The sequence below is a fragment of the Mauremys reevesii genome, linkage group 1 (genome assembly GCF_016161935.1).
Source record: "Mauremys reevesii isolate NIE-2019 linkage group 1, ASM1616193v1, whole genome shotgun sequence".
NCBI classification, from domain to species: domain Eukaryota; kingdom Metazoa; phylum Chordata; order Testudines; family Geoemydidae; genus Mauremys; species Mauremys reevesii.
In genome coordinates, this window is record NC_052623.1 from 59,904,003 (window position 1) to 60,048,181 (window position 144,179).

Consider the following 144,179-nt stretch of genomic DNA (forward strand, 5'->3'; position numbering starts at 1 on the left):
GATAAGCCGGGCGGCGGGGGGAGGACGTGCAGAGGGCTCCAGGGAGGCACGGTGCGCGCGGACCAGTACGGCTCCCCCTGGCCCTGGCCGAGCACTCCCGGCCCTGCAGCGCCGGCCGAATGGCGCCGGCCTGGCCTGGCTCGTCGGGCCCCGCGTCACCAGTCCCGGTGTCGGCTGAGCGGCTCTGTCCCAGCCCAGCTTGGGGAATTGGGCCCTGCGACGCCTGTCCCCGCGGCTCCAGCCCAGCCCGGCCCAGCTCGGGGAGTCAGGCCCTGCGGTGCCGGTCCCAGTGCCAGCCGAGCGGCTCCGGCCCGGCCCGGGGAGTTGGGCCCCACGGCGCCGGTCACAGTCCCAGCAGAGCGGACCCGGTCCGGGCCCCAGGCAGTGTGGTAAGGGGGCAGGGAGCGGGTGTTTGGTGGGTTGTGGGGGGTGGATAGGGGCCGGGACGGTCAGAGGGCAGGGAACAGGGGGATTGAATTGGGGCAAGGGTCCCGGGGGGCAGTCAGGAAGGAGCAGGGGTTGGATGAGGTGGTGGGGGGCAGTCAGGGACAGAGAGAAGGGGTGGTTGGATGGGGCAGGGGTTCCAGGGGGCCGTCAAGAATGAGAGGAGGAGTTGGATTGGGCAGCAGGGGGCAGTCAGGGGACAGGGAAGGGGAGGGATGGGTCCCGGGTCCCGGGGGGGTTGTCAAGGAACATGGGGGGGTTGGATGGGGCATGACCCCCTCGTGAGGTGAGGAGGAGGGAACCTGTTGTTAATATTTTGGCAGCTCATCACTGACTGAGGGAATATACTGGGAGCTGATACTTGAATCCTGAAGAGGAAGACTACGGGCTCCACAGGGCCCTGGGTCGGAACCTGGTAGAGCAGGTGGCTATTACCGCCGGAGACCCCAGCTATAGACTGGTTACTCTGCCCCACCCAAGGGGCTGAAGCCCTGTTTGTGATTGTTTGCCCCAGCCAAGAGGCTCAGGAGCTATAAACAGTTCGTCTGTTCAGCCCCTCCCTGTGGGCCAGAGTCCCTGATTGTGTTTGTTCGGCCCAGCAGAGAGTCCTGATGACTATGTGGTGGAGTGTATCAACCCCACACTGAGCAAGCGGGGAACCCAACGGATGCGCAGAACCCCATGACAAACAGTGAATTTTAAAGATATGCTGAAAACTGTTCACAACAGTTAAAAAAACTGTGAAACAATTAATTAAACAGTGTTGAACAGATGTTACAGGATATTGTGCTCTGCTAGTGGATGGTCCACAAGCAGAAAAAGAGGCTTAATTGACTGGATTCATGATTCAGTATAAATTATTCATTGAGCACTGCTCTTTTCAGTGCTCTATAGAATAAAATCTGTCCGATTTTCTCTGTGTCACAATATCATTTCCATTTGCTTTCCCAGGGTATGTGTGTGTATTAGACAAAACAATTACATCAAAGCCCTTTCTATTAATTAAAAAGAAATGCATGCTCACAAGTCAGGCCATAGGATTTCCCTCCTGCTCCAAACAGCTGGAACTTGGTTTCCATTATTGCTTTTATTATAAACCAACAGGTTTTGCAGCTCTTCTCTCACACCCCTGCCCTACAGTGTTGCAATGAGTCATTCAGATCACCAGTTTCTCAATACTTAAAGTACTTGTTTCATCTTCTTCATTTGAACCAAAATATCCAGGCAGGTCAATCATCCATTGCTCTGATTCTGTTAAGCCAAAAGAATTATTATCGTAAAAGGCAAATTCAGGATCTGTGGGGAAGCTCTGGCATTTGTCCTTTCTGTACTGGACAGGGCTTAGAGCACTGCCTTGCTGGTAATTATCTTTCAGAGTTGAGATGGGTTCTTTCCTCAAAGCCCCTCGATGGTTTGGTGAAGAGCCCCTCCTGTTTCTGTTTGGCTCTGGTTTGTCAGCTCCTGCTCCTTGGCTTGCACGCTGACGGTCACTGATCATATCCGGCCTCCTCACTGGAGGGCCCCCTTTGTGGCGGTGTTTTGTGCCATAGCTCAGGGGTTCACCAGTTAACAGAGTGCAATGAGACTGGTCGACCTTTTCAGAACTTGGATCAGCATCTTTACATGTCGGCTGGGACTTGTCTTCCAGTGCCTGACCCCACGTTCTGGCCCTGGCACTATAAAGAGGAATCTGCCGTGAGGTAAGAGTGGACATGCTCCGTTCCCTATAGGGTCTGACCTTTTTAGTTTCATGGAAACTGGCTGTTCTTCTGAACTGTGGGTTTCTGTGACAACTTCTCTCTAACGGCTCCCCTTTGTTATCTTGGTATTTCAGATGAGCTCGTCTAATGAGGGTCTGACTAGGGCTTATTACAGGATTGGCCTGTGACAGTACAGAGTCCATCCTAGAATTAGATTTTTCCCTAGGGAATTTGAGATGACTGACTGGCTGATCCAGAAATGGAGATTTGATCCTGAATTTGTGTGCAGCAGCCTCCTCCTGGTTTTCTGTGCCCAGGGGAAGCACAGCCGTGGCATCGGTAACGGTGTCAGTCAGAGGCGTCTGAGATACGTGATACACCTTTGTGGTTTCAGTCAGTCCTTTCTTCTTCATCTCTTTCAGCTGCTGCTGCGCAAGGCGATAGCTGAAAATTGGAGGGATTATTTTTTGAGCATTTGACTGAAAACTGTCACTGACAGAGGTGTCCTCTTCTTGAGCAAACTGAAGGCTCCTCCGGCAGGTCAAAGGTATGTTAACAGGCTCTCCGGAATGCGCTTGAGGCACTTCGCTACCCTCGGAAAAGCTCTCCTGATGTGTGCCGGCTTGACAGATGTTCTCTTCGTCTGAGTTCTTTTGGAAGCTGGGCGAATGGGCAGAGTTACAGCGCACAGAGGTGCTGCACTTCTGACCTCTGCAGAGCTTCCTCCACAGGGTGATAAGAACAGTGGCTAGGATTATGAACAAGCACAAGGAGATGCCAGTGATGGTGACTATATTATTAGCTTTCTGGTCTTCTTGGTGCTGTACAGAAGGAGGGGTGGTAGGCTTTATAACTGTAACAAAGAGTGAACACATTGTTATCAAAGTTGCATTTTGATTGGACATTTGGAGTTTTAGATAAGATATTTTACAATTAAGAAAAAGAAAATCAATTAATAAAATACATTAAATTGTCTGCTTGCCAACATGTCCTTAGCTCACATCCGTCTTCGTCAGATAAAAGATAAACCTTGATTTGCAGCAGCAAATCCACCTACTTTATATTGAGGGCCCTGCAGACCTGTCTACCTCTTAAACTTCATTTGCTACCTACTTTTGCTAGTCTCACCTTTTTTCATGATGCCAGATATGGGGAGGTCCCGGATGACTAGAAAAAGGCTAATGTAGTGCCCATCTTTAAAAAAGGGAAGGAGAAGGATCCGGGGCACTACAGGCCAGTCAGTCTCACCTCAGTCCCTGGAAAAATCATGGAGCAGGTCGTCAAGGAATCAATTCTGAAGCACTTAGAGGAGAGGAAAGTGATCAGGAACAGTCAGTATGGATTCACCAAGGGCAAGTGATGCCTGACTAACCTAATTGCCTTCTATGAGGAGATAACTGGGTCTGTGGATGAGGGGAAAGCAGTGGATGTGTTATTCCTTGACTTTAGCAAAGCTTTTGATACGGTCTCCCACAGTATTCTTGCCAGCAAGTTAAAGAAGTATGGGCTGGATGAATGGACTATAAGGTGGATAGAAAGCTGGCTAGATCGTCGGGCTCAACGAGTAGTGATCAACGGCGCTATGTCTAGCTGGCAGCCGGTTTCATGTGGAGTGCCCCAAGGGTCAGTCCTGGGGCCGGTTTTGTTAAATATCTTCATTAGTGATCTGGAGGATGGCGTGGACTGCACTCTCAGCAAGTTTGCAGACGACACTAAACTGGGAGGAGTGGTAGATACGCTGGAGGGTAGGGATAGGATACAGAGGGACCTAGACAAATTAGAGGATTGGGCCAAAAGAAACCTGATGAGGTTCAACCAGGACAAGTGCAGAGTCCTGCACTTAGGATGGAAGAATCCCATGCACTGCTACAGACTAGGGACCGAATGGCTAGGAAGCAGTTCTGCAGAAAAGGACCTAGGGGTTACAGTGGACAAAAAGCTGGATATGAGTCAACAGCGTGCCCTTGTTGCCAAGAAGGCTAACGGCATTTTGGGCTGTATAAGTAGGGGCATTGCCAGCAGATCGAGGGACGTGATCATTCCCCTCTATTCGACATTGGTGAGGCCTCATCTGGAGTACTGTGTCCAGCTTTGGGCCCCACACTACAAGAAGGATGTGGAAAAATTGAAAAGAGTCCAGCCGAGGGCAACAAAAATGATTGGGGGCTGGAGCACATGACTTATGAGGAGAGGCTGAGGGAACTGGGATTGTTTAGCCTGCAGAAGAGAAGAATGAGGCGGGATTTGATAGCGGCTTTCAACTACCTGAAAGGGGGTTCCAAAGAGGATGGATCTAGACTGTTCTCAGTGGTACTGGATGACAGAACAAGGAGTAATGGTCTCAAGTTGCAGTGGGGGAGATTTAGGTTGGATATTAGGAAAAACTTTTTCACTAGGAGGGTGGTGAAGCACTGGAATGGGTTACCTAGGGAGGTAGTGGAATCTCCTTCCTTAGAGGTTTTTAAGGTCAGGCTTGACAAAGCCCTGGCTGGGATGATTTAGTTGGGAATTGGTCCTGCTTTGAGCAGGGGGTTGGACTAGATGACCTCCTGAGGTACCTTCCAACCCTGATATTCTATGATTCTATGAATATTTTATACACCTGACCCTAATGGCTTTTGGTAGGTTTGAGTTTTGCAAATCCAGTGGGAAGCTTTTTGCAAAAGTTGGTAGGGTTTCTATGAAAAGAGAAAGCACATAGAGGCAGTGTGACCAGGTGGAGGGGGTGTCAGGCTCTGCCACTGGTCTTCTAGCTGACCTTGGACAAGTCACGTCACTGCCAGTGCCTCAGTTTCCCCATCCGTAAAATAGGGATAAAGATACTTGCCCTTTTTGGAACAGCACTTGGAAATTTACAGATGAAAAGTGCTATCAAGGAGTTAACAATTTGTTATTGGAATTGATATATTAGGTCAGCCTAGTGGTTAGGTCAACCCAGCAATTAAAATAATTTTTTAACTGATTTTAGGGTTTGTGAAAGGTATTTGTTCTCCTTGTGCCAGGCAGATCCCCAATGTGAAAGGTAAGTGGCTTGAGAGCCCTGAGGTCTGGAGAGAAGATGGACAGCATAAGCAGTGGCAGCACAAGTTTCCCCACGTTGCCCTGAAAATGTTTCTCCAACTCTCACCCAGCGTTACACCTCTGGGAGTCAGACGACGGAGTATTCTACATGCCCATTCAGTTCTGGGCTAAGAAGGGGTCTTGGGGTTTTTGGTATTGATATTTGTCTGTTATGAACTAGAGAGAGACTTTCAAGAGAAATCATGGTAATAATATTTTGCACAGCTATAGTGCATGTTATGAGGGTCTCAAAGCATTTTACAAACAATTAAGCCTCACAGCACACCAGGACAAGTATCATACCCATGTTACCAAAGAATAAACCAAGGTGCAGAGAGATTGAGTGATTTTGCCCAAGGTCACCAGCAAATCAATCATAGTCATAGAACCCTGAAATCCTGGCTCTGAATCTACTTTTCTAGCCATTAGACAACACTCCTTTTCTAATTTCTATTTATCTTAGCTTTTTATTTAATGTCTGTTACGATGGTGTCCAAACACTAATTTCTTATAGGCCACTAAACTGTTTTCTGATGGTAGTTATGTTCCATTGCTACTGCCCAGACCTGGATAGAAATCAGTGATCTAAAAGTGAAAGGCTCAGGCATCCCTTTACCAGTCCCTCATCCCATCCAGTATCCACTCTACACATTTACGTGTATGTTATGCAGTGTCCACCATATACATTCCCAGAATGCTTTTCAGTGTTCCACAATGACTGCTCAACTAACTGCAGTGTACATGCAGAATTCATAGCTGCAGTCACCAAACCACATGTATACTCCAGAATTCAGGAACAGACTTTTTCCTTTCCACACCCTTTGTAAAATGCCACCTTGATAATCAGCTTGTTATTTATAACATATTTTTGGCTCAACAGATCCATATGGAATGCAACTGCAGTGTGGCATGTCACTCATTCAGAAAGTCTGGCAGTTCATTTTAATAGATAAACACATACATTCATTTCCAGAGTAATGTCAAAAAAGCTGCACCCAGTTGGTCACTAGAGGCTCACTGTCCAAGTAGCACTACAAAATTCTTAGAGTCACACGGTGGGAGGTGTGGGGAAAGATGAGAAGAGAAACAAGACCAGAATTTGGTCAAGTGTGGCTGTGGTTGTGATTGAAACCCATGGAGTTACTTCAGATTTATACCAAAGAGATCTGAATGTTTTAGTTATTCATTTTTCCTTCTCTCTTTATTTTCTTTTCTCACTCCTGCTTGTTGATCTTTTTTATTTATTTCTACTTCTCCTCTTCAGCCCTTCCACCAGGATTCCAACCCTCTGTGCTGGCTTCTGTTACTCGGCCACTTGCTCCATCTACTGGACTAAAGAATACAAATATAATAATGCTCAAACAGACTCTCCTAGATGGACCAGAGACACAGCAGAGGATGGTCTGATGCTATTATTTACAGCATAAGGTCAGCAGTACCCAGAGCTGGAGCACAATGTGAAAACATTTTTTAAATTCTATACAAGATTAAATAATTCAGGCATAATTCTGTAGTGGCATAAATCTGACTTTGGTGCAGGAAGATCAGAAAACAGGTGTAAGGGTAACTTGGCAGGGAGACAGTAAGCCAGTGTAACTTGCACAGCTGAGACATTCTGTGGGTATGCAAAATGGGTGCACATTGATTTATACACAGAGGTGAAGAGTGTAGCAGGAACAATGTTTCAGTGTTGATAAATGCAAAGTAATGCACATTGGAAAACATAATCCCAACTATACATATAAAATGATGGGGTCTAAATTAGCTGTTACCACTCAAGAAAGAGATCTTGGAGTCATTGTGGATAGTTCCCTGAAAACATCCACTCAACGTGCAGTGGCAGACAAAAAAGCAAACAGAATGTTGGGAATCATTCAGATAGGGATAGATAATAAGACAGAAAATATCATATTGCCTCTATATAAATCCAGGGTACACCCACATCTTGAATACTGCGTGCAGATGTGGTCACCCCATCTCAAAAAAAGATATATTGGAATTGGAAAAGGTTCAAAAAAGGGCAACAAAAATTATTAGGGGTATGAAACGGCTACCACATGAGGAGAGATTAATAAGACTCTGACTTTTCAGCTTGGAAAAGAGATGACTGAGGGGGGATATGATAGAGGTCTACAAAATCATGACTAGTATGGAGAAAGTAAATAAGGAAGTGTTATTTACTCTCTCTCATAACACAAGAATTAGGAGTCACCAAATGAAATTAACAGGCAGCAGGTTTAAAACAACCAAAAGGAAGTATTTCTTCACACAATGCACAGTCAACCTGTGGAAATCTTTGCCAGAGGATGTTGTGAAGGCCAAGACTATAACAGGGTTAAAAAAAGAACTAGATAAGTTCATGGAGGATAGGTCCATCAATGGCTATTAGCCAGGATGGACAGGGATGGTGTCCCTAGCCTCTGTTTGCCAGAAGCTGGGAATGGGCAACAGGGGATGGATCACTTGATGATTATCTGTTCTGTTCATTCCCTCTGGGGCACCTGGTATTGGCCGCTGTTGGAAGACAGGATACTGGGCTAGATAGACCTTTGGTCAGACCCAGTATTATGTTCTAAGGGAAGTGTAGCAGAAGACTGTTACACTTGGGAGAGTGGGAGTCAATAATGTGGGTTTGAAGGCCCAGATAAAAATGCTAAGGGCTGACAGACAGGAAGTACTCAGCACCCGACAGCACCAGACCCCATGTGGGTATACGTATGTTTATATTCTCAACCTGTTCCACACAAACTTCTGGTTTTATCGTATTTGAAATACATTTTCATTATTGGCAGTAGATTTTTCATATATATTTTGAAATACATTACAAATCTCTCTCTGTTCAGAAGCTAGTGATAAAGCCGGACTGTCTGTGTGACTCTTTACTGGCTTCCTTTGTGTGAGCAACTGTGACAGACTGAGCCAGCCCAGATTCATCCCTATTGTGACCAGTGACCTCTCCCCCAGCCCATCCCCGTACTCCCTTCCTTGCTGGCAGATGTGATGCCAACGTGGAATCCACCTCCATGGTATGAGTGTCACTGGACTAGCCATGCTGCCTATATCTCTCTATCCCCAGCAAACACACAGACGGACGGTACTGCACGGGTTTCCATCAGCCAGTTGGAGGAATTTACTCCAGGGTTCCTGGCCACAATGTAGTCAGTGGGAGTTTTCCATTGACCTGAATGTGGCCAGGATTTCATCCCCAGTGAATAAGAAGTCACAAAGACTGGTTTAAATGCTTTAGTTTCTCAAACCTATTATAATAACATGCATTTTGTTTTCTCCAGAGAAAGCAGACACATGTCAAGGAGAAAAGCTTTAAAGAAAGCAGGACCACATACTAGAACATTCCTCTAGAGAGCACAGCGAAGTCTCTTTCGGTGTCCCAACACAGCCTGGTTTTGCTGGCAGTGATGTGAGACATTCTCTGTGTCGTTCACGGACACCATCCCCACAGGTCACGCTGCAAGGACTCCAGGGCTGCCACAGACTCCATGTTTCTGTGGATACATGAAATCATAGCAATGAGGAATGCAGCTAGACTCATTTCATCTTACAGTAAAGCTTTCAACTATCCCTCCTTTATATAAAAACTACACCTTACCCTGATATAACATGACCCGATATAACACGAATTCAGATATAACGTGGTAAAGCCGTGCTCTGGGGGGGTGGGGCTGTGCGTTCCGGCGGATCAAAGCAAGTTCGATATAACACGGTTTCACCTATAACGCAGTAAGATTTTTTTGGATCTCGAGGACAGCGTTATATCGGATAGAGGTGTAATCAACCCCAACTCTGCAATTATAACACTGCAAAGCAAATAGCTACTGGGACCTGTGCCTGCTCCCATTGGATCAAGGGCAATGCTTCCATCGCCTCCAATGGCAGCAGGATTGCACTCACAGTCTGTTAACTAAGGCCAGCAGGATATGCCTTGTACAACAGTAAATAGAAATGAATCCACAAGTCCTTCTAATGTCTTAGTAGTTTAGGCATTTATAGGGCCCAATTCCTATCTTGTGTATGCTGGTTTTACATTAGCATTACTATTGATTTCAGTGGGGTTACCCCGATTTATACTGCTGGGAGGGGAGGCAGAGGCCCAAAGAGACTATTGAAAAAGCAGTGTTGGTTTCTCTCCTATTATCTTCATAGCACACAAATTCTGTTATTGAACCACTAGTTTAACAGTTTTTTAGAGGTCCTAATCTTTTATTGTTTCTGGAGGCTCTCAATAAGGAGTTTTAGGATGAAAATTTAAGGGTTTTTTTAAGGGGGCAGGGTGCAAGACGTAATGCATTTTCATTATTTTAAATGCAACGAAAGCAGTTTTTTGTTTGAATTTCAAGAGCCTCTTGCTGTGTTCATAACTCAAACTTTACAGCACTGAGAATCCAGAAGCTGAAAGTGACCATGCCTGCCAATTTTTGAATGCTATAAATAACATTTTGAAAGAAAAATAGAACCACACCCTTAAACTCCATTACCTTTAAAATTCATAAGACCTGGTGCGATTTTTTTGGAGAGACAGAACAATGTCTGATAGATATCTTGGGATTGTCCCCATTAAATATTATTAGTTGGCTTATAGGAACTGATTTGAAATGGACCAGAAACAAAACCATTAAACTATTTTCGTTATCTAGGAGGGGTAAAATGCAAAAAGTAAAACCACATAAATGATGGAAAAGTAAATTGTTTTTTTTAATTCTCTCTAATAATTATGGTGTTGCTATTACTAATACAAGTCATGAAATTTGTTTTTAATTACATGATTTTTAATCTGATAGTGTCCCTGTGACTTTTGCATTAACCCCTGACTCATGAACTATTTACATAAATCTAAAGAATTAAAGAATGTGGTTGTATGACAGAGATGGAAGTTATGGTACATTAGGTATGGTATTGTTCATGCTGCGTTATTACTTGAAAAAGACAAAGGGGAAAAATGCAACTGTATTTAAATATGAGGATTTTAACTGCTTTGGGCCCCAATCCTGCAAATACTTGCAAACATGCCAACATCAGTAAATTTACACAGGTGAGTAGTCCTATTGAACTCATGGGATTACTTTTATTCTTGAAGTTACTCACATGCAAAATGATTGCAGGATTGGAGACTTAGGTTATCAGTTTACCGTCTCTTATATGCCTCTGTGACAAGTGTGTCACGCATGTGTGTGATATACCTTGGTTTTACCCCAGTTAATCTCATTCAAATATAGGACCAGATACTGCAAGGGGTTGAGCTCCCCAGTTGTTGTTCACTTTAGTAGGAGATGAGGGTTCTGGGCAGATCACATGATCAGGCTCAGAGACTAAATAAAATACTCACAATTTAAATAAAAGATATTTTCTAATCTTAGGCCCTGTCCTGTGAGGTACCAATTTGCCTCATCTCTGCAATGACTTCAGTAGGAGCTGAGAGCGCACAACTCCTTACAGAAGATACTTGGGTCTGAATCCGCAAAAGGACTGGGGTATTGCAATGCTGTACTTCACAACACTCTACTTTAAGGCACCTAGAAAATCATAGGAACCACAAAGTAATCTGAAAAACCTGAGTTAGGTCCCCAGTACAATGAACTGGGAGAGACAGATATCTATCTCATAGAGCTGGAAGGGAGCCTAAAAGGTCATTGAGTCCAGCCCCCTGCCTTCACTAGCAGGACCAAGTGCTGATTTTGCCCCAGATCCCTAAGTGGCCCCCTCAAGGACTGAACTCACAACCCTGGGTTTAGCAGGCCAATGCTCAAACCACTGAGCTCTCCCCCTGCTTCAAATTCACATATATAAAGAATTTTGATTTTCACATTCACATTCACATTCCAAGACACCTTGGAATATAATCCACAAAAGCCAGCATGCGAGGCAAGGAACTGCCTATGGTAGCTAACAGGAAATGCTGACAAGATGGGTGTCTCCTAAACCCCTCATCTCTCATGGAGTTAGATGCCTAATTCCGGGCACCTATTTCTGCTGGCAATTCCCAACCAGGAAGCCCTCTCCTGGAGTCAGGTGGGTTTGGTGTCTAAACTGCTGCTTGTCAGAACGAGTGAGGTGCCTGCCTCATGCCACACGAGATGGCTTGAGGAGGTGGTGGTACTGGTGCCATCCACCTTACTGCTTTTCACCCAATGGTGAGCACACTCACCTGGGATGTGGAAGACACAGGTTCAATTCTCCCTCTGCCTGAGGAGGAGAACACTTTTGAACAGAGATCTTCCTCCATCTCTCAGGAACCTTCTCTAACCACTGAGCTAGGAGCTATTGTGATGTCAGGCCCCCTCAGTCTCTCCTATTGAAGCTCTTCCATTGTATGTAAATGCTTAAACAGGAATTGGCCCAGAGACAATGAGTCTAGACTCTTGTGTGGATAGGGAACTCACCTGGGAGGGGGGAACCCCCAACAGCCACCCCCCCCTCCAATGACTAATTAATCATTTATCCAAAGTGGAACAGCTTCAACAGGAGAGACTGAGGGAGCCTCCCCTCACAGGACTGTCCCATAGCTCAGTGGTTAAAGCACTCTTGTGGGAGACCTCTATGCAAATCATTTCTTCCCCACAGGCAGAGGGAGGAATTGAACTTGTATCTCTCATAACCAGGCTGAGTGCTCTAACCAGTGGGCTAAAAGTTTCAAGGTGGGGAGGCACTGGCAGCACCATCTTTTCCAGCCAGATTTTGAATGGGACCTGACTACCAGATTGGGTGCTATGAGTGAGGGAGTTGGAGGAATACCTATCTTTCCCCCAACTTATGAATCACTCTGGGGCTTAGACATCAGATATGCGCGCACACACCTACAGTGGGGCAGCTGTACACATGACCAGAGGTAGAAACTTAGGCAGTATGGAACTTTTACAGCAGAAATTTAGGAACCAAGTGAGTTAGGCACCTACAGGTTAGGTAGCAGCCTAGTGGGAGTTTTGTGAATTGCAGTGAAGCCTAAAACCAGGGCTTAGGCACCTAAGTCTGGGGATCAGGCTCCTAAGTACCTTTGTGGCTCTGGGCCTAAGGATCTTGCAGGTTTGGAGCTCACAATAATCAAAAAGTCTCTCATGGGAGGAAATTACCCAGCTTCTGTGAAAGGTAACAGTTTAAGCTTCTGAATCTTTCTCTGCAATCTACTAGAATTTAAAAAAAAAAACCAGGAACAAATAAAATAAAGCACAGCTCATTTTTCTCCATGGACACAAAATCATTGAAGACAAATGGATCTAAAGAGCCAGGTGAAAATATTTACTACAGGTGTAGAAGGCACAGACTGTAAACTAACTGTGAAATGTGAATTTTTAATGTAAAATTAGGGAGCCTATCAACATGCAGGTGTTTAATTGATGAGTTAGACAATTTGAAACATTGGCAATTCGGGAGTCATGAAAAACAAACACAAGTGAGTGACTGTGTTAATTGTTGATTTGTGTAGCATCTCTCTCCAATTGTGTGTTTCATTCTCAGTTTGCAATGGGACACCTTAATATAGCATATTATCTAACAAAACAGTCAACTCAGATTTTTCCCCCAAAAGGACCCCTCTAAAAATTCCACATCCAGTGCCCTTGCAAAGTAATTGCAAGAAGTTAATGGCTGTCCATATTAGTACATCACATCAGATGTATAAAAAACTTAACTGGAATATGGAGATTAAGGACCTGCTCCTTCTCTTATTGATGTAAATGGGAGCAGGATTGGGCCCTAAAAGACTTGTAAAGCATGCATAGTTTGTAATAAGGGAGCAGTCTTGCACATAAGATGATCACTTTTCTAATGCTGACATATCTGGTTACTTTGAATCTGAAAATTCTATTTTTATCCCAATTAAAACCACATCAGATAAATGTGTCAGATATGGATTCAGGTGTAAAACTACTTGGTTCTCAGATCTTCCTAGGTATTAGAACACTCACAGAATAAGGGGATCTAACTAATATAATCTTACTTACACAGTGACCTGGTGGAACAAATTTTGATGGAACTTTATCTGTCTCATCCTTTCCCTAGATACTGCTCTTCTGCTCCCTCCCCTTGGTAACTACTGCCCCTTCTTATGGTGGCTCTCCCCCTGTTCCCTTTCACCCTTCTTTGGTAGCAGCTGTACTCTCAAGATGCTACTAACCACCTTCTCTTTACCCCTTTTTATTTCTCACTAAGAACACTAGGGATCAAAATTCAGCCCTGATGTAAGAAAGCACAACTCTCATTGGGGTCAAACGGAATTGCATGAAGGCAGAATTTCATCCTCAGGTATATGGGGTGAAATTAAGACCAGAAAAGTCAAGAAAACCTTCCCAATTATGAGGTCTATTGATACTATTTTTGATTATTTTTATTAGAGTAAAGCCAAGAGACATTAAATGGGATCAGGACTAGAACATGGAATATTCTCTCCAGCAAATTGGTGCAAGTCTTGTTGCTTGGGACATTTAAAAGAATACTGGACAAAATACAGGAAAACATGCTGAAAAGAACAAACTTGCAGTGACCCAGGTGATGCATACAATGGCCTAACAAGAATTTTGTATCTCACACTTCTATGTTATAGAGCCACACTAGATACATATATTAGCTGCATGATTTTACTAAAATCAGCAGAGAAGCCGTTAACTTTGACATTTAAGCTGCTATCATTAATCTCAGGGGCGGCTCTAGCAATTTCGCTGCCCCAAGCACGGCGGCACGCCGCGGGGGGCGCTCTGGCGGTCGCCGGTCCCTCGGCTCCGGTGGACCTCCTGCAGATGTGCCTGCGGAGGGTCCACTGGTCCCGCGGCTCCGGTGGAGCATCCGCAGGCACGCCTGCGGGAGGTCCACCGGAGCCGCGGACCAGCGGACCCTCCGCAGGCACGCCTGCGGGAGGTCCATCGGAGCCGTCTGCTGCCCTCCCGGCGACCGGCAGAGTGCCCCCCATGGCATGCCGCCCCAAGCACGTGCTTGGCATGCTGGGGCCTGGAGCTGGCCCTGAGTAAGCTTCAGAGTTAGCACCCCATTGAGATGAATGGTCAGAGTGGCCACACTGATCTGAGCTATTGTCTCACTGGCCCTCTATCTGCAGGCTTAGAAAAACTGCACAGCATTGGTTCATATTTTAAAAGGTTTATTTCACAACTTTAGAAGAGATAGACTTTTTTTTTTAAACAAAAGCTGACATTGTTTTAAAATGGATGAGTCTGAGATGGGAGTACTGGAATGGTATTTTGCTGTGTTTAGGGTTACCTAGAGACCTGTATGTACTACTCAGAGGACGTGTGAGGCACTCCCTCTTCACAGGCATCACTAATGCTCTTGCATGCCACAGCATAAGAAATGCATCCTGTACCCTTCCACCCACAATGCAGCACAAGGTGACCTATTCTCCTTGATATGGGGGCCAGGATCTCAAAGCCAGCTCTGTGCTCAAACTGCCCATTGGGCCAGAATCACAAAAGGATAATAAGTTAATATTTTTCTTTTGTAAGATGTAAACGAAGAAATGGAGTAACACATCTGTCTTTACTTCACAAATGCAGTCTGTCATGGGATCAAGGTCTTTAGACACAACACAATCCCAAGCTGGGCTGAAGCACAGCCAGATCATTCAGGAGCGGGGCTTCCTGACAGAGTTCTGACTTGGAATGCCACTCCAGCTCATGCACAGGCAGCAAAGATATCCATCTTTGTACTGTCTTCAGACAGCTGCACCCTTTGCAGAACACCTTGTGCATCTAGAATGCTGCCATGGGCCTTTGAAGTCCTGCAGACTCTGCCACAAAGTCAGATGTGCTGAAGTCTAATTAATTTGAAGTTGACATTTAATTTACAGTTACAGTGTAGGGTTGCTTTCATCTGCTCTGTACAAGTAACTTGTCAGTCACTTACATAAATCCTTTCTTCACATGTGTAACCTGATTCTTTCTGCTGGAGCTCGTAAATACAGTACTATAGTGAAAGCAAAGGATACAAAGCAAATTGCAAGGAGTCATAACTTAAAGTGAATCCCACAAAATAAAATGGAAATAACGGGCACTGGAATGTATCTGTGTCATATTGTAGGTATCTGTCTGACTAGATACTTTACGGACCACAGCACTGTAGCATCCAAGCACCTAGGTAGGGGAAAGAAATATAAATAATCTTTCTCCTTCTTCCAGCTATAGAAGAATTGCCTTGAATAATGTATGAATTTCTGAATTTGTAAATGTTTTTGTGTGTATGTGTCAGAAAGAGTGTGAAGAGAGTAATGAGGGAAAGTGAAGATGACGAGATCAGTTTGCCATGCAGTGAGACTAGAAGTAATTTTCAGGCTATACATTGGTAACTGAAAAGTTAGTTTTTTAAAACCTACAAAACAGAATGAAGTAAAACAGCATAGCATCAGACATTATAGCATTTCCTTGTGTGACAAACACTTTATGAAGGACTGAAAATATAAAGCTTGTGTTAATTTTAGAGACTTACAATCTATGAGAAGCTCTAAAATTCGAGTTCTGTCACTTCCATGCACAAGAGAAGACAAAGGAAACATTCTTTCAAGAGACTGTTACAATTAGGGATGGGCTAGAATCGGAAGCTCTAATCCAAAACACTTTGAATTTTGTGGGGAGTGATGGTTGGTATCACACCCCTGGATTTGAATCTGATCTATGAATTTGATTCCAGGTCAGGTCCGAAACTAGAAAAAGCTCATTTTCACATTGTGGATTAAGGTAATCAAAAACTGCAGAATAGCTCATGAGAATGGAGTGATGTCTGTCCCTGGGTTATCCTTGAACACAAATTCCACTCAAAACCCAATCCCCATCTAAACACCACCTACTTAGCTAGTCTCTAGCTACAACTGCCCTCCATGAATCAGTAGTGATTTTGACACTCATCTCTCCTCTCTCTCCCCCTCCATGATAGACAGCAGATAATCTCTGCTACTGTGACCACAACCAAACCTGGGATTCCCATCTGCCATTCCCAGCTGAAAGACTGCCAAAGAAACCTATGGGCTATGCACACAGGAGAGAATGTTTCCATTTTGGCCAAATCCTGATCACATTAGCAAAACTCTCAGTAATTTCAAATGTGCAAGAAATTGGCCCCTGCCCGCTATAGCAGTTTCTCATGTAATTCTTTGCGATCATCAGATTTCAGTTCCTTTTGGGACTAGATATCCAGATAATCCACTAGTCATGGCAGGTTTGGACTTGTGGTTAGAGTACCACTAATGTAGTGGTGACATTAAACCATTGCAGTACCACCTTTATCAACCATCCTGGTGTTTCTGTTCACACACAAACTAAACTTTATTCCATCGGCAATTAATCATGACTTATTTTGTCTGGTGCTATGAGACTAAAAATCTACAACGTCATCAATCCAAATTATCATCCTTATTGACAATATAGAAGGATGGTCATTTTCCTACGGAGTTTCTAATTAAAAACAGAAAATGTCAATACAAACCTATATTCCTTCGGATCACCATACATTTCTTAACTCTTGGGGGTGATTGGCTTTGGCTTGAAATGTCAAAAAATTCAAAGCAATATTTATTTTTCCCCACGTCAAACAAAGTGCAGTTAAATTCTGTTCTGTTGCTCCCTGGGTGTAGGAAGTTTTCATCTAGCCATGTCGTTCTTTCACCAGGACGTCTGAGAGCTTCCTTGTACACAGCAACCTTCCCACTGATGGCAATGCATGGAGGGGAGACAATAAACACCAGGACGGATGACTTGCACATCACTTCTGGTGCCACCACTAGTTTGTATCCAAATTTGTGGATGAGGTCTATGGGCCCTGTTGAGGCGATGACTGAGTTGGTTTCTAATGATTTCAGTAACACAGTGACATACACTTCTTGGTCAATAGATGGGCAGTCAAACTCCACCCACTGGGATCTAGAGAGAAAGATTCTTTTGCTAGTTCGCATTCCCAATGCCTCATCAGAGCTTAATCTTCCTAGTTCATACAGGCTGTTGGTGAATATCATGTCCAATGAAACCACTGTCTCATTCATAGCACACAATTGTTTATTAGTGAAAAGTCCAACCTGAAGGGAACTCCTGAGCACCTCAGAGGTCCTGTTCAAGTCAATGTGAAATACAGGCCATTCCACACTTAGGAGGGTGCTCCCACCCCTCCAGTGAATTTCAGTGCCATTATCAATCTCAGAGATCATTCTGAACCAATAGTCTCCAGCAGTCTTGAAATAGAAACATTCAAACCCTACCATCCCCTGTGACTGGCTTGGTGGAAGCTGTTTTTTTGCAGTGGTCTGGTTGGTGCTGGCATCCAGCAGTAGGATGGATACATTCTTTGCTGTCACATTACCACTGACAAAGTATTGAAAATCAACAGACACCGTGTCGTTACTTAAGGCTACATGACCTGGTCGTTCCAAGAGGAGATATTCCACTTCACCAAGAACTGAAAGAAAACAGTTTCACAAAATTGTTAATAAGCAAAAAGAAAAGTGAATAATACCCATTTCATGGATATTATGGACAATCAGGTGCTTTAAGAAGTGGTGCCCAACCCTTTCAAAGCAAATGAATCAATTTAGTCGAGTAAGACCTTGGCCATACAAACTGGCACTTACCTCTTTCCATTCATGCTGAGCTGGGGTTTGGAGCAAGGCAAGCTCCATCACAGATTACACACAACGGGAAGAGCAGAGAACATCAGTCGCACAAGCCTGAAGTATCAGTGCAGGTGATGTCTAGCAGCAATTGGAAACCACTGCTTTATAATTAATAACCATTTTATTTATAAAGCTTACCTACAGGACAACCTTACAGAAAAGATCCCTTAAAAATTCATATCTTAGTTATGAAGGGCTTATGTAGTTCCAAACTTTAACATCTATCAAGCAAAAGTAATTTGAAGTCCTGCTTCTGAATTATCCTTCTTTATCTTTTACTCAAAATCAAAATCTCTCCCAGCTCCACAATGTCCTGCCGCTGTTCCACTTACTTTTACTATAATGAAAAAATAGAATTGGAGTTTCTTAAAGCAGAAGTGTAGAAAATACCACTCAAGTTATACAAATTAACAATACTATATGATGCTTTTTGAAGCCACCTTTTATACTGCTAGTTTACAAATCTTTCATAGAATCATAGAAGTGTAGCATTGGAAGAGACCTCAAGAGGTCTTCTAGTCCAGTCCCCTCCACTCAAGGCAGGACTAAGAATTATCTAGACCATCCCTGACAGGGTGTTTTTCTAATCTGCTCTTAAAAACCTCCAATGACAGAGATTTCACAACCGCCCTAGGCAATTTATTCCAGTGCTTAACTACCCTGACATTTAGGAAGTTTTTAGTTTTAGGAAATGTATTCCAGCCTAAACCTCCCTTGCTGCAATTTAAACCTCTCACTTCTTGTCCTATCCTCAGAGGTTAAGAAGAACAATTTTTCTCCCTGCTCCTTGTGAAAAACCTTTCATGTGTTTGAAAATTGTTATCATGGCCTCCCTCAATCTTCTCCAGACTAAACAAACCCAGTTTTTTCAATCCTCCCTCATAGGTCATGTTTTCTAGCTTTAATCATTTGTGTCTCTCTCCTCTGGATTTTCTCTAATTTGTCCACATCATTCCTGAAATGTGGCACCCAGAACTGGACACAATACTCCAGTTGAGTCCTTATCAGTGGAGAGAAGAGTGGAAGAATTACTTCTTGTGTCTTGCTTACAACTCTCCTGCTACTGCATCCCAGAATGATGTTTGCTTTTTTTTCCCCAACAGTGTTACACTCTTGACTCGTATTTAGCTTGTGATCCACTATAACCCCAAGATCCCTTTCCGTAGTACTCCTTCCTAGGCAGTCATTTTGCATGTGTGCAATTGATTGTTCTTTCCTAAGTGGAGTACTTTGCATTTGTCCTTATTGACTTTCATCCTATTTACTTCAGACCATTTCTCCAGCTTGTCCAGATCGTTTTGAATTTTATTCCTATCCACCAAAGCTCTTGCAACCCCTCCCAGCTTGGTATTGTCAGCAAACTTTATAAGTGTACTCTCAATGCCATTACCTATATCACTGATGAAAATATTGAGCAGAATCAGACCCAGGACTGATTCCTGCAGGATCCCATTCGATATACCCTTCCAGTTTGACTGTGAACCACTGATAACTTTGGTTTTCCAACCAGTTATCCACACACCTTATAGTAGCCCCATCTAGGTTGTATTTCCCTAGTTTGTTTATGAGAAAGTCAATGTGAGACACTATCAAAAAACTTACTAAAGTCAAGATATACCACATCTACTGCTTCCCCCCATCCACAAGGCTCATTACTCTGTCAAAGAAAGCTATTAGGTTGGTTTGACATTATTTGTTCTTGACAAATCCATACTGTTACTTATCACTTATTATTTTCTAGGTGTTTGTAAATTGATTGCTTGATTATTTGCTCCATTATCTTTCTAGTTACTGAAGTTAAACTGACTGATCTATAATTCCCCAGGTTCTCCTTATTTCCCTTCTTATAGACTGGAACTATATTTGCCCTTTTCCCGTCCTCTGGAATCTCTCCTGTCTTCCCCAAGTTTTCAGAGATAATCACTAATGGCTCAGATATTTCCTCAGTCAGCTCCTTGAGTATTCTAGGATTTATTTCATCAGGCCCTGGTGACATTAAGACATCTAACTTGTCTACATAATTTTTAACTTGTTCTTTCGCTATTTTAGCCTCAGATCCTAACTCATTTTCATTGGCATTCACTATGTTAGACGTCCAATCGCCACCAACCTTTTTGGTGAAAACTGAAACAAAAAAGTCTGTTAGCACTTCTGCCATTTCCACATTTTCTGTTATTATTTCCCCACCCCCGCCCCACTCATTGAGTATCAGGCCGACCCTGTCCTTGGTCTTCCTCTTGCTTCTAATGTATTTGTAGAATGTTTTCTTATTACCCTTTATGTCTCTAGCTAGTAAAATCTCATTTTGTGCCTTGGTCTGTCTAATTCTGTCTCTACATACTTGCGTTATTTGTTTACATTAAGCCTTTGTTATTTGACCTACTTTCCACTTTTCGTAGGACTCTCTTTTCAGTTTCAAATCATTGAAGATCGCTTGATTAAGCCAGAGTGGTCTCTTGCCATACGTCCCATCTTTCCTATGCAGTGGTTTGCTCTTGTTCCCTTAATAAGGTCTCTTAGAAAAACTCATTTTATTTTACTCATTTGCATCACAGAGATGCTTGAGGAGTGAAAGAGCTGAAAATAAAAGCAATGGTAACTGCAGCATTTTTTCCTAAGATGTGGTGCAGCATGTTGAAATGACATCATTTAATTATACACTGAGTGGTTTTACTTTACATCTAATTGTGGCATGACCATGCTTGTGCTGGTTACCAAATTATTCTGAAACATGCTTTGACTAGCAGGGAAAGACAGTATCTAACCCACAGGACCTAGAGAGATCATAGTTCTAATCCCAGTTCTGCTATAATTCTCCTGTGAGACCACAGGCAACTCACTTAGGAATCTGAGGCACAGAGAAGTTATCTGCAAAATGAGAATGACACTTATCTGTCTCCCAAGGGTGCTGTGCTGTGAGACTTATTTCGCTAATATCTGTAAAATGCTTTGAGAGCCTTGGATGGAGGGCGCTATAGAAGTGCAAAGTATTAATTATAAATGAATAATACTTCACACTTTTAAAATCTGCAGTATGTGTTTCTAATTAAGGCTGCAATTTAGTCATGGAGGTCGTGGAAGTCACAAAATCTGTGACTTCCAGTGGGCTCCATGACTTCAGCCTGCAGTGGTTGGGAGCTGCAGGGTCCCCTGCTGCCCACTGAGGCAGGAAGCTGTGGGGTACCTCTGCCATCTCTGGCATTTCCTGCAGCTCGCAGCTGCTGCAGGCGGTGGCGGCACCCCGCAGCTCCCTGCCACTGGAAGCTCAGGACTCCCCTGCTGTGCCACTCCTGCAGGGCGGCACAGGGGAACCCCCTGAGCTCTCTGCTGCCTGGGACAGACGGGGACCCCCCTGGTGGGTGGCAGTGGGGAACCCTCAGCTCCCTGCCACCAGGGGCAGCGCTGCTGGAAAATCCCCAAGCTCCCCACTACTAGGGGTGGCAAGGAACCCCCGATCTCCCAGCCGCTGCGGGCTGCCAGGGGTGGCAGGCAGCTCCGGGCTGCTGCAGAGGAACCTAAGTTCCTGGGCCGCTGCAGGTGGCAGGGAACCCCTGAGTTCCCAGCCCCCACTGCAGATGGCAGGGGTACCCCACTGACCCCAGCGGCTACAGGCAGCTCCTAGTCCCTGCAGCTGCCCAGCTTGAAGTAGTGTGGGGATCCTATAACAGGGTTCAAAAAAGAACTAGGTAAGTTCATGGAGGATAGGTCCATCAATGGCTATTAGCCAGGATGGGCAGGGATGGTGTCCCTAGCCTCTGTTTGTCAGAAGCTGGGAATGGGCGACAAGGGATGGATTACTTGATGATTACCTGTTCTGTTCATTCCCTCTGGGGCACCTGGCATTGGCCACTGTCGGTAGACAGGATACTGGGCTAAATGGACCTTTGGTCTGACCCAGTATGGCCATTCTTATGTTATGTTCTTATGATCTGCAGATCCCCATTCTGTCAGGGATATTCTTAGTAAAAGTTAGGGACAGGTCATGGCTTCTGTTTTGCTCGTGACCTGTCTGTGACTTTTACTAAAAATATCCGTGACAAAATCTTAGCCTTATTTATAATTACATTAAAAAACAATGTTGGAAGAACATTAAGGTTGCAAAGTCAAGCATTCAAAAGTTAGGAAATGTCTGAAATAACACTGCCTGTGCAACATCACTTCAGCTCCATTGTGCATATGCATTATGATACAATCTTGAATTATATGATTATATACTATTTTCTCCACATGACCGTGTTTCACTCTGTGCCCTGGATGGATGGTGCTCCCTGAATGGGTAGTTATTGAATATTTCCTTTTATCCCCATCATTCAATGTGTAGTCCCAGGCCTTATTTACTGCATACCATCCAAACCCTACACTGATCATACAGAATTATTCATTGGGCTTTTCTATGGTGCTCTCATCATAGTATCTTAGTGCTTTACAAACATGAATAATAATAAATTATCTTCACAATACCCTAGTGAAGTGAGGCGGTATTATCTCCATTTTACACATAAGGAACCAAGGCACAGATTTAAAGGCAAATATTGTCAAAGGTGTCAGCTAAATGTTGATGTCCAATTTCAGAAGGTTACCGTCTGATTTTTCAGAATAATTAGCATTTTATAGACCTTTATATGTCCAGAGCAGAGCTCCCATTGACTCACTTGCAGTTGTGAGCACTCAGTACTTTGGCAAATCAGGCACTCCAAACGTGAGGAGCAGACACTGGCCACCTGTGAGAATTTTTGCTTACGTGACTTGCCCAGCATCACAAAGAAACTCTGTGAAGAAGCAGGGATAGAATCCACTTCTCCAGGGCACCATTCAACTGCCTTATCCATGAAACTCTCTACTCTCTCTCTTCCTGCAATTCCCTGCCTCACTCACTACACACCTTACAAGTTCTGTAACAATGAGGAAGGGGTCCTACGGAAAATTGCCTCATTCACTACACAACCCTGATTCATTCCCAGAGTAGGTCCAACTTGCGCACTGAATAAGTCTGAGGTCCTGTGGAAAAAAAGGTATGTGATCATATAATTAAAGATTGTATCATAATTAGGGGGCTACTTAAATTGTGGAGAAACCACATATTTTTAATGAGTTGATCACAGCATAAATAGCAAATTTTGTGGATGTGTTACACATCCACGAAATTTGTAATTCATGCCATGACCAACCCACAAAAAATGTGTGATTTCTCTGCAGAATTTCTCAAATTTAGGGCCCCAGCCCAAAAGGGGATCACAAGCATATTAAGGGGGGGGGTCACACTATTGCCACCCTTACTTCTCTGCTGCTGCTGCTGGCAGCACTGACTGAAACTGGGTGGCAGGAGAGCAGTGGCTGCTGTCCGAGCACCCAGCTCTGAAGGCAGTGCCGCCGCCAGCAGCAGCAGAGAAGGAAGAGTGGCATACCATGCCACTCATACTTCTGTGCTGCTACTGGCCACACTGCTGCCTTTAGAGCTTGGCACCCACTCTGCTTTCAGAGCTGGGTGGCCGGAGACCATATTTCACAGTACGTGACACGATTTTCATGGCCACGAATTTCGTAGACCCCTAATCACAATGCACAAGAGGGCTACCTTAATTCTGACATTTTCTAAGTTCTTTGCAACCATAGTGTTCTTTAACATAGTTTTCTTTTTAAATGTAATTTCTAGAGTTAAGCAGGAAATGGTTTTCCCATCGCATGAAGATTTCTAAGATTTTGAAAACTTTCCTAGGCCTGAATCAGGACGAAAAGTCAAAATCTCAAAAATTTTCACAAACTAAAAATTGAAAAAAAAAATTGGGTTCAGTCACTTCAAACATTTTGTTTTGATCATTTTAAAACATTTTATTTCAATGTTGATCCTTTTAAACTTTTTTTTTTACTATAAATTAACTTACATTTCAAAACAAAGTCATTTTTAACAAAAAATCTGAACTTTTCATTTAACCCTTTCACACAAATAAAATTTCCAATTTGACAAAATCAACATTTTGCAATGAAAATAAATTTTGTTGAAAAAATTCCGAACCAGCTCTAATAATTTCCTAATTTTTAAATACATTTAAAAATTGAAAGACAAAAATAATCCATCATATGGAACCATACTGATGCCCAACACAGGTCATCAGCAGGGTGGGGATTTTTAGATCCATAGCATAGTCCTCTATTATTTAAGCTAATGGAGGAACTGGTTGCAATAGTAGGCTGTTATCTTCAATGTGGACCAGCCACTAGACTGGGATCAGACACACATTTTGCCAGTGGGTTTCACAGGTATTTGCTGGACAGCAAAGGAATGGTAAATGTCAGGAATAAAGGGTCCATTCCAGGTTCTCTAGAAGAGTGTAATATAGTGATTACAGACCCTTGTACCTTGCTCCTTTCCCCAGCTTCTCCCAGTCCCTTTCTGCTCCTATACTTTCTTCTCCCTCTGCTCTTTCCCATTACCCATTCTCCTCAGTTTCTGCCTGTCTCTAGGATTTCCCCTCATCCCCCACCCCTACTCCTATCCTCCCTCATCCTTTGCTCCCATTCCTCTCCCTCTCTCAAATCTGTGTTCCTGCCTCCTCCTGTCTTTTGTCCCCCTCTGCTCACTCTCGGTCTTCCACTCCTGGCTTCTACTCTCAGCTCCAATGTTCAATGCCACAATGACCCTTGGAAACCAAGAGGAGCAATTTCAGGGACAGTCCAGCTCTGGAATGGTGCATGCTCAGTCACTTGCTTGTGCAATCTGGTTGATAAATAAGAGTTATGAGGAGCTAAGTATCAGAGAGGTAGCCGTATTAGTCTGGTTCTGTAAAAGCAGCAAAGAATCCTGTGGCACCTTATAGACTAACAGACGTTTTGCAGCATGAGCTTTCGTGGGTGAATACCCACTTCGTCGGATGCAAGAGTCTCTTGCATCCGACGAAGTGGGCATTCACCCACGAAAGCTCATGAGGAGCTAAAGCATTCTCAGTACAGGCAGAATCTTTAGAGAATTTAGCTACAAAATTCTAACAGTCTCTACTTAGCATGGGTGATGTGTGATTTTTCATGTGCTTAGCAATTGGCCAGATTTGGGCAAATATTCACAGGGAACAGCAAAAGGCACATCCCTGACACAAGGGTGTCCTCCCAGCCAAATGTCAGGTTACTGCTCCATAGCACAGACGTGCTAGAGCTTCTCAACAAAAGGGTTGAAAGAATTATTTAACTGGGCCAAACAATCTCATTCTTGAAAAGAGATGAATCATTTTAGCTGAAATGTGAAAAATCAGCCTCAGGCAGACATACAAGATGGAAGATTTCAGCCGAAATGATTTAAGCTTGGCAATGCTATAAGCAACTGAAAATAGGGTCTTATAATGGAAAGTATTGGGCAACCTTAACTATATGCATTGCTACCTGTGTCTCTTATAATACCATCCTGATTCCTATTTCCAGACTGTATAGTACTGTAAGGCCCGGTTTACACTAGGAATTTACATCAGTAAACCCATGTTTCTCAGGGGTATGAAAAAATCCACATCCCTGAGAGATGTAGCTATACCAACATAATCCCTGGTGTAGACAGGGCTAGGTTGATGAAAGAATTCTTCTGTTAACCTAGTTGCCACCTCTCAGAGAGGTGGAGTACCTATGCCCATGGGGTTTTAGTGATGTACCTGCCATTGACTTCAATGTGAATCATATGGTAAGTCTTGGAAAGTGGGCATTACTGGGGGCAGCTGTCATTGTGTTGGTGCACTTTGACCGAGACGAGCCCAAGTGCACAGCTTCCTTTCCCTATCTTTGTATAAGAGTAGGAATATTCTGGTCATACACTGACAGAGCAGGTCACTTCATGACTTTCAGAAGGGCCAGAATACGAGCAGGCAGTTTCCATTGCATACCGCTGCTGCTTTCTGGTATGAATGTGGGTGCATCACTCGCCAGAATTTGGTCACCATAATATGGATAGCCTGCCTTGGGTTGTTTTCAGCCTTTTGTGGGTCCTGGTTGTGATGCCAATGACCTGACAGTGTGGTTACGGCAAGAATTGGCTGCTACTGCGATCAGAGGTTTTTTTCCTACGTGAAAATAATTTTTTATTTTATTTTATTTTTAAATTATGTTTAAATCAAAGTAGGCTTCTCAGCTATCAGTATTTTGCTGGAAGTCAGATTTTTAAAAAGTGTACATCTTAGTAATGATGATAAGATTTAAGAAGAATATTTTATTTTACTGCAAGGTAATCTTCCAGATTATACAGGTATTTTTAGTATGTACTTCTGGTGTAGAGAGATGGGAAGGAAACAGATGGGTGAAAAGATGGGTAGAAACAGATGTGTGTGACAATAAATCAAATGAGTGTATATACAGAATTGCTTGGCAGTTATTTTCTGGACCATGGAGTATTCTTTATATTAGAAATATTGTCACTACAAGAGCTAAAATGATAAAAATGCTATCATGAGGATTTAGCATCCCTAGGCTTACCTTGTAATTAGACTGATTGAACAAAGTTCCATTTAGTGTAGGAATCATGGCTTTTATGTTTGTGGGTTAACTAGGTAATGTTTGTATGCATGGTTGTCCCCTCAAAAAGTTGTAGACATTGTAATATTTCATTTCATCCAGACATATATGGATTAATCATTTATCTTCACCGTGTCTCTCATTCAATATTGTATTGTTAAGTTTTCTAGTTAAAGTTGTCTGATTAAAATGACAGGGAGTTGACAGCTACATGCCATCACAAAAAACAAACGTCCCCATTTCTACTGTGAGCTAGATTACATTCCAAATTAGTACAGTTGAAAGGCTTGTTAAATGTAAAACTGATCTCTTGTCATAGTGCTGGAAGCAAAGATGTGGGTTTGTGTAACGGGGCAGGTGCAGTATTTAATAACTGTCTGTAATTCAGTTTTTTTCGCACATATTTTGAGAGCAAATAGCTGTAAATGTTGCACCATTTATACCTGGTCTTCATCTTTTTGGCCAGTGTGAAGCTTGTTACCACACACCATATCCATAGAAACAGACTAAATCAGGACGCCAAACTTTTCAAGGCTGTACACAAAGGTTGGGCAATTCATGGCTTAATTTTCTTGCTTGAGCTTGAAAATTTACTGAGAGTCAAAATACCAACTTCACTTAATTTAAATGTTAGGGATAACATTTTCAAAACATTTAAGTGACTTAGATTTTCATTTTCAAAGTGAGTTAGACACTTAGTAACTCATGTCTCTCTGAAAAGTCAATGTTCTGTATCACCTAGATGCCTGTTACTTTTGAAAACAGGTATTTAGGCTCCTACAACACTTAGGTGCATTGGAAAACATTTTCATTGCTCTACATTCCCCCACTTCTTTATTATGTGAAATACAGTGATATAGAAGGTTTGCCATATAACATTGCTCAGTTAGTTACTGATGGCAGCTAGGATTGCTTTCTGATACCCACAGAAATCTGTTCAGTATATTCTGTTTCTTATTCTGAACAAATCCACAGCTGGAGAAGGTCCTCTTTCTGTTCTGATACAAACACAGACTTTAAGTCATTTACATTTTTCACAAGTCCAAGACTATATTTCTGGGCACTCCTGAGATGGATTCTGTGTATGTTCCCAATGCACCACTTCATCTGTTAACAACACTACACATTAACATTTTTAAATTACTTTAGTTAAATATCTACAGTACTCCTTTCAGAGTTACAATACTCACCATAATCACAAAGCACAACTAACAATAGATTTGAAAAATCTTTCAACATCTGTTTCATTCTGATCAGTGGGCTCCCAGGTCCTTTTATTCCTCATGTCCTTTTCCACCCTCAAAGCACACACACTTTTTTCAAGAACACCTGAAAATTAAAATTTCAAAAAATTAGAACCTTTTTGAATTTGCTTCATAAAAGGAAAAAACCCTGAACATTAGTTGAAAAACTTTTGACAAATAATTAATGCACTATTATTTAACAATATCTCCTCTTCTATCCACGTTACAATCAGCTACATAGGTCCAGTGCACCTAGACATGCATGGCTACAATTCAGTATATAACAAAGTTCACCTCCCAAATGTCAGTTTCTGTATCAGAACAATGAGATTTTCTTATCGCTTTACCCTTTCAACCAACCTGTTAAGACCTGGATAGCAATCCCATTGCAATGACTGCTGTAGTCAGCTTTTACATAGGGATCTGGCTGCGCTAAAGCAGGGGCTCTCAAACTTCATTGCACCGTGACCCTCCTGCTGACAAAAAAAAATGACTGCGTGACCCCAAGAGGGAGACCAAAGCCTGAGCCTGCCCAAGCCCTGCTGCCTCGGGTGAGGGTGGGGGCCAAAGCTGAAGCCCAAGTCCCGCCTCTCTGGGCCGAAGCCCTTGCTCTTCGGCCCCAGGCATTGGGGCTCAGGCGTTGGGCCGCAGCAAGTCTAACATCAGCCCTGGCAACCCCATTAAAATAGGATCGGAACCCACTTTGGGGTCCCGACCCACAGTTTGAGAACTGCTGTGCTAAAGCAACGTAATTCACAAAGTACAAATTGGTTAAAATCGAGAATACAACATGGATTCTGACCTCTGCACACATAGGTATTGAGGGATTATTGCTAGTGTTCATTGAATCGTAGGACTGGAAGGGACCTCGAGAGGTCATCTACTCCAGTTCCCTGCAGTCATGGCAGGAGTAAGTATTATCTAGACCAGAGACCGGCAACCTTTGGCACATGGCGGCCAGCACATCCCTCGGCCCATGCCACTTCCCGCAGCCCCCATTGGCCTGGAACGGCAAACCGCGGCCAGTGGGAGCTGCGATCGGCCGAACCTGCAGACGCTGCAGGTAAACAAACCGTCCCGGACCGCCAGCGGATTTCCCTGATCTAGACCATCCCTGACAGGTGTTTGTCTAACCTGCTCTTAAAAATCTCCAATAATGGAGATTCCACAACCTCCCTAGGCAATTTATTCCAGTGTTTGCATATATAAAACCATTGATAACTTCACTTTCTGTTAACTGTTTTGTTTGTGTTTAAGAAAATCCTCATTAGCACAAAAATGAATCAATACAAATCTGTCATTGATTCTGAAACTGCCCTTTTGGTTCAGGTTTATCAATATATTTAATAATCACCGTTAGAGCTACAATTTGTTTGCAGATCCTTGATATTGCTCACAGAAGGAAGGTGCTAAGGTTTGGCGTTTTCCCCATCTATTTTATTGGTGATATCAGATATTTTAAGTCTAAATTTTTTCAGTTTCACCTGCAATTGATTGTGCCACAATTATAGATGCCATTTTTGAAAATTCATCCTACAATGCATATTTTTTATTTTTGTTCCACTTATATAGATCAGAGTAATCACAATTTTGTTTTAAAGTGCATCAAGTAAATCTCCATGAAGCGTGTAGTAAAAATAAGTAGAGGAGGACTATGATAGCAGCAGCAACAATTTGTTTGAAAAGGACGTTACAATCAATCCAAAAGATAAGACCTTTCCAAAAGGAACTATTATCAAAGCAAGGCAATTATTATTATTTGCATTACAATGGTGTCTTCCCCACTATGCTAGATACTGTACAAACACAATGAAGAATGATTTCTGGCTCAATAGAGTTTATAATATAACTTTAAGATGAGAGAAAACAGGTAGATACAACCAATAGATGGGGGAAGAGCACAAAGATGACAGTTTTAAGTGTCTCAGTCACAATGCAGACCATTCAATTTGTCAGTAATCATAAAAACAGCGAGTTCATTTAATATCGACAAGATTGTTAAAGTCATTGATCTAGAACATAGGAGGAATATCACATAAAAGTTTGTTATTTTTCTTAGTTTCGTCTCTTGTGTTCCCCATGTCCATCTTTCCTCCACATTCTCTGACCCAGCAGAGAGACTGATTAATAGTAGCATGCACAGCTTGGCAAAGCAATAAGTAAAGGGTAATCTGATAATAAAGCCACACATGTCTGAAGAATATAATCATCACTGAGTCCAAGGCCTTAACAAGATTCTAAAAAGGATTAGACATTGATATAGGTAATGAGAACATCCGCAGTTATATTAGAGAGCAGGCAGATTATACAGTGATAATTAAGCCTTATGCCTCAAGGCATAAATCCACTGCTAACTGACAGAGGTTAGGAAACAACTTCTCCTATGGGCAGATTATTCCATCACTGCCTATTATGAGTATTCTTGCACTTCCCTTTGCAACATATAGTACTGGCCATCATCAGAGACAAGATACCAGATCAGGTGAACTATAGGTCCTGTATGGTAATTCCTTCGTTCCATCATAAGAACATAAGAATGGCCATACTGGGTTAGACCAAAGGTCCATCTAGCCCAGTATCCTGTCTTCTGACAGTGGCCAATGGCAGATGCTTTAGAGGGAATGAACAGAACAGGATAGTTGGCTGTGAGTGTATTCGGGGAGGGGGGAGGAGGATGTGCATGGGAGGTGAGGAGTGGCTGAGAGTGACTCCAGTGTGTGTGTGTGTGTGTGTGTGTGTGTGTGTGTGTGTGTGTGTCTTGGGCATAGGGGTGGTGATGATTAGTGCCTTAGTTTTCCCATCTGTAAAATGTGGATACTGACCTCCTGTGCAAAGTGCTTTGAGATCCAATGATGAAAATCATTAGATAAGAGGTAGGTATTATTATCATCTCTCTGTGCCTCTGTTTCCCATCCTACCCTTTGTCTGTCTTGTTTATTTAGTTTATAAACCTATCAGGGCAAGGATTCTCTCTTACTAAGCATATGCACAGCACCTAGCACAATGAGTGTCCCAAAGTTAGTTGGGGACTTTAGGTGCTACTGTAATGCAAATAATAAATAATAATTGCAACCTTCTCTTCTCTGGCCTTCCCTCTTCACGCCTTTCTTCCTTTTCATCTATTCAAAATCCCCCTGACAAAATCATCTCCTTAAATCCTTTCCAGTCTTTTAGGACAGTGACTCTCAACAGGAGTATGTGTACACCTGGGGGAACGCAGAGGTTTTCCAGGGGGTACATCAAGTCATCTACATATTTCCCTAGCTTTACAACAGGCTACATAAAAAGTACTAGCGAGGTCAGTGCAAACTAAAATATCATATAGACAATGACTTGTTTATATTTCTCTACATACTATACACTGAAATGTAAGTACAACATTTATATTCCAGTGGATTTATTTTATAATTATATGGTAAAAATGAGAAAGTCAGCATTTTTTCAGTAACAGTGTGCTCTTACACTTGTATTTTTATTTCTGATTTTTGTAAGCAAGTAGTTTTTCAGTGAGGTGAAACTTGGGGGTATGGAAGACAAATCAGACTCCTGAAAGTGGTACAGTAGTCTGGAAAGGTTCAGAGCCATTGTTTTAAGCTGTACCTACATCAGGGTTTCTCAAACAGGGGTCGCCGCTTATGTAGGGAAAGCCCCGGGCAGGCCGGACCGGTGTGTTTACCTTCCCTGTCTGCAGGTCCGGCCGATTGCGGCTCCCACTGGCCACGGATCGCTGCTCCGGGCCAATGGGAGCTGCTGGAAGCAGCAGCCAGTAAGTCCCTCGGCCCGCGCCACTTCCAGCAGCTCCCATTGGCCCGGAGCAGCGATCCACAGCCAGTGGGAGCCGCAATTGGCCGGACCTGCAGACGGGGCAGGTAAACACTCCGGCCTGGCCTGCCCGGGGCTTTCCCTACACAAGCGGCGACCCCTGTTTGAGAAACCCTGACCTACATGGAGAATTTTAGAAATTCTCCCACCATAGACCTAGTACCAGTGCTGCTTAACTGGTGGAAGCACTAGTATAGATCAAGTGCCAGCGTGCTTGACACTGATTTGTCTAGATCTGCACAGAGAAGGCTTCAATACAGTGATAAAAATGTTTGCATGCGGTCTGTACTAGTGCTCTCACCTTCGCTAGCACTCCTGGAGCATCAGCAGTTGGTGACCAACTGTGAAAAAACTGCTAAAAACTCTCAGTGTAGTGAAGAGCTTGTCGTCTCACATTTCAAGTTCGAGTTTCAGTTTCAGTCCTACACCCATTTACATCTCTGCTCTCACTTCTTCCTGTTCCCCCTCTGGCTCCCTACACATTCCTCAATCCTCTCCCCTTATTGCTCGCTGCATCTTTTTCTCCCCTCTCAGCCTGGTGCAAATATTGACAGACTGGTATATTTAAGTCAAGTGGATTTATGGGACACAGCCTGCTAAATGTACATCGACTGTCTTCACCTATTCAAATGAGTTTTCCCACACACTTAAAATTACAGGACTCTTGCTTCACAGCAATGCTGCTGACTCTACTGATTTTATACAAAAGAGAAAACTCTACCACCCAGTGGATTCCTTTAATTTCTGGATCTGTTTTTACAGCAACTCCAAAGATCCACGAACCAGTGTGATGGCTAGGGCCGGCTCCAGACCCCAGCGCGCCAAGCGCACGCTTGGGGCGGCGTCCCGCAGGAAGGCGAGAGGCGGCTCCGGTGGACCTCCCACAGATGTGCCTGCGGAGGGTCCGCTGGTCCCGCGGCTCGGTGGAGCATCCGCAGGCATGCCTGCGGGAGGTCCACCGGAGCCGTGGGACCTGCGGACCCTCCGCAGGCATGTCTGCAGGAGGTCCACCGGAGCCGCGGGACCAGTGACCGCCAGAGCGCCCCCCGCGGCGTGGGGCGGCGTAAATCCTAGAGCCGCCCCTGGTGATGGCACAAATACCTGTTCATTACAAGCTTCTGTAGGTGAATCATTATATTATGCAGCAAATATTCCCTCTTTGTAAAGGAACGTAAGGCTTCATATAAAGCAGATTATATACTACACTTCAAAGGGCCTTCAATAATTAACCAGATACTTAATGAACACTACTTGAGGATTTAGTTCAATAAGGTTATAAAATGAACTTGACTTAAAGCAACATCCTTCCACTCTCACAATTCTGACCTACTACAGTGGTAATGGGGGGAGCAGCAGTTTTAGTGGCTCCCACACTTCCCCCAACAGCAAGTGCTCACTCTCCTCCTCCCTCTCAGATCCCCAATCTTCTCTCGCTCCCCTCTGTGCACCCTGAGAAGCCTGGAAACCCCACCCCTCCTCTGCAATAGACAAAGAAATCCATTCATCTCACCTGAGCTATCAGCCACTTCCCTCCTGCTCCTCTGCTCAGATGCGATGCTGACACTATGCCAGTGTCTCCCTGTCCTCAGCAACTTCTTAGCCTCAGGAGCAGGGTGGGACCAAGAAGCGGGTGGAGGAGTGGCACGTTGGGCAGACAGGCTTGGAGGATGTGAGGGGTTCCGGAGACAGGCAAGTGAATAGAGTCAAGTCTGGACTGGCTCCTCTCAAGACTCATGATTAGGCCTCTCCTCCGCAGCAGCTCTGTCATCCACACAATAGTGCCCCCTAGCAACTCATCAGGAAACTGGCCAGTTTTTACAGGGACGCTGTCAGGAAAAAAATAAAAATGGTCAGGGAAAATAAAGTTTTACAAAATCTAAGACCCACAGAAATGTTGCCAGGATTTTTTTTTAAATCCGGTGAAAAACAGTGTCCTTAATGTTTGTTCATTAATAAATATTCTTCGCAGTCTTTGTAACCTAAACATTGAAAGCATCTTACTAGTGCTTGAGAACTTGAGAGTGAAATCAACCAGAAACTCTATATCAGCACAAGTATGCAACCGGCTGGCAAGTTCCTTTATATTGCCCAACATGAAAAGAATGCAAACAGTATAAACAATGAAAATAAAATAATATTTTTTAAAGTCTCTTAGTTCTACTTATCTGTACTTCAGGAAAGGTGATTAATAATTTTTAACCACTATCTCTTTAACTGCCTTTAGGATTAGCTGATTTCCTACGGGTTAACACCTGCTATGAATTTCAGATCTTCTAATATAATCTCTCAACTCATTATTATAAAGAGTAGTCTAGGTGGCATCATATTTTATCAAAAGCTGATCAGTGTTGGACATATGAGCAAGTCAATTTTGCATTGTTATTGTATGTGGTTTTATTCAAATTAGAAGACTTATCTTCAGCTGAAAGATATTGATGGCACTAGAAATGCCATGTGTAAGAAAGATATTACTACAAAGATGGTAAAATCTGCTTCCACCATTTGGGGCCTAATCTCACCAAGTGCTGAGTTCTTATTGACATCAGTATGGCTAGGGCGCTCAGCAACTTTCAGCCTCAGGCCGTCTACAACTAGTTTAGAGATCATATATATGGATGAGATTTCCTTTGAAGGACTGCTGTGAGGAATGAATGATGAGTTTACTATATATCAAGGGATTTGGAAGAACTTCCAAGCAAGAATAAATAATGAATGTCAAGAATTAAATATACTGTATTGCCTTTGGTGGCATCAGAGATGGAATTCAAACATCCAATCTTTTACCCTTATGGGTTTCTTTTCTTTCCCTTTTAAAATCTTTTCTGTGCTATTTAATTCTTCCTGAACTCCACTCATTAGTGATGCTTTTCTGAAATCAATTGAGCTACACTGATTTATACCAACTGAGAATCTGGTCCAGAGTCTGAACAATCACAAACCACAAGCATTAGAAACACGTAGAGAGAAATGGAAAAAATTATTTAAATCAAGATAGAATGTTTTTCTAAAAGATATGCTGTAGGAATGATCTTGGGGAAGTTCTATGGCTTGTGTTACACAGAAGGTCAGACTAGATGATCACAGTGATCACTTAGAATCTAGGAATCCATGATTTCTAGGCTTTCTAGTGATTTTATTTTTATATGAATTTTTAGTTATATTGAACTGTACAGGACAGTGTTTTCAATAGATTTTGAGGTTTCTAAAACTTATTATTCTTTCCCCCCCTTTTTTATTCCAAGGCTGTACATTGTAACTAAGGATATTGGAATTTATATTAATTATTTTTATTACTTGTATTACAGTAGCACCTAGGGATTCCAGTCATGGATTGGGGCCCCACTGTTCTGGCCATGTAACAAAAAAGACGGTATCTAAACAGCTTGGAATATAAGACTAGAGACAACAGATTGGTATAACAAACAGATGGGGGAGCATAAGGAAACACTGACAAATTTTAGTCAAAATAATAAGAAAAATGTAGTACCGATAAAATTAATGTTGAACTAAACAAGATTCTAAACTCCCTTTTAAAAACAAACAACACATGGGGGGTATAGAGTTCCGATGAGTACTCTTTCTGGACAACCCCCATAACTTGGCCCAAATCCATGCCAATAGAGCCTTTGTGCCACTGTACACCATCATGTATTCTATAAACATAACAATATGGGGTAGGGTGACCAGACAGCAAATGTGAAAAATCAGGACGGGGTGGGGTATAATAGGTGCCTATATAAGACAAAGCCCCAAATATCGGGACTGTCCCTATAAAATCGAGACATCTGGTCACCCTAATATGTGGACTTTGCAAATGGATAAGAAAAAACAATCAGATCAAATTTGGGGCTTACTGACCTTCAGAGTGACCCTGTAAGCAGGCAGTCTGAGACTTTGGAGATGGAGTGAAACAGAAAGATCCAGAATTGCCAGTAAATGTAGACAGGCAATATGTCTATAATATCATGTGAGGACATGTTAACTAGTGCTGTGTGTTAACATCTACGTATTTATCAATCTAGGTACTTCTGTGGTTCCCTTCACTGAAGTATCTGGTCATCTCACAGACATTAATGAAGATCTTCACAACACCATGGGAAGTATGTCAGTTTCACAGATTGAAAGTTAAAGTACAGAGATTCAGACCAAATCCTCAAAGGTGTTTAGGCTCCTAATTTCTATTGATTCCAATGGAAGTCAGGAGCCTAAGTATTTTTGAGGATCTAGACCTAAGTGATTTGTCCAGGGTTTCATAAGAAGCCTCTGACAGAACTTGAACACAGATCTCCTGAGTCTCAATCCAGTAGTTTAAATGAGAGGCGATGCTCAGTAAAAACAAGAGTCCAACTATAGATGAAGTTTTGTTTTGCCTTTGGTGCATTTCCATGTAGGCTGGTTATAAATTTTCTATTAGCAGGGTTATCGAAGCTTCTCAGTGACTAAACAGGTAAATATCAGAGCACCTCTCATAACATGTTTTCAAAGAAGGTCCAGTGGGTAAAGGATGAAGAATAAAGACTGGTACAAATATTGTATGTATTGAGATTTGGACTAGCTGGGCTAACACTAAATTTCCAGATTATCTTTTCTATGCCGTAACATTAAAATATTTTAACCATAAATAGCTGCATTCTTACATTTTTCTGTAGGTCCCATTGCTTTAAGGAACTTCTGTATTTGAGGGCACAGCTGTACATGAGTGAAAAAGTGTTTTTTGTTGTTTTTTTTTAACAAAAAAAGTAGGGGGGGTGGAAAGACTAATTGAGGTTGGAAAAAAAGGTGTTAGAGAAATGCAGTGTGTTATATTTTTAACTAGCACAAACATTAGCCAAGGGAATACAAAAAAAAAGTCAATATGATTGTTTGCATCAAGATATTGGAAATATTTTCATGTGAATTTTTTTAAAGACACTAAAAGTATTTGTTTAATTAAAATTCATTACTATGAAGAAGATCTGTAGAAATGCATTACTGACAATTCTCTTGATAGATACATTGCTACAATCCCACAGATATGAATGAGGTTGCACCGATGCCGCTGAAGGCAGGATCTGTCCCGTTGTCTGAAAAAGGCAGCCTGGAGCGCCAGGGAAGAGAACCGAGAGGAAACAACCAGCGTTTAGGTAGCTGTTTGCAGGAACCGGGTCCCTTCTGCCTGGGGAAATTGCTGCTCACTAATGGCAAGTCCCTGCTAGGTGCATGTACTGAGCAGCCAGCCCACAACTCTGTCACAAGCCTGGGGGCTGCTGGCCGGCAGGTCACGGATCTTTAGGAGGATCCTGCCACAGCTGGGCAGCGGCTGCCATACCACACCACAGCCGAAGGGCAGGCGAGGGTTCAAGCGGAGCCCGTTTCCAGCGCTCCGCGCAGGGTCCAGGCGAAGGGGAGCAGACGCACCCCGCCCACCCACTGCCCGGGTCAGAGCAATGGTCTGCAAACCCCGCCGGGCGCCCGACAAGAGCCCAAGTCCAGGGGCGAGAAGGGGGGGCCCTTACCTGAAGGGAGGGACACCTCTCGCGGCCAGACATCGGCGCGTCTCTCCCACGGAGCCGGGCTCAGCAGCAGCCGCCCTGTGGGGAGCGAGGCCCGGGCTCAGGGCGCGCCTCCCCGCGGCTGCCTGTCAACGCCCCCGCGGCGCGGCGCGGCGCTCCCCTGGCCGGGCGAAGCGGCGGGATGGAGACGGGAAGCCCAAGCGGGGACGCCCTGCCCGGGCTCTGGCGGGGCGGGGCGGGGCGGTTCCCGCCTCTGCAGCGCCCCCCCAGGAGAGCGGGCGGGGACCGCGAGCTCGGCGAACAGAGCGAGCCCCGAAGTTTGCTGGCCCATGCACCGACCCCCTTAGGACATGCTGGATCCCACACCCAGCCCCCAAGCGGCCGGGCAGCTTATTAGCCCGACGCTGCCCATTCCAGCACAGCTGGGCCAGGCGGGGCTCGGGGCAGAAGGTGAACTCAGGCAGAGGCAAAACAGTTTAACTCTCGCACTCCTTATGGACTGCAACAGGGTTCAAAAAGGAACTAGATACATTCATGGAGGATAGGTCCAGCAATGGCTGTTAGCCAGGATGGTGTCCCCAGCCTCTGGCTGCCAGAAGCTGGCAGTGGCCAGCAAATGGATCACTTGATGATTACCTGGTCTGTTCACCTGCTGGGGCACCTGGCATTGGCCACTGTCGGTGGACAGGACCGTGAGTAAGATGGACCTTTGGTCTGACCTAATGTGACCATTCTCCCTGTGTTTCAAACATTTACATTTGCAACCAACCTTCTCAGTATTGAGTCTTCCTCAGTCCAAGCCTCCCACCTTGAGAGCAAATGAGATCAGCCTGGATAAACTGTTTTAGAGTTATTTTTAGTCCACATGATCCAGGTGGTCCAAGAACTAAATGTGCATCTCCAGCATCTACTTCAAAGTAAATGCTCCTCTCCTAGGGGAAAAGCAAACACACAGAAAAGGATGGGCTGGCAGGGGGGTTGGGGTCTCAATGCCAAGTGCCAATACCACACACATTCCACCAGCCCTCAGCCAAATGGCCTGGCCCTGTCTTCTCCTGAACTCCTCTGGGTTTTGTGCTTTATGCTGGGTCTGGGGGTGTGGAGAATAAGCCGGATGCAATACACGTTAGAACCAGGACACAATGACCATTTAAACTGACTCTTCAAAGCATGATGGCCAAAATTTTCAAACCTGCTTGCCAAAAGTTAAGCACCAAAAAACATTTTGCTGCCTACATCAGTGGCCTGATTTTCAGAAGCACCATACCACAGCTCCCATTAAAAGCACCGAGAGCCATGAGTGTAAGCGCCTCTGAAAAATCAGTCCGCTTCTATTAGGTGCTTATAAATATTGATGTATTTACTTAAGTGTAATCCCCGTGCTTGAATAATGCAGATGTTTTTATTGTTGTCTAAGAGTGGGAAGGTACCAGGGGAAGAATCTTCAAAAACCTTCTTAGCGTTGAGGTGTAAAATTGAAGACATAGCAATAAAATGCTTCAGTTAAGCCAGAGCAGCAGCCTCTAATATTTGCAGTGCAGATATGAAGCTGAATCTACTGCATTTATGAATATTCCTCATACTCAAGATTTATAGAGAGCACTTAGATACTATTATGAAGGGTACTTAAGAAATGGATACTTAGTAAAACTACCTTGTTACAGAAAGACATTGCAAATTCTTCCTTCTGTTTTGTGCAATGAACTGACCCCATGTACCTCAGGTCACTGCTAAAACTAGTGTCCTTATTGCTTGGGTTACATCTCTCTCTCAATCTGCTTAAATCTATCAATATTTTTATATGTAAAGAATATTTCTGCTTTCAGGCACTCAGATACTATGGTGATGGGCATGTTATAAGAACATGAACATAATTTTATATTTTTGTCTGAAAATATGTAAAAAAGTTTTGGGTTTTAGCAGTTATATTATTCAAATGATTAGGAAGATAAAGCATCCAAAAACATTGAGTATTTCTTGCCTCACCCAAATATTGAACTCATGCAATTGCTAACTTTCATCTAACTATCCAGCAATTCCTTTGGGTTTCCCCCTTTCCCAGGTTCACTCATTGTGAAAGCCTCTCCGTTTTGATCAGCATAAGTTAAAATCTTTTCCATATGCTAGTCTTGGTCCAGGGTGTTTTAAGCTTCAAAGGCAGACTGCCATCTGGAGTGCTGTCAGAAACATTCAGAAAGCTAGATAAACACTTGCATAGTAATTTGGACAATTTTTTTGGAAAGCAGAGAGTAAAGTGTTGCAGTAATAAAGCAAGACCTTTCAAACCCATGTTCATCATCCTGACTTAGACAACCCAAGCATAGATACATGCTACTAACATTGGTCATTTCTTTCCCCCGGAAACTGATGGACATGTGGTTTCTTTATGCAGCCATGATGACCACTCACGTTTTAGTACCTGTAAAAGTTTTTGTTTGTTTGTTTGTTTTGGGGTCTAGTTCTCAAATCTCACTTGATGTTGCGGAGTTCTAACAACACTAAATGGCAAAGCACAAGCAGTAGCCATTCAAGTCACAAATACCTCGGAAAACAATCTAGTTCTTTCATAGTTATTCAAAGGGTCTGGAAGACCTGGCAATATACTTTACCAATAATACTGCGCACTTCTATAGTGCCATTCATCCAGTGATATAAAAATGCTTTAAAAACAGTAAGTAATCTTCAAGGCACCGCATGACAGAGGTTTTATATCCATTTTATAGCTAGGTAAACTGATTCACTGAGAGATTTAGCTGAAGTTACAGACAGAACCAAGAATAGAACCCAACTCTTCTACCCCTCCCCAAGCCCCCGCTCATGCTTCCTTCATACCAATCTCTCTGCTTATCATCTCCTCTGCCAAAAGCAAAATCATCCAAAAGTTTGCAATAAGGTGCAAAATTCTCCTTTTGTGATCATTTGGCTGAAACTGTAAGGTACTCAGATAACAGAGTGATGAGCACAGTATGAAAACCTAGATAAGATTATTATTCTGTTCATAGCACCTTGCTTAGGTCTGCACATAACAAACATGTTGTCATGCTAAGAATTGATGTCTAATTTTGTTAAAGCACTAAATTTTAGCAGGAACTATTTTTTCATAGAACTTATTTGACCAGCACTGATTTTTGAGGCAGCTGGCTAGCAGCAGACAAAATGTCTAGTTCATTATCATTAAAGCTGGTTGCCCTTAAATAGTTTACGGTCCCTGCTGGAAGTTAGCCCAAGAGAAAGATTATCGCTTTCCCAAAATATTCCTGAAAAACAAAACAAAAAACAGGACTGTAGAAATATCAAAAATAGTAATTGTTCAAGCATTACTTCTGGTGACATGTGGCAAGATTCAAGTTGATGAAATTTCTAGCATATCCAAGCCTACATTTATAAAGGAATAAGGAATGGTCTAGCACAGGGGTCAGCAACCTTTCAGAAGTGGTGTGCCAAGTCTTCATTTATTCACTCTAATTTAAGGTTTCGTGTGCCAGTAATACATTTTAACCTTTTAGGTCTCTTCCTATAAGTCTATAATATATAACTAAACCATTGTTGTATGTAAAGTAAATAAGGTTTCAAAATGTTTAAGAAGCTTCATTTAAAATTAAATTAAAATGCAGAGCCCCCCGGACCGGTGGCCAGGACCCGGGCAGTGTGAGTGCCACTGAAAATCAGCTTGCGTGCCATAGGATGCCTCCCCTGGTCTAGCAAATAGTAAGAAGTTCTCAAAATACAAAAGCACAGGGTTGATAATAATAGGTGAAGGGAGGCTAGCTAAAGTGAAAAGGAAAGTGGAAATATTACAGAACCATAATTATATATCCCTTCCCACCACTTCATCTTTTATTCATATTGGCTCCAGTTTCCCCTAACTCTCAAGTAACCCTTTGTCTATATTGCACAGGCCAAAACATTTTGTGTTATTTCACCATGTCCTTTAAACAATCCTTTGTTTCTATGGTATCACAACCACTCAATATATTCCTCTTTTTTAAGTGATTAATTCACTGGGGCTTATTATATTAGACAATAGGACTAATCTAGCACCATTGGGGTGAATGGGAGTTTTGCCAGAAGCTTCAACAAGTGGTGGATCAAGCCTGTTTTAGGCTTGCAGGATTCTAATTCTTAATTCTGCAGTCCTCACTTGGCACAACTAACATTATCTTAATTGGTCTAACAAAAAACATTTATCACTGGGGTGGGGGAATCTAAAGTTGTCATATTTAAACAAGCATATGAAAAGAACTCTACCTACATAATCACTAAACACCTACAATATAAAACCAAACTGAATATATTCTTATATATGTGACAATTAGTTATGCCCTGATTTTTCATTGCAAATAGTCCCTGTTTACTTTAAGAGTGCTCATGGAAATAAGAGAACCAAACAGTTTCTCCCTGCAATCTTTTAAAAGAAAATTTTAAGTCCTATCTTGGAATCAGTCCCTTTTCCTGTGAGTATCTGGATTTATAAATCAAAGAGCTAGGAAGTCTTGGCCCTAGGCTCTGAAAGTGCTGGTACCCACAACTCTAGAATATGTTTCTGAGTATGTGTGCTCTTTTATATTATTGGGGTGTAAGTCTACCCAGGCAATCAAAAGCAGCAGACCCTGTGCAGACTCAGGCTGCTGGACAGAGTTCCTTTAACTATTAGAAGAGCTTACTGTTGGGGAATTTGCAGATGATCATTTGTATCCTGCTGTTGTCACTCAAGAGATATTTCCAAACACTTTTTTTTTAATAGAAAGAATCCTTTATTTGTAATATCAATTATGGCCAAAATCAGACCCGAGGTTCCATATGCTGAACCCTAAACTATGTACCAGTGGGAAGAGTGGCTACTCAGGGACTAAAAAATAAATGTTTAGAGCGCTGCAGAAGTATATGCTTCCTGATGGAAGTGTGACAAGGCACTTATGCTGAGATGTGTCTAATCACTAAATTCCAGCAAAAGATAGACTCATAGACTTTAAGGTCAGAAGGGACCATTATGATAATCTAGTCTGACCTCCTGCACAATGCAGGCCACAGAATCTCACCCATCCACTTCAATAACAAACCTCTAACCTATGTCTGAGTTATTGAAGTCCTCAAAGATACATAGTAACTTATCCTTAAGGATACAATCTGAGACAGTGAACATTTAAAAACTTATCCTACCAAACTGCCAGGCCTCTGACTTGTGGCTTCAAAGTTCCCCAAAGCATTTAGAAAACAGAAATAGACAAATTAAGAAAATCAGTTTATTTTTATTACTTTGTGGCAACAATTTTCTAATATATACAATTAAATTCTAAATGAGCAACATAATTTAACCCATGGAGTTCTCTCTCCCTATACGAAAAAAAAGGCCCTATCTTGAAAAAAGGCCCAAGGAAGTACCATAAGGCTAAAGCTAAGATGTATGTTGTACCATTATTGCTCAACTGAGACAAACTAAGGGCTCTACATGAGTTATTCCTGAGTAGGGGAATGGACGCTAGGAGTGTAAATTTGATATTTTCTTTTTACACTGTCACCATGTTTGTGGAGAGGAAAAGCTGCCCCCTTATGAAGGTTTCAGCCCCTAAACCAGTGGATCTTTTCCTAACATTCATGGCTCTCCAGCGAAACACTGACAGCAAGAACATCAACTTTAGGTGTCCTGTCTGCCTCTCAGTTCTTCAGCTCTTTGAGAGTACACTGTCCGCAGTAACTTGTACTGATCTGTCCTGTTTACTGGGGGGAGGTGAAAAAAGAGAATGTGGTGGAGTTCAACTGGTCCCTCCTTCCCCACCCATAAATCTGGATCTCTACAAAGCTGCTGCAGAGAGAGTACAGAGCATTAAGAATGCCCTGGTACCAGTTCTTCCCCGTGTAATTCCTTTCCCTGCCTGATCAATGAGTTTTGGCTCCCCTCCACTTGAGGAAATGCAAGGAGAACAGTGCCCTAAGAGAGCATGGCATGAAAGCTAACTAGGGAGATGCACTAGGGGACAGCATGTCTTTGCTCCAGATGAGCATCCTACAAGAGCCTGCAATGAAGGCGTGGGAGAAGAACCAAAGCAAATTTAAAGCAGAGGTACATGGGAAAACAAACAGGTAAACAGTAACTTTTCATACCTCTATCAAAAACCTGAGCCTGGGTGGCCCTTCAACCTTGACCAAACTGTGGTGATATTGTAAGATTTCTATACATATTTTCAGATAATTAAAAGAACCTCTCTCTTTCCTTTCTTTTAACTTCCATCTCATTATTATTGCCATATCTTTAATTCAAAGCTACATCAATGTGGTCTTCATCCAAACTTTGAACTGAATTCTGCAATAATATATCATATCTGGTTATATGAGAAGCTTAAGTCATGTGGGCCTCTGACACCACTTACCATCATTTATGTAACTTTAGCTCTTCTAAAACATATAACTAACATACAAATCCACAGGGGTTACAGAAAGTTAGGTCTGTGTAACTGAATTCTGTAAATCCACAGCATAGGTAAAACCAAAGGATTTATACCTCCACTGTTAAACATGAGGGGTTTTCTGTTCTTCCTTTTAATATTAAAACACTGGTTTCTACAGACTAAGGTTATGCAAGTTAACAAACCATCTCTCCAAGAGACACATGGTAAGCAGCTTTGATCAATGACTTTTCTTTAGAAGTCCGAAAGGAAAAACAGGTCATTATGCTGTTGGACAGGATGCAGTGACAGAATAATTGATTTCCCTCAACACTATCTAAAGGAGCTGGCAAAAGCACACACAAACAGCAACATAATGAAGCTTTTTTGGGGAGGGAGAGCAAAGAAAGGAGGACCTCTGTACTCACAATACTTCTTGTTTGTCTATTTAGCATTAGACATGACACATTAAACACTATGTTTTCCAGATTTTCATAACCTAGGTTAGTCTCTATTAAGGCAGGTCATTTATATCTAATAAAGAATTCCCTGGGCTTCGACTCCCAAAATTTGAGATCCTTGCTAGGAAAATTTTTATAGTTCCTGGGAAAAGGGACCATTCAATATCAATTTGTTCCTCAGACCTCAACATGCATAAACCATGTAACATTTCTCATCCCTATGGATATATGTCTCTGACCTGAACTCACAGACACAAAAAATACACTGAAGCTGGAGAGTACGGAGAGGAAGCTTGCTTTGGCATGTACACACTTCTATTTCCTTGCTATCATCTGTATGCAGTAAATGACAGTGTTCTATGTTCTGTCTGCCTTTGCAAACAGACCACAAAGGATATTTCCTCCACTTTAACTCTTGTGAAATCATCATCTCACTTCTCCTGAAGTGAAAAGATAAATGGACTATAGAGTAAAACTTACGCTGACTAAGTGTATGTCAGCTTGCCAATTTGAGATCAGATGATTCTGACTCCATGATTCCTGTTACTTTCTGTAACATTCCTCTCCATTCCAAATAGGACCACTCAGCATTTGAAATAGCTGTAAAAGCTTTTTCATCACAATATTCACCACTGTCTTGATTAACAAAGCAAAATCTTAAAATCTGTCATTTGAAGGGCTCCCCTTTCTGCTCTCTTGTGTTCAACCATTACATGATAAACATTCATGAACTACAATATCGTTAACTTTGTGTCATAAATAAGTTTGGATAGAATCTCAAGCCTTCAACTGAATCATCTCTGCAAAGATGGCCCATCTTTTCAGCTAGAAGCAGCCTGAAGAAAGAGAAAGAACATTTGTAATATTTGGTAAGGGCAATATGATAATCAAGGAGTTATTAAAAATGATCATAGTTACCTCTCTTTGGCTAAAAGAACAGACATCCCCACAAGCTTGGCAAACTCTTCAGCTGTAAGAGAACCCTTTTCAGATACCTATCAGAGAGAAAAGCATGGCATTAAAATAGTGTTGACCTTTTCCTTTCTACTACAGAATGAAAGAATTTTCTCCATTATTTTAGTTCAGTCTTGGTTCAGAGGATTAACTGTTACAAATGGGTAACAAATACCTAGTGAAGACTACTGCTTTATCTACATTTTTGTTTAAAAAAAAAAAAAGCAATTTTCGTCCAATACACTATTTAGTGTTCCGGAAGTGTGCTAAGATGAAAAAGGAAGAGCGCAGAAAAGTATAGGAACTAGTCAAACAAATGAAACCGTGTGTCTCTTTTTCATGTGTGTGTACGTGTAAAGATAACTTGGGAAAAGTGGGTGGGGAAAAAAATAGCCCATAAATAGCAATATACTTGTGCAATCAATAGTTATACAGCACAGTCACACTAAGTCTTCCCTAAGTGATTTTGTAAACAATGAAGTTTGGAAAAGGAAATGAAAGGCACCAAAGTTGGAGGGTCTTCAGTTTAGAAGCTGACGTCACGCAGAAGCAGGGTGGGGAATTGGGGTTAATTAATTCAAAAAGCCCACTGCTGGTATTAACTTGTGAAAACCAGCATTCCATTAGGTCTCAGGACTTTAGCAGGCCCAGGAGAAACCGGGTTTTCATGCAAATAAATTGTTCTTATATTTCTCCATTATTGCAGGTTCAAGCAGCCTTCCGCACCCACACATACATGCCTTCTCCTGCGACCCTCATAATTTGAGAGATTTATTATGCATTATCCATTGCAATTTCTAATTATGTTGGAGTTATCCTTTACAGACTCTCATATCAAAGTAGGCCCTATATTCAGATGTGGTAAAGCTAAACCATTGAAACCTAGGGGTGAAACACAGAACATACTGAGTACATTGCACAACTTAATATGACCCATGGGTCATTATAATTTTCCTTCCCAACCACCTATCCCAAGTAACTTCAGCTTCTATGTTGTTGACCCCTTTGATTCTCCTACCTCACCTGCCACTCAAACCATTCCACGCCCCTGTTTCAAACCCCACGCTGGCTTCCTCTCATCTTCCCTCAAAAAACAATCTTACTGTATCTTACTGCACTTGGGAAGCTATACACAAGTGTGCTCCTAACTAATTTCCAATATAATTTCTTACTCCTTTCCCCCTTATCGCCTTTCCCCCCCCCCCCCCACTCACACCTCACTCCTGTTCCTTTTGCAACCTTATCCCACTTGTGTCTTCTTCAATGCCTATATCCCTGAGGCTTCCTTTTCTTGAAAGACATCCATCTTTCTTAATTCAAGTCCATTCCTGACAGCATATTTGTCTATGAAGCCTAGTGTTATGTCAAAAAACTACACCACTTTGTGATAAATCCACCTTCTTCACTGTATGTCTGACTTATTTATAATGTCCATGTGTCTGCTTAAAGCTGCCTGAAGAAGGGATTGTTTTTTTACAATGCTGAGCACACTTGCTGAAGACAACAAATTAATACATCACCACAAAATTGACTAAAAACAAAAGGAGAACCAATGAGTCTATTTTCTTGAAAGAAATGCAGAAAATTAACAAAAATGCATGAAATGTCCTAAAAGAAATCAGTATTTAAATACTTCAGTCTTAATAATCAAAGGTGTTATTTGCATTATAGCTATGGCATTTGTTTTGAGATAGTATTTGATGTTTAAAAGTGTCCCTTTTAATGAAGGAACATTGTTCTGCACGTTTGCTTTTATATACATTATTCTGAGGAGTCCATTTCAAGTCTCAAGAGCAAAGGTGAATCTGGTAGCACTAAATTTTCTAACTTGACAGGACTATTTTCTTTTGGAAACACCAACATGCAGCCTTCTCAGCTTGTGAAAATTAAGAGTGTGTGCTATGTTCTATAACATGCAAGGGAAACACAGCAGATGATGTGGCAGTAACAGCATTTCAGGTATCAAAATGGACAGAACCATTATCGGCTAACTATATTGTGCTCTACTACCCCTTTTTAATGAATCAAAGCTACCTCTATGCAGTACCCTCTAACACAGGCAGTCTCTTCAAAGTAACAAACTCAATGTAAAATATAATGTTCTGTTACCGTATACAAGCAAAAACAAGCACACATTCCATACCTACATTTAATATCTGCTTTCAAACATACTTTCAGTCAAACCACACACAGTCTGAAACCCAATTTAGTTAGTTAATATATGGGCCAAATACCATGCCATCAAATAAACTCTTCCTACTATGCAAAAGATTTGGGGAAGGACTTTAAAGTAATGAGGTCTGACAAGAGCTCTAAGACCTGGTCTACGGGGGGGGGTGTGGAGGGAGAAATCGATCGATCTAAGATACGCAACTTCAGCTACAAGAATAGCATAGCTGAAGTTGACGTATCTTAGATCGACTTAGAATCACTTACTTTGCATCCTCGCGGTGCGGGATCGATGGCCGCTGCTCCCCCATCGACTCCATTTCCGTTTTTCACCCTGGTGGAGTTCGAGTCGACGGGGAGCGTGTTCAGGGATCGATTTATCACGTCTAGACGAGACGCGATACATCGATCCCCGATAGATCAATCACTACCCACCAATCTGGCGGGTAGTGTCGACATACCCTAAGAGAGATTTATTCCTTGAGGAGTGAACAGTGATCTAGAGCAGGTCTATACTACAGCACTACATAGGTGCAGCATGTCTGGTGTAGACACGTCCTGCTGACGGGAGAGCAGTCTTCTGTCAACATAATTACTCCACCTTGGCGAGAAGTGGAAGCTATATTAGTGGTACAGCATCTCCTGCCAACATAGCGCTGGTGTGGACAGCGCAAGACTTCTCTGCCTGGCCGGCGGGGGGGGTTTCCACATCCCTAAGTGATGTAAGTTAGAGCGACTTAAGTGGTAGAGTAGACCTGCCCTAAGATGAACGTGTGTACAGCTCTCTGAAGATGAAAAATGCTATTTAAGTAAAAAATATTGTTTTAGGATTTTGGAAGTGGAAAATTTCAAAAGCTCTAAAGGAAATCCTGTACTTCAAGTTTTACACCTAATGTGTCTAAGTTTCCCTAGCAGACAGATTACTGGAGGAAATGAAGTTCACATACTGTCTCTAAAGCAGAAGCCACCATTTCCTCTTCATTGTGGGACTGGAGCTCAATCACCATTACACCGCTGTCAAATAGACGAAGCCTAAAAATCAAAGGGAAAAGACCAAAAAAACCCAAAGCTGCAAATCAACAACGGAAAAATGTGTGTATTTAGCAGTCTCTTAGTTTCACACGTCTAACGTGATAACATGTCAACCAATCTATTGTAATAACTAAAAGAAAAAAATTGAAAGAGCAAAACTGAACAACATAAAAATCAACTGCTGAATCTTCAAAACGAAAACAGAATAATTAACTGAACAAAGTGAACAAAGATATTAGCGATGCACCAAATATACATTTGGCAGATAAAACCCCAGGAACTTAAATTCAGCCACATTTGTATTTTTTAGGGATCATATAATTTAGTTTTGCATGAAACATAAGTAAATTCTGTTCATGCTGTAAAACAATGGTGGACGTATGTATGTGTTAGTGTTATTAACTGCACCGGAAGAAAGACCCTGTGAAACTATTTCTGAGGGTCACATCTGTGGAAAGGAAGGATGGTCCAATGGGTAGGGTGCAACCCTGGGACATGAGAAATCTGGGTTCAATTCCCTCCTCATTACCTGCGTGACCTTGGGCAAATAACTTAGCTTCTCAGTGCCTCGTTTCTGAAATGGGGGCAATCCATACCTATCTCACAGGGGTCTTATGAGGATAAACACATATTAAAGAATGCAAGGTGCTCATAAAGTACAGCAAGAGGGTCCTTGTAAGTTGGATCAGTAGACAAGTGATGTTTATGAACTTAAAGGAAATTACATAGGAAATTGAATGAATGCTGACTGACCTCTTAGAAGATTAAGTAACACACAGAAATAGGTTCACATTTTACATTAAAATGGATTTTGGAAGGTAAGGCATTTCACAAGACTGTGTCTGTGCAAGGGACTCAAGGGTCCACAGTTGACAGTTTATTTAGAAATGCACATGAAGGACTCTTACCTTAGGGGTAATTTCAGTGCCACTAGCATCTTACAAGCATTTACTAAATCTTCTGGAGAGAGCAACTATTTAAAAACAAGAACATATTTACTCACATTTTACATGTTAAATACACAATATCTCACACACGCACAGAAACAAAACAGACAATTACAGATGAAAAAAATAACAGAACAAGCAACGATGTAGTGCACAATTGCATTTTCGCCTTTCATCCCCCTCCCCCTGCAGCCTTCTCTCACCCTTACACTCCATTTTCTGTTCTCTTCTTATTCTTTTCCACATTACTCTGTTCATGACTTCTCTCTTCAGGTAATTTATTTGATTACTGGTTCTCTCTCCCCCTCCCTTATTATTTCTGTGTCTGTCCCTCCTGTTATTTTGCCGGTTTTTGTAGGTTTCATTTTCTTATACTAGCTCTCATCCTCCTTTATTGGTACTACAGGAGTGGCACATCAGAATGACATACTATGGAAAACGGCCAAAGATTAAATATTAGCAGGGAGAGGGAGAAGGGAAGGGAGAACCTCCCCTTCCCCCACCCTTCCCCCCCAAAAAAGCTCCATTTTCTATTACAAGAACAGCAATTCATCCATCATTTTAAGCAGTTGGACTGCATGTGATGGACAGTTAAAGATTTGTTTAACACTTCTTTCTTTAAAGTACCTTCTCAAGCAGATTTTGTCAAAGAATACCACAGAACCAGTCCCTTACCTCCAATCCCCGAGCCCGGTTTACTAGACAATACACCTCTGTAAGTGACATTATTCCCCCTCGTTCCTGTGGAAACATGAGGCCAATAAGTGAAATTGCATTAACCTAGAACACAGAGCACACTATTTTGCATATAATAAAACATTTGGATGGATGAAAGTTTTAAGCAACACGTGACATATTAAAGCAGAGAAGATAAACTATGAGCTTGATTTAAAAACCTACATAGACAAGACCAATGATATCTAAATTATAGGTCAGTGTTCAAACAGTAATTTTCTTTAATAATTTCAAATTGCAGAATACCAATTCTAAAATTCAAGAATTGTGAATTATTTCAAGGTTAAAATACACAGAGTAAAAGTACATGGAATTTCATTATATTAAATCTATTAACCATTTATCGAGCTTCTGTTTTTTGAAATCACAGGGTCATAATGTAAGGTTAAAAAAAATAATCTGAGAGATAGTATGTGAGTTTCACATACATATTGAATGTACACATTCTTTTTCAAAGAGGCAAGCTTCAGATATATTAAAAAGTGAAATTTTATTGAATTAAATAGAAAAACTGATAATAAAATCTGTTTAGTAGCCAGCATTATAGCAGTGATATATATGAAGTTTACATTGAAACTGTTATTTTTAGATTTCAGAGTTAGCAATCCATTGTGCTTAATGGGGCTGCTCATACTTTTGAGTCAAGGAAGACAACTCTCAATTGGTTTATGCACTATTCATGTATTCAAAGTTAGCATTGCAACCATATAGATCAGAAACATATTTTTAAAAGAATAGCTTAGATTCAGAAGCACAGTTCTGTGGCAAGGGATGAATGCTGTACCCACAGTCACCAGGGATAGAAACTGCTAATTCAGAGCTATGAAGAACTATTACACAAACTCTCTTATGTGAAAGATGAGAAATCATTACTGAAAATATGAATTCCCATAGTTCCTTTTAGATATTTCTGCTGAGAAAGAGAATAAATGTTCTTAAAAGGCAAAATGATGACTCCTCTAAAAGCCGAATTTGAGGTTGTATTACTGAAGTCTTAGATCTTGAAAAGAGACATTGTCAAGATCCATGATACTGAAATGCACTGCATTAAAAACTCATCTACATGCACAAAAAGAGCATCTCAGGTGCTTTACCTCTAGTGGTGTCTGTAGTATTCCAGCTAGTTGTTTTGCCAGTTGCATATGGTAATGTGTGCCAGATCCATGCGTTTCCCTGGTAACTGGGTTAGCTATACCCATGCTCAACAGATAAGACTTAAACCTGATAGTCTACATAAAAAGAAAAGTAAGTTGTATCAGTCATTTCACAGTTCTATTTAAAAAAAAAACACTTTTACACTTTTATTTTTATAGTAGACCTCAATGCATTTTTGGGAGATTTGAAAATACACAATGCCAACTATTGGGCAAAATATACATTTATCAAAATGGTGGCAAGCTGTACACAAGTCTTCAGAAATTTATAAGGGACACTGAAATCTCCAAAAGAAAACCAGAAAATTGTCATCTTCTCCTAGTTAATGGAACCTGCACATCTGACCCCTTTTAAAGCAAACTAAGTGGGGAAGAGACATGCACATCCTGTAATCACTTCATTGTAATTATTTCTGAAACAAGATCTCAAACGGACTGACTGTCTTTTCTCGCCCCACTGCTCGGATTAAGGGCTTGGCTACACTTGAGAGTTGCAGCGCTGGTGGAGGCTTTCCATTGCTGCAACTTAGTAACTGTCCACACCTGCAAGGCACATCCAGTGCTGCAACTCCCTGGCTGCAGTGCTGGCTGAACACCTGGTCTGTTTGGGGTGTAACGAGTGTAGCGCTGGTGATGCAGCGCTGCTCGGGTGTGGCCACACACCAGCGCTGTTATTGGCCTCCAGGGTATTAGGAGATATCCCAGAATGCTTTTAACTAATTACTCTCTTTGTTTTGTTATGCAGCCTCTCTTTGTTTTGTTGTGAATGCGGGGCTCCGGGAGCTGCTTACCTAAAAAACAAACACAGCTCCTGTTTGCTGTGATCAATTTGTAACTCAGTGAACAATCAAACGAGATAAACCCTGTGAATGAGGCAGGCAGGGGGATGAGTGAGTGTTTGCTTGATGAGAGAAACAGCGGGGGCGGGGTGGAGAAAGGGAGTCCCTTGGAGCAGCTGCTTATCTGGTCTGCAGGCTGTTTGCAGTTAAGCGTAAGGGGTTGGGAAAATTTTCTGATTTTGCAAGGCAGGGAGCTGATACACAGTGTTGGCTCCAAAAATCCACTCTTTCTTTCTCTCCCCCGCTCCCTGTCACACTATACCCCACCCCCCTCTTTTGAAAAGCACGTTGCTGCCACTTGAACGCTGGGATAGCTGCCCATACTGCATCACTCCCAACAGCGCTGCAAATGCTGCAAATGTGGCCACACTGCAGCGCTGGTAGCTGTGAGTGTGGCCACACACCAGCGCTTTCCCTACACAGCTGTATGACCAGCGCTGTAACTCCCAGCGCTGCAACTCTCAAGTGTAGCCAAGCCCATATTGTATAAAGAAAGCTTTTCATTAAATAAAAGTCAAGAAAAAATGGGACATTAATAAAATATTATTTACTTGTATTATGAATATTACCACAATAGCTGTTTACACAGTGATATTTCACAAAATGCTTTTTTGTCAAATCTAGAAAGAAAGCATATTTACCTCATCTTCCGTGATGTCACCTTGTTTTTCTTTAATTTTGTTAGCTATTGATTTGGATAACTCCACCATTTCCTTAGCCTACCAAAACACCCACAAATATGTCAGCTTTCAGCAGTGTATTCAGACATTTTGATTAAAAGTTAGATAACTGGTATAAATGTAGATAGATGTGCTGGTAAATGTCACATCCCATACCTTTTCCATTAACTTGCTGAGATCTTCAAAAGCCTAAAATGAAAATTTGACATTATAATATAGTCTGCCTTAAGAAATTAAATGATTTAATGAAGTAATTTTTCCAATGATCTTCCTAAACTCCAAGAATTCTGAACAATATTAGGGCACCTAATGCTTTAGACCAGGATGTTATCATTTCAAACTGTTTAGAGTTATAAATTCATGCTCTGGTTTACAAACAGGCACTTTTCCTTCACAGAGAGCTTATAATCAAAATCAGACAAGACAAGGACAACAGAAAGTATACAGGAAAGTAAAACAATTCTATGGTTTCCTGCATGGAAGACACACACTAATTTCTACTTAATACTGATTTACAAAATGTAAATAACAGAGCTGGGAGATAAAGTACTGAGAGTTGAAATAAATTAAATTAATCAAGTTTACCCCTTCTTCCTAAAAACGTTAGGTGTATTTTTTTTATTCATACATATACACATACACACACCAATAATCTAATTTTGGCCTGTGGAAAGCCCACAATACAACTGTGGAAATGCTCATAGTGACATCACAATTCTGCCTTTTATTAGTAGGCGTTGCTAAAATAGCAGGCAAGATCACAGATTATTTTGAAATAACAAGGGAGATGGATTGCTAGGTTCGTTTCACACCACTCTGAACTGAGAAGACATAAAGCTTTGAAAATTATTCGTGGGGAAAATTTATGCATCTAAATACTTGATTCTCAGAAGCAATTAGGTACATAGATGTCTAGCTGAGCTAAATTATGCTGACACAAAACAAGATCCCAATTAAGGCTTGCTTGAAATCAGGCTTATGAGATGGATTATTAGATAAAAGGTACCTGTGATAAAATCTGTACTTGCTAGATCTGATAAAAGCAGGGGGAAATTAAAATATTTCTATAAAGTACCACTTTTTTACTACAATGAACTTTTATGGAATTTTTCCACAAAAACATGTAAAAATTTGGATTTCCACCACAGGACAATGATTTATTTCAGGATTTTTAAAATACAAGTTACTTTAATAAAGCTGTAAAGTTCTCAAATATAAAAATTGCTGCATGAAGCACATAACATCAGATAAGCCTTTCACTTTTTCATATTTTATTTGAACAATAAAAAACAAAGAAATGCTCTGTGTGTTGACAAGTAAGCAGACTTACAATTACATAACAATGACCACCCAGCAGCATAAAAATAATCATACACATGAAAAAAAGCGAATTTAGCCTGCCAACATATCAATGCCACAGAAAGGCACTTTTACCCTCTCAGGGACATACCCTCAATCCTCCTTCAAAATCTCTCTAATAAATGGCTTTTGCAATGTGTCCAGGTGGTCATTAATTTAGATTATTTGGGACCAAGTGTGTGTGTGAATGCATGTGGGGAGTCCCAGAACCCTAGAACCATCACAGTTACATCTGTGAGGACAGCACCTCCCTTTTATACAGTGTCTTTTCTTTTAAAAGTATTTGTTGACTTACTTGCTAATTTGCCAAATTCTGTAAATTTGTAATGTGTCTCTCAGGCACTAGCATGAATTAAGGAGCTTCTACCATATTGAATTTTAATATCAACAAACAAAAAGTTTTTATATCCAGGCTTTTACTGGTTTAACTCCAATCTCAACAACATGCATGAAAACATCACCCTTTAAAAAAAATCCTTGACTTAGCTAAATAAATAGCATGTTGTGTATAGTTCCTCCTCTGACCGATTCACTCAGGGCAGGCCTGGAAACAAAGGGAAATGTGCACACACCTAACAGGAACTTCCTCAGATAAACAAAAGGCTAAAGAACTGGATTCTTATCAGCAGCGAACAGCAGATGCAGGAAACCTTTTCGTGGAACCCAGGGCACCACTTTTGAAATTAAGTAATTTATAACATTTAAAGCTGGGGGAAGGCAGGATTTCACAAATCATGTTTTTCCTTTGTTCATACAACTCACACAAATGGATTTCTTTTACTCTCTGACAAAGTCAGTGAGGAAAAAATAACCAGACAATACCTTTTGAATTATATACACAAGTAACTTCATTCATTACCTTCTTCATAAATAGGCAGAAAAACAAAAAACCTTTAATGCTAGTAATAATTGAAAGATCACAGTAAAAGTGTTCACAAAACAGGTACAAATTTCCTGTAAACTGGATCCGTGAGGTCTTTTTTTTATTTTGCAATGTTCTAATACAAACAGTTGCCATATGAATGAATCTGTTATAGTTAATTTATGAGGACTTCTTGATGTTTCAAATCCATCTCTATTACTGTGACAAAACCAGTATAATCTTCTCTTTATTTGCAATCTTGGGATTGTTTCATTAGATATAGTGTCTAATCTAGTGTTTCTCAGCTACTGGTCTGAGCACCAGTGCCAGTCCCTGAGATCTCCCTGACACAGTTGAGGAAGGCAGCAAGCCAGTCCCTGTATCAAAAAGGTTGAGAAACACTGGTCAAAAGGATTTAAGGAGAGGAAGAGAATGAGGTGGGGAGAGGAGAAATAAGCTTCTGTTGTACATGTAATATCTCAAATTCAACAATGGGACTGTTTGTGGGAGAAGGGGTTGTTTTCTCTTTGGCCAATATTTTTGCAGAAATTACTGTGACATCTGATTATTGAACACTTTGCCATGCATAAATTATAAACTCAAATTAAAATGTAAAAAATATGAATTTCTGTTAGATACATTTACTGTGTAATAATTATTTACATATATAAAACCCCTTTGAACAATACACCTGGTAAATGAATACCTAATCCTCAATTGATCCATAATTAGACCAGCTAAGACAATAGTCTTATTGGACTGGTCCCTTTCTGTAGAAGGCTCTTTGTTCTGCTCCTCCCACCCCCCGATGAAAGGCCATTGAACTTTGCCTTTCAGCTGTATTGAAATCCATAAACACAGAAAGCCTTTGGTGCCAATGAATGTCCTTCTCAAAAGGGAGCATTTAAATTAAATATTCTTAAACACCTGGGATAAGCTAGTTAAACAGACATAACTGTAAGTTACACACGTGTAATTGGTTCAGAGTTTTAAAACTCTCTACAATGAAACAGTACACCGCTGCATCTAGAAGAAAGTCTGAGAGAATGCAGATGGCTGACCTTGAAACTTGAGCAGTATTTACCTCAGAAATGTTTTTGTCAGTCTCTTTTCTCTTCTCTTCTAATTTCCTCTCAATACCTACAATTCCTACGGCCCTTATTCTTCCTGCCTGCAAAAGAAAATAGTTTAAAGAAAAGAAAAGGAAGGAAATGTTAAGAGTTCTCTCACCTCCCTGTGAAAGAGTTTATATGTACAACAAAGGAAAATGTCCCACAAAGAACTAAGTAAAATGTAATGATTGTTAATGATCTATCATACAGCTAATTTCCTGAATAACATTCCTTAAATCAAGGTCATAGTTTATGTAGAACAACTTTTTACAAATAAAAATACACTGAATATAGATTTGCTACAGAATACTACATGACAAACACGCTATTTAAACTGTTAGTATAATGGTAAAGAACATAGCATCTCTTGTATGATACAGAGACAGTAGAGATAAGCTGGGATGATCAAACTGATGCTTCCCTAGTCTAACTGGAGCAAGCCTAGAGGTAGAGCATTTTCAGTAAAGATCCTGGACTTAGGAAGTTGTTCTCCCCATTGCTCCATCACAGTCTGAATAGGTTTCCCTGAGGGGAGATTTAGAAGGGTACAAGGTTGGACATTCATCCCATTTACTGATAGTGCATCATACAAATAGCATGTGACACCTACATGCAACATATGGAGTGATATCCTTTTACTAAATTGGAGAGTCATATGAAATTTATCAGCCTCTTCCTGGCCTAGCCTCCAGGTCTCTAAGTCCACCCTCATTCTCCTTGTCCTCCCTATTGATTTTGACACTCAATAGTTCTTTCCTTAAAATCTTGCAAACCCTTGAGTTTCCATCTGCTCCTGGTTCTCTCACCATCTCTCTGCTCATTCTTTTAGATTCTCCAACTCTCTGTGTCCCAGAAGTCTCAGTCCTTGATTCCCTCCTTTTCTTGGTCTACACCTTTTCTTTGGGCAATCTCATCCACGTACGTGGCTTCAACTACCATCTTTACATATATATATGCACAAATCTACCTTTCCATTCCTGACCTATTTCCATCCAATCTGTATTTCAGCCAGTCTCAACATCTTCTCATAGATGTCTCATGGGCAACTTAAACTTAACATTGCCAAATTGAACTCTCTCTGTCCTCTCCTATTCTCTGTCACCATTGACAACAGCACCATCCTCCCTACTGTAACTCATTTATATGATGGCTGTACCCAAAATGTCACCAGCAGTTTCCAAATACAAAGGATGATATTCCCAAAGAGTTTATAATTTCAAAATACAGATTAAGGAAAGCAATTTAATAGGCACACATCTTGAAGATATTCCCAATAATCGAAACTGTCCATTTAAATCATAGCTACTCACACATATGATGCACACAGGCTCCAAGCAACTATATTAAAGCAATACCAAGAGTCTAGAACCCACAAAACCAAGAAAGGTTAAAATTAAGGCTGAAACTCCATTCTTCATCTTCCTTGTGTGTCTCATATTGTAGAAGTTTCTACACAGAATGTGATTATTTTACATCATGAGTTTCAATACCTAGGCATAATTAAAAGACTATAAATGGCACATCAAACCAAACACCATATTCACTCATAAATTAGAATTTCCTCGCTTCTGTGCCATTCCAAGAATACCATTAACTCTATTTTGAATGTATTTAACTACATAATCTAAGGGGCAGGCTCCCAATTGTGTTGGAGCTCTTCTCAGATGCAGTGAGGACACCCAGCTGCTCAGCCCCAGTACAAGGGAGAACTGCAAGAGAACAGCTCCAGTTTATGCCAGTGGAGCAGCAGCCATGGTGGAGTTCCACTCTGCCATGCCCCCTTTCTGACCTCAGAATGCCAGAGGTGGGGGGGAACTGATGTAGGCGATGGCTATGTTGACAGCACAAAGTGGACACAATAGACTGGAGATCTGAACCTAAGTCTAACATACAGACGAGAGTATCAAGGATTTAGTAAGTACCTGTGGACCCCTGTTAATTTGAATGGTCTGAGAAACAGGCATGTTCTCCCATCTCCTCTGTGTCATTTCTTCTGACAACCGTCTATAGAACTGCATATGTTTAAAAAAAAAAGTCAATCTAAGTTTTGTAGAATATTTTTGGGTATTTAACATCTCAGTGATCAACAAAACGAATTCCACTGAATATCAAATGCCATAACGTCACATTTATACTGAACTCTTAATTTTTTAGGATAAAAAAATGTTACAGACCATGCAATCATATACATTTCAATGGTAGCTGTAACAATTGTTAGTTAAACGGGCATGATTACTTATTTCCAGACATTCATAACTTTCCAGAACTTTCACTTAATGAGGCTGAAATTTCCAGGCTCAGTATCTGTCCAAAGGTGATTTTTTTAAAAATAAAATTGAGCAATCCAGTTATGATAGATAATCTCATGATAACAGTTATTTACTGTTATCATGAGATGATGTTAATCCAGCCATGTGGATGGAATTGCAATGGAGTAATTCCAATCATTTAGTTTGGGTTAATGCTAGCTGGTTGTGATGGTTTATTTATTATTGACAACAGGTCCTCTTACATACACAGTTCCACAGCAAATACTGCAAGATTAATAGTATCACTAATACTGGGAGAACAGAAATATTTGTGACAAAACATCCCACCTATATGGTTGCACTGTATGTACACATACCTCAATCTGACCATGCTCTTTGAAAGAAAGTTTGATGTAGGAATATTTGCTGCTCTGGAATGGGCCAGGCTCTTTGTTTGAAGGAGCTGGATGAAGATGAACCACTATTTTGGCACTAAGGAAAGGTGTAGGGAGAGAGCAAGGAGAGGAAAAAAAGATATATCCCTTATTTATAAAATAATATTTCTTAATTGTGTAAGTCAGGTTTAAAAGCTTAACCTAGTTCTATATTACCTAAGCCCCCAAAAAACTGATGGTTATTTAAATTCAGAACATTTCAGATAATCCTTCAGGACTTTCATAGAAGTCAAGTACATTAAATAATATTAATAATAGAATATAAAAAAGAATATTTTATCTCTATACTAGAATGTCCATATTAAAAATACTGTAACCCCTAAAAAAATGTAAAACTTCACTAATAATAAAACACATGTACAATCAACTCTCAGAGAGGTGATCTAGCATAAATATTAGAAGTTCAAACACAGATTTCTGAAAAAGAAATTGAACTACAAACTGTCAAGTGGTACCTTTGATTAAGGCTTCCAACCTGCAACATAACCCCCAAAGGCTTTACAGTGATTCACAGCTGCTGCCAAAACACACTACCTTTCTCATGGAAATAAAAAGGTCTCGATATTATGTTTAACCTGTCTCACCAAGTGTGCCAGCAGAAGAATTTGCATATGAATTCATCCAAAACCAACATCCAAGGTTAACATATGCATGAAAGCAACATGGTCTAGAATGAAGCCCAACAGCAAAACAACTCATGAACGAGCACTGTTTCAGCAAATATAATAGCCCCCATCTCACTTCATCACAATAATTCATTATTCTTGTCCATCTTTAATAATATACACCTCTACCCCGATATAACGCGACCCGATAGAATGCGGGTTTGCATACAACACAGTAAAGCTCTGACAGGCTGCTATGAGCAGCGTGTTAAGGGTGTCGGGCCAGGCCGGGGCTGAGGGGTTTGATAAGGGGTACAGGGTCTCAGGGGCAATCAGGGGCTCCCCCCCAGGGTTTCGGGAGCAGGAGCTGTGGGAGGGCACTTTTGGGGGCCCCGCAATCCCAGAGTGGCCCGGGGGATTAGCGGAGGGCCGAGAGCAGCCTGCTCTGCTTCCCTCGCCCCAGCCCCAGCTGTGTCGCTCGGGGGAGGGGGCTTGGGGGAAGGGATCCCCCCAGCACTCACCAGCAGCAGCGGAAGCGGAGCAGTCCAGCCCCAGCCCACTCCACTCCGCCAGCTCCCAGACGCAGTGCTCCGCTTCCTGCTGCTGGTGAGGCAGAGGGCGTCCTTTTCCCAACCTCCCCGCACTCACCGGCAGCAGGAAGTGGAGCAGCCCAGCTCCAGCCAGCTCCACTCCGCCAGCTCCCAGCCGTGGTGCTCCGCTTCCCACTGTAGGTGAGTGCAGGACCTTTCCCCAGCCACCCCCCAGCAACACGGCTGGGGCCAGGGCAAGGAAAGTGGAGCAGGCTGGGGCCGCATCGCTCCACTTCCCGCCGCAGGTGAGTGCGGGGGGGCACCCTTTCCCCTACCTCTCCAAACTCACCGACAGCAGGAAGCGGAGTGCCGTAGCTGGGAGCTGGCAGGGTGGAGCGGACTGGGGCCGGGCTGCTCCGCTTCCTGCCGCTGCCGGTGAGTGCCTGTCAGGGGGCGGGGGAGTTGGATGGAGTCGGAGCAGTCAGGGGACAGGGGGGTTGGGTAGGGGGTGGGATCCTGGAGGTGATTAGGGATGGGGGTCTCTTGAGGAGGCGGTCTGGGAACAAGGATCAGGGGGCAAAGCAAGTTTGATATAATGTGGTCTCACCTATAACGCGGTGAGATTTTTTTGTCTCCTGAGGACCACGTTATATCAGGGTAGAGGTATATCTATTTTGTCAATACTCTGATTTAGTCACATCCTCTAGCACAAGATCTCACAAGGCCCAGTGTATGGGTCTATCAATTGGGATAATGTCTCCCTGCAGGCTGAAGCAATTTGATCTGCTTATAACATCCAGGACACAGGCATAAGTAGATGTAGACCAGACACACTTCTTCATAAAAGCTTTATTTTTCCTTCGGTGTTAACTTCTCTCTTGTTGCATACATATCATACTGCTCTAATTATCTGTCAAATGAGAGGGCCCCAGTTATTGGTCTCTCCTTCAGAATCAGTTAGATGGTGGTGTAAGTTACACCTGCTGAGAACTGAGCAGTATGCTCCTCTGCTGGGCTCCTAACCCCAACCAGCCTTGCAGAGCAAGAGACCCGGTCTGAGACCTAAATTTGAACACTAGCCTATCACCACGGCACTGCTGATTAAGCGAGATAAAACCAATTATTCATTGCTACAAAGCAGAAGACTGAATCACAAACTTAATCACTGATTACAGGGCAATTATTTAGCAAATCAAGAAACCCATATACAATTTTTCATAATGACCCTCTCCCCTATTTGATCCTTGTATCTTATTGTAAGAGAGGAAGAATGGTCTCATGGATTGTAATCAGGACATCTATGTTACATTCCTGGGCTCTACCACAGACTTCTTGTGTGATCTTGAGCATGGCACATAACCTATGTGCCTAAGCTTCCAAAGTGAAAGAGACACACACACCTTACCTTTTTCCTATCCCAGCTGCTTGCTCTTCAATGAAGACAATCTGAGAAAGAGGGATAGCAATGCAGCATTCCTAGAATAAGCAACACAAAATAACTAGAAATTAAAAGCTATTTTCTTGAATGGTTTGTAGAAAACACATTTTTGTCCTCTTTTAATAAATAAAAAAGTCAACAGCACTAATATTTGTAGGAGGTTATCCCAAAAGCCATTCCATATAGAAGATTATGCTGGTTGCAATAGAAAATTATCCTTACACTACTATTTAAAAAGGAATTTAAACTGAAAACTAAAAAGTGAACATGAAGTTATAATTGTTAGATAATCAGACAAGGAAGGGACTTAGGACTGACACAATGTCCTTAACTCAGCCACTGGGTTTCTAGGCATTTTAGGTGGTATACAAATTTATTATTATTTGTAGAGTGGTCAGAAAGAATTAGATGCTTCACATACAGGTAAGTCAAGGACCCAACTACAAAGATCTTACACACTGGCATCATGCAGGCAAAGACAATGAAAAAAGGTAACAATTGCTTCTTGTAGATACCCCATTTTTTAACTTTCTAAATCCAAAAACAGATAGCTAGCTTAAGCGTGCATTGGGAGTCTGAGACAGGGCTGCCCGGTGGGGGGGGGGGGCGGCAAGTGGGGCAATTTGCCCCAGGCCCCGGGCTCCACAGGGGCCCCCAAGAGAACGGCTGAAGCTCCCACCCCGGCCCCTTACCCCCGCCTCCACCCCTCTCCCGGAGCCTCAGCACATCAAGCAGTGTCCCTGAACAGCGCTGCAGCGTGTCTCTGGCAGGGCCCCTGAGCTCTGCCCCACTCAGAGCCGCGTAGGAAGGGGGCGGGGCTGTGAGCTCAGGCGGGGCCCTGAGTTTCCTCCGCTCAGCCTGGAGCTCGCAGCCCCGCCCCCTTCCTATGTGGCTCCGAGCGGGGCGGAGCTCAGGGGCCCCACCGGAGACACACTGCAGCTGTTCAGCGACGCGCTGAGGCTCCAGGTGAGGGGGGAGCCGGGGGTAAGAGGCTGAGGCCGGGGAGGTTGGCTAAGGGGCAGCGAGTCTTGGGGACAGTCAGGGGACAGGGAGGGGGCAGAGGTGTGGGGAGCAGTCAGGGGACAGGGAATGGGGGGGTTGGATTGTGGGCATTCCGGGGGTCTGTCAGGACTCAGCAGGGGGGTGGATAGGGGTCGGGGCAGTCAGGGGACAGGGGTGGGGTCCCAGGATGGTGGTTGGGGGGGGATCTCTGGGGGACGGTGAGGGGACAAGGAGCAGGATGGGTTGGGGATTCTGAGGGGGGGGTGGGCAGTCGGGGGGCAGGAAGTGGGTGGGGGTCGGATAGGGGGCAGGGCCAGGCTGTTTGGGAGGCACAGCCTTCCCTACCATAAAGCTCATTCAGCAGTTTGAGGCTTGCAGAAGAGCCAAGCTGTTAGCTTTTCCATTAGGGCTACCATCCCTTTCACTTCTCAAATGCCAAATTATTGTCTATATTTAATTTCAGTGCCATAGGGAGATTCATGTCAGGGGAGAGTAGCTTCATTTCAAATTAGCCACTGGGGGAGGGATCACATGAAAAGAGCAATATCCTGCCCAACCCTACCAAGGGAGGCCCCCCCTCCCCTGAATTCCCTGAGGCTTCAGAGGGGTTAATTCAGTGGTTCTCAAACTTTTGTCCTGGTGACCCGTTTCACATAGCAAACCTCTGAGTGCGACCTCTCCCCCCCCCTTATAAATTGAAAATACTTTTTAATATATTTAACACTATTATAAATGCTGGAGGCAAAGCGGGGTTTGAGGTGGAGGCTGACAGCTCGCACCCCCCAGTAATAACCTCGTGACCCCCTGAGGGGTCCCGACCTCCAGTTTGAGAACCCCTGGGTTAATTTAATTTTAGCACCCTGTTTCCATTCACATGCATGTGCTATTTTGAGCATTTCAGTTTTCACAACATAGGCTCATCCCAGATTCTGGAACAAGCTCAAATGCTCAGTTCGTGGAGTATGTACATAAGCTATACTAAAGACAAACCCACAGTAACGATCTTCAGTTTGTGAGGGACCCCATGGAGCCAGTCCCTAGGAAATAGATAAATGCATGGAGGTTAAGTCCATTAATGGCTATTAGCCAGGATGGGTAAGGAATGGTGTCCCTAGCCTCTGTTTGTCAGAGGGTGGTGATGGATGGCAGGAGAGAGATCACTTGATCATTACCTGTTAGGTTCACTCCCTCTGGGGCACTTGGCATTGGCCATTGTCGGTAGACAGGATACTGGGCTGGATGGACCTTTGGTCTGACCCAGAATGGCCATTCTTATGTTCTAACCTAAATGAACCCAAAGTTATGGAGACAGGTACGAGTCAAGGAAGCCAGCAGAGTATCAGAAACCTGGAAAAATCTCTGACTGGATGGGCTCAGGCGTTTGGTCACAAGCTGAGGTGGTTCAAAAGTTTTGGATTTTTTTTTAAAGCAGAATTTTTTATTGTTTCTTTAAAACAGTCAAACACAGCAAGCAGCAAATATTTGGCCACACACTTCTGAAACCCCAAACCATGTTCAGGTTTTGGCAGACTAATTTCAGCTTTTTAATTAAAAAAAACCACAACAAATTTTGAAGGAAAGCAGACATTGTCCAGGATTTTTTTCTGCTTTTTAAAAACCCCTAGTTTTCGATCCAAAAAAAGTTTTGATGGAAAATATTTGTCCAACCCTTTTAATGAGCTTTAGTGCCTTTAGCACTAGCTGATGCTGAGAACCAGTGATACCTTGTAAAGAAGTTCTCTCAAAACTGGGTTTGTACTGAGATGTGGAAGGTTTATTTTTCCCAGGGCCTCCCATGGAGGGGGAGCAAGTGGGGCAATTTGCCCTGGGTCCTGCAGGGGCCCCCATGAGAATATAGTATTGCAATTTTTTTTATGGAAGGGGCCCCTGAAATTGCTTTGCCCCAGGCCCCCTGAATTCTCTGGGCGGCCCTGGTCTGAGATCACAGAACTTATTTGTATTTATTTTCTAATGCCCAACATTCTCATTAACACCAGCTTAGAACAACATAGCTATGCACCAAACTAGGAAGAATTCAGTATTTAGTATTTTGGAAATCACAGTATTTTCCTGTACTGACCAAATACAGATGGTACATGACCATATAGCAGCTATAAAACGCTGCTGCTGTTTGTCACTGTTTTGTTTTCACAGAAGATGCAGTATCTAAAAATAATGATCAGTGGGGATATTACTAAAGTAGCCTGACATTTTGCATTATGAGACCCTGTTTTTGGCAAAGTTATAAGCAGAACTTTAGCCATTTGGCTGAAATGTTCTGTGCTGTCTCCCTCAGGTTGAATTATTTCGGAAAATTTCAGCCAAAACAGTTTGACTGTTTCTTAGAACAAGGTTATGGAAAAAATATATTGTTTTGCCCATGTTAAAAAATTCTGGAACCTTTTCTTTAAACAGTTCTAGGACCTCTATCTTCTGGAACAGGGACTTGAAATTTGGGTCAGAGATATGCTGTTTGCCATCCTTGTGAAAATCCACCCACACTCAGCTAAGTTACAAGCTTTTGAAGAATCGCAGTTTGCAGATGCTTAGCAGAGACTGTGGACAAAATAGTATGTCATCATGTATTTAAAGACTATCATAATGCATACCTGCAAGGGAGTCAAACTAACATTGCACAGGCAACCTTAATTCTGGCTTTCCTAACCAAGTGCTTGACTTTGTAACCTTAATAATGTTCTTTTGACATAGTTATTTTTGTGGATAATACTTGTATAAATTTTACAAGTAACATTACTTTGATACCATGTGAAAAAGAAACAACAGAGACAGGGCATGAACAGAACTCAGGACTTCACCAGCGCTGTTTAACTTTCATTTCTGTCAGCATTTTGACTAGTTTTAGGGAGTTTTGTTGCTCCATCCCTCATTGTTCTGATGCTTTTTAAGGTGAGAAAACGGAAATGGGAAAGGAATTTATGGCATAAGACCCCCTTCTTGGTAGTACCCTGCTCTCGGGGACATTTCAAGGCTGTGACCCAAAGCCTTGCAAACTTGTATGGTTTACAACAGAATTCTAGTCACAACACCAAAACAAGGATTTTTTTTTTGGTGGCCTCAGAACTTCTTGTTATCCTGTCTTCTAGGGCTTTGTTAAAGAAGATGCTTCCAGTAACAATGGGCTTTTAGGACAGGGATTTCCATCATGATGCTTCTGTTTGATTTTGATCTTTAGGAGTTGTGGATTTCTACCTACTTGAACAATTGGGGATCAGTCTCAAGAATAACAGTTTCTAGTACACAGCCTTAGATTCTCTCTTGCTTTGTATGCTGAGGAAGAGAATAAATCTTAATGCCTATCCCTGCCCTTTTTCAGACATGAGTGTTGATAGTAGAAAAACAGAATGCGCTTGAACAATAAAAGTATAGCAGTAGGTATATACCACCGACCACGTGACCAGGATGGTGATTGTGAAATGCTCAGGGAGAAAACACAATAATAATGAGAGATTTCAACTATCCCCATACTGACTGGGTGGGTATATGGCACCTCAGAAAATGATACAGATGTAAAATTTCTAGAAACATTAAAATGATCGCATCTTGGAGTAGCTTGTCCTGAAACCCACAAGGGAAGAGGAAATTCTTGATTTAGTCCTAAATTGGAATGCAGGATTTGGTCCAAGAAGTGAAGACAGCTGAATCACTCAGTAATAGCGACCATAACATAATTGAATTTAACATTCTTGTAGGGGGAAAAATGCCAAAGAAACCCAACTTCTAAAAGGGGAACTACACAAAAATGAGGAAGCTAGTCAAACAGAAATGAAAAGGAACAGTCACAAGAGGGAAATGCCTGCAACCAGCATGGAGACTATTAAAACCACCATAATAGAGGCTCAAACTAAATGTACACAGCAAACCAATAAAACAGGAAGAGGACCAAAATATGCCACCATGGCTAAACATCAGAGTAAAAAAAAGGGTGGTTAGAGGCAAAAAGGTGTCCTTTAACAACTGGAAGTCAAATCCTAATGAGGAAAATAGAAAGGCGCATAAACTATGGCAACTCAAGCGTAAAAGTGTAATAAAACAGGCCAAGAAAGAATTTGAAGAGCAACTAGCTAAGAACACAAAAACTAGCAACAAAAATGTTTTTAAGTATATCAGAAGCTGGAAGCCTGCCAAATAATCAGTGAGGCCACTGGATGGTTGAGGTACTAAAGGAGCACTCAAGGAAGCCAAGTCCATTGTGGAGAAGTTAAATTCATTCTTTGCATTGGTCTTCACTGCAGAGAATATGGGGGAGCTCCCCACACCTGAGCCATACTTTTTATATGACAAATCTGAGGACCTGTCCCAGATTGGGATGTCAATAGATGAGGTTTTGAAACATATTGATATTACTGTTTAATCTATGTCACCAGGACCAGATGGCATTCACCCAAGCGGTCTAAGGAATTCAAATAAAAATGGAAGAACTATGAATTGAGGTATGTAACCTATTGTTTAAATCAGCCTCTGTATCAGATGACTAGAGGGTAGCTAATGTAACACTGATTTTTGAAAAGGCACCAGAGGTGCCCTTGACAATTACAGGCTGTCAAACCTAACTAGGAGTACCAGGCAAATTGGATGAAACCACAGTAAAGAACCAAATGATCAGACACATAGATAAATACAATATGTTGGAAGAGTCAATATGGCTTTTGGAAAGAGAAATCATGCCTCACCAACCTATTAGAATTCTCTGAGGACATCAACAAGCATGTGGACAAAGGTGATCCAGTTGTATAGTGTACCTGAACTTTCAGAAAGTCTGAGACAAGGTCTCTTACCAAAGGCTCTTAAGCAAAGTAAGGGAGTCATGGGCTAAAAGGGAAGGGCCTCTCACGGATCAATAACTGGTTAAAAGAAACAAACAAAGGTTAGGCATGAATGATCAGTTTTCATAATGGAGAGAGGTAAATAGTGGGGTCCCTCAGTAATTTGTACTGGGACCTGTGCTATTTTATATATTCATAAGTGATCTGGAAAAGATAACAAAAATTGCAGATAATACAAAATTACTGAAGATAGTTAAGTCCAAAGCTGACTGCAAAGAGTTGCAAAAGGATCTCACTAAACTGGGTGACAAAATGGCAGAGGATATTCAATGCTGATAAGTGCAAAGTAATGCATGTTGGAAAAAATAAACCCAGCTATAGATACTAAATGATAGGATCTAAATTAGCTGTTACCGGTCAAGAAAGAGTTCTTAAGAGTCATTATGGACAGTTCCCTGAAAACATCTGCTCAATGTGCAGCAACAGTAGAAAAAAAATCCTAACAGAATGTTAGGAACTATTAGGAAAGGGATAGATAAGACACAAACAATCACAATAGCATGATATAAATCTATGATATGCCCATACCTTGAATATTGCATGCAGTTTTGGTTGCATCATCTCAAAAAAGATATATCAGAGATATATCAGGCCAAAAGTATAACTATGTTCAAAAAGGCATTATATTAGTTCATGGAAGATAAGCCCATCAATGGTTATTAGCCATGATGGTCAGGGACGCAACACCTTACTCCAGGTGTCCCTAAACTTCCTACTGCCAGAAGCTGGGATTGGACTACTCAAAATTGCCCTATTCTGTTCATTCCATTTGAAGCATCTGGCACTGGCCACTGTTAAAGACAGACTACTGGGTTAGATGGACCATTGGTCTGACCCAGTACAGATGTTCTTATATGGGTTCTTTTTTGTCTTTTCTGTGTTGTTTTTTCGGTCTCTGTGAATGGCAGGGGGAAGAGGGAAAAAGAATTGAGTTACTAAGTGGGCTATGAACATGTTGGAAAATTAGCTTAAAATTTCCAACCCCAGTTGATCATACAGTGGAGTCGCATCATACATGCATTTAACTTACGCGAATTCAACAATATGTGCTCCGCAAAAAAATTTTTTTTTAAATACAATAGTGCGGGCGATTCCGCCCACCATTCCACTCAATCAGCGTATGCCCCAGAGTAAGCGTGAGATGGGAGACGTGAATCTGCTGTTCTCTCAGTCAGTCTCAGTTCCTGCGTGCCTCTCATAGTGTGATCATCTTGCCGCGCTGTGTGATTCTAGCGTTTAAAGATACGTATTTTTCGTACAACATGGCCCCTAAACGCAAGCCAACTACTTCATCTGGTGCTTAGCTGAAGAAACAGCGATCTGTTCCAATGCTGGAAGAAAAACTGGCTGTGTTGGATTTATTGAGAGATGGTATGTCGGTCTCCAACATGGTGTGTAAATGGGGCCACAACAAATCTAGCATCTGTGCAAACAAGATTCAAGAGAGAGAAATTCGTCAAGCCGTGGCATCAAGTGCTCCAATAACTGCTAAGGTGATGAGCCAGGTGCGTGATAAGACTTTAATGAAGACTGAAAAGGCATTAAACTTATGGCTGGAAGACATGAACCGTAAACATGTGCCTATCGATGGCAACACGTTGCGAGAAAAGGCTCTTAGCCTCTACGCGCTGTTCAAACCTCCCGCCAAAGAGGGACAGCCTTCTGATGAGAAGTAATTCAAAGCCAGCCAAGGTTGGCTTAACAGTTTTAGGAACCGCTTCAACCTCAAAAACGTGCAGACTACTGGTGAAGCTGCATCTGCCAATGAAGACGCAGCAAAAGCTTACCCCGAACAACTAAGGAAAATCATAGAAGAAAAGGCTATCTTCCGGAACAAGTTTTTAATGCTGACAAGACTGGGCTCTTCTGGAAAAAAATGCCCAACCACACTTATACTTCAAAATCAGAAAGACAAGCCCTTGGCTTCAAAGCAGCTAAGGGCTGTGTGACTGTGTTGTTTTGTGGCAATGCGACTGGGCATTTAATAAAGCCAGGCTTGCTCTACAGGGCTGCAAGTCCCCGTGCCTTAAAAGGCAAGAACAAAAATCTCCTGCCTGTGTTCTGGCAACAAATAAAAAGACTTGGGTGACGGCAGCATTATTTCTGGATTGGTTCCACAAGTGTTTCATTCCGGAGGTCAGGCGATACCTTGAAGAGAAAGGACTTGACTTTAAAACGTTGCTGATCATAGACAATGCTCCTTGTCACCTTGAGGCACTCCAGTTTGCGCATAACAACACCGAAGTCGTCTTTCTCCCCGCCAGTATCACCTCCATCCTCCAACCTCTTGACCAAGGCGTGAGACATGAGGCTTACATTCTCACAGATACGGAGCACTATGGATGCTGATCCCAATCTTATCGTGATGGAGTGTTAGAAGTCCTTTAACATTGTCGATTGCATCACTTATATTAAACAGGCAATGGATGCAATCAAGGCTGAAACAGTCAATGCATGCTGGCAAAACCTATGGAAAGAACGTGTGAATGATTTTAAGGGTTTTCCAACCATTGACAAAGAAGTGAAATGCATTGTGCAGGTGGCTATGCAAGTGGGCGGTGATGGCTTCATCAACATCCTTGAGGAAGAAACTGAAGAATTAATTGAGGGCCATAGAGAAACAATGGAGTTAGAGGAACTGATAAAATCGTCTACAGAAGACAAAGATGACGACGATGAACAGGAAGAGCCAGCAAGTTGGAATCTTCATAAATTTGCTGAAGTGTTCCAAGCAGCGAAACACTTGAATGATTTAATTTCTGAATACGACTCCTCTATGGAAAGACGCCTCAAAAATCACACATAGTATTACGAACAATTTGAGACCATATCAAGAAATGTTTGAGCAGCTCAAGAGACAACAGCGACAATTGCCGATCACCATGTTTTTCAAGAAAAAACAACCAGCAACAGATAAGCCTACGCAATCAACTTCTCGAGCTGAACCAGAGCTAACCACTTCATCTACGACTCACTCTCCGTCACCAAAGCTCTCCGTCACCTCCATCTCCTGGATCGACATCAAGCCCTAATGACCCCCCCAACAGTGTTGTCAGGGGAAGAGGAAGACTAGTCATCGGAGTGTGTATAGCGCCCATCTTCATCGTCTCATCATTCATCATACGGGCGCTTTACTAATCATCACTGTCATCATTCATCATCGTCGCATCACCATTGTCATAGTCATTGTATCACCATTATCATCATCGTCGTAGACTAGCAAGAATATCCAGGATGAATGGTGAGTGGTTAGGTGTACTGTTTTCCTTTTTTATTCTTTCATTCTTCCATCCCTCTCTCTCTTTTATGTAATTAAAAATACTGTAAAATTATATTTTGCATATGTACTCTTTATTATATGTTGTACATTACTGTATACATTTATACATATTACTGTACAGGGTTGTATACACAAAACCATGTACAGTATACTGTACTTTATGGGCAATTTAAGGGATTTTCAAGGGTAAATTTGACTAGACGTGATTTTCGCCTGACGCGCTGACTTTAGAACCTAACCCCTGCGTAAGATGCAACTCCCCTGTACTATATTGCCTCTCCATGTTGTGAGAATAAGGCACTTACATGGGGAGAAAAAAAGTTTAGTCTTGGAAAAATTAGTTCTTTCTTGCAGTCGCATCACTAAAAGTTACCTATGGTTTATTATGGAATTTATAGCCAACCCATGTACAAGAACGGATGGGGTACTTACATGATTTTTCAGCTCTCTCCAGATCAGTCGGTGTGTGCTAAGTAGCAATACCCCAGTATCAAACTTTACCTAGGCCAGAAAAAACAGATACTAAATTAACAACAAATTTAACAAACAAGCTGGGTAAACATTGATTTTTGAAGCATTATACATTGTCATAATATATCACCCTGATTAATCAAATATTTTGAGAACACCCTGTTTTTGCTGGTAGCACAGTGAGCCAAGTTGATGAAGCAACAAAAATAATTATTACAAAAAGATAACATTGATATGGACAAACTTCCTTTTCAGCTGTTTAAAGTTTCCCCCAGGAAACCGGGCAAGATCCTCCCTTCCCTGTGGTACCAACGCCCTAGAATATCATCACGTTTCTAACAAGGTTATTGGAGTTTCAGACTTTTTTGCCCAGCTGGGAGTGCAGACATGCAGCATGCGACCGAGGACTAACGTGGGGTCCCTCCCTGCCCTACATTTCTGTGATTAGGGAAGGAGTTAAAAACTAAAGCAGCACGTTGGGTGTCCAGGCCGAACCCCTCCCTGACCCACCAGGTGGCTCCATTTCTTCTAGGCACTTTACAGGCTAAAGGAAGAGGGTGTTTGTTCCTGGTCTAGCGCAAAGCAGCCCTCGCGTTACACCCCCCCGGCAGGGCCTCGCTTCCTGCCTGTAAAAGCGGGGCAGGTACCGCCAGCTCCATCCACTGGACACCGAGCCAGGTACCGCCGCTGGGGCTGGAACCGGGGCCGGCGCTGACAGCCCGGCCGGCAGCCAGAGGCGCACTGGGGCGGCCAGGGCTGGCTCAGGGCTACGGGGCACTCGGCCCACCCCAGAGGCCCTGCGCAGCCAGACCGGCGGGGGCCCCTTCCCGGGGTACCGGTGGTGATCGCGGGGGGCGGGGTGTGTCAGGGTCCGGCCGCCGCCGCTAGGCCCGAGCCGGGCGCTCCCTTTACCTTCTCCTCCCCGTCGTAGAGCCGCACCCCGCGCTGCTGGATCACCAGCGTCTCGTTCATCTCCAGCAGGCCGCTGGCCCACGCGAACCGGTCCATGGCGGCGCCTCAGAGCGGCCGGGGACCCCCCGCCGCCGACACCAGGCCGCGGCCGCCGCCGCCTCTGGTCCGGCTGCAGCTTCCTGCGGAGCCCTGACCCAGCGCGCTGCGCCCTCTGCTGGCCGCCGCCTCCGCCAGGACTCAGCGTGTGGGGCCCAAACTACCCTGCCAGAGCCGCCCCCGAAAGCGCCGAGCGGCGAGGAGACCGCGGGAGAGATGGGCCCGGGAGCCACGCCAGGCCCGGCAGCTGGGTAGGCACTTCCCTAATGCGGGGAGGAGGGGGAGGCTGAGTCCCGCCCCCCCCAACACACTCTTGAGAGAGGCTGGCTGCCACAGGGCCTCTCTGGGTCTGAATGTGCCCCAAATTCAGGCACTTGGGATCCAGGGTCCTGGCTCAATTTCTAGTCCATGAGCTGTAGATATTACAGCTTTGGTTCATCTTACGCTGGGGTTACGTTCCGCAGTTAGCACATAAAGCAAAAATCCTGTATAGTCAAAATTACATTGAGTGTAATAGCGGGCGGAATCGCCCACACTACAGAAACAGTATTTAAATTATTTTTCTTTTTTCTTTCTTGTTTTTGCCGACCGCGCATGTTAAATAAGCCTAAAATGTGACAGATTTGTAATTAGAGATTGGGCCAAACCAGCCACCTGGAGCCAGAATCGGATATCCTAAAGAAGTTCAGACCCAGATTCAAATTATTCAGCCAGGCATATTCTCCATCACACTCCCTCAACTGTGTAGAAATCAACATACAAATCCAAACTTAGCAGCTGGTGAATGGAATGGACCAACCATTGAAACAGCTTCTGGACACCCTAAACTCTGGGGAAGATCAAATCTAAGTCCAGGTCTATTTTATAAGAAAATGATATGTATGGATAGTAATATGAATAATATATAAGGTATTAAATAACACCAGCAGATCATAGTGAGTAGTAGGGCATAGGGTGGGGTTTTTTTACAAACAGCAGTTCATATTGCCCATTTCATCTTCAAAGCATTTTACAATAAATAAATATGATCCAACTGTGACATTGTGATTTGTATATTCAGACTACTGTGCCTATACAGGTCTGTTGCATCTTACTCTGGGGTTACGTTCCGCAGTCAGCACGTAAAGCGAAAATCGTGTATAGTCAAAATTACATTGAGTGTAAGGGCGGGCGGAATTGCCCAGGCTATAGTTACAGTATTAAAATTGTTATTTTTCTCTTCTTGTTTTGATTTTTTTGCTGACCGTGTAAAGCTGAAATCGCACATGTTAAATGCACGTAAGATGGGACAGACGTGTATACCACACCAGGAAAGACAATGGGGTTGCATGTGGGCACAGCAGTTTGCAGAATTGGAGCCTATCAGATAAACATTCCAACAAAATATGGTCCTGATCCTGCAAACACGTATGCATGTGCTTAAACTTTACTCCAGTGACTATTCAGGGTAGTAAACTTTAAACACATGTGGAGGTGTTTGCATTGGGGCCTCTCATTCCAGTCCAATCCCCAGTGTAAAAGTGTCCACAACACGCAAAGCAAAACAGAATTGTCACAGTGTGAACAGTCTCTTTTAAGGGGAAATAGGACCAGTCCCATCTGCCATAATTAGTTAGAATGAACACCTGGACCTCATCATAAAGGAACTGACGCGCTCAGCAGATGGAGTAGAATGACAGAGAATGGGTATGCAGGCTTGTTCCTGTGGAAGGTGTTAGACTGAGATTTGCTTACTGAGCAAATTAGTCTAACAAATCTTTATTACGAGGCAAAATACTCAGCAAGAAGTGATGAATTACGCACAAATAGAAAACTCATCTGGACAATCTCATCATGGGTGCCTCCAGCACTGGACAATACAGCTTCAACCTCCCTTCATTACACAAACTTATTTACAACTGCTGTAGGAAACTGCCATGCCAAGTGGCAATTACTTCTGCAGAGACCAAAGCAACACCCAAGAGAGCAGCATACAGACCCAGTCAGAAGCCACACGCATGCAGGAGATGCAGCCTTGCATCTTGAGTTACCCTCAGGAGTGAGATCTCAGGTTCAATTACCCCCAACCTGTGGAAAAAGGTGCCAACATTCAGAATACCCTCTTTAAGTGCATGTAGTGACCCTTTTTGCAAACCACCCAGACCTCTCTTCTTACCCAACCTTCCTTCCCAGCTCCCCCACCCCACTGCTCTCACCCTATTTGGGACTCTTGCCTAACTATATACTAGCAAAGGGATAGTGAGAAAGAGGTGTATGTGACTTTTGTGATTCATGGCTTTGAGTACACTCAATACTGTCTCAGTTCATTGTTTCTTTGGCTTCTGCAGATGTGTCCTTGAAGACCAACCCCTACACACTAGCAGAGCACTTCTGTCAGATAAGGAGGTGAACCAGGAGGATATGTTTAGAGAAGTGTTGCAGTCAACAGGTGCAGCACGTAGCTAAACAAGAGCATAGAGGGAGACAATTAATGAAAAACTCAGGCTGGATGGCCTGGAAAGGAGACATGGGTAGGAGTGGATGATAAAGCTACTGGAGGGACAGCTAGAAATGCTCACGTCCCTCATAGTGCTGCAGTCTACGCATGTGTGCATGATTCCCACCGCAGCCCATACAGAATGCTGTTCCGTACCTTTCCCAAACTCCCCTAACACATTCCTCACCTGTTCCCACCCCTTTCAATCCACCCCTAGAGACCAGTTTTCATCATGAAATGAGCGTTATACACAGCTGTGAGAGCTTGAACCAAGAGACTGCTCCTCATTGCCATGTGCCCCTTTTTTGGGGGGGAGGGGGTGTTATTCTTTAGTTAAAGTCTGGTATTTAAAAAAAAAAGAGTATTTGTGTCATGCACATGGTAGTTGCTGCTAAAATTCAAGCAGTGGCTAGAGGCAGGAACTTTTGCTCACTATAATTAAAACTCAGAAAGCAAGCATTACAGGGTCATTTAAGTCAGCAAGTAAACATTGCCTGACCAAATGCATCAGATAAAGATGCATTACCAGTGCTCGTTATCAAAATGCTCCTTCAGACTCTCCCTGATTCCAATAGCCTCCCACTGAGCCACTCATTGCCCTGGTATCTGGCTGTTCAAAAATCAGCAGCCAGATGACCCACCTCAGTGCTCGACCCCTGGGGAAACTTTTCACCCTTCACTTCACAAGTGTTTTACAGAGCACCTCCGGCTGCCATGACCATTGGAATATTTTCCTCATTGAGGTCTAACCTGTTAAAAAGGCAGTGACAGTGACCTATTAATCTGCCAAAGGCACATTCAACAGTCATTCGGCTCCTGCTGAGCCTGTTGTTGAAGCACTTCTTGCTGCTGTCTAGGTTCAGGGCTGCCCAGAGGATTCAGGCGGCCTGGGGCAGAGCTCTTTGGCGGCAATTCAGCAGCAGGTCCCTCTCGGAGGGAAGGACCCGCTGCTGAATTGCCACTGAAGAATGAAGCAGCGGCGGTAGAGCAGCCTAAGAGCCGCTAATTGCGGGGTTTTTTTCCCCCTCTCCGCTTGCGGCGCTTGTTCTCACTGGGCAGCGCTCCGAGGCTTCGGCAGCACTTCAGCAGTGGGTCCTTCACTCGCTCCAAGTCTTTAGCTGCACTGAAGGACACGCCTCCAAAGATCCGGAGCGAGTGAAGGGCCCACTGCCGAAGTGCGGCCGAAAACCCGGCGCGGCTCGCAGGGCCCCTGCGGGGCCCAGGGCCTGGGGCAAATTGTCCCACTTGCCCCCCACCCCCACCCCCGGGCGGCCCTGTCTAGGTTCCCAGCATAAGGCTTCATGAGCCACAGGAGGAAAGGGTAGGTGGGGACTCCCAGGATCACTATGGGCATTTGCACATCCCCACTGGAATCTTCTGGTCTGGAAAGAAAGTCCCAGCATGCAGCTTTCTGTACAGTCCAGTGTTCTGAAAGATTCATGCATCATGAATTTTCCTTGACTAACCCGCATTGATGTCAGTGAAATGGCCCTGGTGATCCACAAGCACCTGCAAGACTATGGAAAAGTAGCCCTTTTGATTGATTCTATCGCAAGATGGTCTAGGGTCAAAATTGGGATATGCCTTCCATTTATTGCCCTGCCATAGTTCGGGAATCCCATTGCTGCATAACCATCAGTTATTTCATAGAATACCAGGGTTCGAAGGGACCTCAGGAGGTCATCTACTCCAACCCCCTGCTCAAAGTAGGACCAATCCCCAAATGGCCCCCTCAAGGATTGAATTCACAACCCTGGGTTTAGCAGGCCAATGTTCAAACCACTGAGCTATCCCTCCTGCACATTACCCAGAGTCACAATCCTTCATAGCAGGAGGCAATTAATGGCCCTGCACACTTGCATCACTGCAACCCCCACCGTGGACTTTCCAACTCCAAACTGATTCACGACTAACTGGTAGCAGTCTGGATTTGCCAGTTGCCACACAGCAATCGCCACTCGCTTTTTCACAGTGAGGACAGCTCTCATTCTGGTGTCCTTGCACCTCAGAGCAACGGCAAGCTCTGCACACAGTTCTAGGAAGATGGTTCTGCACTTCTGAAAGTTCTGCAGCCACTGTTCATCATTCCATATATGCATCACAATGCAATCCCATCTCTCAGTGCTTGTTTCCTGAGCCCAGTACCAACCATCCGCCATGTGCAGTTGCTCCATGAATGTCAGCAGCAATCTTGAATTGTTTCTTTCCATTGCACACAGCAGGGCAGGCACCACAGATTCAGTTTCTGTATCCCAGCTCATGAAATACTGCAGGACCGGCTGTGTTGTGTTCATAAGGCTCATCCACAGACTGGTCAGCAGTTCAGGATCCCTGCTTTTAAGGCAGAGATGGTGGGCACACAGTTTAGAAGGGCACAAAAAACAGCACAAAATGAAGTCAGAAACCCATGGAATTATGGGACAGAAAGAACTGCATCATGGGATAGTGATCCTAGGGGTCTGCTCACCATGATCCATTCCCAGATCTCCCAGCAGCAGAGGGTGGTGAGTTGCACAGTGGGCTAGTTACCCATGATGCTTTCTCTGTAGATGCAAAAGCACCGACTGTGGACGTGCTTTGCCGATACAAGGAGCATTGTGTGGACATGCATAAGCAATGTAATTAAAAAGAACAGGAGTACGTACTTGTGGCTCCTTAGAGACTAACAAATTTATTTGAGCATAAGCTTTCGTGGGCTACAGCCCACTTAAAATCATAGAATATCAGGGTTGGAAGGGACCTCAGGAGGTCATCTAGTCCAGCCCCCTGCACTTCATCAGATGCATAGAATGGAACATATAGTAAGAAGATATATATACATACACAGAACATGGAAAGGTGGAAGTTGCCATACCAACTGTAAGAGGCCAATCAATTGAGATGAGCTATTATCAGCACGAGAAAAAAAAACTTTTGTAGTGATAATCAAGATGGCCCATTCCAGACAGTTGACAAGGAGGTGTGAGGATACTTAACATGGGGAAATAGATTCAATTTATGTAATGACCCAGCCACTCCCAGTCTCTATTCAAGCCCAGGTTAATGGTATCTAGTTTGCAAATTAATTCTAGTTCAGCAGTTTCTCCTTGCAGTCTGTTTTTGAAGCTTTTCTGTTGCAAAATTGCCATCTTTAAGTCTGTTACTGACTGACCAGAGAGGTTGAAGTGTTCTCCTACTGGTTTTTGAATGTTATGATTCCTGATGTCAGATTTGTGTCCATTTATTCTTTTGCATAGAGACTGTCCAGTTTGGCCAATGTACATGGCAGAGGGGCACTGCTGGCACATGATGGCATATATCACATTGGTAGATGTGCAGATGAACAAGCGCCTGATGGCGTGGCTGATGTGATTAGGTCCTATGATGGTGTCACTTGAATAGATATGTGGACAGAGTTGGCATCGGATAGGTTCCTGGGTTAGTGTTTTTGGTGTGTGGTTCCTGGTGAGTATTTGCTTCAGGTTGGGCCCCCAACACCATCATTGGGCCAAATCGCTGGAAATCTTGAAATCTTTCAGAAAATTCTGATTCCAGTTCTCGCATGTACATTCTAATCTCAACATCAAATGCAGTGCGCTGTTCCATGTGGCATGATAGTGATATAAGCAGCAAATCAGGACTTAAAAATATCCCAGAACAGTGACGCTGGAACAATTTTTAAGGTGGAGGTGCTGAGCTGCGCCCCCTCTTGCCCCTGTCTTCACCCCTCACTGCCCCAGCTGGGGACAGTGGGCCACAGCTGGTGGTGGCTGCAGAGCCCCAGGCCGGCAGCCAGGATCCCAGGCCAGCAATGGAGCCCCCGGAACCAGTGGCCAGGACCCGGGCAGTGTGAGTGCCACTGAAAATCAGCTTGCGTGACACCTTTGGCACGCGTCCCATAGGTTGCCTACCCCTGGTGTAAACAAAGTGTAAGTGTGTAGGTGGGTGGGGCTCTCCCTCACTCTCAGTGTCTGAGGAAGGCCACACCCCTTTGCTGACATGCTCCTGAAACAGTCTAAGGCCTTGGCTACACTTGCTCATTCCCCGTCCACATTAATAAGGCACATAGAGCGCTCTGACTCCACAGCTACAGCACTGCTGGTACTCCACCTTGGCGAGTGGAATAATGTTTGCTGCACCCCCGCTGGAGTGCCACAGTGCCAGTGTGAACGTGGTGTTGCGTTACTGCGCTGTGATCAGCCTCCATAATCCCCTTAAGTCAAGTAGCCACTCTTGTCATTGTTGTGAAATCAGCTGCAGGAATGCAGAAATGCCCTTTCAAAGCTCCATTTCGGAGCAGCCGTCTGCTTATCAGCTCCAAGAAAAAGCAAACATTTACTGTTTGCTTTGAGTGAGTGAGAGAGAGATGGTGGGGGAGAGAGGGGTCTGAACTTACAAGACAGCATGCTGACACACTCTCAGCACCCCAAAAACCCAATCTCTCCCCCTCCACATACAACACAAACCCTGTCACACTCCACCCCACCACCCCCCATTTGAAAAGCACGTTGCAGTCACATGCATGCTGGGATAGCGGCCCATAATGGACCACTCCAATGCTGCTGCAAGTGCCACAAATGTGGCCACACCAGTGCGCTTGAAGCTGTCAGCATGGACAGACTGTAGCGCTTTCCCTACTGCGCTCTATGAAGGTGGGTTTAACTCACAGTGCTCTATATCTGCAAGTGTAGCCATATCCTAAGTAAAGGGGGAAATTAGCAGTCTCTGGCTCCAACCCTTAGTTCAGGGTAGAGCCATGAATAGTTCAGGGGCCCAGGCCCTCAGGCAGGGCAGGGCATCCAGCAAAGAGTCTAGGGGGCTCAGGCAGGGGTTGAGCACCCAGCAAACAGTCTAGCATCCCAGCTCAGTGGGCGGTAGACTCACACAGGCCTCCTGGCCAAAGGTGGGGAAGCCGCCACGCCAAGAGTGGGGTGGCAGGGGATAGGGGCACACAGACCTACCCAGTTCCACCACATCCCAGCCCAGTGCCTTAACAATGGCAGAGTGGTCTGCCACTGGGTCAGCAGAGATCCAACCACAACACACTGACCCAGACTCAGGCAGCAACCCAGCCAGGCTGTAGTCAGCTATCCCTGGGCCATTTCCTACCCTGGCCTGGGGTTGTACCTGAATCTCAGGGTTGTCCTCCATCTCCCCTGGGTACACTGCAAGCAGTGATCCCAGTTGCTCTTCAGCATCAGGTACATCTGGTAACTCGGACAGTTCAGAGAAGTCCTCAACAGGCTTCAGCTCCAGTAGCAGGGTGAAAGCATCTACCTCCCTTAGCAACTTCAGCCCAACTGAGCCTTGTATATTCCTGTTCCTGTCCCACCCACTCTGCTTCCAGGAATGGCTTTCCTGGTTCCCCCCACCAGGGGTCATCTGGCCCTCCCTCACTCTCAATCTCCAAGGGAGGCCATGCCCCTTTGCTACACAAGGCCTAAGGCTTCATCAAACCCTGTATTTCCTATATATCTCTTCTCTTTCCCAATTTCCCAACCAAGTTCCTAACCTTCCAAATTAATGCAATTACCACCACTAATAGTATGGCTTGCACAGTTACAAAGCCCATTGTTATCAGGCTTTTCTGTGGATGTTCCCCAATATTGCATGCTAATTCCTACCATAGGACATCTTCCGGTGTACCTATGTTGCTCTGAATATTACGACTCTCCTATCTTAAGGTCAACAAATGTTCTGGATGTCTGCTCATTAAGGCCTGCGCATTTAAAGGTAATGGTTGTATGACTCAGCTTAGCTATACCACACAATCTAGGGCAGCGCCAAACATAAGGGCATCAGCTGATATATTGTGGCTCTCATGCTTGGGAACTTGAAAAATTACTTGATCCCCTATTGGGTAATCTTTCTTGGAACCAAGCAGAACACTGGCCAGTTACAACAACATGTCTGTGTTCTATATTAGAAGCGTCTGATCCATGAGGTTACACAATATTTGTCTTCTCCAGTCTTTGCAACCTTGGCTTGACCATAGCCTGATTGCCTCAGCTGTATTGTGCAATTTCAGGTTTCTTCATCCAAGGTGAACCCATATGCGAGCAATGCACTCTGCAGTATATCACAATGACATAACCAAGTACCATGCCTCTTGGAACAACGTGAGATATCTGGGGCTTTTCAGACTCCCCCACCCTCCTTACCAGTATCTGAGGATGAATGACATATTCCTCTAAGATGTAACCTGCCATGGTAGGTTCCAATGTACCTATGGACTGGACACTATACACTCTTAATGCCTCACTTAGTCCTGTGGCCAGTGGTACTGCTAGTACCACAGGAAGGATCCACGTTTTATCAAGCATACACCTTTTCTCAGCATAATAGACCCTTGAGCAGTGCCTAAACCTACACCAATCTTCTCCTTTTATTCTTGTCCATTGTTCTACCATCTTATTTGTTATAAAGCCAGGCATTTCCCGACCCCGAATTTACTTTAGTCCTACCTGTAGGTCCTGTATTAGGAAGATGCCATACCAAGAATACCTTTGATACATTAGGATGGTTCATGATTTTTCCCATTTCATTTATTGCCACCTCCACTTCCCTAAATAGTTGTCCTGTTATCCCAACAGCCTGGACATCTTTAAATCCTCCCCTATACTCTCATTCTGTTGTTTATTTAACTTTGTTAACAGAATCTGTAACTGAGCTCTCATTTTCTGATTCTGGTATCATAATACTATAATATCCATATGATTCTATGCTGAAGTTCCCAATGCTCCGACTGCTAGTACAGTTCCTAGAGCTCTTTTATTTCTCTTCCCCTGAATCTGACCTTTTTCAGGCTATCAAATGTCCTCCAGTTCCACCCCATCCACTGATTGTCTGAAATTTTGCACCACATTTGCATAAAGCAGCACACATATTTTGCATGACAGAGCTACCATGGTAATATAAAATTGGTTACATTCAATAATCTGCTATTTATGATTTGTCACTAGTCTATTGTCAGATCTTGCTTTCATTTAGGAGTAGGAAGCATCATTACTCCAGTATGCACAGGAGTGGTAATGGTACTCTGCCAGTCCTTAATCATGTTCAGAGAGAAGGTAAAAGTCCCAGTCACTTTCCTGGCATAATAGGTGGACTCATGGGTGGCAATTTAGTGATCTGCTAAAATAACTCATATTTCCTGCATGTGTTAACTGCATTCCATGAAGAGTTGGTGTGACATTATACTCCATATTCTTTATGAAAATATGCTTTTGGTATGAATATGACATAACTAAGATATGTTTTATGCAAGATAACTCTTGTAAGGTATCATTGGAAAGGTTATGATTTACTGAATATGATTATTCTATTTGTATGCATATATCATTTCTGTATCTGAAATTAGGAATATTGACCATGTATCTATATTTCAGCTACGTTGCTAACACTTCAGGTACAACAATGAAAAAGCCAGACAGTGCTGATGGCCCATCAGCAAGACACAATGGACTATAAAAGAGCTTAGTCTTCCTGCAAATGTGTGGGTCACCCAGAGGTGAAAGTAAGGTACACAGCCGACCATACCAGCAGAGGGCAGCTTTCCCAGGCTGGCAATTTAAAAGGGCCCTTGGTTCCAGGCAGCCACCGGAGCCCCGTGCCCTTTAAATTGCTGCCAGAGCCCCACTGGCAGAGCCCTAGGGTAGCAGCAGCTGCAGGGAGCCCCGGGCCCTTTAAATTGCCACTGGAGCACCGCTGCTGGAGCCCCTGGCGCTGTAAATTGCCACCAGAGCCCCAGGGCTCCTGGCCACCGTTACCATGGGGCTCCAGCAGTAATTTAGAGGGCCTGGCCACCGCTATCGCAGCAGAGCACCAGGCTCTTTCAATTGCTGCCGGAGTCCCGCTGCCAGAGCCCTGCGGTAGTGGCGGTGGCTGGGAGCCCTGGGGCTCCAGCGGTGATTGGAAAGGGCCCAGGGCTCCTGGCAGCAGCCAGAGCCCCTGGCCCTTTAAATCAGTGCCAGAGCCCTGGGGCCCCTGACCGCCGTCGCAGCTACCGCTACCATGGGGCTCCGGTGGTGATTTAAAGGGCCCGGGGATTTAAAGGCCCATCCCTTCAGGTTGAGGCTATGCCCCCCCCCAACCCCGGCCTTGCATATCGGTTAGTAGTCCCTTAAATTACTTTCACCCCTGGGGTCATCCTGTGAAGAGTGGCTACAGGGGCCCTACAGAGGCATGTGACCATGTCACCTGATACTGGAACCCATCTTGAATCCTGTCCTTTTCCACAAGAAGCTGGGGCGGGTGTCAAACTAGGAAACAAAGGATTCCCACCTTATGCAAATCCTATTTAAGGATGGAGAGTGAGGTAATACAGGTCATGAGTTCTCCCCTGCTACCCCACCCAAGATGACTGCTGGAAACAATAAGACTGGACTGGGAGAAAGAGCTGGACCCAGGCTGGAAGGGCATCTGGCCTGTGAAGAAGATTATTAGAACCACATTTAGGGTGAGAACTTACATGTAACCAGTTTCTTTTGTGTATTAAGCTTAGTTTGCAAGCTCTGTTTTATTTTCTTAGTAATCTGCCTTGTTCGGTCTGCTACCTCCTTAAAATACACCTGTTATAGTTAATACATTTATTTTTGGTTTATAATATAACCCAGTTTGTGTGATTTCTAACTGAGGAGGTGAGAAGTTGTGTACACCCTCCTCTACATTGAGGGAAGAGGCAAATTTCATACAATTTTGGGTTTGTACTCCAAGTAGGGGTAGATATCTGGGTGCTGTGGCAAGCCCATTAAGCTGAGCCTTCCCAGAGTGGATCTCTGTCTCTCTGTGCAGCTGGGTGTGGCCCTGTCTGTGTGCTTGGCTGGAAAAGGCTGGGCAGCCTAGCCCAGCAAGACCAAGTAAAAGAAGGCCCCAGGCTGGCAGAATAGTCTGACTCAGTGGCATCCAAGCACACCAGGTGACATCCCAGGGGGTCCAGCCCATCACAGTTGGTTAGCCATTACCATCCCATTTAAACACCCAGCATCCTCTAGGTCCTCCAGTCCAAGTGCTGGCTCCTGAGAGTTGCTTGTGTTGCAGGATCCTCCACCTTAGCTCAGGGCCGCCCAGAGGGGGGGACAAGTGGGGCAATTTGCCCCAAGCCCCAGGCCCTGCAGGGGCCCCCTTGAGAGTTTTTGGGGCCCCTGGAGTGGGGTCCTTCACTCGCTCTGAGGGCCCCGGAAAACTCTCGCGGGGCCTTGAAGCTTCTTCTGCTCTGGGTATTCAGCAGCAATTCGGTTGCAGGGGGGTCCTTCCACCCCGGGACCCACCGCCAAAGACCCCAGACCCCCTGAATCCTCTGGGCGGTCCTGCCTTAGCGGTCCATCAGTACCCAGAACACTGTAGGCTTTCCTGCTTGATTATCCAGGAACCATAAGGGTAGGGTGGCATTCTCCCCCTCATGGGCACCGTCACTGCTGTCTCACCAATTTCATGGATCCTGATGTAATTTATTTTATGCCTCCCATGGTGATCAACATCTGAAAGAGAAAACAAATATTCTTACTCCTCTCTTTTTACATCATACTCTGCAGGGGGCTCATTAGATTTCTGCTTAACAGCACAGACAACGGTGATTACTGCATCAGATAAAATTCAGATAATCTTTGAACACAGGAACTGCCACTGTCCATGACTTCTATAGCTCTATGGAACACACAGCCAAACCCCAGAGCCAATTCCTTCCTGCAGAATTCTCTCCCAATCTCTTCTAGTCAGATCACAAAATTAAATCTGCTCTCTAGATTTCATTAACTACTTTAACACTTCCTCTATGCCCCTGCCTCTTGGACAAGTACCTATTTCTTTCATTATGGCTGATAGATCCTCTGGTGAAAGATTAACTTTCACCAGTGTATGCGTACCACTCTGATTGTTTTGGACTATGGATGTGATTATAGGCTCCCCAGGGACATGCACCATAGGGGCAGTTTTAGAATCCAGATTGCTCAAGAAAAGAAAGAGAGGATTATAAGGAGGTGGAGCCTCCTACAACACTGTCCAGATTAATCAGACAGTGAAACTTTTGGAAGGAGAGAGCATTAAAGCATCTGTTAGTTCTGTATTCTCCAATTGCACTGCTTCTAGCTGTGCTTGCAGAATGCTATTCTGCTGCTTAAGAGGCTCAGATTCCTGGGTTTCTCAGTCAAAGCCTCAGAACTTGTAACAGGCTGTGTCTGTAGCTCAGTGACCTTGTCTCTCAGTTCTTGTATCTCACTCTTCTGCATTTCTTTAACATGAGTTTCATATTTTCTGCATTCCAGTTTCAAATGCTTCATTTTGTTTCACAAAAGCTCTGGTTGTCATTAATAAATCCTGAACAACCGCAGCTTTTACCCTTTTCTTGTTGCCAAAAAAGTTGGTTTCCAGAAGTTCCACTGCTTTAATCAGATTCTGGCTTATGAGGATGCCCACCTCCTTAAGGTGACCCCCACCATGTCTGGCCAGATACCTATCTACATATCTCCCCAACGACTCCATTGTCCCTTAAAAATGCCTTAAATCCCTCAATACTCTTAGGTTGCAGTCCCTAGGATACTGGCAGCTGGCCCAATCTGCAAACTGCCTGGTTTACCAGAATGCTGGATTGAGATTCACTTGTTTAGCAGATGGGTCTAATTTTTATTAAGGCAGAACACTCAGCAAATTACTCATGAATAGAAAGATCATGAGAATGATCTCATCAGTTGCCTCTGGCATCAAACAATACAGCTTCAACCTCCCTTTGTTACACAAAGATATTTATCATTTTTTCATCTTTTCTTATACATAAGTATTAGTCTCTTGTTTCCATGTTAACTCTCCTCCACTGTCACTCCATGTTTAGTGTTAGCACAACATTTTTCTAGCTTTTTATTTCTTTTATTTTTCTCACCTGCATGATTACTCTGCAATTTCTTACACATACTGTATACAGTTCTACTTATGCTTATGCTGTTAACTGTTATCAGGGCAAAGTCTGAAAAGCCACAGTAGGCCTCTCTCAGGCCTAAGTATGCCTTTACTTCCAACAGAAGTCCCTGAGCCAATGTTTGTCGGTGCTGGGCACTCTGGGTAACTAGTTTGGGGACCCAGTACTCAATATTAAAACAGGGAACGACACAAGCAACAGAGGCCAGCATGGGCTGATAATGGTACTCTAATGGAGCAAGCTTGGTAGCTGAGTGCTCTAGGTCAGAGCCAGGAAGACTCTCAATAGTAGCCCAGAAAGTGGTTCCTGTTGGAGAAGAAAAGGTATTTTATTATTTCACTCAGAGAACTGAACTGTGAGGCTGTATGGTGCCCCTGCCTAACCCTCTACCCATTCTGTCACAATGAGCTATGCACCATGAGGCAGTCAGGCATTAGAAGTGGCTGCCATAGAATATGTATTTGTTTTTCTCTATGATCCACAAAGTGCATTAGGGGCAGTAACTGGGGCTAACTGGAAAACAACAATTCTGTTTTGCAAAATTTACAAGGTTTTGAAGTTTGTTTTCATTCCAATGCAGAAGGAAAATGAGGCCTTTTGAAATTAGAGAGACCCCAGAATAACTGGTAGTTGGGACAGTCTTCTCGGATGTGGGAGCATAGGCACCGACTTCCTGTCTACCCAGGGGGTGCTAACGCCCCCCACTCCACCCCTTCCCCCAAGTCCTCCACCCTGCCCCAGCCCCGCTCAGTTCCTACCCCGTTTCCCAAGCCCCTACCCTGCCTCTTCCCTCCCCCGAGCGCACCCTGTCCCCACTCCTTCCCGCTGCGAAACAGCTGTTTGTGGCAGGTAGGAGGTGCTGGGAGGGAGGGGGACAAGTTGATCAGTGAGGCCATCAGCAGGCAAGAGTCACTGAGGGGGGAAGAGTGGGGACCTTGGCTGCCGGTGGGTTCTGAGTATCTGCTAATTTTTCTCCATGAGTGCACCAGAGGAGCACTCACAGAGTTGGTACCTATGTGTGGGAGACCCCAACTCAAATCCTTGAACTGAGTCAGCCACCACAAGGACTTGCTCCTCAGTCAGGCTCCTACCCACCAGGTTATAAAGTCTATCTTTGTATAAATATTAATTGAGCCAGAAACAAAGTGGAAGAGCTCCAACAGGAGAGACTGACAGTGTCTGAAGCCAGTATTCTAGCCTTCTAGTTGGATTGTATTAAGCAAGTGGCTGGAGGTAACCTTGGAGCTCATAGTTTGTGTCCTGGCCACTTGGAACTTCACAGCAGCAGGGCGGCTAGCTCTCAGATGTAGAGCAGGGTGAGAATTTCTTGATGAAAGGCTTTTTCTAAGGAAAATGCTGATTTGTGGAAACCAAAATTGTTCATGGGACAAGAATGGTTGTGACAAATTTCCTGCTTCAACAAAAAATTGAAAAAATATTTTCAAAATTATCAAGACCCTCCTCCACTTTCAACATTTTCTAAACACAGAAGTTGTAATTTTTGTAGTTGATACAACTTGGTTTGAAATGTAAGTTAATTTATAGTAAAAAAAGATGAATTGTTTACATTCAATTTCCTGTTTTACAATGAAGCCCATCATAGAGATGTCTAAACTCCAGAATCCTTTGTTTCTCTGGCTGGCCTGAAATCCATTCCAGACATAATCAAGAGATCTTCAGAAGGCTGATAAATGCCTTACCAGATGGCTAACAGGTAATCTTTTTTTCTGTAATGATGTGGAGTTAAGGGACATGAAGAAGAAGAAACCTCTAGTTGGGCTGAGACTAAAGTTAGAACAGAGAGGTCAGGATAATCAGAGCTAGAACCCAAGAGTGGCAATCAGAAGACTTGGATCGGCTTGCATCCGAAGAAGTGGGTATTCACCCACGAAAGCTCATGCTGCAAAACGTTTGTTAGTCTATAAGGTGCCACAGGATTCTTTGTTGCTTAATCAGAAGACCATCTGTTTTCTATTCCCGGCTTTCTGACCATGAGCAAGACTCTTCACCTCTGTGTGCCCCTGTTTCACCAACTATAAAATAGAGATAATCAAGGTTTCATTTATTATCCCCATTTTACAGGATGGGAGACTGAGACACACTTGGGGCCTGTCTACACTATAGGACTGTACTGCATTTGTAAGCTGCTGACCCCCACGTGATATTCAGATCCCACGGATAAAACAGCTCCTAAGTATGTGTTTGTTCTGGGCTTATCCTCTCTATAACACCAGGCCTTTTCCGGCTGTGCTGTAGGGAGCGGGTACTTGGTACTAGGGGTCTGAAGAGGCTCTCAAGAACTAATTTTTTAAAATAATTTTTATCAGTGAATTGGAAGAAAATATAAAATCACTGCTGATAAAATTTGTGGGTGGGTAGAAAATAATGATGAGGACGGGGCAGTCATACAAAGCAATCTGGATCACTTGGTAAGCTGGTCCCATTCAAACAAAACAAGTTTTAACAAAGCCAAATGCAATGTTTTATACCTAGCAACAAAGCATGCAGGCCACACCTACAGAAGGGGGAACTGTATCAAGGAAAGCAGTGACTCTGAAAAGGAGTTAGGGGCCATACTGAGCAAGCCACTCAACATGAGCTCCTAGTGCGATGCTGCCATGAGCAGGCTAAAGTCATCATTAGACATACGAGCAGAGTAGTGAGTAGCATAGGGAGGTGACACAGCATCAGTGAGACTGAAATTGGAATACTGCAGACAGTTTTGGTGTCCACATTTTATAAAGACGTTGAAAAATTGGAGATAGTGCAGCAAAGAGCCATAAAATGTTTTGAGGGCTGGAGAAGATGCCTTCTTCTGAGCTGTTGAAAGAGCTCAATCTGTTTATCTTATGAAAAAGAAGGTCGAGATGTGACTTCATTGAACTCTCTAAGTGCCTTCACGGAGAGAAAATGTCAGGTATTAAAGGGCTCTTTAATCTCGCAGGGAAAGGCATAACAAATATTCATATTTCATGTTTTGCCAGAAGCTGGGAGTTGGCAACAGGGGATGGGTCACTTGATGATTACCTGTTCTGTTGCTTCCCTCTGAAGCACCTGGCTATTGGCCACTGTTGGAAGACAGGATATCGGGCTAGATGGACCTTTGGTCTGACCCAGTATGGCTGTTCTTATATTCTTATATTAGAAATAAAGCACAAATATTAAACAGCGAGGATGATACACCATTGGAACAAACTGCCAAAGAAAGTGGTAGATTCTCCATCTCCTGATGTCTTCTAATGAAGCCTAGATGCCTTTCTGGTACGTGCTTTGTTCAAAACCTAGCTATTGTGATATACAGGGAGGACTGGGATATGCCGGGAGTCAGATTAGAAGCTCTAATGTTCCCTTCGGGCCATACAATCTACTAATTTATAAAAAACTGAGTGTGGCATGGGGAGTAGCCTCTGGTGCTTTACTGTGTAGCCAGCTTGATCTCCAGACTCAATAGTAATTGAGGGGAGTGATCCAGGGGAAGCAACTCAAACATTTGCAGGACCTCAGCCTATTGGACGATGATGATGGGGAGGCAGTGACCTCACAGAGAGACCCTGACATCATCCAGGCAGGACAGAGGTGCAGGGCAGGAGCAACCTCAAAGACCTCTGTGGCTTTGCTGCAGCAAGTCTCCTTCTCGAGGTCTCTCTTGAGGACTGAGAGAGAATTAGGATTCATGTACTAGAGCTTGAGAAGGGACCACTTTGGAGTTTTCTCTTTTCCTACTAGTCATTTTGTAGACTCGTTTTAGAAGGTAAGAGCTTCAGAGAGATTTGGAACCTGTTCAGTCTGATCTACCTGCTGCTGGCTGAATTCTAGGCATAGAAACCTCTGTGTTAAGGTGGCAGAATTTGATTTTCCGCCAAGGACTTTATCCCCTAGAATAACTAGGGGATAAAGAGGTTTGTCCTTTTAGGATTCCCTTTTCCTCTTTCCCTCCCTCTTTCACTTCTTCTCTTGCTTCTTTTTTCCCTTGTCCCTGCTTCCCTCCCTCCATCAAGCAGGGGTGTGTGTGTGTGTGTGTGTGTGTGTGTGTGTGTGAGTGACAGACAAAGAGGTGGGGCTGGACTAATGCTCTCAGAGTGATCCTCTCTGCTGGTGACTTGGGTCATCGTTTTTGGACATCTGGTGACACCCCTTAGTCTTCCAGCTCTCAGCGTTTCAGTGCTGATTGGCCGAGCAGGGGGCTATTGACAGGGAGGACTCAGGTCCTTTTGTTCTCTTTTACGACCAAGCAAATACGTCATAATAACCAATCATGTATTTGATTAATCTTGCTGCTTCTTTCCAATAATTGTCTCTTAGCAGTTCATGATTCTCTCTAATGTGCTAGTTCTTCTAAAATACTTGCTGAATAATGACTATGAACTATGGTTGGTTTGCAGCTCATTTGAGAGCTCTTCATTCTGATCAGTCGTTGTATCCAAAGGGGCTGGCCAGGGGCAGGACATCAGCCTTGCAGGGGAGGGGTGGGTGTGACAGTGACATCACAAAGGCCTTTTGCAGGACCTCAGCCTATTGGGCAAAGGTGGTGTGGAGGCAGTGTGACCTCACAGAGAGACCCTGACATCAACCAGGCAGGGCAAGGGTGCAGGGCAGGGGCAACCTCAGAGACTCCTGTGGCTTTGCTGCAACAAGTCTCTTTCTCGGGGTCTTCTCTCTTGAGGACAGAGAGAGTGTTAGGATTCATGTACATGAGCGTGAGGAGGAATTTCTTCAGAGTTTTCTCCTTTCCTTTTACTAGAAAACGAACATCCCTTTTTAGAAACTAAGAGCCTCAGAGAAGTTTGGAATCTGTTCGGTCTGATCCACTGGTGCTGGCTGAATTCTAGGCATAGAAATCACTAGGTTAATGTAGCAGCAATTGATTTCATACCTTGGACTTTGTCCCGTAGAATCACTGGGGACATGGGGGTTTATCCCCTTAGGTTTCCCTTTCCCTCCCTCCTTTCTCTTCTTCTCTTGCTTCTTTTTTCCCTTTTCTGTGCTTCCCTCCCTCCACCAAGGAGGTGTGTGGGGGTAGGTGGGCGTGTTTGCTTTCATTGTGGGAGGCCCTGACAAACTGGTGGGGCTGGACTAGTGCTCTGAGAGTTATCCCCTCCAGTGGTGACAAGGGACATTCTTTGGGACATCTGCTGAGACCCTTCAGCCTCCCACCTCTCAGGGTCTGAATGTTGATTGGCCAAGGAGGCGGTTATTAACAGGGAGGAGAAGTTTCCCTAAATGACTCATGGCTTTCCCTTCCATTGCAGTCTCTGCACAAGGTCTTGGCAGACCTCCTGGATGCCATGCTGGGGAACCTGCTGGCAGTGTCCCCAGACACAGGCTGCAATACATCTTGGAGGTGAGCACGACGAGGAGGGGCAGGGGGAAATTTTACCTTAGTGCTAGGGAGTACGGGCAAGGAGAGACTGGAAGATCCATTTTCCAATCTGTCCTCCTACCTTGCACCCCAGTGGTCCATCCTTGATCAGGGCAGTCAGTGCAATGCTATGTTGGGTGCTTCCTACTTCAGGGACAGGGGAAGGAATTAAGACTTCAAGCCAGGGCTCTGTCTGGTTCTATTGATCAGTAACCACAGGGCCCCTGGCTGGCCTGGGAAGTGAGATCCTCAACACCCCCTTCCCTGCCCCTGTGAGATCCAGGAGATGATCTTCACAGAAAAGTCACAGGCTCCTTCCTAGAGAACCAGGAGGGCCCCAGGGAATCAGCCCACCTCTCCTACAGGCACTGAGAGCGGAGGAGCTTGTCCTCACAGTCACCCCCTTCATATGGCCAAAAATTTTAGAGCCTGGGAGTGGCAAGGAGTCTGTCTCCATTCTGATGAGCTGTTCATGAATCAGGAGTATGGAGAGGATGGGACACAGCATGTCAACTTCTGCATCAGGTCCAGAGTGTCCCTCCCAGGAGAGAACCAGTGCCATAAGGAGCAGCAAAGCCCCACTCTGATTCACCATCACCCTCCATGAATTTGATGTGAGTGACCTCTGACCCTAGCTTCCTGACTCCAGGAATAAGTGCGCTGGCTCTGATATGCTGTAGGATCAGCTTCCGCAGGGGCTGTGGGTTGGGAGTGTCCTCCTTGGGAAGGCAGAATCAGAGCAGAAAATGAGTTTGAACTTAACTTAAGCCTTCTTCTCCTGGTTCAGTGGTGACCCTGGGCCTTTAAGGAGACTGTGCTCCAGGCCCTGCTCCAGCCAGGTTCGTGCCTGGCCTTGGGCCCCTTTTTGTCATCCTGGAGCAGTTGGTGGTGCAAATCGTCATGGAGGGCCCTGCCCACATCCCTGTGCACTAGGATCCCTCGGGGGCAGAAGGAACTAAGGGGCGAGCTCTAGCTGCTCTTCTGCAGTGTCTCCTGCAGAGGGACTCGGGGGAGAGAGACTCCTGGCCCAGGGGAGACAGGGAGCTGACGGTAGAATGCTGATGGAGCCCCCTCTCATTCCCTTCCATTAAAACTTAACACAGTCCCCCAAAATAGGGAACCTTGTGACTCAGCTGGGTGTGTACATCAGTGACCCAGCCGGCAGGCCACGGAGGGTATTTACCAGCTCTATGAACTGCTGCTACATCAGAGAGGTAAATAAAACCATCTGGAAATGGGACTCAATAGAAGAGTGACACTGACAGAGATCTCTAGCTTGCTTCTTGCTTGCTTATATATACCTGCCCCTGGAAATTTCCACTACTTGCATCCGAAGAAGTGGGTATTCACCCATGAAAGCTCATGCTGCAAAACGTCTGTTAGTCTATAAGGTGCCACAGGATTCTTTGCTGCTTTTACAGAACCAGACTAACACGGCTACCCCTCTGATACTGACAGAGAAGCATGGTGACAGGATCTCTGAAGAAATGAGCCCCATCCCATCTGAGACTGACCCCCATTGGGCAATGGGACCCCAGCCGAAACCCGCCGAATCCTCTGAGATTGACCCCAACTGGATGACGAGTCTGTCTCTCTCCTTCTCCCTTTACCCAAATTAGGATCAACCCCCTGTGACGGCGCCCCCGCATAAGGCTTTATGGAAATATGCTTACAAATATATATGACAAAACTGGAATATGTTCTGTGCTACGTATGCCATGTAACATATCTATGTAAAGGTTATGATCTACGGAATCTATTAATCCTATTTGTATGCATGTATCATTTTTGTACTCAAAGTTATGAATATTGGCATGTACTGGCTTGATTTCTAAATAACCTTAGTACAGCATTTGGTCAGTCCCTGGAGAAAGGAATTTGCAAAGTTAAGTGCCCAATAAGGAAGCAGGTAGGGAACAATGCATCTTGGAAGGCTCCAATCCACATAAGAAGTCTTCCTGGAGACATTCAAGATACCATGTGGGCAATGGCTTCTGCCTGAAAAAAACTGTGGGTCATGCATGGACATGTGACTTGCCCAGGTGACTCCAGAACTCCATCTTGAAGCTGGACTTTGCATAGGAGAGAGGAGGAGGTCTCCACCCACAAGAGAAAGTCTATTTAAGCCTGTGGGAGACTCCTCCATTTTGTCTTCAGCTGACTAAAGAGAGAGCCTCTCCACCCACAAAGATACCTGAAAGAAACTGGAACAAAGGACAGTGACTGCAAGGGGTGTGAGTGATTGCTGGACCCAGACTAAAAGATTAGTCTGTAAAAGGAAGCATTCTGGAACTGGTGAGGATCCTATCTGTATTCAGTTTCTTACTGTATTACACATAGACTTGTGTGTTTTATTTTATTTTGCTTGGTAATTCACTTTGTTCTGTTACTACTTGGAGCCACTTAAATCCTACTGTCTGTATTTAATAAAATCACTTTTTACTTATTAATTAACTCAGAGTATGTATTAATACCTGGGTGCGGGGCGGGAGGGGGGAAGAGCTGTGCATCTCTCTCTCAGTGTTATAGAGGGTGAACAATTTATGAGTTTACCCTGTATAAGCTTTATACAGGATAAAACGGATTTATTTGGGTTTAGACCCCACTGGGAGTTGGGCATCTGAGTGTTAAAGACAAGAACACTTCTGTTAGCTGCTTCCAGGTAAGCCTACAACTGTTAGGGGATGTGATTCAGACCTTGGTCTAGGTTTGCAGCAGGCTAGTGAGTCTGGCTCGAACCAGGCAAGGCACTGAAGTCCTAAGCTGACAGGGCAGGAAAGCAGGGGCAGAAGTAGTCTTGGCACATCAAGTGGCAGCTCTCAAGAGAGTTTCTATGATTCATATATATATTCATAAGCATATTTCCATATAGCCTTATGGGGGGGCGCTGTCACACACCCCTCCCCAAACACCCATGATACTCCACCCACTGGAGGGAGCCCTGTTATTCTATTGGGCCAGGGATGCAGCGAGGGCTCCTCCCACTGTGTAGCCACCAATGGAAATGGAAGAATACAGGCACCAAAACCAGAAAGAGAAATCTGAAAAGACTGAGGGAATGGAGGCAGGAGCTCACCCTACAATGAGGTGGAGAGTGTTTGGCACTGGGGATCACTAGAGAGGAAGACAAGAGTCCATCCCAGGTTCCAGTTGCCATTAATCCCCCCTGATTCCTGGGGGCATTCAAGACTCTGACAGGTTCTTGTTCTCTTAAGACAGGAGGACATCACAGCCAAGGTGATGCACCAGCTCCATACCATCTGATCCTTTCGCCAGGTGGCCAAGGCTCTGCAGGGGCTATGACTGTTAGGATGGTGTGTATAACCCCACACTGTCCCAGGAGGGGTCAGAGAGCAGTCCTGGGCTGTTGTGATCCTGCCCCAGAACCTGCTCAAGCTGGAGGAAGTGTTTAAAATGGAGCCTGTCATGGGGTGTATGTACCTCTGGGGCCGGCTCCAGACCCCAGCGCGCCAAGTGCGCGCTTGGGGCGGCATGCCGCTGGGGGGCAGCAGGTGGCTCTGGTGGACCTCCCGCAGACATGCCTGCGGACGGTCTGCTGGTCCCGCGGCTCCGGTGGACCTCCCGCAGACATGCCTGCAGAGGGTCCGCTGGTCCCGCGGCTTTGGTGGAGCATCCGCAGGCGTGCCCGCGGGAGGTCCACCAGAGCTGCGGGACCAGCGGACCCTCCGCAGGCACGTCTGCAGGAGGTCCACCGGAGGCGCGGGACCAGCGACAGCCAGAGCGCCCCCCGCGGCGTGCCACCCTGCTTGGGGCGGCGCAATTCCTAGAGCCGCCCCTTGTACCTCCATGCTATCCCAGCAACCAAAAGGTTAATAATACAGGCACGGCCAGCCACTGCTGATTGGCAGGCTAACAGCAGCTGGTAGGACAAAAGGGCTGAGAAGCAGAGGAGTGAGCAGGCAGGAGAAAGGAACTCTGATCAGCAGACTGCTAGAGAGCCACCCAGGGACAACACTCCAGAAAGGAGTGAACAGGCCAACAGACTGAAGAGACTACAGAGGCCTGAGGGAAGATAAGAAAGAGCTCAGGGCACTGTCAGAGTCAGCAAACGCTTGAGGGCCTTGAGCTGGAACCCGGTGGAGAGGGCAGGCCTGGATTCCCCTACCAACCCCCCTGATGGACTAGAGAATGGAGAGGGTGTCCAGATTACTGGATAGCAGGAGTGGACTGATAGCCCCACTGAGCTGAATGAGCCGTAGCCATGCCCCTCCTCCTCCCCCATTTGGCTAGGGGAGGAACCTTTGCACTGACGCACCACCTCACAGAGCCATACAGCTCAGAAGCGGGAGAGACAGCAGAGAACAAGAGACTTATCTGAGGAGATCTCTGCAGGAGTCCAGGCTGCAGAAGAGATTCTGCTAGCAGTAGCTACTCTAGGCCTGAGAGGAGACAATAGCCTTTCCCTAAGACTACAGAACCCTTTGATTTAACTCCTGGAGGATCATGGGTGAGGCATTTGACCATATGCCCAGTGGAGAGGGAGGGCCCAGGATCCCGTACTAACCACCCATTCCATGGAATGGATATAGACTCCTTTTCCTTCCCATGGAGAGGAGGAGAGGGTAGAGAGAGACATTATGAACCAGTGGCACACGGCTCGTCAGGGTAAGCACCCTAGCAGGCCGGGCCAGTTTGTTTACCTGCCACATCGGCAGGTTCGGCTGATCGCGGCTCCCACTGGCTGCGGTTCGCTGTCCCAGGCCAATGGGGGTGGCGAGAAGCCGCGGCCAGTACATCCCTCTCTCGCGCCGCTTCCCACATCCCCCCATTGGCCTGGGATGGTGAACTGCAGCCAGTGGGAGCTGTGATCGGCCGAACCTGCCAACATGGCAGGTAAACAAACTGGCCCGGCCTGCCAGGATGCTTACCCTGGCGAGCCACCTGCGAGAGGTTGCCGACCCCTGTTATAAACCATGAGCCAAAGGTGTGCCACTCACAGGCATCCAGAGGTGCGCTGAAGACACTTTCTTTGTGAGGACGTTGGACTGTATACATCTTGCTGGACTCTGTTAACCTGGAAATCAATTGGTGAATCAGCACGGATCCCCATCACTGACCCTGATTGATCCACGCCTACTATTATCCCCATTTGAGCTACTATATGGGAGGTAGCCCCAGAGGATCCTAGATCTGCTCCACAAGACATGGGAGGAACCAGACCCAGGAACAACCAACATGGTACAATACGTGTCCTGCCTGAGAGAGAACTTGGAGACAGTGATGGCTTTCTTGAGAGAGAACCTGCTGTAATCTCAATAGAACCAGGAATGGACCTACAATAATGGGGCCAGGATGTGAACATTTAAGCCCAGTGGTAGGGTTTGTTGTTGCTGCCAACCTTGATGTCAAAACTGCTGGCTAAGTGGCAAGTGTGATGGGTTTCCCCCAGGGTGCCACCTGGAACTGGGCCCTCCTGACCCACCAGCCTGGGCTCCCTTTACACTATACTGCTGTGACCAGCCTGCCAAGCCCTCTCCTAGGCTTGAGGGTGACCCATGTAGTGTCATAGCAGCCTTCAGGAAGGCTCCCTGGTGGAAGATAAGCTCCTTCAAAGACCTACTGTTTTCTCCTAATGGTTCATTAACCTGAATGGGCCCTTCCCAGCCAGCCATCTAGACAGAGACTTTTGCCTAGTGGGCATGCCCCAGGTGTAAACACATTTGTAATACTGATATATATATATATATATAGTCCATATTCCTAACTTCAGATACAAAAATCATACATACATACAAATAAGATAATCATATTCAGTAAATCATAACCTTTTCAATGACACCTCACATGACTTATCTTGCATAAACTACATTGTAATGATGCCATAATCATATCGTAAGAATATCATTGAAGAATATGGGGTGCAGTATCACAGCAAGGATCATTCAAGGTTGTAAAAAGGGCAAAGGCAGTTAATTATGAAATCCACCACACAGGGAAGAGAAAAGAGACAAAGAGTGTACCATCTGAGCCTACTGAAGGCTTGGAAGGACTAAGAGGGCCTCCTCATAATTCTTTTTCCATCAGAACCTGAGCTCGACCCACAAGCGCCCTTTATCCATGATTCTGGCCTGAACAGAAACAGCAAATACAACTACCTCCACTTGGTGTTCTTAGCATTGCCAGAACAAACCTACCTAGCCTACAATCAAGTAGATATCAACCTGGGGGAAAAGGTTCCTGAAAATCTATGACCTGTTCAGCAGAATTTGTGGGAAACAGTCCACCAGAAACTTTTGGCTGTGTTGGACCTCAGGGGAATCCCCTAGTGCAGCCTTTCTCAAACTTGGGGTCCAAACCCAAAAGGGGGTCACAAGCCTAGTGTAGGGAGTTTGCAAATAGGGTCACCACAGGTCCAGGTTTTCCTAGACATGACCTCTTTTTTGTTCCTCCCATCTCCCTCCGGGCAGATTTTGGAAATATGAAAAAATGTCTGATTTTTCCTTGCCTTCCAATCTGGGCAGCAGGAGAGTGGCGGCTGCTGGCCGGGTGCCCAGTTCCTACGGCAATGTGACCCACCAGCAGCAGTGTAGAAAGAAGGGTGGCATGGTATGGTATTATCAGTCTTCCTTCCGCACCACATAGGTGCCGACTCTGTCGGTGCTCCAGGGCTGGAGCACCCACGGGGAAAAAATTAGTGGGTGCTCAGCACCCACTGGCACCAGTCAATTGTTTACAAGGCCCGTGGGCCCCATCAGATGTTCAGCGGGGCTGTCAGGTGGCTGATCAGCAATTTTTTGCAGAGCCGGGAGCCGCCGCCAATCAGCTGTTTCCGGCTCTCAGCTGCTGTGCTGATCAGTATGGCCAAAACAGCTCTTTCCAGCAGGGCTGTTTAGCTGTTTTTTGGCCACCAGCCAATCAGCGAGTGACCCCACCACCCTGGGTGCCACGCTGCCTCCTTCTCCTACCTGCTTCTTGTGGGCAGCAGGCTGCTTTCTGTGGCTCTGCAAGTGAGCAGCTCCCAGCCTCCCTTCAATCTTTCACCCAACTAAAGGCAGTAACAGCAGGTAAGTGTATTTCAAAGGGGGGCTTGGGGTGAGGGTGGCTTGAGGGGGACTGAAACCCCTTCCCAGGTGGCTGTGCTGAGAGCTGGCACCTGGCTGCTGGTGGAGTCGCCGTCTGCATGGGGTGGGGGAGGGGGGCGCATTGGCTGCCGCCCAGCTTTCTGCATCTGGCAGGGGACTCAGTCAGAGGCGTCTTCAAAAACATCCCCTGGACCCCCGCAGCATAGAGAGACTGAGAGTACCAGCCCCCGCCGGGCAGCTGGACTGGGACGGGCATGGTGGTGGGAGGGACATCTGGGCTCCTGCGGGGTATGGTGCCCCACTGCTTGCCCTTCCTGCCCAGGCAGAGATGTCTGCCTCTCGGAGACAGTGGCCATGTCCATGCAGTGCGCTTGGTCTCCCTCCCTAGCATCTGGGTGATTGCCAAGGGAAGGGCTAGTGTGTGATCCCTGGGGTCCAACCTGGGCTGGAACTATTTCCTGTTTAGTCCATGTGCTCCAGAAAACACAAGTCCAAGCATCATGTTGGGGCGAGGGGGGCATTGCTGAGTCCCAGGGTCGAGTAATTCTCTGGTGGTGATCATTGAATTGCTAATTGTCATTCATTTGCTGCACAGTGGCTGGTGATGGTTGTGTAACATCCACCCAGCCATTTGGTCAAGTGCCTTGTTGTTTCTGGGGAGTTGCCTTCTGGGCTACTCCCAAATTTGCAGCATATTTCATTAACACCATACAGCACAATCTCATAACTTTATACACTTTAATGATATACATATTTTGACAGAACGGTGGGTTTCAGCAAATCATAACATTTCCCATGATACCTTACATGGCATGCTTTATATGAAATATAAAGAATATATACAAATAATGAATATGGGACTTACAGAGCACAGCACGCCACTCCCCTGAGGTATAGAGCAGTGGCTCTCAAACTTTTGTACTGGTGACCTCTTTCACACAGCAAGCCTCTGAGTGTGACTGCCCCCCTTATAAATTAAAAACACTTTTTATATATTTAACACCATTATAAATGCTGGAGGCAAAGCGGGGTTTGGGGTGGAGGTTGACAGCTCGCAACCCCCCATGTAATAATCTCGCAACCCCCTGAGGGGTCCCGACCGCCAGTTTGAGAACCCCGGTACAGAGTGTCACAGCTAGAAACTCCAAGGCTTGGGACTTTTAAAAGGAGACTGGACAAAACATGCAGTAAGGATCAGCCCTGCATTGGCAGGGAGATGGACTGAGCCAGGATGTTCACAGAGGGCTTTTCCCCCTGTAACTTCTATAATTCCATCCGACTCTGGGAATACAAATTCTGGTATTAAAGACCTGGTGCCTGGATCCCACTGGGATTGGGAATTAGTGCCCTGATGTGCAACGCCTCCTATCGGGCCAGTGTAGATTCTGCTGTTAGTACAGCTATTTGCAGGTGCCCTTGGACTCAGTCCCTGAGTGTATCCCCACTAAACTGAGAACTAAACTGACACTACTATCCTGCTGTGGGGATCCCAGTGTGTGCTTGTACTGTGAACTTTTGGCATGCACATGTGGCTATATTTATCTCATTGTGCTGGTAGTGCTATTTCCTTGGTGTAATGATGACATTATGCTAAGATGAATCCTGAAAATAGTGCCCTGGTGTGATGGTCACTCTGTGCTGTTCATGTGAATCCTGCATTTTGGTATGCTGTGTTGTAGCCTTGTTGTTCTCAGGAAATTAGAGAGACAAGGTGAGTGAGATAATATCTTTTATTGGAGCATCTTTTGTTGGTGAGAGAGAGAGACAAGCTTTGGAGCTTTCACAGAGTTCTTCTTCCTGAGGAAGAGTTCTGTGAAAGCTCCAAAGCTTGTCTCTGTCACCAACAGAAGATGGTCCAATAAAATATTCTCTCACCCACCTTTTTTCTCTAATGTGAATCCTGTCATTATGGCCATGTTAGGTGCATCCTAATATACAGAGAGGGGGTGGAGAGGAGTGAGCGGTGGGCAGGCGGGGGAAGGGGCAGAGTGGGGGTGGGGCCTAGGGAGGACACCCACCGGCAAAACCAAAAGTCAGCACCTATGCCGCACCACAGCTGACAGCTGGGCTGCCCTCCAAGATGGGTGTCTGGGGAGCGGCAGCCACAGGCTGGGTGCCCAGCTCATAAGGCAGTGCCACCATCAGCAGCTGCATAGAAGGTAGGGTGGCATTGTATGGTATTGCAATCCTTTCTTCTGCACCAGTGCTGGTGATGGCTTTATCTTCCAAGCTGAGTGGCCGGACAGCAGAGGTCACTGGCAGGTCACCCAGCTCAGAAGTCAGCACTACCACTAGCAACAGCACAGAAGGATGGGAGGCATGGTATGGTATTGCCACCCAGGGCTGTCCCTACCCATATGCAAAGTATGCAGCTGCATAGCGAAGGGCACCAGGAAATTTGGGGCACCAAATTTCCTAGTGTCCTGCGCAGCTGCATGCTGCTCCAGGCCCTGCCCTGTGTCTTCCCACCTCCACACTGCCCCAGCCCTGCCTCTTTCTGCCCCGCCCCACCCTTTCCCCACCCCAGCCCCGCTTCTTCCTGCCCCAGCCCCACCCCTTCCTGCCCCGGAGGAGTGCAGCAGGTGAGTGCTGGGGGGTGGTTCCCCCCGTCCCCCAAGCCAGCTCCATGCCCTCCTCCCACAGGAGGGCTGCGTAGGGCCCCGGATTAGCTAGGGATGCTCAGGGCCGGTGCAACCATTTAGGCGACCTAGGCGGTCGCCGGGGGCACCATTTTCTTCGGCAGTGACCGCAGCGGCTGGATCTTCAGCGGCCTGGTCACTGCTGGCATTTAGGCGGAGGGAGCTAGGGCAGGGGAGTGCGGGGAGGGCTGCCTGCAGCAAGTAAGGTGGGGGGCAGCACGCAGGGGAACTCCTCGCCCCAGCTCACCCCTGCTCCGCATCCTCCCCGAGCATGCTGTGGCTGCTTCACTTCTCCCGCCTCCCAGGCTTGCGGAGCCTAAGCTGATTGGCGTCGCAAGCCTGGGAGGCGGGAGAACTGAAGCAGCCACGGCGTGCTCGGGGAGGAGGCAGGGCAGGGGTGAGCTGCTTCAATCAGCTTAGGCGCCGCAAGCCTGGGAGGCGGGAGAAGTGAAGCAGTGATGGCGTGCTAGCGCTCGTGTGTGGAGCAGGGGTGAGCTGGGGCAGGGGGGGTGCCTCAGGGCGGAGGCGCAGGGGGGCGCAAGGTGGAAGTTTCGCCTAGGGGGTGAAACATCCTTGCACCAGCCCTGGGGACGCTGTTGCCACCCTTCCTTCTGCGCCACTGCTGGAGGCGGCACTACCTTCCAAGCTGGGCAGCAAAGAGTAGCTGCCACTCTCCAATGGCCCATCTGTGAAGGCAAGGAAAAATCATGGACAGACAAAAGTTTTACCAACAAAAAGAGCTACCACCGCTTGTTGGGGCTAGTTTTATTTTGCTGGCAGGAGAGCTGTCTCCTGCCAGGAAAGAACGGCTACACAGGAACAGCTACCCATGCCACTGTAAGGTATGCAGTGTAGACATAGCCTTAGTGGACTGTATTTGATAAAGGGATGCCCACAGATTTCTTTCCAAAAGCCCTGTTCAATGTGTGAATGCTTCACTGTCTGTTTATTCTCTTTGAGTTTGAATGAAGGCAAAATTACTGTTCAAATCAGTTTAAATCAGCCTTTATCATGGCAAATAGAGATACACAAGCAGACAGTTATCTGTGAAAGTAAACTGTCTGTGGATAATTGCAAATGCCCCCTTAACACGGGATTGAGAATCTGTCTTCTGACCATAAACTCTGTGTGTGTGCCTTTTTAATGTACTTTCCTTACTCTAATGCCTCATGGTTTACAGCGCTATTCATACCTGTGCTGGAGGGTGGAGGGGGCTATGCATGTAAAAGAGGCATGGAGTGTAGACATAGGCTAGGTCTGCATTAGTTACTGATTATGCTATTTAACACACATACCATCTTTCAGTTGGGTTTTGCTGACCTAGACAAGTCTTGCTAAAGCTAAAGGTTTTGACATCATACTTCTTGAATTCTGCCTGTCATGCAATTAATCCTGCTGCGCTGAGACAAGAATAAAGTGTGTAACTGCCTACAACGAAGTCAGGTGAAGGTGCTGTAAAAATAACTATTGAGAGAGAGCAGGGGCAAGAACGCTTGCAAGATGTGAACATGCACTGTGTGTGTCCTGTGCATATTAAATAATATTTTATCAAAATCTGCTCAAAACTTTTGGTACAATTATTTATGAAACAGCATGGACACTTGAGAAAGCAGTACCAGATGAAAGGAGAAAAGCAAATGGGGTCATAGGCACCAACTTTTTCCAGCGCTGGCGGTGCCCATGCCCCCCGACCCCTTTTTCCACCCCAACTCCACCCTTTTCCTGCCACTAGCCCTGCCCCCATTCCAACCCTATCCCCAAAGTCCCTGCCCCAACTCTGCCCCCTCCCTGCCCCCCACCCCACCTCTTCCCCCTGTGCGCTACTTTCCCCCTCCTCCCCTGCCCCACAAATCAGTTGTTTCGTGGTGCAAGCGCTGGGAGGGAGGAGAAGCAGGACACGGTGGTGCGCTCGCAGAGGAGCCAGAGGTAAGCTGAGCCTAATTAATTAAGATGAGGTATTATCAGCAGGAGAAAACAAACTTTTTGTAGTGATAATCAAGATGGCCCATTTTAGACAGTTGACAAGAAGGTGTGAGGATACTTAACATGGGGAAATTGATTCAATATGTGTAATGACCCAGCCACTCCCAGTCTCTATTCAAACTCAGGTTAATGGTATCTAGTTTGCATATTAATTCAAACTCAGCAGTTTCTTGTTGGAGTCTGTTTTTGAAGCTTTTCTGTTGCAAAATTGCCACCTTTTAAGTCTGTTACTGAGTGACCAGAGAGGTTGAAGTGTTCCCCTAATGGTTTTTGAATGTTATAATTCCTGATGTCAGATTTGTGTCCATTTATTCTTTTGCATAGAGACTGTCCAGTTTGGCCAATGTACGTGGCAGAGGCCAAACTGGACATATCTATATATCTTCTTACTATATGTTCCACTCCATGCATCTGAGGAAGTGGGCTGTAGCCCACAAAAGCTTATGCTCATATTTGTTAGCCTCTAAGGTGCCACAAGTACTCCTGTTCTTTTTTTATCTTGTGCAGAGGTTCTCAAACTGAGGGTTGGGACCCCTCAGGGGGTCACAAGGTCATTACATGGGGAGTTGTGAGCTGACAACCTCCACCGCAAGCCCTGCTTGCCTCCACCATTTATAATGGTGTTAAATATAGTTAAAAGGGGGGTTAATTTATGGGGGGGCACACTCATACACTTATGATGTGAAAGGGGTTGCCACTAAAAAAAGTTTGAGACCCACTGATTCTGGCGATGGGAGCAACCCAGGACCCAGCAGCTGTTTAGTTTCAAACCTCTCTCAAGTAGCCCCCCCCTGCGCCCTCTGGCCGTGGCACTGCTCATGCGCGCTGCGTCGGGCGGCGCGGCCCCGCCTCTCCCAGGGACCGAGCCCATTGGCCAGTTTAAGTCTCGCGGCCGGGCCGATGCAGGAGGCGGTACCGTACTGTACCGGCCGCCTAATTCAAACGGCGGAGCGGGTGGTCGCGGCGGTGCAGCTGTTCTGTGGCTCCCGCCCTTTATATCGTCCGCGGCAATGAGCGGCCGCCTTCCCCCGCAGCTCCCGGCCACCCGGAGAGCCGAGCCGGCCTACAGAGGTAAGGGCCGCGCCCCCCGGCGGGGCCCTGGAGCCGCCCCTGAGCCGGGCTCGCCCGCAGGTGCTGCTGGCCCAGGGCCCCCGCCCGCCCGCGGGACGGACCCAGCCACCCCCTCGCCCCCTGCTCGGGGACCCGTCCCGCCCGAGCCTGGCTCTGCCCAGCCCCTGAACCCCCCACCAGCCTCAGGCAGCCGGTGGGTCGCATAGCGGTCGTGAGAGGCGGGCGAATCCGGGTCTGAAACCCGCACAGCTGCCGAGGTGAGACGAGGTGGGTGAGACGCACCAGGCCCACAGTCCCGCAGGATCCCACAACACAGAACGAGCCGGGGGCGGGGGCAGGGTCCGTCAACTGTGGCTGAAAAGGCGGGGCAGCCTCTTGGTTAATATGGAAACATCTGCTTCGTTTACACTGAATCAACTTCTTAACACTCTTTTCTAGCGAGTGTGAACATGTGACCAGGGCCGGTGCAAGTACTAGGCGGCAGCCTGGGGCACTGAAGGGGGTGGGGGGCGCGAAAAGCAGTGCCTAAAATAGGACCAGATAACAATCAAGAGGCAGGCTGCAGATCGCAGACTGTAGGGAGGATGGGAGTACTTGTGGCACAGTAGAGACCAACAAATTTATTTCAGCATAAGCTTTCGTGGGCTACAGCTCACTTCTTCGGATGCATAGACTGGAACACACAGACAGGAGATATTTATACATACAGAGAACATGAAAAGGTGGAAGTAGCCATACCAACTGGAAGAGTCTAATACAATATTGACTCTTTATACCAACTGGAAGAGTCTAATACAATATTGACTCTTTATACCAACTGGAAGAGTCTAATACAATATTGACTCTTTATACCAACTGGAAGAGTCTAATACAAAATTAGACTCTTCCAGTTGGTATGGCTACTTCCACCTTTTCATGTTCTCTGTATGTATAAATATCTCCTGTCTGTGTGTTCCAGTCTATGCATCTGAAGAAGTGAGCTGTAGCCCACGAAAGCTTATGCTGAAATAAATTTGTTAGTCTCTACTGTGCCACAAGTACTCTTGTTCTTTTTGCAGATACAGACTAACACGGCTACTACTCTGAAACCTGTAGGGAGGATGTAGAAAAGAACCGTGCTCCCAGTGAATTGCTCTCTGACTCCTGTCATTTAGAAAGCCAGTGAAGTCCTTTGATGGTGAATCAATAATTCTACAGATTGCTGTGTTGGTAGACACATAATTACAGTACTAGCTCCTCTGTCTTGTAGATGGCACTGCAGCAGCCAGAAGGAGAGTGGAAGGCTGGAAGTGTAAGCCCTCTCCTCCACCCACTGGGGCTGAGCTGTGCTGTCAGTGTGGTGCAAGCCAGCTGGCTTGCACATGGCATGCTCCTGGGAGAGCGTGCTGCAGGTTTTCCAGGGCAGAGGTGCTGCTCCCTCTGGAGAGAAGGGAGGGAGGCTCCAGCTGGCAGCTCTGTGGGCTCTCTTGCGTGGCGGTGTGGCTAAGCCGCTTTAACCCACCTCCCTGTGCTCCAGCTTTGGCATGAGGGCCTCGCACTCTCTGCCTTCACAGTCCTGCCTGCCCCCCATACCGCCCTGCTGGAGTGAGAGCAGGAGGGACTTGTGAAGGCAAAGCAGGCCACATGCTCCTGTTGTCTTGTTGCAAGTGCACTTGGCCCGCTGCTGCTGCATGCCAGGGACTGGAGAGGATAGTGCCCATTTCACCTTGCGGCTCTTTGAATCCTATCCTGCCCGCCGCCCCCCTCCATACCTAAACCTGGTCTGCTTCCCTTCCACTCCCCAGCCAGACCCATCTGCTCCCCTTGCGCTCCCCAGCCAAACCCGAATCCCCACTGGCCGAACCCGGTCTGCTTCCCTTCCCCACCAAGCCTGATACCCCCACTGACTCAACTCGGTCTGCTTCCTTTCCTCATGGAAAAATAAATTCTAAATTATAATGTGTTACTCTGTGACAATGTATTGTGTATAACGTATGTGATTTATTTTAAGATCCATGCCAGGTTATGCAAATTGAAAACAATAACGATGTCAGCACTGTCAGGTTATTGATTTATTTTCATTAAATATGTAGACTAAATCTTTAATAAATTTTCAACCCAAACATGTATGTATTCTAATGAACAATGCCACATTATGCAGTATTCATTTTTGAAAGTTTTTAATAAGCGATGCTGGGTGGGGGTGCAAGGTGGAAGTTTCGCTAGGGTGCAAAATATCCTTGCACCAGCCCTGCATGTGACAGTTCCAGGGACAGTACAATTCAACTTGTCTTTAATATATACAACTATCACTACTGTTGTGCCTTAAAGATACTTTGTTTAAAAAAACTGATTCTGCAACCCTTGCTGAAAAAATAGCTAAATTCATCCCAGTTGCTTCCTCCTTAAACAAAAAGGGCCTTGAGAAAGTATGCCTTGAAGATGATCTAATTTGGGGTACTGTCAGATTTAAGTGGGGGAAGCAAAATCTACAGTAAGGATGCTCTAAGATCAGTCTGCTGCAAACTGTAGCCTCATTTAGAACAGATTGCAGGAATTCAATCTAGAGATAAGAGGCATGGATGATATTGGTGAGATCAGTATCTGAAAGGAAAGATAGCAGCATTGGTCAAGAGCAATTTTATATCTGGTCATCGCAGACAGTTCAGGTTTGAAGAGAACTCCAGGATTGGAAACTTGAGTAGCAAAAGGAGGGCCTACTTGGTCAAAAAGGGAAATGTTCTCAATAGGGCAGGTAAAAATGTGACTTAAAAAAACCCACACATTTTATAAAACATAAGTAGAATGTTTTATTTACATGCTGGTAGGGTTTTTTCTTCCCACTTTATAGTCTAAGTGCTAGAGTGGATGATTTTTGTACTTGTTTGGTCAATTGTTAATAGAATTTGATTTATCTAGAGAATTTTCACATTTAAAATGCTGAAAAAGACAAGTCTGAGGCCTTACTAATGACTTGACTATGAGAATAAAACAAATTCAGATAAAATTGATAAGCAAATAGCCCATTCTGTAATTACAGCCAGTGTTGCCTATTTATAGGTTGAGTTTCCACAAGTCAAGACAGCTGAAACACTTTGATTGGGCTGTAGTCCATCAGGATTTGCACTTTGAGGTTAACAGGACTTTTGCTCCTAAGTCACAAGTGCTTTTGAATATACGACTCCTGTGTACCAAAGGGTTAAAGGAATAGCCAGCATGGATTTGTCAAGAGCAAATCATGCCAGACCAACCTAATTTTTCTTTTGACAGGCTTACTGGCCTAGCAGATGTGGGAAAGCAGTAGATTTGATATAACTTGATTTTTAGTAAGGCTTTTGACACTGACCCGCATGACAGTCTCCTAAGTAAACTAAACTAGACAGTTTTCCTACTCTAAAATTTGCAACCTCCACCCTGTGGATGCAGTTATCAGTATAAAAGTGGTTATGCCAGTATAGCTTTATTCTGGTTTGGGAAAAATAAGCTATACAGTGCAGACTGATGAGTGGCTGTGTCACCCCTGCCCTGTACCCTGGGGTGCCCTTTACAATGCCTTGCTTCTGTAGCCTCCAGCCTGGACTGTTCCCAAAAAGCCTCCAGTATGTAAATCACTTCCAGCCATGTCTGTGTGTACTGCAGCGAGCCAGCCAGATATACCTTGGCTCTTACCAGCCTCGGTTATGCTGCAGGGTGACCCGAACATACCCCCAGTAGGTCCTGTACTGCCTAGCCCTATCCTGAACAGTACAAATATATTGAGCCCTATATTGCTTTAAGGGAGTAATGTGCACAACTTGTTACCCCAAATGGAGTTACCCAGACACTTCAACTTGAACACACTGAATTAGATAAAGCAATAAAACAAGTTTAATTACAAAGAGAGATTTTAACTGCGTACAAATGAAGAATAGAAGTCACAAAAGGTTACAAGAAAAATAAAGATAAAATGCTTTCTGGTGCCCAACTTTAACAAATGATTGGCTTTAAAGCAAAGTTTTTCACCACATGCTTTCTGCAGTCTTATTGACCAAACTCTTTTAGGTCAGGACCCCTCCCCCAGAATCCAATGGCTGCTTCCTTTGTCTTTCCAGGTACAGTAAATTATAGAATCATAGAATATTAGGGTTGGAAGGGACCTCAGGAGGTCATCTAGTCTAACCCCCTGCTCAAAGCAGGACCAATCCCCAGACAGCTTTTTTTTTTTTTTACCCCAGTTCCTTAAATGGCTCCCTGAAGGATTGAACTCACAACCCTGGGTTTAGCAGGCTAATGCTCAAACCACTGAGCTATTCCTCCCCACAAACATATGACCTGCTGGAGAATGTGATAGGCAGGGTAGAAAGAGTGGTGCCTTGGGGTGTTTTTTCTTTTTTATTATTTGTCCCTGTCTTGAAAAATATTTCCAGCTGAGACTCAGGAGACAGTCTATGTGGGAGGATATTCCCTGCTGTTCTCCCCCCCCCCCCTTTGAACTTCCTTTGTCTTCCCTTCTAGCTTGATGACTTTTCTTTACTGTTTAAATGCAAATGAAGGCAAGTACACATTCTTTCCTTTGCTTAGGATAAACCTGTTTGCCACCTTCTGTTTGGGGCAGGGCTGTAGGGTTTGGAATGTGTGTTGTAAGATTCCCCTGCATGGGGTTATTAAACTCCAATGTTGCCAAACATATTTTACCAGGACAATACTGACCAGCAGATTGAGTTTTCAAATACATCACTAGGCATACTTGAACTGTACAAACAATATTACAATGGTGTGAACACAGGGATAGACTGTCACAATGGGTAAAAGGCACCTGTATTCCGATATAAAAGCCTTAGGGCTTGGCTACACTGGAGAGTTGCAGCGCTGGTAGTGGCTTTACAGCGCTGTGACTCACTCACCGTCCACACTTGCAAGGCACATACAGCGCTGTATCTCCCTGGCTACAGCGCTGGCTGTACTCCACATCTGCCTGGGGAATAACGACTGCAGTGCTCGTGCTGCAGCGCTGGAGTGCCAGTGTAAACAGTGATTAATCTTACTACGCTGTAACTGACCTCCAGAATTTTCCCATAATGCTTTTAACTAAAGAACTCTCTTTGGTTTGTTATGATGCCTCTCTTTGGTTTGTTGTGAACTCAGGGCTCCTGGAGCTGCTTATCTAAAAAACAAACACAGCTCCTGTTTGCTGTGAATGAGGCAGGCAGGGGGATGAATGTCTACAGCCTAGTGTTTGCTTGAGGAGAGAAACAGCACGGCGGAGCGGGGAAGGAAGTCCGTCGGAGCCAGCTGCTTATCTGGTCTGCAGGCTATTTGCATTTAAGAGTGAATGAGGGGTCGGGGAAGTGGTCAGAATTTGCAAGGCAGGGAGCTGACAGTGTTGGCTCCAAAAATCCACTCTCTCTCTCTTCCCCACGCTCCCTGTCTCATTCCACCCCATCCCCCTCTTTTGAAAAGCATGTTGCAGCAACTTGAATGCTGGGATAGCTGCCCATTATGCACCACTCCCAGCACCGCTGCAAATGTGGCCACACTGCAGCGCTGGTAGCTCAGTGTGGCCACACTCCAGCGCTTTCCCTACACAGCTGTACGAAGACAGCTGTAACTCCCAGCGCTGCACACCTGCAAGTGTAGCCAAGCCCCCAGTGTGGACTCGGTTACAAAAACCTTATACCCCTAACTGCTATAATTACACTGGTGTAGTGTAGTTTAGGCCAATCCTGGGTCTAATGAAACACCAGCATAGTGTTATCAGCATACTGGTGACAGTGCAATCCCAAATCTTCCTTAATGCCTTTCCTTTCCTCTGTCACAGTACTATTTTCAACGGACTTTTTAAACACATTGGACAGGAGGTGCGAAGGAAGCAAATAGAAAAGCAGGTGGAGACAGAATGGAATTTTTCTCTGGAGCTTATACCTTAGAAAAGTCTTTTCTAGTTCTGTGAAAAGCAGATTTTTAACCTTTCACCTGAAGTCGCAGTGGGGAACAAGCTGCATCTTCCCTCACATGGCCTCTAACAGCTGATATCAACCAAAGTCCTCCACTGATAGAGGCAACCAAATAAATATATATATATTATATAGCATAAATGTTCTTCCAAAACCCAGCACCAAGAGGTGAAATATTAACAATGAATGTTAGGTTGTTAAAACAGTAATCCTAGATTAAAGATTTAACACATCACACTATTGTATAGAATTCAGATTTAAAATCTGAACACTGCATCCTTAACTTGACACAGGGACCAAAAAGTGGGCCAGGGAACTAAAGCACAGCAGTGTAGTCGCGTCACCAGCACTGTAAAAAACCCACCTCCATGAGGGGATTAGCTCTACACTGCCACTTTACAGTGCTGAAACTTGCAGCACTTAGGGGTATGTTTTTTTTCATATCCCTGAACCACCAGAAAGTTGCAGTGCTGCAAAGTGGCAGTATAGACAAGACCTAGGTTTGTTCTCCCTCACGCTTTATGGTAGATTTTTTTTGAAATGCCTGAAAGGTTTGTAGCTCCCCCCCACCAAATAATAATAAAAAATTCTACTTGTTTTTGTTCACCTTTCTCTTACTGAATGACTGACAATAACTAGAGAACTACTAGTCTTATGACACTAGAAAACCTGTGGGGGTGAAAACTGATTGAGATAGGAAGTGACTTCCATTGAGACCCTTAATACTGAATTGTGTGAGTGGGGAAGCTTGGCTGAAGATTCAGCACCCTGCCCCTTCAGTTAGGGGGCTGAGAGAATTCTCTGTCTACATCAGTTGTCCAACTCCTGCAGTAAAAACAGGGAAATTAAGGCTTCACATTCCTGAGTGTCTCACTGAGGTGTTAAAACCAGGTTTGTGGTGTTTTCTTTAAAAAACAACCCCCTCCCCCCCAAAACAAAACAAAAAATCAACCAACCCTTTCAGGCCTTTTTACATGGTAAGACTATATCTAAATAAACATTTCTTCATGCTTGTTCTGCATCTGGGTGGTGACAAAAAAGCACATATATAAAATGAAGATCAGGTTCTGATGGCTTTTTTACCAGTGTTGTCTGTCTGTAGACTCAATGCTGGCATAAGCTCCTCTGTGCCCTTTATGATAGCACTTCATTGTTGCTGCTGCAAGTGGAACTGCACCAATGCTAGACCCACAGTAGAAGAGGTAACAGTCCCTGTAGAGGCAGCCACAGAGAACAAAAGAACACCTCTGTGACTTGGGGGTTCTTCTTGTTCAATGGTTAATTTAGCAGAACACCAACTGTGAGAAATGTGTAAATAAGCCACACTTGAATATATACAAAGTGTTAAATGAAAATAAAGATAAAATTGCTCAGTGTGTGGCTATTAAAATTCTGACTATATATAAAAATCCTTTTCTTCAAATCTCTGCCCAGAGGCTTTATTTATTTATTTTGTCTTTTGAGTCTTGATAAAAATGAGAGATGTTCAGGCCAATTTGATTCTTATAAATTTGTTAGAAATGGTTTGAGCTGGAAATAAGGATTTTGTGTAACACTAAAAAATGTTCAACTTTTTTTTAATCCATTAGAACAAAGAAGACAAAAGGTTGAAGAGTACTTGTTAAGAAAAAAGGCCATTTCTGGATTGCTCATACAGGAGAAGCGGACAAATATCAGGTGGAGTCAATACCTTTGTTTAATTAAATCTGCCTACCAGGAAGGGGCCAGTTTACCCCTTTACACTCTTGCTGTGGGAAACTGAATTACCAATCAATAGCACTTAACCAAATTTTAAAAAGTTACATTATTTAAATCTCTTGAGTTTTATATCATGCTCCTGGCTAAAAGCCTCTGAGTAACAAATGCTGCTTAACACAACGTATTTCCTAGAAGTATAAGTGATAGCAAACCTGTAGAGTGGATATAGTGTGGTAAGAAGGACTGAGTAAGAGAACCTGAGTTCTAATCCTGGCTCTGCTATTGATTTGTTGCATGACCTTTGCAGGTCACTTCACCTCTGTGCCTCAAATTTCCCATCTATAAAACCAGGAATAAGACTTGCTTACCTCCTTAAGATGTCAAATATTTGCTATATTTCTACAGCTAATTTGTAGCAGGTCAGGATGTTCACTGGAAACATCATGCTAACTTAGCACAATGATTTCTAACCCTAATTATCAATGCAGCGGCAATATTGCTTATCCTCATTGAGTACTTAAATCTGTCCTTTCACTTGCTTACTCTTTTTTTGGTTTGGGCTGGGGATGAGGTGTTTGGGGTGCAGGAAGGGGCTCTGGATTTGGGGGGGATTGGGGTGCAGGCTTACCATGGGCGGCTCCCAGTCAGCGGTGCAGCGAGGGTGCTAAGGCAGGCTTCCTGCCTGTCCTGGCACCACAGATCATACTGCGCCCTGGAAGTGGCCAGCAGCAGATCTGGCCTCTAGGCAGAGGTGCGCAAGCGGCTCTGTGTGGCTCTCGCCTGCAGGCACTGCCCCCCATTGGGAAACGGCCAATGGGAGTGTGGAGCTGGTGCTCGGGGCAGAGGCAGCATGTGGAGCCCTGTGGCCCCCCCCCCCCCCCCAGGAGCTGGACCTGCTGCTGGCTGCTTCCAGGGTGCAGCATGGTTTTTAGAACAGGTAGGGACTAGCCTGCCTCAGCTAGGCAGCACTGCTGACGGGACTTTTAATGGCCCAGTTGGTGGTGCTGTCCAGAGCTGCCACGACCCAGTACTAGGTCACGATCCGCAGTTTGAAAACCATTGTTCTATAGCAAAAATAATAGCTACTAACTTTGTTTCTCTTCTGTGTTAGCAAGAGGAACTGGTATACATGTTTTATGCTTGTGGCATGAAATATTGCTATGCAGTGGTTTTGATTTGTAAATTCAAACTGAAATAGATTCCCTTTTGGGACAAAGTTACTATTGTGCTATCTTGTGGACACCATGAATGCTAGATCTTGGTGGTTTCCCTGCTTAACATAGAGAAATGTTACTATAGTGTATATTATGCAAAATGTATTTTTAGCTATTCTTAACTCTTTGCTTTTGACTTTTTTAAAAGCAATAACAGAACTGGGAAAGCAGCTAGTGATAAACCAGAAGACAAAATAAAGGTCTTAAAATCTGCTAAGCAGAAAATGGTAAGTTTTTTGTATGAGGGTTTTTTCCTTTACATAACTGATAGACACTGGTAAGACTGCTTGTTTGAATTTGTAGCTACAAATTCAAATCACGTTTTGTTGTTTAGCATTAACATAAGTGACTTCCACAACATGGAAAAATGTGTATACATGTAGCAGTAAATGGTTAACTGGTTAGTGTGAATGAAATCTTAATCTGTGCTCCTGCAGAGTCTTACAAAGTGCTATTTTTATGGATATACTGTATCCCAATATTTTTTCTCCAGTACAGAATAAGCTTTCTGAACTGACTAATAGGAGACCGAAGGGACTGATTAATGGAATTATTTTACTGTGACACCTATAGTTCAAACTGTGGAATAAATTCCGTTCTGATATCCTGTCTTCACATACTCATGATTTCAGGAAATAATTTTTGGCTGAAATTTTCCATGTTTGGTCTTTGTATTTTAAAGTTTGAGAAAAATCTCTTTAGCTGTTAAGGGAGTGGAAAGTTCTACTGTAAAAGGTCTAATATCACTTTAACAGGACCACAGTAAAAAGCAGTTGATAAAAATCTAATGTGGCATGGGTATAATTGTGAATTTGTGTGCTTCTCAAAGTTATAAGGCACCGATAAACCTCGTGAGTATGTTCGGAAGTAATCTGCTAAAAATCTTAGAGCTTAAAAATGCTCTTTCCCCACTTGTAGATCACTACATATGGCCTTTCCAGATCTGATGTGCACAGAGATTGTTGGTAGGACAACTTGTAAGAGGAGATTGAACAATGAAATTGAAATTTCCTCTCCACAAATTGCCTTGTCAGGAAAAGGGGAAAATATCAGAATATACATCCACAATTTCAGGATTTCCAATTTGAAAGGTGTAAGCCATCAACCACAGAGTATAACTAATATAACAAGAATAAAATTAGAAGTAATAGAATGAAATTAAGAAGGAATGTTGGAACTGAGTGCTAGGCAGGAAGTTGCCCAGTGGGGAGAACTCGAGCTGTAGAAAACCACCCAAAGGAAGAGTTGAGGAAACCCTTAGAGTAGATGAAAGGGATCAATATTTCATTGATAAGAGGATGAACAAGATGGGTTTCATAGATATCCACTTCCTGTGCGGAAAGAACACTGTTAACTCGGTTAAGTCCTAAAACTTCCTTTCTAAATCTCATGCAGCATAAAAACAGCTTTAAAAAAATTTGTGATGCCCTCCACAGCCCGTGAGGTTCCAGACAGTTGTGTGAAATCGATAAGGCCTCTTGTGATGCTGCTTGGGGCTTACCTATGGCCCTAAACTTAGTGTCCCTCTAACTGGTAAAATGAGATCCTAGAAATTAACTTATTAAAAGTTAAGTTTTTAGTAGTCTATGCTCTCCCACCTGTTTTCTGCGCCCCCCCCCTGCCCCTATGCCAAAAAAAAACCCCTAAGAAAAGACCTAGAAAAAAGTTAGTGTCTCAGGGCTTGGCTACACTTACAAGTTGCAGCGCTGGTGGAGGCTTTCCAGCGCTGCAACAACACCCCGTCCACACTTGCAGGGCACAACCAGCGCTGCAACTCCCTGGTTGCAGCGCTGGCTGAAAACCCATCCCGGCAGGGGTATAAGGAGTGCAGCGCTGGTGATCCAGTGCTGCTCAGCAGGTGTGGACACTCACCAGCGCTTTAATTGTCCTCCAGGGAATAAGGAGTTATCCCAGAATTCCTGTTCAGCCACTCTGCACATCAGTTTGCACTCTACTGCTCTTGCCTCAGGTGACCCGCCCTTTAAATGCCCCGGGAAATTTAAAAATCTCCTTCCTGTTTGCTGCAGCCAGGTGTGGAGTGCAATCAGTTAATCAGTTACAGGTGACCATGCCTCCACGTGGCAAACGAGCCCCAGCATGGAGCACTGGTGAATTGCAGGACCTCATCAGTGTTTGGGGTGAGGAATCTGTTCAGGCACAGCTGCGCTCCGGCCGTAGGAATTACGATATCTTTGAGCAGATATCAAGGGCCATGCTGGATAGGGGCCATGATCGGGACGCACTACAATGCAGGGTGAAAGTTAAAGAGCTGCGGAGTGCCTATTACAAAGCCTGAGAGGGGAATCGACGATCTGGAGCTGCTCCCACGACCTGCCGTTTTTACAGGGAGATGGACGAGATGCTTGGGGGTGACCCCACTGCCAATCCCGGGGTAACGATGGACACTTCTGAGCAGGCTGGGGGACAGGAGGAGGAGGCGGCGGCGGGGGGGGGGGGGAGAGGAAACCGCGAGTGAAGCTCCTGGGATGGGGGAAGACACCGCAGAGTCCCTGCAGGCATGCAGCCAGGAGCTCTTCTCAAGCCAGGAGGAAAGTACCCAATCGCAGCAGCCAGCAGTTGCAGAAGGACAAGCAGAGGAGCGGGTTACCGGTAAGCGGCTTTTATTTTCTGGGTGGAAATGTTTCTGGAGAGGAAGGGGGGTTATGGCTGCATGCATGCCAGCCTCTAGATGTGGAATAGCCCGTTGATGTGGTCTATCACGTCGCGGTAATCTGCTTCAGTTATCTCAGCAAAAGCTTCATCCAGAGCGTGGGCAATATGCCTGCGCAGGTTTATAGGCAGAGCCACTGTGTCCCTTGTCCCAGTGACGGTGACGCGTCCGCGCCACTCTGCTGCCAGTGGTGGGGGGACCATTTCTGAACACAGGCACGCCGCATAGGGTCCCGGGCGGAATCCACATTGCTCTAAAAGAGCCTCCCGCTGTTCCCTAGTGACTCGCAGTAGGGAAACATCTTCCAGGATTAAGTCCTGTGAAAAATGTTGGGAGACTCTTTAGTGAAGAGATAGGGAGATAAGATCACCCCTGCATCTGCATCTTCACTCAACCCCTCTAGCACTCCAGATTACCCGAAGCAACCAGCTCCCCTCTATCACTCAAGCCCCACTTCTCCCTATATAAGTAAGCACCCCTCACTCACCATTTCGTGGCTTCTGTTGTGTTATGCGTGTGGGGAAAAGAATGCTAAAGTGAGAACTCCCTCAGTGTAACAATTCATGTCTGGAGATAGTGGATACAATGCTGCCCGTGTTAAATGTTGTCATTTCTGTGTTTCTGCAGTGACCTTGACTACTGGACTGCCCAGATGTTCAACATCACAGAGGCTTCAAAATTTGAGAAAAAATCCCCGAAAGAGCAAAGAGGACATGCTGAAAACTGTTCTTCATCACTCTGCTCGAGAGAGTAAAGACTTGAAGGAGTGGCGAGAGAAAGAAAGCAAGTTCCGCCAGAGGGAAAGCAGGAACCGGCAGAGAAATGCAGTGGCCAAGAGGAAAAGCACGGAGCGGCTGCTAAGCATCCTGGAGCGCCAAGCGGACTCTATAGAGTCACTCGTTGCCATGCAAGCAGAGCACTACCGTGCTACTCCTCAACCCGCCCCGTCCTTTTTGCCTTGTGCCCCAATGTCAGCTCAAACCACCTTTCCCCAGCATCCAGGTTCTTACCACCACCAGCTGCCTCCAACACCTGTACGTTCCCCAACCAGCCCTGATACCTACCACCACCCTTACCCTCTGCATTCAACCCCCATCACCATGCAGTATATGCACCCTGAAGTGCAGGATTCATTAAACAGCAATCCAGACAGGACATATGCAAACTTGTGACTGTACAGTTCACCAACCCACACCCCTGCCCTCTTGTGTTCATGAAATGTTGTGTGTCTGTCTGTCTGTCAAGGAAGTTTTTTTCTTTTCAATAAAACAATTCTTGGCTTTGAAAACAGTCTTTATTATAGCAGATAGTGAAAGATACCTTAGCCCAGTAAAGAAAGAGGCACTGCAAATCATATTATTATTATGGATAATAGAATAACAGTGTAAGCAGTGCAATTCACTCCCATGCAAGGCAGCAAACATTACTGTTGGCTTTCAGCCTCAAATTCTTCCTTCAAGGCATCCCTAATCCTTGTAGCCCTGTGCTGGGCCTCTCTATTAGCCCTGCTCTCTGGCTGTGCATATTCAGCCTCCAGGACTTGAACCTCGGTGGTCTATGCGTCACTGAATGTTTCACCCTTCCCTTCACAAATATTATGGAGGGTACAGCAAGCGCATATAACCGCAGGGATGCTGCTTTCCCCCAAGTCTAGCTTCCCATACAGACATCTCCAGCGGGCTTTTAAACGCCCAAAAGCACACTCCACAGTCATTCTGCACCGGCTCAGCCTGTAGTTGAACCGGTCCTTGCTCCTGTCAAGCTTCCCTGTATAGGGTTTCATGAGCCAAGGCAGTAACGGGTACGTGGGGTCTCCAAGGATCACAGTGGGCATTTCGACATCCCCTACTGTGATCTTCCTGTCTGGGAAAAAAGTCCCTGCCTGCATCTTCCTGAACAGGCCACTGTTCCGAAAGATGCGTGCATCATGCACCTTTCCAGGCCAGCCTGTGTAAATGTCAATGAAACGCCCGCGGTGATCCACAAGCGCCTGGAGAACCATAGAGAAATACCCCTTACGATTAACGTACTCTGATGCCAGGTGGGGGGGGGGGGGCAGAATAGGAATATGCGTCCCATCAATCGCCCCACCACAGTTAGGGAAACCCATTTGTGCAAAGCCATCCACAATGTCCTGCACGCTCCCCAGAGTCACGGTCTTTCTTAGCAGGATGCGATTAATTGCCTTGCAAACTTGCATCAAAATGATTCCCACGGTCGACTTTCCCACACCAAACTGGTTCCCGACCGACCGGTAGCTGTCTGGAGTTGCCAGCTTCCAGATTGCAATAGCCACCCGCTTTTCCACCATCAGGGCAGCTCTCAATCTTGTGTCCTTGCGCCGCAGAGTGGGGGCGAGCTCAGCACACAGTCCCATGAAAGTGGCTTTTCTCATACGAAAGTTCTGCAGCCACTGCTCGTCATCCCAGACTTCCATGACGATGTGATCCCACCACTCAGTGCTTGTTTCCCAAGCCCAAAAGCGGCGTTCAACGGTGCTGAGCATTTCCGTGAATGCCACAAGCACTTTGGTGTCACACGCGGCAGGAGAATCGATATCGATATCATCGTCAGACTCCTCACTGTCACTTTGGAGCTGAAGGAATAGCTCGACTGCCAAACGTGTTTGTGCTGGCGACACTCATCAGCACAGTCCTCAGCAGCTCGGGCTCCATTTGCCACAGAAATCGCGATTCACACAGAGAGTAAAACAGAAAGACACTCACAATGGCGCCAAACGCTGCCGGAAAGAGTGAATGCTGGGATGTGAAGCGATGCACCACGGGGCGCTGGCAAACAGGAAGCGGAATGACCCGCACACTTCCTTCCCCTTCCCACAATACTCAGCGCCAAAATGGGACGAGGTGCTCTGTGGGATAGCTGCCCACAATGCACCTCTCAATACAGCGCTGGAAAGTGCTGCAAGTGTGGCCACACTGCAGCGCTGGTAGCTGTCAGTGTGGCCACACTCCAGCGCTGGCCCTACACAGCTGCATGACCAGCGCTGTAACTCCCAGCGCTGCAAATTGTAAGTGTAGCCAAGCCCTCAGAAAGAGAAAAAGGCTAGTGTCCCAGAAGGACAGTTGACCTACATCTTGGAGAGAGCATTTTTACCATCAAACTCATTGGATCTTCCAACTTTCTCTTACATATGCTGGTTGCTGCACTACATCATTTGCTGTAGAGCAGGGCTGTCAAACTCATTTGGGGGAGAGGGTTGGATTCCATATTTAATAATCTGTGGGCTGGGATATAACTTTATACTCCCCTCAACCTACAAGGAATCTCCTATTAATGTCAGGAGGTGGCTTGCACAAAGACCAAGGGAAGAACAGAGTATGTAGTAACTAAACTTTTTTTATTTATTCAGTACCTTATTGTCAGGTCCAGTAAGAAACATGTACTCCCCTTTAAGCCACAGCTATTTACTCTTGTTTCTCTCACTCTGTACTTCCCTCCTTGCAGCAACTTCCAATTCCACTGTTTGGAGGCCTTCTCTCCCCACCACCTTTTCCATTTCATCTGCTAAAATAGTCAGCAATGAAATAGTTAATGTTTGACTTTTAAGTATTCACTGGGTTTTGTATTTGATTCTCCAGTAGGATTACAAGGTGATGGTGTTCACACCCAAGATGTCATTTTGGGCTGTCTGCTGCCTCAGGGAAAGGATGTGACATTGGTTTATACTTAGTTCATGTCTTTCTCCTGTGGGAATTTTGTGCTACTGCGTGTGCACGTAATTAATGAGCACCGCAGATTTACTTTTTGCGCAGAAAAAAGCTTCTGCCAAACTGTTGCTGCAGTTCTGCCTTTTGCCCATCAGAGGGTGCTGTGGTGATGGAACACAGCTGCAGCTCCCTGCCAGTGAGGGAAAAGAGAGCTGCCTTCCCAGTAGGCCAGGTCAGCAGATAGGGGCTAGTGGGGGACGACAAACTGGGGAAGGGGCTGAATGGGAGTGGAGGCACAGGGCCACAGGGGGGAGGGAGGTGCAGAGACACATGGAGAGGGGGTGCAGAGCTATGTGGGGGACAGATGCATCGGGATGGGGGAGGGATACAGGGAACGGGTGGCTGCGTGGGGGCACAGACACATGTGGAGGGGGGTACACGGAGACATAGGGACAGGTGAGTGGCTGGGTGGGGGCACAGATGTGTCTGACTGAATGGGAGAGGCTAGGGGTCAGCCAGGGTCTACATGGGGGATGCTCCCTAACAATCCATCCCCACCCCCCAAAAAACCTGTTCCATACTTTTCCCACTCATATCTGACAACCCTCCAAGTTCACACCCAGGCTCCTTCCCAGCAATTTACTTCCCTTTCCCTCAGCTCCTCTGTTGCCTCTGACTCCCCCAAGCTTTTGCACTGCTTCTGAGGGGTGTGGGAAATACGGCTCTGCATTGTAGTTTAAATGAATTCATAGAATATCAGGGTTGCAAGGGACCTCAGGAGGTCCATCTAGTCCAACCCCCTGCTCAAAGCAGGACCAATTCCTAACTAAATCATCCCAGCCAGGGCTTTGTCAAGCTTGACCTTAAAAACCTCTAAGGAAGGAGATTCTACCACCTCCCTAGGTAACCCATTCCAGTGCTTCACCAACCTCCTAGTGGAAAAAGTTTTTCCTAATAGCCAACCTAAACCTCCCCCATTGCAACTTGAGACCATTACTCCTTGTTCTGTCATCAGGTACTACTGAGAACAGTCTAGATCCATCCTCTTTGGAACTCCCTTTCAGGTAGTTGAAAGCAGCTATCAGATCTCCTCTCATTCTTCTCTTCTGCAGACTAAACAATCCCAGTTCCCTCAGCCTCTCCTCATAAGTCATGTGCTCCAACCCCCTAATCATTTTTGTTGCCCTCTGCTGGACTCTTTCCAATTCTTCCACATCCGTCTTGTAGTGTGGGGCCCAAAACTGGACACAATACTCCAGATGAGGCCTCACCAATGTCGAATAGAGGGGAATCATGTCCCTCGATCTGCTGGCAATACCCAAAATGCCATTAGCCTTCTTGGCAACAAGGGCACACTATTGAGTCATATCCAGCTTCTTGTCCACTGTAACCCCTAAGTCCTTTTCTGCAGAACTGCTTCCTAGCCATTTGGTCTCTAGTCTGTAACAGTGAATGGGATTCTTCCGTCCTAAGTGCAGGACTCTGCTTCTGTCCTTGTTGAACCTCATCAGGTTTCTTTTGGCCCAATCCTCTAATTTGTCTAGGCCTATCCCTACCCTCCAGCATATCTACCACTCCTCCCAGTTTAGTGTCATCTGCAAACTTGCTGAGAGTTCAGTCCACGCCATCCTCCAGATCATTAATGAAGATATTGAACAAAACCGACCCCTGGGGCACTCCGCTTGAAACCGGCTGCCAAATAGACATGGAGCCATTGATCATTACCCGTTGAGCCGAACGATGTAGACAGCTTTCTATCCACCTTATAGTCCATTTATCCAGCCCATACTTCTTTAACTTGCTGGCAAGAATACTGTGGGAGACCATATCAAAAGCTTTGCTAAAGTCAAGGAATAACACATCCACTGCTTTCCCCTCATTCACAGACCCAGTTATCTCCTCATAGAAGGCAATTAGGTTAGTCAGGCATGACTTGCCCTTGGTGAATCTATGCTGACTGTTCCTGATCACTTTCCTCTCCTCTAAGTGCTTCAGAATTGATTCCTCAAGGATCTGCTCCATGATTTTTCCAGGGACTGAGGTGAGGCTGACTGGCCTGTAGCTCCCCGGATCCACCTCCTTCCCTTTTTTAAAGATGGGCACTATGTTAGCCTTTTCCCAGTCATCCGGGACCTCCCTCGTTCGCCATGAGTTTTCAAAAATAATGGCCAATGGCTCTGCAATCACATCCACCAACTCATTTAGCACCCTCAGATGCAGCGCATCCGGCCCCATGGACTTGTGCTCGTCCAGTTTTTCTAAATAGTCCTGAACCACTTCTTTCTCCACAGAGGGCTGGTCACCTCCCCATACTGTGCTGCCCAGTGCAGTGGTCTGGGAGCTGACCTTGTTCGTGAAGACAGAGGCAAAAAAAGCATTGAGTACATTAGCTTTTTCCACATCTTCTGTCACTAGGTTCCCTTCCTCATTCAGTAAGGGGCCCACACTTTCCTTGACTTTCTTCTTGTTGCTAACATACCTGAAGAAACCCTTCTTGTTACTCTTAACATCTCTTGCTAGCTGCAACTCCAAGTGTGATTTGGCCTTCCTGATTTCACTCCTGCATGCCTGAGCATTATTTTTATATTCCTCCCTGGTCATTTGTCCAATCATCCACTTCTTGTAAGCTTCTTTTTTGCATTTAAGATCAGCAAGGATTTCACAATTAAGCCAAGCTGGTCGCCTGTCATATTTACTATTCTTTCTACACATTGGGATGTTGTTTTCCTGCAACCTCAATAAGGATTCTTTAAAATACAGCCATCTCTCCTGTACTCCTTTCCCCCTCATGTTATTCTCCCAGGGGATCCTGCCCATCAGTTCCCTGACGGAGTCAGTATGCTTTTCTGAAGTTCAGGGTCTGTATTCTGCTGCTCTCCTTTCTTCCTTGTGTCAGGATCCTGAACTTGACCATCTCATGGTCACTGCCTCCCAGGTTCCCATCCACTTTTGCTTCCCCTACTAATTCTTCCCGGTTTGTGAGCAGCAGTTCTAGAAGAGCTCTGCCCCTTGTTGGTTCCTCCAGCACTTGCACTAGGAAATTGTCCCCTACACTTTCCAAAAACTTCCTGGATTGTCTGTGCACCGCTATATTGCTCTCCTGGCAGATATCAGGGTGATTGAAGTCTCCCATGAGAACCAGGGCCTGTGATCTAGTAACTTCTGCTAGTTGCCGGAAGAAAGCCTCGTCCACCTCATCCCCCCCTAACCTGGTATTCTATAGAAGACTCCCACCATGACATCACCCTTGTTGCTCACACTTCTAAACTTAATCCAGAGACTCTCAGGTTTTTCTGCAGTTTCATACTGGAGCTCTGAGCAGTCATACTCCTCTTTTACGTACAATGAAACTTCCCAACCTTTTCCATCCATGACAGTACTCCAGTCATGTGAGTTATCTCACCAAGTCTTGACTGTGCCAGGACTTCCAGTTCTCCCTGCTTGTTTCCCAGGCTTCTTGCATTTGTGCATAGGCACTTAAGATAACTCGCTGATGCTCCCGCTTTCTCAGTCTGAGACAGGAGTCCTCCCCTCTTGCACTTTCCTGCTCGTGCTTCCTCCCGGTATCCCATTTCCCCACTTACCTCAGGGCTTTGGTCTCCTTCCCCCGGTGAACCTAGTTTAAAGCCCTCCTCACTAGGCTTGCCAGCCTGCTTGCAAAGATGCTCTTCCCTCTCTTTGTTGAGTGGAGCCCATCTCTGCCTAGCACTCTTCCTTCTTGGAACACCATCCCATGGTCAAAGAATCCAAAGCCTTCTCTCTGACATCACCTGCGTAGCCATTCGTTGACTTCTACAATTAGACGGTCTCTACCCAGGTCTCTTCCCTGCACAGGGAGGATGGGCGAGAACACTACTTGCACCTCAGACTCTTTTATCCTTCTTCCCAGAGCCATGTAGACTGCAGTGATCTGCTCAAGGTCATTCTTAGCAGTATCATTGGTGCCCACGTGGAGAAGCAGGAAGGGGTAGCGATCCGAGGGCTTGATGAGTCTTGGCAGTCTCTCCGTCACATCGTGAATCCTAGCTCCTGGCAAGTAGCAGACCTCTCGGTTTTCTCGGTCGGGGCGGCAGATAGATGACTGAGTCCCTGACCCCCACCACCCACCTCCTTCTCTTGGGAGTGGTGGTTATGGAACCCCCATCCCTAGGACAGTGCATCTTATGCGTTCTAATCGGTGGAGTCTCCTTTTGCTCCCTTCCATCAGATGTATCTAGTCCACTCTCTGCATTAGTACCTGTAGAGAGAACATGAAAACTGTTGCTCACCTGTATTGCCATTGCTGGTACATGGACGCTCCTCTTTTTTCTTCTGGAGGTCACATGCTGCCAAATTTCTTCACCGTCCCTCTGTCCCCTCTGCGCAGCCTGCTCCGATTCTTCAGAACGTTGTGCCCATAGAAGCGTATCCTGATGTCTGTCTAGGAAATCCTTCATTTTTATGCAATGCAGGGTTGATGCTTGTTGCTCCAGACCTCAAACCTTCTCTTCCAATATGGAGACCAGCTCACACTTTGTACAAACAAAGTCGCTTCTGTCCTGTGGAAGAAAGACAAACATGGCACAACCTGTGCAGGTTACAACAGCTGAACGCTCACCTTCCATAATTTCTTCCTTCTAAGAGCTTCCTCAGCTGTTGCAGCAACTCACAGGAGCCTGCAAGATGAAAGCCTCAGTGGGCTCTCCCTAGGCAAACTCCCTCTGTTAGCCTCCGCTGTTCGCTGCTCAGCTGGTTTGCTGCTGACTGCCTTTTTATAACAGTCAGGCCCACTCAAGACCCACCAACACAGCCTCCCTACTGCAGCACTTAGCGTACCTCCTCTCAGACAGATCCCAGGTGAACTCCCTCTGTTAGCCTCTGCTGTTCGTGCTTACTAAGCCGTCTGTAATATGCCTAGTAAGGAATCTATTTGTCCAAAAACATATCCTGAATCTTTTTTGTTTGTTGTTACAGACGTACTTGCTGACGGGTATCTTGAAATAAATGACCAAAAATAATTGAAACTGGTATGATTTTATTGTGTTGTTTTGACAAAATATGCAGAATTTTAAAATACTGTGCGCAACACTTCTAATTTTTTGTTGCAGAATTTTTATTGGTGCAGAATTCTACCAGGAGTAACATTGTCTGGAAGGCAATCTCTACAGTTCTGTGGGCTAGAAATATTTTTAAAGACTCAAAAGTTAGATTCTGCAAGTCTGAATCTGACCTGCAGGCCGTATCTTTGACAGAATTACGCAACCTTCCCAGACTACTGTACCCCTTTCAGGAGTCTGATTTGTCTTGTGTATCCCCAAGTTTCACCTTGCTTTAAAAATGACTTGCTTACAAAATCAGACCTACAAATACAAAAGTGTGACAGAATACTATTACTGAAAAATTGCTTGCTTTCTCATTTTTACCATATAATTATAAAATAAATCAATTGGAATATAAATATTGTACTTATGTTTCAGTGTATTTTTAGTTTGTGCTGGATTTGCTAATGCTTTTTATGTAATCTGTTGTAAAACTAGGCAAATATCTAGATGAGTTGATGTACCCGACTCTATGTATGCCCGGAGTACATGTGCCCCTCTGTGGTGGGATCCCTGGGATGCAGCCTGGGACTGGGACCCCTGTGCCCTCTTAACTCTCCAGCCTGGGCTGTCTCTCACAATGCTTTGCTAGTGACAAGCAACAACCCCCTCCAGGCGCTGTTTTCACTCAGAACAACTGCATGTGGAGCTCCCCCACCTGGCTAGATTGCATGAATGCTCCCAGAGCCCACTCATGAATCACATGGAGAAAGGCACCAGTCAAATCCGCGCCCCCTTTTCCCCCCAGCTCCTAGCCTTGTACCTCAGGAATATACCGTCTTGCTTTGCTCAAGACAAGCAGTGCAAGTTTATTAATTGGTTCACCACTTCCTCAAGACAAGCAGTGCAAGTTTATTAATTGGTTCACCACTTCATCAATGGAAAGTTGATATACACCAGCCTTTGTGAACCTGAGTAGATTTACCAAACACTTCAGGCAAACTCACTGGTAAAGATAAACAGTAAAACAAGTTTAACTACAAAAAATAGATTTTTAAGTGATGGGCAAAAAGTCAGCTAGTTACCAAAATAAAATATATAAGCATGCAGTCTAAACTCTCAACCCTATTATACTGGGCAACATTCTAGGTTAAGCAGTTTTCCTTACCCCACTGGACATTGCGGTTCAAAGTACACAGGGCCAGTCTTCTCTGTTGGAGTCTTCTGGATGTCCTTGTTTCTTGCACTATAGATGAGGCGAGGAGAAAAGGCCAAGCATGAGGCCACTGTGTTATGTTTTATACTCTCAGTCCATGTGCTCGGAGAACACAAGTCCAGGCATATCTGATGGGCATTGCCGAGTCACCAGGCAAGGTTGAGCAATTCCCCTGGTGTGGCTTGTGCAAGTGAGTCATTGCGTTGTAGCTTCCTTGCTGGACAATGGTTGTTTGACACCGGCCTGGGCATTGGTTAGCTCCCTTGTCCTTGTCTCTAGGGATCTAATGTCTGGGCAATTCCCCAACTCTCAGCATGTTTTAGTGACAACCATTCAACGCAATTTCATAACTTCATATGCACTAATGATATGCATATTTAGATAGAACCATGGCTTTCAGCAGATCATAACCTTTTCCCTGATACCTCATATGGCATGCTTTATATAAAACATCACAATTGTATATAAACGATGAATATGTGGGTTACAGGGCACTCCCCCCTGAGGCATAGTGTGTCACACCCTGGTTGAGAACCACTGCTTTAGATTCTAGAGTCAGTTGCCTCTCATCCCTATTCAATGCTTGGGTGAAGATTTTGCAGTGGCAAGTAGAAATAACAGTTCTTCTTTGAGTGATTGCTCCTATGCATTCCAGTTAGGTGTGCGCACGCCGCATGCACGGCTCGTCGGAAGATTTCTACCCTAGCAACACTCGGTGGGTCGGCTGGGCGCCCCCTGGAGTGGCGCCGCTATAGCGCCGAATATATACCCCAGCCGACCCGTCTGCTCCTCAGTTCCTTCTTACCGCCCATGACGGTTGTTGGAACGGTGGAGTGCTCCTTTGACCTCCACAGCCCTAGCTTCTCTCTGATTTCTTCGTTGTAATTATTGTATATAGTTAGTTAGTTAGGGGAAATTTGGGGGGCCTAGCCCTTCTTTTCCCGAACCGGTGTGGGCTCATGCCCAAGACACTGGGATTCAAGCCCTGCTCGGCCTGTGAGCGGCCCATGCCGATAGGAGACCCTCACACCTCCTGCCTGTGGTGCTTAGGAGAGTCTCATCATGCAGATAAGTGCCCTATTTGCAAGTCTTTTAAGCCGAGGACAAAGAAAGAGCGAGATTTTCGTTTAAAGCAGCTCTTGATGGAGTCGGCACTTAGCCCTGCGGTGCCGACCTCAGCCACTCCGCAGTCCTCTTCAGTACGGAGCGCCCCAGCGGTTCCTGGCCGCTCCGGTACCGAGACTGTGAAAAACGAGCAACCGGCACCGGCGTCCCGGCACCGTTCCCTCTCTCCTGCGAGGAAGCGTAAGCCGGCGCAGACGGCCGCCAAGGCATCTGCACCGGGTCCACTGGCGCCCAAGACAGGCGCTGTACTGTCGACTCCGGTACCACAAGAGCCGTTGAGTCCGGTACCGCCTTGCTCCCCGGTGCAAACCGTGGTCGAGCTGCCTCTCCCGTCGACACCCGAAACTTTTTCAACGGCGAGAGAGCTGATAGCGCTCACCGAGCCTCAGCGTATCCAGCTCCCGGCACCGCTGGTGTGGGCTGTGAAGTCAGTGGGTAAGCCGGCTATCATGCGGCCTCCTTCCCCTGACGGACGAGAGAGACGGTAGTCCCGGTCCCGGAAACGCTCTCCTCCATGCCGATCCAGATCTCGGCGCCGGTCGCAGTCCCGGTACCGCTCGCCATCGCGGTACCGGTCGCATTCCCGGAGACGATCCCGGTCCCGCTCTCCTGACCGGCAGTATCGACGCAGATCCGGATCTCGGTACCGCTCCTGGTACCATTCATCCCGCAGCCACTCCCACTGCCGGGAATCGAGATCCAGGTCGACCTCCCAGCACCGGCACGGTCGATGGTCCCGATCTCGCTCCCGGCACCGTGACGACCGGTACCGTTCCCCGGTACCGTCCAGGGACAGACCGGCGGCGTCGATGGCGCAATCCCACAGTGTCTCCGCCCTGCCGTGGCCTTTGCGTCAGCCGTCTGTCTCCTCGCAAGCGGACAGTGTAGCCGATCCACGCACTGATCCTCAAGGCCAGGACCAGGGTCCCCCCCAATGGGGCTTCTGGACCCCATGGGCCTATCATGAGGTGCAAGGGGTACCCCCCACTCAGGGCCCCAGAACTTCCGTCCACAGGGTGCCTGAGGCTACGGTCAGCAGACCTCCTCCCTCGTCATTGGTAGAGGAACCTCAGCCACCTGTTGTTGCCAAGCATCCCCCGATCGCGGAGGCTGCGCAGCACATTGACGAGCCACCACCGGACACCCTAGTCCCGGGCCTGTCATCGTCTTCCTTGCCGGATGAGGCGGTGGCGGGCGCGTCGTCATCGGGCCCTCCCCCGATTGACCTCCGCGTCCACCAGGACTTGCTTCGACAGGTGGCACAAAACATTAACCTGCCCGTTGAGGAGGTGGCAGAGGATGATGACCCTGTAGTCAGCATAATCGGGGCTGAGGTGCCTCTTCGGGTGGCTTTGCCCTTTATTCGCACCATCCAGAGAAATGCAGATACTATTTGGCAGTCGCCGGCTTCCACCCCTCCCATTGCTCGGGGGGTGGAAAGGAAGTACTCGGTCCCCTCCAGAGGCTATGAGTATCTGTATACGCACCCAGCTCCAGACTCGCTGGTCGTGCAGTCTGTTAATGACCGTGAGTGCCATGGGCAGCCAGCTCCAGCGCCAAAATCTAAAGAGGCCCGGCGCATGGATCTTTTGGGACGGAAGGTCTATTCAGCCGGTGGTCTCCAACTGAGGATTGCCAACCAGCAGGCTCTCCTCAGTAGATACACCCATGACACCTTGCTCTCTCTCTCTAAGTTCACTGAGCTGGTGCCGTCAGACTCCCGCCCTGAATTCAAGGCCCTTATTGAGGAGGGTAAGAGAGCCTCCCGATCAGCACTCCAAGCCTCTCTGGACTCCGCGGATTCAGGAGCCAGGACCTTGGCCTCTGGGGTGACCATGAGGAGGATTTCATGGCTGCAGGCCTCCACGTTACCACCAGAAGTCCAACACACTATCCAGGACTTACCGTTTGACACCAAGGGTCTGTTTTCCGAGAAAACAGACTCAAGGCTGCAGACCTTCAAAGATGGTCGAGTCACTATCCGCTCCCTGGGCATGCACACGCCGGTTACCCAGCGGAGATCCTTCAGGCCACAGCCTTACCGCCCGTTCAACCAGCCCCGACCGCGCCCCGATAATAATAGGCGCAGGGGCAGAGTGAATCGGCGTAGACCGTCGGGCAACCGGGGAAATCAGCCCCAAGCGCCTTCCAAGCCCCCCCCCCCCCCCGGACCTAAACAAAACTTTTGAGGGGACGCCCGAGGACGGCCCACCAGTTTATTTACCGGATCCTTCCCCTTTATTTTCCAACTGTCTTTCCCACTTCCTGCCAGCGTGGTCCCATATAACAACAGACAACTGGGTACTCCGCACGGTGCAGTTTGGTTACCGACTCCAATTTGTTTCGCCCCCTCCCTGTCCCTCTTCAGGGACCCCTCTCACGAGCAGTTCCTCTTACAAGAGGTCGAGACTCTGAGTTTGGGTGCCATAGAGGAGGTGCCGGAAGGCATGCGAGGCAGGGGATTTTACTCCCGTTATTTCCTGATCCCCAAGGCGAAGGGAGGTCTGCGACCAATCCTCGACCTCCGAGAGCTCAACAGATTTCTGGTCAAGCTCAAGTTCCGCATGGTAACCCTGGGGACCATTATCCCCTCCCTGGATCCGGGAGACTGGTTTGCCGCCCTCGACATGAGGGACGCATACTTCCATATCACGATTTACCCCCCTCATGGACGCTATCTGCGCTTCGTCGTCAACAGTATGCACTACCAGTTTACAGTGCTCCCCTTCAGCCTTTCCACGGCACCGAGGGTCTTCACCAAGTGCATGGCAGTGGTGGCTGCGGCCCTTCGCCGTCGTCGCATACATGTTTACCCGTATCTCGACGACTGGCTGATCCGCGGATCTTCCCGCCAACTGGTAACAAGTCAAATGGCCGAGATCCTAGGCCTGTTCCAACGGCTAGGCCTTTATGATCAATGCCGAAAAGTCTACCTTAGCTCCAACACAAAGGGTGGAGTTCATCGGTGCGGTCCTGGATTCCAATTTAGCCAGGGCCTGCCTCCCTCAACCTCGGCACCAGACTTTGGCTTCCCTTGTCCGAGACCTACAGTCCTTTCCGACAACGACGGTGCGGTCCTGCCTCCGCCTCCTCGGCCACATGGCGGCATGCACATTTGTGACCATGTACGCGAGGCTGCATCTTCGCTCCTTTCAAACTTGGCTGGCGTCGGTGTACCGCCCGCACCGCGACTCCATAGATATGGTGGTCACAGTCCCGAGATCAACCTTCGAACCGCTCAACTGGTGGCTGAACCCGGAGGTAGTGTGTGCCGGAGTTCCATTCCGCCCACCCCACCCATCTGTCACACTGACCACGGATGCTTCGGCATTGGGGTGGGGTGCACACCTCGACAACCTGCACACCCAGGGTCTCTGGTCGCTCCAAGAGCTCTCCCTCCATATCAATGTCAGGGAGCTGCGGGCAATTCGCTTGGCGTGTCAAACCTTCCACACCCATCTCAGAGGGCGCTGCGTGGCCGTTTTCACGGACAACACGATGGCGATGTTTTACGTCAACAGGCGGGGGGGGGGCTCGTTCCTCCCTGCTTTGCATGGAAGCGATACACCTTTGGGACTTCTGTATAACCCATTCTATTCACCTGGTAGCATCGTTTCTTCCAGGAGTGCAGAACACGTTGGCTGACCATCTCAGCAGGTCATTCCTCTCCCATGAGTGGTCGATTCGCCCGGATGTTATCCACACAGTTTTCCAGAGGTGGGGTGTTCCCCAAATAGACCTGTTTGCCTCCAAAGAGAACAGGAAATGTCACCAGTTCTGCTCTTACCAGGGTCGCTCCCAGGGCTCCCTATCGGACGCATTCCTCCGCCCCTGGACGGGTCACCTGCTGTATGCCTTCCCTCCGTTCCCCCTCGTACACCGGGTGCTACTCAATCTCCGGAGGGACAGGGCCCGCCTCATACTCGTCGCTCCGGCCTGGCCAAGACAGCACTGGTACACCCTGCTGCTCGAGCTCTCGGTACGGGATCCCATTCCTCTCCCCTTATGGCTGGACCTGATAACACAGGGCTTCGCCACCTGGACCTGCAGTCCCTCCATCTTACAACTTGGTTCCTACGTGGCTGACACCAGCGGAGCGTGACTGCTGTGCAGCGGTGCAGCAAGTCCTGATGGAAAGCAGAAAGCCTTCCACTCGATCGACCTACCTTGCGAAATGGAAGCGTTTCTCACTCTGGTGCGATCAGAAGGGTCTCAATCCTTTCGCAGTCCCTATTCCTATGATCCTGGACTACCTCTGGTCTCTCAAGGAGCAAGGTCTCGCGGTCTCCTCCTTGTAGGTGCACCTGGCGGCAATTTCCGCCTTTCGACCTGGCGTGAGAGAACAGTCTATCTTTTCCAATCAGATGGTTTCCCGCTTCCTTAAGGGACTAGATCGCTTGTACCCGCCGATACGGCGTCCTACACCTTCCTGGGATTTGAACTTAGTTCTAGCCAAGCTTATGGGAGCCCCCTTTGAGCCGTTGGCCACCTGTTCCCTTCTCTATTTGTCATGGAAAACGGCCTTTCTCATCGCTATAACATCAGCAAGACGAGTTTCCGAGCTTCACGCCCTAACGGCTGGTCCACCGTATACCATCTTCCATGGAGACAAGGTACAGCTTCGGCCACACCCGGCCTTCCTCCCTAAGGTGGTGTCTGCCTTCCATGTGAACCAGGACATTTTCCTCCCGTTTTTTTTCCCAAAGCCGCACGCCTCACGTCGTGAACAACAGCTTCACAGCCTCGACGTCCGCAGGGCCCTCGCGTTTTACATAGAGCGAACGAAACCCTTCCGGCGTTCGCCCCAGCTATTCGTAGCGGTTGCCGATCGCATGAAGGGCAAGCCGGTCTCCTCTCAGAAGATCTCCTCCTGGGTGACAGCATGTATCCGGACATGCTACGAGCTTGCTCACGTGCCAGCTAGCCGTCTCACCGCTCACTCTAAGAGAGCGCAAGCTTCTTCTGCCGCCTTCCTGGCCCATGTCCCCATCCAGGACATCTGTCGGGCAGCTACCTGGTCTTCGATCCACACTTTTGCTGCCCACTACGTGTTGGTGCAACAATCTAGAGACGATGCAGCCTTCGGCTCAGCAGTCTTACACTCTGCCACGTCTCACTCCGACCCCACCGCCTAGGTAAGGCTTGGGAATCACCTAACTGGAATGCATAGGAGCAATCACTCGAAGAAGAAAAGACGGTTACTCACCGTTGTAACTGTTGTTCTTCGAGATGTGTTGCTCCTATCCATTCCAGACCCTCCCTCCTTCCCCCACTGTCGGATTAGCCGGCAAGAAGGAACTGAGGAGCGGACAGGTCGGCTGGGGTATATATTTGGCGCTATAGCGGCGCCGCTCCAGGGGGCGCCCAGCCGACCCACCGAGTGTTGCTAGGGTAAAAATCTTCCGACGAGCCGTGCACGCGGCGCGCGCACACCTAACTGGAATGGACAGGAGCAACACATCTCGAAGAACAGTTACAACGGTGAGTAACCGTCTTTTCATATTCCCCTTGTTTGACTCCCTTGTAGGTGTAATGCATCCCCATTTTCTTCAAGGCCAACTTACAGTATTAATTTCCCCCAAAGTCTTATAAGCCTACCACCAATTGGAAGGCTTCTGCATTTCATTTCAGCAGCTTACATTATTGCCATATGTTACGCATTTTTAATATTTTTCATGTTACTTCCAATTTCAGGAAGATAAAGAAAATGCTACTAGACCTCCATGGACTCAATCAAACACTCTGAAAAAAAGCACTGCTTCAAAGGATGAAACCTTGAAAACCACTACCATATTGACAAACTCAACTGTAGGAACAAATTGCAGTCCTGAAGATTTTAGTTCAGCTATTAACACTTTCAAAGATGAAGCTGTTGAAATAAAAACGTATCGTGTGTCATTTAGCCAGTCCTTCCTGCACAAAAGAAACAACAAAGAAAAGCAACTGATTGCAGACAAGCAGAACTCTGTCAGCCTGCCAAAGAAACACGTGCCTGGCTCATATTGTGGCAAGGTTATCCCATCAAAGATAAACTCCTTCCGAAAAACACTAGAAAATGAGGATGCAAAGAGTTCTTTGGCAAACAAGAAACCTGTAGCTCCTGCCACCAAACCAGCAGTGAGACCATCATCCACCAGCAGCAATAATGCAGTCATAAATAATATTAGAGCCACAAATTTGGCTAGTGCTGCTAAACCTATACATGCCACCCCCTTTCAGAAGAGACCACCTGTGAGGGCTTCTCATATCACCCACTCAAAGTCCATCCAGAACAAGGAGAAACAAATAGTCACAAGTGTGTCTGCAAATAATATGACTGTCCAGAAAAAGCCTGATAGAAGTGGGTCACCATCATTAAAGACAGCTCTTCACAATGCTAAGCCCCGTTCTGTGCCTGGGACAAAGAGAACTGAGGTTCCACTCAGAGATGTCAGATTAGGAACTTCAGCAAAGTCTATTTCTGTAACCTGTGGTACCAAGGCCACCCAGGATTCAAAAGCTGGCAACAGAAAATATGTTCTGCCAAAAGAATCAACAGAAGAGAGAAGGTAACTGCATTAATCAAATTCTGTGGTGTTGTTTTTTTTGGAAAGGTGACTCTCTCCCACTCCGCCCCCCAAATGGATCTCAATAGTCTTGTTTCATCTGTGAGTGGATGTGCTCACGTTGCTTTTAGGTCCACTAGTAAGTTTGTTTATGGAAATTTTTGTGCTTAGAACTGCAAACTATCTTTTTCTGGTTGAAAGCCATCAGACTCTAAAGAAACCAAGATTTAAAACTGAGGAGTAGAATTCAGATATTGCAGCAGCATTTTAGGCTCTTAGCTTGTCCTGCTTCGTTGTAGTTTCTGCAGCATCAGAGAAACACCTCTCCAGTATTACAGGCCTTGTGTTGTGTTGGCCTTGGCAAACCTGACGCTGGTGTACATGTAATCAAACCACAGACAAACAGCAACTTACAAAAGATAGCTTAGTGCATGATGTACGTAGAGTGTAATATTCATTAGAAACTGTGTAATGGGGAGGAGAACTAGATAGAATAGTGTTTTTCAGCTCTAGATCAGAGATCTGAATCCAGTCTAGATAATTAGAGACGGTTGTTACCAGCTTATGGCTGGTGGCCTGTATTAAATGAATTAGTATTCTTGGTGCAGTTATCCCAGTAGATATCTGTAATTTAGCAATAATTGGCAGTTTCAGCATGAAGCCAAAGGATTCAAATGGGGATAGAATCTGATGTATACTCTTACGAAATGGCTCTTTTGGAATAGGACCCAGGCCTGCTATGGTAGGGTGCTTGCGCTGCCATACCCTATGTTCTGGCTGTTCTGTGGATAAAGGGATTCTGTCTTTAGGACTCAGTCTAGTGCTTCTCATAAGTATAAACTCAGTTCAAATTTTTGTTCTCTAAACTTATGGGGCCATCCCAGTAGCTTTAGAAACAGTTCTCTGCACTATGTAGGAAAAGCAGGGTTGGCGGTGGGTTTTTGTTTTTGTACCCTCAATTTTTTGCTGCTGTTGGACAAGAGAAGATAGAAGTATCTCAACTTGCTGATCATAAACATCTCTAGCAGATGGAAGTAGTGGCATCAAGGTTTCAAAGGCTCCCATCCAGGCATAGGTGATATCTGCATGGCTTGATGATTACAGAGAGGTGATAATTAAGAATTATCTAAGGACTTTCCTTATCTACCTTAAAGTATGTTTTTATGTGACTTATGTTGACTGGCACTAATCTTAATCCTCGTATATATGGTGAAAAATAAACTCTTCAACAGATGCTAATATACTGATTTACTTAAATGCAGAATTCGTCTGGCTGAATGGAAGGTAACCAAAGGAAAAGTGACAAAGAGGCCATCATCTACTGTGCTACAAGTAGCCCAGCCTGAGAGACAGACATCACAAGAAACTCCAAAAGAACCAGTTGAGTCTTTCTGGGTTACCATATTAGAAGAGGATGAGCAAAGATTATTCGGCGAAAATGTCAACAAAAGTCTTGCGGAATATCTACATTTAACAGAACAGGTATTCATTTTGTTGTATACTAACATCATGATCCTGTATGCCCATAGTGCATGGAACTCCCATTGACTTCAGTGGTAATTTCATGCTCTGAGAGCGCGTGTGATTCATCCCCAAATAACCAACCACCTGATTTAGGAAGCAAGATGCACACTAGAATTGACTTTTATGTGGTGCCCAGTATGAATGGAAAAGAAGTAATTCCATAGTCCACTTGTTACTTCATTAATGAACCTTTTTACAAAAGTTACCTAAAAAGTAACTTGGAGAAGAGAAATTATCTCCTATTTCCTAACACTCTGTACAGACAACTTCATTTTGAAGACTAGGTGAATGTAGATATTTTTCATTACTACCAATTTATTCAGAGTCACTAGAAAAAACAGAAGCAAATACAAGTTTTCAATAACAACTGTATAGTCACTATCTTGGAATATGTTTATTAGGATTCAGTCTTCCTGTCATTTTATGTAAATATTAGGGTTTTCCTGGGGATCAAGTACGTGCAATGCTGGAAGAGCTGATTCAGAGTGCTCCAGATGCGAAAAAACTTGCAAAATACTGGGTGTGTCGCATGCGTCTTGAACAGCTGGGCCCAATTGAAAAGATCATGGCTGTTTATGAGGAGGCTATTCTGGCAGGAGCACAGGTGAGAAGCGGAACCTTTGGGGTTTTTGCAGTGAAAAGGAGTGATGGATGTAAAAACCGGTGCATGCAGAAGAACTTCTACGTCAGAGGTCAATAGGCTGACCATGGGCCAAATCCAGAACATAAGATGTTTTTTAATGGACCCCAAAATCTTTTTATTTTTTTATCGATGTTTATAAAAATCATTTTCTCTGGAGTTTGGACCTTGACTATACCTTGACAAAAAATAGACTATCTCTGTTCTGTATCAGGGATCGGCAACCTTTGGCATGTGGCTCGCCAGGGTAAGCCCCCTGGTGGGCCGGGCTGGTTTGTTTACCTGCCGTGTCCGCAGGTTTGGCCAATTGCGGCTCCCACTGGCTGTGGCTCACTGTCCCAGGCCAATGAGGGTGGTGGGAAGCGGCGGCCAGCACATATCTCAGCCGGCGCTGCTTCTCGCAGCCCCCATTGGTCTGGAGCGGCGAACTGCAGCCAGTGGGAGCAGCTACCCTGGTGAGCCATGTGCCAAAGGTTGCCGATCCCGGTTCTATATATTAACACTGGCTGCTTCTAGTAAAAAGGGGTGACTCAGCTCACTTATATTGAGTTAATTAATTAAACATACAAGCTTTATAACCTTGTTGCAGGTGTGACTCTCTTTGCATTTATGCTGCAACTTCAGTAAACGGCAACTATTACTTTCAAGGGGAGAGAAATGAGCATCAACATTACTTCTAGGAAAAATGATGAAAAAGTATAACTTCTAATATATGCAATATTGTTGTAGCTATGTTGATCCCAGGATATTAGAGAGACAAGGTGGGTGAAGTAATATATTTTTATTGGGCCAACTTCTGTGGGTGAGAAAGACAAGCTTTCAAGCTACACAGAAGTCTTCAGGGCTGGGAAGGGTACTCAGAGTCACAGCTAAATACAAGATCAAACAGATAGAATAGGTGCTAACTACTTATGGTTCTCAACCTGTGGTTCTCTACCCCTTAGATCAGTGGTCCCCAAACTTTTGAGGTCTGCGCCCCCCTTCTTCCTCCTAGAGTGGAGGGTGGGTGGGGGCGGCATGGACGGGGTGAGGGGGCCGAAGCTGGGGCTGCAGGGATGGGTCTGGTGACTGAGCTGTGGCTAGGGGCCAAGGTTGGGGGTGATGGCAGAAGCGAAGTTGTAACTGGGCCTCAGTGAGGGCTGGCAGTGGAGCCATGCCGAGGCTGCAGGTGGGGGCAAGCACAAGGATCGGAGCTGAGGCTGGGGACGGGTGGGGTGGTGCTCCCTCCCTGCCCCCCATGGGGGCTGGCCCAGACTCACCACGCCCCCCTGAAGGCTCCTGGGGGGTGCACCCCACACTTTGGGGACCACTGCCTTCGACATAGGCTGCAAAAGATTTAGACTGAAAACTGACTGAGCAGAATTCAACTATATATACAGACAATAGATTTCCAAAGAGGTCTGCACCCCCATTCAAAATTTTAGGGGTTTGCAAATGAGAAAAGGTTGAGAACCACTGTCTGAAGGGAACATTTAATGTGAAATGGCCTGCTAAGGCCCCTGTAGTCATGTGACAATGGGGGGGGGGGCTTATTGGGTTCCAAATGAGAGTCTGGGCGCTTAAATTCATAACTTTGCTAGACACTAAAAATAATGGTCTTAATAAAGACACTGGTTTTATGGCTCATTACAACAATCTGTAACACACTAGCCCTCCCTTTTTGTCGTATGACTACAGGAGCCTTTACAGGCCACTTTAGCTTGAATGATCCCTTAGAACAGTGGTTTTCAAACGTTTTTTTTTTTGTTTGTTTGTTTTTCTGGCGACCCAGTTGAAGATAATTGATGCCTGCTACCTAGTGGAGCTGGGGATGAGGGATTTGGGGTGCAGGAGGGGGCTCTGCATGGGGGGGGGCTCAGGGCTGGGGCAGGGGTTGGAGTGTGGGCTTACCTCCGGCGGCTCCTGGTCAGTGGCGCAGCCAGGGTGCAGAGGCAGGCTTCCTGCCTGTCCTGACACCACAGACCGCGCTGCGCCCCGGAAGCAACCAGCAGCAGGTGTGGCTCCTAGGCAGGGTGGGACCTGCTACTGGCCGCTGCCGGGGCGCAACACGGTATAGGAACAGGTAGGGATTAGCCTGCCATAGCCAGGCAGCACCACTGATGGGACACTTAATGGCCCCGTCAGCGGTGCTGACTGGAGCCGCCGCAACCCAGTCCCTTCCATTTCATGACCCAGTTCTGGGTCATGACCCACAGTTTGAAAACCACTGCCTTAGAATATCTATCGGATTGATCTTGTATTTAGCTGTGACACTGAAGACCCGAAGAGCACAGTGTAGCTCAAAAGCTTCTCTCTCTCTCACCAACAGAAGTTGTTCCAATAACAATGTTACCTCCCCCGCCTTGTCTCTAACTTCTAATGTTACTTAGATGGTCTTGTTACTTTTATTTATAGGATTTGCTAACATTAAGGTTGCAAAAGAAACAATACTTTGTATGCATAAATTCAGGTTCCAGCAGGAACAGTAAAGCTACCACATTGTACATGAATCATATTCAGCGTGGCAAAGTTTATTGCAATCCTTGCACACTTTGACTCATTTTCAAACTGCATTAACATAAGGATTTATAATTAGGCTTTAGCAGAATTTGATGTTTGTTTGTACAATTTTGATGGCTAATATCAATGTTTAAGCATTTTTTTTTCAGGTTTTTATCACTTAAATTTTCAGTTCTTGGTTTTGTTTTGGGTTTAAATTTTCAGGTTGCGGGAAATTGCGGGGAGAATTATTTAATGACTGGATGCTGAGATTCAAAAAGTTTAAAGCTTTGTAATTGTTTAAAAATACATATTGTCAATGTCGCATTACAAAAGAAAGATGCACTAAATATCCTTAAATCAAACTATCTAAGTTCTCAACCAGCATGTTTCTGACTTTGCCTATCTGTAAATTTTGGTTGTGATTGATGGAAATATTTTTCATCATTTTGTGTCTGTGTGTGCAAGCACACATGTTGAAATCAACATTTACCAATAAAAATCTAATCTTTCTAAGTCTGTTTACAATACAGTTAACCAATTGTAATGTTCATAATATAACTTAAAGTGATGTAGTCTGCATCACCTTAAGTTATATTTCCACATTAAACTCTAGAATAACTAAGTAGGGACTATAAAAATCAGTCTCTCAGAGCTGACTTTATGGGCCATTAATGGAAGCAACTTTTCTTCCAGCCTAAGGATGAGTTACGACACACAGTAGCAGATATTATGAAGAATAGTGAAAATCTAAAGTCAGTTGTTGGTAAGATTGAATACTCTATTTCTTTCAGTTAATTTAAGGTTATCTGACTCAGTGGATAAAATGTTAAACCAGGGGTTCTCAAACTGGGGGTTGGGACCCCTCGGGGGTTGCAAGGTTATGATGAGTGTGTGTGTGGGTGGGGGGTGATCACGAGCTGTCAGTCTCCACCCCAAACCCTGCTTTGCATCCAGTATTTATAATAGTGTTAAATGTATACAAGTGTTGGTTGTTTTTTTTTAATTTATAAGGGGGGGTCACATTCAGAGGCTTGCTATATGAAAGGGGTCACCAGTACAAAAGTTTGAGAACTACTGTGTTAAACTTTTTAAAAAAACAGGGTGCTCTCTGTCAGTCATATGGTATGGAAGCTGATCTATTTAGTGTCTCAACTTCAAGTTGTCTGAAACATAATACAGAGTTTGATTAAAACTTAATGATTCCTCCTCAGCTGCTAGCATGTTGCCAATAGTGATAAGTGACACTGGCAGACAGGAAGCCCCAATCATACCGGTATATAGAATTTTTTTTTCCAATTTTTATTCTTCACTGACTTTCAGTAGTGTTCAGCCTGAGGTTCAAATGTTTCAAAAAGGTCAAGGGCTAAAATCAGTGACTGGGGCAATTCTCTTGATTGGCACAAAGGTATCAGCAACCACCTGCAAATTCCTGCTGAGGAATCATCCAGTATGGTGAATTAAAGGTGCCCAGTGTGGTTTTTTCCCTCAAAGTACTATATACCTGCCACCTGAAAATCAGGCTACTTTCAGGTATGTCAAGTTGACCATTCCAAATCATTATTTGCCTTTGAAAATTTAGGCCATTGTGGTTTGTGATAATTCACCTTGCTTGTGAGGAAAATGTGGCTTTAGCAATGTAGGTGAAACTAAGGTATATGAAACACTATTGTGCAATAGATTGTTGTTGTAAAAATGGTTTGGTATGCAGAAGCTCTAGAATTTCAAAGATACCTCTTACCGGTTACTGAAGAACGTAGTGAAACCACTGACTTTTGCATCTTGTTTTACACTCTCCTGCTGGTTACTAGATCCTTAATTGCAACTAATCATGACTGTGTCCCTATTTCTAACTTTGTAACTTTCAGAGAAATGTGTGAAGGAAGAGGTTATCGGCAAAGAAGCTAACTCTTCAGTAGAGAATGTAGAGGAAGTCTTCAAAGAGCTCAACTTTAATGATGAAGAGAAGGCAGAGATTAGCAATGAAGTGATCAAGAAAGAGGAAACAGATTCATCCTTGAAGTCAAGACAAGAGACCTTAGCTAAAGAAAGTAAAAAGCACAGAACAAAGTATAAGGAACAAACTAAGAAGTCTGAAAACTACAAAACTGAAGATACAATAAAAGATGCAAACTTAGAATTTAAGACTCCTGAAAAAGAAAAGGAGGAGTCTTATTTAATTAGATACAGTTTGTCAACCACTCCATACTTAGAAAGGTAAGATCACTTAGGGTAATTTTAGAAGTTCCTGCACTTTCACAGTGTCTGGGGAAACTGTGATATGTATTTCCATCACAACTGCAACAAATCAAACATCCTACGTTAGTGAACATCCAGTTTGGAACTGGAATTTCAAGAGTCTAATCTTTTGAGGGCTGCTTCTCCTTTCACCATTGGGGTGAATGGGTGGAGAAGAGCGTTACATCTAAAGGAACGACTCTTTATAGGCCTGTCACAACTCAAATCTTTCAAATTGACACAAGCCATCTGTCTTGGCTTTTCTTTTGGCATAAATATCAATTGTCTCCACACCTTTTAAGAGGATCTTCTTAGTCACAAAATTTAATTCTTTGCCTCGGGGAGTTAACACTGAAGAGCCTAGGATACTTACCCTGAACATTACAAAGCAGAGCTTTTTCTGCTCAGGATACCCAAAATACATTATATACTTATGGGAAGTCCTGCCCAGCTTTGGAACCTGAATTGCTGCATGCCTGGTGTAGAAGGCTGTACACGCTGTGGAGGATCTAGGAAAAAGTCAGGTGGATATGTGTTTTTTGCTTGGAGCAACTCTTGACTAGCAAACGTAGTGGAAAAGAACTCTATCCTTGGGCAAAATGAATTTAGTGCTTAAAACGTACTTAACACTTCTCTGGATTTAGCTTCTGGGGGCATTGCATATGGTCATTATCTTCTCTTTTTGCTGGGGAGGGGGGAATGGGAGGGTACAGTTGGCTAAGGCAGGAAGCATGGCTTGCTGTTTGTATGGTCTCTGACGGAGTTTTTCACATGGGTGTTTCCATAGAAAGACAGTAAGACTAAATGTGGCTCAATGTGCATCTTTAATCCACAAATGTGTGGTGTGTTTTTTGTTTTTTGTTTTTTTCTTTTCTGAAGCATGAAGAAGAAGATGCAGTGTGAGGCAAATGACTCTGCTGTTAAAGATATAAAATTCTTGACCCCTGTGAGGCGTTCTCGTCGCTTTCAGGAGAAGTTGTGCAAGTTACCAGATATGTTAAAGGATCATGATCCCTGTGTTTCTTCACTTGAACAGCTGGGAGAACTCAGAGCTGTAAACAGTGCCTTTATCTACAGACAGAACAGTGCACTACAAAAACCTATTTCTCACCTGGAAGAGCAAGAAAAGTAGTAACTTTAGTGGGGAAGGCTTTACAAATCCTCTTAGATAAGTTTGATTCATTCCTGGTTTTGCAATTGGTGTATTCGGTTTTAGATACACAGCTGGCTTAGTAACTTCAAGGTTTTAAGATGGTACGAGCAAATTCCATATGGCTTATTTTGGAGTACAGCAGTTGCAGAATCAAGTATAGTGCAAACTTCTCTGTTTTATTTGAGGAAGAACTTAAAATATTTTAACTGTCACTTTTATTTCATGAGGTTTTTTCTTAAGCTTTGTAGCTAATATGTAGTGTTGGTTTGTTTTGTATTGTAAATATGTCTTGTTAAATGTTGCATTGAATACTAATTAGGGAATGGATTTAACATACTAATAACCTTGTAATGGATGTCTAGCCATGATGACCCCTTCTCCCCCCCTTATAAGCTAAATAGTTTAAAAATTCACACAATTTACATTCTTGCTCTTAAAAGAAAACATAAAAATGATGATCAATGAGGGGTATGTATTGATGTGTAATAGATTTGCTGAACTGGAAAACTGAAACCAAATACTATTTTTTTTTTTCTATGAGCAAATGGTGAACTTCAAAATAGCTACTACATGCAGTTTCCATTTCAGAGTCTGATCCAGTAAAGCACTTGAATAGTCCCCTTGATTAGTGTATTGAAACTTTTTAATATAGGCTTGTATTAAGCAATCTGTAACAGAAGACTTTCTATAAAACTTACCAATTCATCTTACATTTGCTTTATTTATACTAACTGTTTACATCTTAAATTCAGGGGACTAGAATTGCAGAAAATGACTTATTTTTTTTCCCCCAACTGATGCTTGGAAGATATCCTCAATCCAAGAGATGTCACCAGTATCTTTCAAATTCAGGGTAGACAATGGAGGAGGAAAAAGGGATTGGTTTTGTGTCTTAAAAGGTGTGTGCATATGTTTTTCAATGAGCTGGTGGCAACCACTGGGTTTCTCTTTTGTTTGTTTCCTTTCTCAGCTTTCCCGAGGGAGGGGTGGAAAAGCTGAGGGGCCTCAGGGAAAACTTCCCTAGTGAGTATTTCGAGGATTTGCAAGAGGCAATGGGTGGTGGCAGCATTTACCAAGCCAAGGTCAGAGAAAAGCTGTAACCTTGGGGGTTTAATACAAGCCTGGAGTGGCTAGTATTAATTTTTAGAATCCTTGCGGGCTCTCCCCTTCTGCACACAGAGTGACAGAGCGGGGATTCAGCCTTGACAGCCTCCTTCACCCTCAGTTCTGAATTTGTCCTCTCACCAATCCACCAGACCAAGACAGCTGAGTTTCAGTTTCTGCAGCTACTTATCTACAGCCCATCCTCCTTCATTTCAGTATCTGATGGCCAGGGGCAGCTCTATGTATTTTGCCGCCCCAAGCACGGCAGTCAGGCAGCTTTTGGCGGCGCGCCTGTGGGAGGTCTGCTGGTAACACGGATTCAGCGGCATGCCTGCAGGAGATCCGCCAGTCCCGCGCCTTTGGCAAACCTGCTGCTGAATTGCCGCCGAAGCTGCGGGACTGGCAGACCTCCCACAGGCATGCCGCCGAAGGCAGCCTGACTGCTGCCCTCACAGTGACCAGCAGGCCGCCCCCCGTGGCTTGCCGCCCCAGGCACATGCTTGGTGCAGTGGTGCCTGGAGCTGCCCTGCTGATGGCCAGCAGAGAGGGGTAGAACCCCCAGGGGAAGGAAAACTCATGAGAGAAAGTTCTACTCAAAGAGCACCTGTGATTTTTGCGAATGATACCGTGAACCTCTCCTGCAGCACCTGTCTGAGGCTTGTACAGGGCTTTACAAACATTAGGGTGAAATTCAAAAACGTCACCAGGCACTGAAGGCTTGTTTGGAGGTGTCCAGTGAGGCACAGAGTTAGTGCTGGCCTCCTGGGGTGAATGTCAGCCATTAGTGCATTCAGCCTCAGGGGCAGAGATAGAGGCCAGCATTTTCAAAGGTGGTGAGCACCGTCAATTCCTTCTGACGTTAATAGGAGCCACAGGAGCTCAGCACCTCTGACAATCAGGCTGCCTAGTTTGACGCAAGGCTTTTGTTAGTTAGCAATGAGCAGGCAGCAGTCTCTGCCAAGGACATGTTTCATTCGAAAGTGTTATCAGAATCTACCTAGCGGCACTGTATGACCAGGGATGTCTGATCTGACATGCTTTAGCATGTATGCTGACCTCTAACTAATGGGGTTAGGAAGGAAACTGTCCTTGGGAACAGATTACACAGAGTTGCCTACTGAGGGCGTCTTGCACCTTCCTTGGAGGCACCTGGCACTGGATGCCATGTCACTTCATCTCTCTGGGCCTCTGTTTCCTCCCCTGTCCTTTGTTTGGTCTATTTAGATTTTAAGCTCTTCAGGGCAGAGACTGTATAGTAATTAGGGCAGTGGTGCCTTGATCTCACACGGAGCCTTTAGGGCCTATGACAATACACACACAAATTTAAAGTGTTTTCTTATTCTTGGTCTAAACTGAAATGAAAGATTCTGTTAAGGAGCCTGGTTGTCCTGGACCTAAATAATACTTAACTCTCAGTATAAAATGTAACAAGTATGATGAGCTTGTAGTTAAATGATGATAGTGCTGCAGGCGCAGAATGCTTCATTTAATAGAGCTCATTTCAGATTAACACGTGTCAACCTGTGGAACTCCCTGCCAGAGGATGTCGTGAAGGCCAAGACTATAACAGAGTTCAAAAAGGAAACTAGATAAATTCAGAGTATGGAGCCAGCAATGGCTGTTAGCCAGAATGGGCAGGGATGGTGTCCCTAGCCTCTGTTTGCCAGAAGCTGGGAATAGGTGACAGAGGATGGATCACTTGATTACCTGTTCTGTTCATTCCCTCTGGCACTAGCCACTGTCGGTAGACAGGATACTAGGCTAGATGGACCTTTGGTCTGACCCAGTGTTGGCCGTTCTTATGTGAATATTCAGTGACACTAGATTTCATTCCTAGCAAGATTTCATCCATTAGTCTCTAAACATGCCTGTAAATATGATAATGAAATCAAAAGTTAGGCAGGGACATGAATTCTCCTGCTTGGGCCATATGCCAATGTCTAACCAATGGGCACTGGGAAGAAACTGCCCTCTGGGCAGGTTAGTATTGTTAGCAGTGCTAGGTTACACTGGCACCTAGTCATCACCAATCAAGGACCAAGGCCCCGTTGTGCTAGGTGCTGTACAGACGAGTAACAAAGATGGCAGCCCTTGTTGATTGGCTGTGGCAGACGTTGTAGAGGGTTCTGCCCTTTACCTTTGCCATGCTCTTGGAAGCTCTGGTGTGATTTTTGTCTGTGGCTTTAGCAAGAAAGCTTTCCCCATGAGCTGTCTTTGCAAGGGAATCTAGGGCGCGCCACAATTCTACGGGGCTGGCAGAAAACTATCTCCACCCAGGGGAGAGCTGGTCACTCATTGCCTTCACTGCCTGCCAAGCTGAACATTGCCAGGATATGGCCATTGAATTAAGGGAGCAGGGATGGTGAGAAACGTGCCTGGAAACAGCCCCTTGAAACCCTGTGTGCCATGACTGTAGAGGCCAAAATTAATGGTCTGTTACTTCCACTAGCCCTGCAGAGCTGTAAAGTGGGGAGAGAGAACTGGAACCTGTGAGGCTCAGACAGCAGCTGCAGCATTGTTAACTGAATTCCCCTTGAGCTGCACCAGAGGTTCATTACATCTGTCTGGTACTATGCCCCTCGGCCGGGCCAGAGTCACCAGCGATGAGGTACTAGCCGCAAGGCTGGGTTTCGGATCTGATCAGTGCCTAGTAAAGACATTTTATTTCTCAACCAAATCCCTGAGCTACATGGAACCCCCTGGTGCCATTTCAGAGACACTTTCCCCAACTCTAAAGGTCCATGCCCCCTCCATAAACAATACCTGTCCTGTTATCCACACTGAATTTAACACAGCAAGGGATGATCAAGACGCTGCTAAATCAGTTTCCTCACCGGGCTGACACAGCAGTGGGAGGTGACAGCCTGTCCTCACGTTACAAAGCAGAACAATCCAGTTCCAGACCAACCAAAGAACTCACATCTGTCTCTCAGGGTGGGGCGGAGGGTGTATATAACACATCCCAAAAATGAGCCAGCTGGGGTCACGTAACCAGCCGAGGGTCTCGGGAGCCTGAGCTTTCTGAGTGTAAACGCTGTGAAATGTGCAAGGGAAAATACCATGGAAAGTAAATGATCCTTCCATTTATGAA

At 45.1% G+C, this 144,179-nt stretch overlaps 3 protein-coding genes across 14 annotated transcripts; 1 reads left to right on the forward strand and 2 right to left on the reverse strand.

Annotated features, from left to right (window-relative positions):
* Positions 1-685: 685 nt before the first annotated feature.
* On the reverse strand, positions 686-37,201 carry THSD1 (thrombospondin type 1 domain containing 1). Of its 2 annotated transcripts, XM_039502266.1 has the most exons (6): positions 36,860-37,201; positions 32,875-33,190; positions 27,489-27,627; positions 16,638-17,600; positions 8,549-8,707; positions 686-2,997 (listed from the first exon to the last, which is right to left on the reverse strand). In XM_039502266.1, the coding sequence occupies exons 3-6, from the start codon at positions 27,544-27,546 to the stop codon at positions 1,601-1,603; spliced, it is 2,577 nt and encodes an 858-aa protein (XP_039358200.1). In that variant the 5' UTR covers positions 27,547-27,627; positions 32,875-33,190; positions 36,860-37,201; the 3' UTR covers positions 686-1,600. The 2 variants fall into 2 exon arrangements, with proteins under 2 accessions (XP_039358200.1, XP_039358207.1); XM_039502273.1 differs by lacking the exons at positions 27,489-27,627; positions 32,875-33,190; positions 36,860-37,201 and adding an exon at positions 17,773-17,974.
* Positions 37,202-42,079: 4,878 nt separating this feature from the next.
* On the reverse strand, positions 42,080-79,162 carry VPS36 (vacuolar protein sorting 36 homolog). Of its 4 annotated transcripts, none has more exons than XM_039491966.1 (14): positions 79,008-79,162; positions 70,379-70,447; positions 60,788-60,858; positions 58,170-58,284; positions 57,466-57,555; positions 55,516-55,602; positions 52,367-52,399; positions 52,172-52,249; positions 50,632-50,766; positions 49,478-49,543; positions 48,764-48,828; positions 47,771-47,855; positions 44,619-44,695; positions 42,080-44,536 (listed from the first exon to the last, which is right to left on the reverse strand). In XM_039491966.1, the coding sequence occupies exons 1-14, from the start codon at positions 79,029-79,031 to the stop codon at positions 44,443-44,445; spliced, it is 1,089 nt and encodes a 362-aa protein (XP_039347900.1). In that variant the 5' UTR covers positions 79,032-79,162; the 3' UTR covers positions 42,080-44,442. The 4 variants fall into 4 exon arrangements, with proteins under 4 accessions (XP_039347900.1, XP_039347882.1, XP_039347872.1 ...); XM_039491948.1 differs by lacking the exon at positions 79,008-79,162 and adding an exon at positions 73,404-73,474; XM_039491938.1 differs by lacking the exon at positions 79,008-79,162 and adding an exon at positions 71,330-71,462.
* Positions 79,163-88,384: 9,222 nt separating this feature from the next.
* Positions 88,385-140,694, forward strand: CKAP2 (cytoskeleton associated protein 2). Of its 8 annotated transcripts, XM_039520830.1 has the most exons (11): positions 88,426-88,540; positions 90,039-90,130; positions 90,630-90,762; positions 110,386-110,473; positions 111,857-111,935; positions 131,101-131,954; positions 133,214-133,433; positions 133,912-134,079; positions 137,290-137,359; positions 138,462-138,810; positions 139,711-140,694. In XM_039520830.1, exons 5-11 carry the CDS (start codon positions 111,933-111,935, stop codon positions 139,961-139,963), a joined length of 1,917 nt encoding a protein of 638 aa, XP_039376764.1. In that variant the 5' UTR covers positions 88,426-88,540; positions 90,039-90,130; positions 90,630-90,762; positions 110,386-110,473; positions 111,857-111,932; the 3' UTR covers positions 139,964-140,694. The 8 variants fall into 8 exon arrangements, with proteins under 8 accessions (XP_039376759.1, XP_039376762.1, XP_039376760.1 ...); XM_039520825.1 differs by lacking the exon at positions 90,630-90,762 and having other exon boundaries at positions 88,385-88,540; XM_039520828.1 differs by lacking the exon at positions 90,630-90,762 and having other exon boundaries at positions 88,385-88,540; positions 111,866-111,935.
* Positions 140,695-144,179: the final 3,485 nt, after the last annotated feature.

Coding starts and splice junctions, on each gene's coding strand:
- THSD1 (XM_039502266.1), bottom strand. CDS start 27,546: ATGAAACAGATGTTGAAAGATTTTTCAAATCTATTGTTAGTTGTGCTT. Junction 17,601..27,488: donor AGTTGTGCTTTGTGATTATG/GTGAGTATTGTA, acceptor GTTTTCTTTCAG/TTCTTGGTGAAGTGGAATAT. Junction 8,708..16,637: donor GGTGATCCGAAGGAATATAG/GTTTGTATTGAC, acceptor ATGTATCCACAG/AAACATGGAGTCTGTGGCAG.
- VPS36 (XM_039491938.1), bottom strand. CDS start 71,425: ATGGACCGGTTCGCGTGGGCCAGCGGCCTGCTGGAGATGAACGAGACG. Junction 57,556..58,169: donor AAGAGCATGGTCAGATTGAG/GTATGTGTACAT, acceptor AAACATATGCAG/TTCTATAGACGGTTGTCAGA. Junction 50,767..52,171: donor GTGACATCACGGAAGATGAG/GTAAATATGCTT, acceptor CTTTTTATGTAG/ACTATCAGGTTTAAGTCTTA.
- CKAP2 (XM_039520825.1), top strand. CDS start 90,070: ATGCCATGCTGGGGAACCTGCTGGCAGTGTCCCCAGACACAGGCTGCA. Junction 90,131..110,385: donor GGCTGCAATACATCTTGGAG/GTGAGCACGACG, acceptor TTAATCCATTAG/AACAAAGAAGACAAAAGGTT. Junction 111,936..131,100: donor AATCTGCTAAGCAGAAAATG/GTAAGTTTTTTG, acceptor TTCCAATTTCAG/GAAGATAAAGAAAATGCTAC.